The sequence below is a fragment of the Rattus norvegicus genome, chromosome 8 (genome assembly GCF_021556685.1).
Source record: "Rattus norvegicus strain SHRSP/BbbUtx chromosome 8, alternate assembly SHRSP_T2T, whole genome shotgun sequence".
Classification (NCBI taxonomy): domain Eukaryota; kingdom Metazoa; phylum Chordata; class Mammalia; order Rodentia; family Muridae; genus Rattus; species Rattus norvegicus.
This window is the reverse complement of record NC_141541.1, coordinates 92,337,033-92,453,791: the sequence shown is the minus strand read 5'-3', so window position 1 is coordinate 92,453,791 and position 116,759 is coordinate 92,337,033. Positions and strand designations below refer to the sequence as shown.

The window sequence follows — 116,759 nt, the reverse complement described above, 5'->3', positions numbered from 1 at the left end:
TCTTTTCTCTTCTTTCATTTGAAACAGGTCTTACTATGTTGCCTAGGATAGTCTTGAGTTTCTGGGCCCCAGCTTTCCTCCTATCTTGGCCTCCTGAAGGCTGAGACTAGAGGCCTCGACCACCATGTCTAACTGCAGAGCTACCTCAGTGAAGGGAATTTTGGGGGGGGGTGATGTCTTGAGTATATATTATAAATCTGCTTACCTTTCACTGAGAAAGAAGAGAAACAGTTCAGGGGGATTATCGGAATATGGAACATGTCCATCATTAAGAACCCAAGTTAGAACTGTGGTAATCAATCAAAATGAGGGTTGTAGTGGTCAGGTGACAGATTGAATTGTGGCCTGAGTCCATCCCACTGGGGCTCATTGACTCCTCCTCCAAACACAGACATGCCTCCCCAGTTACCACATGTACAGCTGAATTACGCATTGTCATTCCCGGGTCCTACGCTGCTTCCTTTCCTCATGAAACGAGAGGAATGGTATGAGAGACCAAGTCAGAGCTAGGACACTCTCTCCCAGTTGGAGCAGTGTGCCGCAGTTTGCCAGAAGTAACGAACACCCTACTCCCTGGTAATGTCAGCTGTTCATGTTGCCTTCCGTGGTCCGAAAGATTCAAGGCAATACATCTTTGTTATGTTCCCACTGAACTCTTCCTGTTCGATCGGAACAGAGAAACAGCAGAATCCTGGAGAATGATACTTCACCACAAACTCATCATGCAGCTCCAATTCAGCCCCTGTGGCAGATCTCAGTTAGTCAGCAATCAGTATAATTTTGAGAGCTATCAACCCATTAGACATTTTCCTTCATTTTCAATAGCGGTAAGTCAGGTTTTCACCTGCAGTGTATGCTGTGAATCTTGCCATCTCACCTCAGAGCAAGGTCATCCCTTTTCAGTAAGAGTCTACCACAGCAGCCTTGTTTGTCTCACCGTGACATTTATCACCATGGTCCATTGTGCAGATAGATAGCATCGTGTTGGTGCGCTGCCATGAGGAGGAGGCAGCAAATGCCAATGGTTTCTTTGGCAAAGGAAAATGTATGCCAGAAGTCGGTGGGAAAATAAATGGTGAATTCAAGGGTCATGACTTCAGTAACACGTATGGAGGTCCACTGACCTATAGAAGGCTGAGACACTCCCTCCAGAGTAAGAAAATTGCTGCTGTCTACCACCCATCACTATTAAAGTAACACGTGTCATCTTGTTGGCTTTTTAACAACACCCACATCAGAAGATGCTGCTTTTTCTCATTTATCAGGTAGGCTATTAGCCTGCCAGTTCCGAAGGGGGTCAGAGGCAAGAAAGGGATTTGCAGGTACCACGCATTGCAGGGCAAGCGACTCTGCTATTTAAGATTGAGGAGTCAACAGATTAAATGGCACTTGATGTGCTTAACTTAAAGCAGCTCTGGAGGTGACATCTGAAAGCCCTCAAGGTGCAGTCCTTTAGGGTTTAGGAAAAAGCCATGACCTGGTCCCCAGATTATTAGGAAACAGATCGGAGGTTATACCTGGGCTTTGGTATGCATTTGTGTATCTGCCAGAGAACATGAAATGATTCTGTGAAGTGAGCTGCTCACCCTGGGCTGGGTGTTATCTGAACCACTGCCTCCTAAGCTAGAGCAGGTGCAACGGTGTTCCCTCATCAAGTGGGAGGTTGTGAAGGCACAGGCACAAGGCCTGAGCGTCCCTCAGAGCACAGGATACCTGCCCTTGCTGCATGCACTTCCGGGAGAACAGCACCAGACTCTTTCCCATTTCCCTGAACCTCAGTGTTCCCTGTTTGTTCCTTTCTCCCTGTGTCCACATCTACATACGATCCTTTCACTAAGACATCTTCAGGCAAGTAATGTGGGGGCAAATTCTGATTTATGGTGGGCCCCTTCTTGAGAAACTGAAAAAGGAAATAATTAAAGACAAAATTACAAATGATCTGTAACATTGTAAACACCAATTGCAAATAGACTGTGGCAGAGACCTAACTGAGCTTGGAAGTGTCCCTAAAACAAAGCCTTGGTGGGTAAGGCTATGAAGATATGAGTTCAAATACTCAGCATCCACATAAAAAGCCAGGTATGGCTATGTACAGACATAAACCTAGTAATGGGGTATGGAGACAGAGACATTCCAAAAGCTTCCTGGTCAGCCGGGCTAGCTGAAATAGCTGGATCCCTGTTCAGTGACAGACCCTGTGTCAAGACAATAAGACAGTGAGTGATAAAGGAAGACGGTTGATGGTCTGCTCTCACTATGCTTGTTCCTGCAGGGTTGTAAGTTCCTGCACATTCATGTGTGTGCAACACATATACCTGTATCGTGTACACACGTGCACAATATGTGCATGCATGCAGAAGAAATGGCCCCAGAGAAATGTGGAAAATTCCCTGTGAGAGGATATTAGAATTTGCATCCACGTGGTGACTTTCCCTAAAGGAAAAATGACCAGAAGTATGAATTCTATAATGGTTTGGACAAATTATGAATTACTAGAAAGCCTAACATTGAAGATCCTGAGTGTGACACATTTTGTGTTCCCTTTGGATGGTCACTGATCAGAGGCTTTTAATAAATGGCAGGGTATCAGTCCATTGCTTTCCCTAGAGAGCTCATGGTTGCTTGATAGCTCTCAAAGTGGACAAGAGACTGATTGTGTAGTGGACTGAATGGTAGCCCCTGGAGCCTATAGATGCCACCCTTCTTGGAAATAAAAGGCATTGTAGATGTGGTTAGAATCTTAAGATGGGGCTGGAGAGATGGTTCAGCTGTTAAGAGCACTTGCTGCTCTTACAGAGGGCCTGAATTCTATTCCCAGCACCCACACGGCAGCTCACAACCATCTTTAGCTCCAGTTCCAAGGGATTCTATGTCCTCTTCTGATCTCCACTCAGACCAGGCATGCCTGTCGCACATGTACATACATGTAGGCAAACCACATACATAAATTCTTAAGTAATTTTAAGGTGAGGAGATAATTCTGTATTATTAATCGTTTTCTGAATGTTTCTGCAAACATTCTTAAAAGAGAGAGATGCTTCCCATGCAAAGAGAAGGTGAGGAAGAAGAGGGCAGGCTTGGAGGGATGCATGCAGCCCAGGGATGTTGGCCCTCATCAGAAACAAGAAGAGGCAAGGAAAGGATTGTTTCTTAGAGCCAAGAAAGAGAGAGGTTGGGGGAGAGGGAGATGGGAAGGGGGAAAGGGAGGGAAGGAGGGAGAGGGAGAAGAAGCTGTCTTGACTACATCTTCACATCAGACTTCTAGGCTTCAAAACCGTAAGAGGATAAAGTTTGGAGGTCATTTTCTACAAGAACATAGGGATGGTGAACAAGGGCTTGAATAATGTGGACTTCTCAGCAAGGTTGATCTGGTAGGCACCTCTGTGGAGTGGCCAGCCTCCCACGGTGGAGCCGGATGCTAGTTTTGAAATGAATGAGACCATCCTTGGACTAGACAGCCACTTGACAGCTCCCACTGCAGAGAGCACAGTAGTCCATTCTAATTGGGGTAACTCATTGTGAACTCAATGGTTTGTCAGTGGTAGCATCAGCTTATGGGCTTCAGAGCGCTGCTTCACATTCAGAAATTGCTTTTATAATACAAGAAATAATGTGCTCTCAGCGAAGGTATCTAGTCATCTTCCTGTGAATCACAGTATGAACTCCCGGGTTTGCATATTTGTGATAGCTTTGCATATTTCCTTTAGCACGCGTTCATACTCACCAAAAGAAAAGTGCAGCCTCCCTTCCCCGTGCTATGCGGTAGAAGGTATATTACAGACGACACAGTTTGGAATCTAATCTATAATAAAGAAGGCAAAGTGGAATGGTGCATGTTCTAGAAGTGAGCAGTAGCACTAGCTCTGTCTGCAGAATGATTTGGGATCTTTAAATAATTACTGGAAATAGGAGAGGGTGAGCTTTGAAAGAAACATCAGGGGTATCTACACTTTTAACTCCTCTGGGATACATGGGACAAAAAACAAATTTTTTTCTTAACTTGGGCCACACATTAAATGCAGAAACACCAGCAAAACCAGGAGAGCAAAGAATGTCTGCTTATATTTTCCACATAGCTGACACTACAAATGAGTGGAGATTATCCTAATTATAGGCAGTGCATTCTGAGGCTCAAGTTGCTTCTGATGAAGAGAATGGGCCTACTTGAGTAATAAAGTTTTATTGATTTTTTTCGAATTTTTTAAAATAAAAACAATAGAAAAGATGCAATATAAAACTAGTGGTACATTTGACGTTGTGTTTGAGATAATTATATAGTGTTTCTCAACCTTCCTAATGCTGCAACCCTTTAAGACAGATCCTCACGTTATGGTGACCTCAACCATAAAATTTGTGTTTGTGGCCGCTTCATAACTATAATTTTGCTAGTTTTATGAATCATAATGTAAATATCTGTATTCTTTGAGGTGACCCTTCAGAAAGGGTCATTTGACCACCAAAGGGGTCTTGACCCAGGGGCTGAGAATCACTGAATTAATGCATTATTAGTGTTTGGTTTGATGGAAGAGTCCCGACTCCCAGGATGCTCATCAGGTGCTAGGTTCTGACTGTCCTCTCAGCTTTCCTCTTGAAAACAAGAGCTCACAAACAAGAGCTGTCAGACAGTGGTGGCATGAATAAGGGGAGATTATAAGATAGGATATATAAAATCTAATAAAAAGACAATGAAATGTCTTTTTTTCTTGCAGTTTTTTGTGGTTTTATTTAAACACAAAACAGGCACACAAGCCATCTATTCATTTTCTTCGCTGTGTAGCCTGGCGTTGGAATTGGTGACTCTGATGGCCAGCGTGCTGCTCTTTCTACGATGGCTTTTCGGTTCTTAGAGGACACATTGTGAGCAATCTCAGCACTGTAAGATTTGTTGCACATCAGCTGCACTTCCAGCTCCTTGACATTGTGGGCCAGAAACTTCCGGAAGCCGCTAGGCAACACGTGCTTGGGTTTTTTTTGTTGTTGTTTGTTTGTTTGTTTGTTTTGTTTGGTTTGGTTTGGTTTTTGGTTTTTGGTTTTTGATTTTTTTGTTTGTTTGTTTTTGTTACTCCCGTCACCAATGTTGGGCATCAGGATCTGGCCCTTGACTCTTCTCTGCACCCTGTTGTCGATACCTCTGGGTTTCTGCCAGTTTCCCTTAATTTTCACATATTGGTCTGACTGATGCCTGTTGAACTCCTTGGTCCTCTTTTTGATGATCTTGGGCTTCACCAGAGGCCGAAGGGCAGCCATGACGCCGCAAAACAGACGGCAGCCACCTCGCAGGCAGCGCCGAGGAAGAAGAATGAAATGTCTTGAAGTCAGATGCCAGGTTGCAACTGTGCATTCCATTTGAAAACTGGCAAAAGAACATTTGTGTCACCTGAATGGGAGTTGCAAATATGAGAAAAGACTGATTTTTTTTGAGGAAACTTTAAAATTGCATTTCTTTTTTAAAAATATATTTAACATTTTCCCCAACATAATATTTTAATTAAATATTTGGGAATTTTGTACAGTGTCTGCCAATTCTACTCACTTCCCATCTCTCCAAGACCACCCTCCCACCCCCCACCCCCCTCAAAAACAAAAAAACCCCAAACCCTCCTACCGAGTCCTTTGTGTCGCTCATATATTAATTGGAGCATGATCAAACTCCAGTGGCCAATCCCTTAACTGAGTCCTTCTCCACATTCTTCACACACACACACACACACACACACACACACACACACACACACACACACACACACACACCCCTCCCCTGCCAGAAGCCATCAACTGTGAAGAGCTACACTCCAGCATCCACGGTTTTGTTTTTTTTTTTTTTTCTATTTTCTTTTTTTCGGAGCTGGGGACCGAACCCAGGGCATCCACGGTTTTTAGGGACTGTCTTCAGTAGCCGCCTGTCTGAATTTTTTCCTATGGGGAGGGGGACGGAGATGTCACAGAAGCCTTCAACGTCTCTTATTCTCTGTCAGGAGTCTGTGGTCACTGATGTCACTGAAAGAGAAGTTTCTTTGCCCGTAACAGCCAGTAGCAACATGGATCATGGACGTCCACGTCATTTCTGGCAGCAGCATTGTCACAGACTTCAACATGGTTTTCAGTAGCAGCTTGGATCATGGACATCAGCGTGGTCCCTGGCAACAGGATGGACCAAGGACACCAGCATGGCCTGCAGTGGCAGCACAGACCATCCTTGTATAAAACGGAAACCACAGCTACAAGCTTTTCACTGTTCATAGGACAACCTGTCAAAGTGCACAGAATCAGTGACCTTAATGTGAGCTTGTCATAATTTTGGTTTCATTTGGAATGCTGTTATATTTGAACTTTACTGCTAACTTGGTTCTCATCTTTTTTTGTTTGGTTGGTTTTTGGTTTTTTTTGGGGGGGGGTTGATCTGAGATACTTTGTTTTATTTTTAATTTTTATTTTTTTCATTTTTTTATTAGATATATTTCTTTACTTACATTTCAAAGGTTATTCCCCTTCCTGGTTTCCTGTCCATAAGCCCCCATCCCCTCCCCTTGGTTCTCATCTTAAAGCTACCCATAATCTCATCTTAAATGAATTATCTAATTCACTAAAAGTGCTAAATCCGCAAGTCAGTTATTGTCAACTTCCGATGCAAATATTTTTGATACCATAAGGAACTTTGATACCCTGTTGCAAATATTAAAATTTCAATATCTGGCCTCAGCTCAGCCACCTTACTTCTGATAATAAATGACGTTGTTACAGTCAGTGTCAACATTTTTTGAGGAGTTCCTGGAACTGATAGTGATTTAATCTCTTGGCCTTTATGAAATTCGGTCTTAATGACAATTTGCATGATTTTATGCATTTTTATACTTTTGCATATACCCTTTCCTGATACGCTATAAAATGATACCTCATTAAGCATGAGCATTGGACAGCAGCTGCATCGACTTCTTATCCAATTTATAATAAGTTCCTCTTTCTTCCTCCTCATCAATGGGCACCACCAGTAACCTTATCAGCTATGTTGACAACGGACAAAGAAAATCGCTTTAAGGTGCTTTTTACTCACTGATTCATGTAAAGGTCTGGGCATGTGCTGTGCAAGCCAGAGGTCGCCCTCAGATGTTGTTTCTTAGGAGCCATCTATCTTGTTTTTGGACACAGGATCTTTCACTTGACTGTGGAGCTCTCTGACTAGGCTAGGCTACTGGCCAGAAAGCTCCAGGTATTGGCCAATCTCCATAACCCATGCCCCACCTCCAGCCCCACCCCCAGCACTAGTGTTATAGAAACACGCCACCATCCCCAGACCTTGACATGGGTTGAACTTGAGTCTTCATGCTCACTTGACAAGGACGTTGGTGAGTGGATCATCCCCCACACTTGCACACGCACCCATGCACACTCACACATGAATCTCCACCACATAGCCTAGCCCATGCAAAGTGACAAGTTCAGGCTCACCTGTAGCATGAGCACTGTCAGTCAAGGCGTAGAATTAACATTAGAGGCTCTGCTCTCTAAACCTCTTTGGAAAGGTTTCTCCAGCATCTTTAGTCTCTCTGGCTAGTTGGTGAGACAAACTGATTTTAGAAGGATCTTTTCTCTCTCTTTTTCTTTTTGTGAGAGCATATCGTATCCGCCATGCTCTCTCTACCTCATTTAGTAATTTACCATCTAAAAATGGTTTTGGTTTTCCTTGCCATTAGATATATTACTACTTAACAAGAAACAAGAGAACATTTATGAGCTTAAAAAAGCAATGTTAATGAACAGATAGATTTGTTTTTCTGTCCTGCTGTTTGGGTGCTGTCCCTGATGGAAACCAAATTTGGCAGCATGGTTTTGTATGCCTTTTCAAATCACAGCCTTTGAAAGCTTGCACAAATTCCCTACAAATTAAGCAGAATGCCTTACAGTTTATAACAACAACAACAACAACAACAACAACAACAGCAAAATTAGTCATTGGGCCACTGAATAATTCTCATTCTTGCCTAACTTTTCTTTTTGTGGGTTTCTGCTTCCTTTTGAGACGTTATAGAAGCCATATTGCAATAGAAAATAGTCAGTGATAAGGGATTTTTTTTTTTTCAGAGCTGGGGACCGAACCCAGGGCTTTGCGCTTGCTAGGCAAGTGCTCTACCACTGAGCTAAATCCCCAACCCCGATAAGGGATTATCTTAATGTTTAAAATACTTTTACCGTGTCTATGAGGTTGGGTACATGTGTACAGGTGACTCACCTTCGGAAGCCAGGGTGGGTGTCAGATCCCCTGGGATCTGCCTGTGGGCTGTGACCTGCCTATATGGGTGCTGGGAACTAAAGCTGGGTCCTCCGAGAGAGTAGTCCTAGCTCTGAGCCATTTCTCCAGCCCAACGGCTATTTTTTCCTTCTATTATGAGAATTAATTGGCAGGTACATAGAAAGCAAGGTTTAGTTTTACATCCAGCTTCTGGGGTAGCATGAAGTGGAAAGTAAGTTGTAAAGCCCACAGGCAATGACTGAAGTGTGCAGAGATGTAAAACTGCCTTTAATAAGCAGGTGGGACCTTCCGAAGGTCTTCATTAAAGGCCGACTGTCCCAGTGGCAGTTAAAACAAGATTCGTGATCCGTTTTGCCCATGCAATCACAACAAACGCATGTGACAACCATTGGTACTGGGTCTACAGTGATTTTGGAAGCCTCACACCACGGTAAAACTGCAGCCACGCTGTGCGAACATCCAGTGCGAGCCTGCTTAAGAATCCCACAGTTGAGTCATATATTACAGCACACAGCTCATGTTAGAACTAAGTTTTTAGGGTCAGTACCATGAGCTCCATCGGCACTGGGTATGACCTGTCAGCCTCTACATTCTCTCCTGATGGAAGAGTTTTCCAAGTTGAATATGCCATGAAGGTTGTGGGAAACAGTAGTACAGCTATTGGGATCAGATGTAAAGACGGTGTTGTGTTTGGGGTAGGAAAACTAGTCCTTTCTAAACTCTTTGAAGAGGCTCCAGAGACGTCTTTTTAATGTGGATCGACATGTTGGGATGGCAGTGGCAGGTTTGTTAGCAGATGCTCGTTCCCTGGCAGACATGGCAAGAGAAGAAGCGTCCAACTTTAGGTCTAACTTTTGGTATAATGTTCCTCTAAAACATCTTGCAGACAGAGTGGCCATGTGCGTACACGCTTATACACTCTACAGCGCTGTTAGACCTTTTGGCTGCGGTTTCATGTTGGGGTCTTACAGTGCGAATGATGGTGCACAGCTCGGTATGATGGATCCATCAGGTGTTTCATATGGTCACTGGGGCTGTGCCATTGGCAAAGCCAGGCAAGCTGCAGAGACAGAAATAGAAAAGCTTCAGATGGAGGAAACGACTTGCCGGGATGTAGTTAAAGAAGTTGCAAAAATAATTTACATATGATTACATGATGTATATGAGTACATGATGAAGTTAAGGGTAAAGCTTTTGAACTTCACCATCCTCTGGTTTCCATTTCTGTGACAGTTGCATATGGCTAGCACCATGGATTATATATACCCGCTGACCAATTTTCATTAAATTTTGTCTTATAAACAAAAAAATAAGTTTTTAATTTTGTGCTGAGTAGACCCCAATCATAGATATCCTGGACCACACGTGGGCTGTGTACCGAGAGTTGGACACACCTGGTTTGTCTGAAAGGCAGCGGTACTATGCAAATTTGAATGCACATGTGATGATTTTGCTCTGGTTTTTGTTTGGAAGACAAACCCTGGGAGGTGATTGTTAGTGGTAGGTAGATTGTGTGGGATATGTTTATTGACTCTGGCGTCTGTTCCCACTCTTCCCTTACTCTTCTTAATTCATCATGGCAAGGGGAGAGCTCAACAAATCCTCCTCCCGGGAGCACTTGAGGCCAGAGTGCTGGGTCTCTAATGTTCTTCATCCGCGCTCATCACAAGCTGAAGGGATGCAGTTTTTAGAGGAAAGGGGTAACATAACTGCTCAGGCAGACTCCACAGGATCCCATGGTTTTTTGTTTTGTTTTGTTTGTTTGTTTTTTTAAACACATCATCTGCTCCTTTAATATGAGGCAACTTTGATGGTGCCCAAACCCAGCAATTATCTGCACTACTTCCTGACCTCTGGGCCAATGCAGAACAGCACCATGGGCAAGAAAGCAGAATGGGGAGTCCTTGACGTGTGATCCTCCCACCTAATGCCTTTCTGTAGGCACACAACTTCCTTCCTTGGATGAACCCTTTTTGCTTTAGGGCAGGAGAGATGGCTCAGCGGTTAAGAGCACTGACTGCTCTTCCAGAGGTCCTGAGTTCAATTCCCAGCAACCACATGGTGGCTCACAACCATCTGGAATGGGGATCCAATACCCTCAGTCCGATGTGTCTGAAGATAGCTACAGTGTACTCATATAAATAAAAATAAATAAATCTTTAAAAAACAAAACAAAATTCTAGTTTCTGATAGGTGGTGACAGCGTCTGATAGGTGAGAGCACACGCCATTAATCCCAGCACTCTGGAGGCAGAGGCAGATGGATCCCTGAGTCCAAGGCCAGCTTGGTATGCAGAGAGACTTCTAGGATAGCCAACACTACACAGAAAAGCCATGTCTGGAGAAACCAAAACCAAACCAAACCAAAATCTCTAGTTTGTGTTTCTGTTCTCTGCACTCAATGGGCACCTAAATTACGTGTAATATGATGTAAATTTATGCTACTCTAGATTGCAACAGCCATGAAAAGTTGAATGGTTCTAGTATTTAAAACGAAACTTCTTACTTTTTAATTTCAATTTTTGTGTTTGCGTGTGCTATATGAATGCATATTGTTGGGGATTGGTTCTCATGCTTTGACTTAATCTGGCCCCCGCAAACCGGGAATCTGAATGTCCAGACACTGAAGGTCCTTGTCCCCCATTGGTTTTTGATTGATCGATAAAGAGCCAATAGCCAATGGCTGGGCAGGTGGACCGAGGTGGGACCTTTAGATTTGCATGAACTAGGGATGGGGAGAGAGAACAAAGGCGACTCTCCATGATTCGGAGGGAGACAGATCAGGTTTAGAGTTATAGAAGGAAAATCATCTGAAATGTAGGTGAGAAGGAGTGTGGCCCCCAGAAGGGCTGCCCAGAAGCATCTTGGGCAGCAAAGTCTGAGAGGGGGAACTCCCAGAAGGAGCCATTTAACAAAGTTAAAATATAGAATTAGAGGGCCTTAAGCCAGAGTACTGGAGGGAAATGTGTGCTAGCAGTGGGGAGGGTTAGAACTGCCCAGCCAGTGAGCTAGCCAGGACGTGTGTGTGTGTGTGTGTGTGTGTGTGTGTGTGTGTGTGTGTGTGTGTGTGTCTTTCATTTGTGAATCCAGATAGCTTTTGGGCAGGTCCGTGTATGCAGCCCATAGGGAGCACAAAGCGGAATAGCTAATCTACAGCTACAGCATATGTCTGTGTATGCACATGTGTGTGTGCACATGTGTGTGTGCACATGTCTGTGTGTGCACGTGTGTGTAGAGATCAGAGGCTAATTCTGGGTGTCTTCCTCAGTCATTCTTCAATCTACTTGTTTATTTGTGTTTTTTTTCCTTCCTTTCTGGTGACTATGTGTTTAAGCACATACATGTGCATGTAGACATCTGAAGTTGCTATCCGGAACCTTCTTCTGTCTTTCTTCCACCTTGTTCATTGAGGCAGTCTCTCTCAGTCAAGCCTAGAGTTAATTGGTATGGCTAGTCTCATAACTCACATGCTGGGGAGATCTCCTATCTCCATATTCCCAGGCCATAATTCCAGGCAAGCCTCCCAGCCCGACACCTATATGCTTTCTGGGGATCTGAACTTTGGTCCTTCTGCTGTGCCAAAAAGCACTTTAACTGAGGAACCATACTTCTCAGACCCAACTTCACCTTATCTTTCGAGACAAGGTCTCTCACTGAACCTGGAGATCAGTGATTCAGCTAGGCTGGCCGGCCAGGAGAGATCTACCTATGTCTGCTTTCCTGGTGGTGGGGTTACAGACAGGCAGTGCTGTGCTTGGCTGTTTGCATGATTTCTAAGGATCCAAACTCAGGTTTGCACAGAAAACACTCTGCTGACTAAACCATCATCCCAGCTTCATGGATATTCTATGTGTGTATGTATTCTCATATTTTTATTTTAATTAAAATATAATTTTATAATTTCTCCTGTCTTTTCCTTCCTCCACCTCTTCCAAATCCTCTTTCCCCAGTCCCTCCCATATCTCTCCCGTTACTCCCTCTCAGATTCATGGCCTCTCTTCCCATATTATTGTTACATAGGTACATGTGTGTATACACATAAATATATAAATACAACCTGATGAGCATGCACACATCCCCCCATTTTTATTTGCTTCGTGTGTACGGATGCTCAGACATGTGCCCCGATGCACGAGTGGAGGTCGGAGGAAACCCTGTGGGAGTTGCTTCTCTCCTTCCACTGTGTGTGTCCCGGGGTTAGACTCAGGTCTTCAAGCTCAGTGGAATGGACCTTGCCCACTAAGCCATCTCTCTGCTCTCCTTGGATACTGTCGTCGTCGTCATTGTCATTGTTGCTGCTGCTGCTGCTGCTGTTGTGACTCCTGTGTTATCACACTGCTTCCCTTCAATGTACCTAGCACTCTTTGATACTACTGAAATGGTCCTTAAAATATGAAGCCATGCTAAAGAATTGTTCCCACTTACATGGTCAAGTATCTTAGCATTGCTTTTGTCCTAGATTCACGTGTCTTGTTTTGGGATAGCCTCACTCTGTAACCCAGGTTAGGCTTAAACCTGGGATTCTTCCGCTCTGCCTCCTGAGTGCTGCGGTTATAAGCATGGACCATCATGTCTCACCAGGTTTTTTGTGGTTGTTATTGTTGTTGTCATTTTGGGTTTTTTTTGGGGGGGTGTTTTGATTTTTGTTTGTTTTCTTTCTAGAGATTGAACTGAGGGACATGAGTACTAGGAAAACACTACCGCTGAGCCACATCCAGCCTTTTTCTTCTTTAGAAAATTTTATTGTCCTTTTACTTTTATTTATTTACTTACTTTTTTCTGAGACAGTATCTTACTTATGCAGCCCTGGCTGGCTTGGACTTCATCTATGTAGTCCATGTTGGTCTCGAACTCAAATCAACCTGCCACCTAGCCTCTGCCTCTGCCTCTCTGCCTCTGCCCCTGCCTCTGCCCCTGCCCCTGCCCCTGCCTCTGCCTCTGCCCCTGCCCCTGCCCCTGCCCCTGCCTCTGCCTCTGCCTCTGTTAGAATTAAGGATGTATACCATCACTCCTGGTTTTTCTTTTCTTTTCTAAGCTTGCAAAATTTAGTACAGCACCTCACTAATTTTCCCATGCTGGTTTTGAACTCACATGCTTGCAGTCGTCTGACCTCAGCTTTCTTAGTAGTTGGGATTACAGGTATGTAACAACCAGAGTTGATTGTTTTTAACTTTTTTTAACCAATGTAATGCAAAAGTGTGTGTGTTCTGTTCTTTCTATCTCAGAGCTGTGTAACTCATGCCTGATGTTCATGTTTGAATCAAACAACACAAGACGAAGACTGTGTAGTCAGGTATGATGTGTTGGGTGTTAAGATGAGCTTCATGTGAGTGGGCAAGACTGCCACATAAAGGGCTTCCCAATGGCAGAATGATGTGACTCCATCCATATGTGTGTGTGTGTGTGTGTGTGTGTGTGTGTGTGTGTGTGTGTATAACGTGTGTGTGTGTGCAACTTTTCTATCACTGTGACAAACTCCCTGACCAAAACAACTCATAGAAGAAAGTCTAATTGGTTTTATAGGTCCAGAGGATATAGTTCCCACTATGGAAGAATAAAGCTGTCAGGAGCAGCTGAGATCTCACATCTTGAACTTCAAACACTAAGCTGAGAGTGAACTTAAAATGGTGCAAGTCTTTAAATCCTCAAAGCTCACCTCCAGGGACACACCTCCAACAAGGCCCTACCTCCAATACTTCCCCAAACAGTGCCACAAACTGGGGACCAAGTATTTAAATGACAGAGACTATGGGAAGACATCTCATTCAAACCGCTGCATATACAAACCTTCATTCTCACCATTATTCTTTGAAAGAGTTATGGAAAGTAAACTTTAACGGATGTAAGGGAGATAGCCAGGAAGTGACAGTTGAGCTGTCTCTGTATAAGCTTCCTAAAGTCCATTTCTTTTTCAGCCAAGAACTCACTTCTCCCAGCCCATCAATCTTGGATTTGGGAACTGTGGAAGAAAAGCTCAATGCTTCTTTCACAACATCTCTCTTCATGCAATTTTTGTGGTTCAATGACATAAGGATCTGCATTCATCTCATCAAATGTTATTGAAACTTATCTGTTGTGATTCTTTTATTTTCTTCCCATTAACATGGGCTTTGACATTTTGCTCATCTTTAGAACTATCAGAAGGTGGAAATTCAAAAGAGGTAAGCGTGCCTGTTATCCAAAATCAGAAAACTTGTTGATATTTCTCAAAACTGAAGGCAATTTTTTTTAACAGAGAGAGATTCATGTCTGAGCTTTGTTACTTAGGTAAAACCTGGAACAAGCTACTAAATCCTTCTGGGTCCATTTCTTTATACATAAAATGTAGCTAATAATATCTAACTCAATACAAGAAAATTAAATAAAACCGTATAGTCTTTAGTTTGTTTCTAACTCAGAGTTGCACAGAACATGACAATGTTTGCATTTTCTCATTATCTCCTTAAAAGTCCTACATCTCGACACCGGCGGATCCCGGACCGCAGCAGCTCCCTGCTCCCAAACCCCGTGGGAAAGAGACCTCACCGCCTGATCAGGTGGGCACTCCTGAGGCAGCAGAGCAGAGGAGACCACCAACACTGCCCACCCCTGCCCACATCCCTGGCCCAAGAGGCAACTGTATAAGGCCTCTGGGTTCCCATAGGGGAGGGCCCGGGAGCGGCAGGACCCCTGCGCCTGAGACACTGCCGGAACCTGAAGGAAACAGACCGGATAAACAGTTCTCTGCACCCAAATCCTGTGGGAGGGAGAGCTGAACCTTCAGACAGGCGGACACGCCTGGGAAACCAGAAGAGACTGCACTCTGTGCACATCCCGGCGCCAGAGGAAAACACCAAACGTCATCTGAAACCCTGGTGCACGGAGGCTCCCGGAAGGAGCGGCACAGATTTTCCCGGTTGCTGCCACAGCGGAGAGGACTTAGGCAGTACCCCACGAGCAAACTTGAGCCTTGGAACCACAGGTAGGACCAACTTTTCCCCTGCAAGAAACCTGCCTGGTGAACTCAAGACACAGGCCCACAGGAACAGCTGAAGACCTGTAGAGAGGAAAAACTACACGCCCGAAAGCAGAACACTCTGTCCCCATAACTGGCTGAAAGAAAACAGGAAAACAGGTCTACAGCACTCCTGACACACAGGTTATAGGACAGTCTAGCCACTGTCAGAAATAGCAGAACAAAGTAACACTAGAGATAATCTGATGGCGAGAGGCAAGCGCAGGAACCCAAGCAACAGAAACCAAGACTACATGGCATCATCGGAGCCCAATTCTCCCACCAAAGCAAACACGGAATATCCAAACACACCAGAAAAGCAAGACCTAGTTTCAAAATCATATTTGATCATGATGCTGGAGGACTTCAAGAAAGACATAAAGAACTCCCTTAGAGAACAAGTAGAAGCCTACAGAGAGGAATCGCAAAAATCCCTGAAAGAATTCCAGGAAAACACAATCAAACAGTTGAAGGAATTAAAAATGGAAATAGAAGCAATCAAGAAAGAACACATGGAAACAACCCTGGACATAGAAAATCAAAAGAAAAGACAAGGAGCTGTAGATACAAGCTTCACCAACAGAATTCAAGAGATGGAAGAGAGAATCTCGGGAGCAGAAGATTCCATAGAAATCATTGACTCAACTGTCAAAGATAATGTAAAGCGGAAAAAGCTACTGGTCCAAAACATACAGGAAATCCAGGACTCAATGAGAAGATCAAACCTAAGGATAATAGGTATAGAAGAGAGTGAAGACTCCCAGCTCAAAGGACCAGTAAATATCTTCAACAAAATCATAGAAGAAAACTTCCCTAACCTAAAAAAAGAGATACCCATAGGCATACAAGAAGCCTACAGAACTCCAAATAGATTGGACCAGAAAAGAAACACCTCCCGTCACATAATTGTCAAAACACCAAACGCACAAAATAAAGAAAGAATATTAAAAGCAGTAAGGGAAAAAGGTCAAGTAACATATAAAGGCAGACCTATCAGAATCACACCAGACTTTTCGCCAGAAACTATGAAGGCCAGAAGATCCTGGACAGATGTCATACAGACCCTAAGAGAACACAAATGCCAGCCCAGGTTACTGTATCCTGCAAAACTCTCAATTAACATAGATGGAGAAACCAAGATATTCCATGACAAAACCAAATTTACACAATATCTTTCTACAAGTCCAGCACTACAAAGGATAATAAAGGGTAAAGCCCAACATAAGGAGGCAAGCTATACCCTAGAAGCAAGAAACTAATCATCTTGGCAACAAAACAAAGAGAATGAAAGCACACAAACATAACCTCACTTCCAAATATGAATATAACGGGAAGCAATAATCACTATTCCTTAATATCTCTCAATATCAATGGCCTCAACTCCCCAATAAAAAGACATAGATTAACAAACTGGATACGCAACGAGGACCCTGCATTCTGCTGCCTACAGGAAACACACCTCAGAGACAAAGACAGACATTACCTCAGAGTGAAAGGCTGGAAAACAATTTTCCAAGCAAATGGTCAGAAGAAGCAAGCTGGAGTAGCCATTCTAATATCAAATAAAATCAATTTTCAACTAAAAGTCATCAAAAAAGATAAGGAAGGACACTTCATATTCATCAAAGGAAAAATCCACCAAGATGAATTCTCAATCCTAAATATCTATGCCCCAAATACAAGGGCACCTACATATGTAAAAGAAACCTTACTAAAGCTCAAAACACACATTGCACCTCACACAATAATAGTGGGAGATTTCAACACCCCACTCTCATCAATGGACAGATCATGGAAACAGAAATTAAACAGAGATGTAGACAGACTAAGAGAAGTCATGAGCCAAATGGACTTAACGGATATTTATAGAACATTCTATCCTAAAGCAAAAGGATATACCTTCTTCTCAGCTCCTCATGGTACTTTCTCCAAAATTGACCATATAATTGGTCAAAAAACGGGCCTCAACAGGTACAGAAAGATAGAAATAATCCCATGCGTGCTATCGGACCACCACGGCCTAAAACTGGTCTTCAATAACAATAAGGGAAGAATGCCCACATATACGTGGAAATTGAACAATGCTCTACTCAATGATAACCTGGTCAAGGAAGAAATAAAGAAAGAAATTAAAAACTTTTTAGAATTTAATGAAAATGAAGGTACAACATACCCAAACTTATGGGACACAATGAAAGCTGTGCTAAGAGGAAAACTCATAGCGCTGAGTGCCTGCAGAAAGAAACAGGAAAGAGCATATGTCAGCAGCTTGACAGCACACCTAAAAGCTCTAGAACAAAAAGAAGCAAATACACCCAGGAGGAGTAGAAGGCAGGAAATAATCAAACTCAGAGCTGAAATCAACCAAGTAGAAACAAAAAGGACCATAGAAAGAATCAACAGAACCAAAAGTTGGTTCTTTGAGAAAATCAACAAGATAGATAAACCCTTAGCCAGACTAACGAGAGGACACAGAGAGTGCGTCCAAATTAACAAAATCAGAAATGAAAAGGGAGACATAACTACAGATTCAGAGGAAATTCAAAAAATCATCAGATCTTACTATAAAAACCTATATTCAACAAAACTTGAAAATCTTCAGGAAATGGACAATTTCCTAGACAGATACCAGGTATCGAAGTTAAATCAGGAACAGATAAACCAGTTAAACAACCCCATAACTCCTAAGGAAATAGAAGCAGTCATTAAAGGTCTCCCAACCAAAAAGAGCCCAGGTCCAGACGGGTTTAGTGCAGAATTCTATCAAACCTTCATAGAAGACCTTATACCAATATTATCCAAACTATTCCACAAAATTGAAACAGATGGAGCCCTACCGAATTCCTTCTATGAAGCCACAATTACTCTTATACCTAAACCACACAAAGACCCAACAAAGAAAGAGAACTTCAGACCAATTTCCCTTATGAATATCGACGCAAAAATATACTCAATAAAATTCTGGCAAACCGAATTCAAGAGCACATCAAAACAATCATCCACCATGATCAAGTAGGCTTCATCCCAGGCATGCAGGGATGGTTTATTATAAGGAAAACCATCAACGTGATCCATCATATAAACAAACTGAAAGAACAGAACCACATGATCATTTCATTAGATGCTGAGAAAGCATTTGACAAAATTCAACACCCCTTCATGATAAAAGTCCTGGAAAGAATAGGTATTCAAGGCCCATACCTAAACATAGTAAAAGCCATATACAGCAAACCAGTTGCTAACATTAAACTAAATGGAGAGAAACTTGAAGCAATCCCACTAAAATCAGGGACTAGACAAGGCTGCCCACTCTCTCCCTACTTATTCAATATAGTTCTTGAAGTTCTAGCCAGAGCAATCAGACAACAAAAGGAGATCAAGGGGATACAGATCGGAAAAGAAGAGGTCAAAATATCACTATTTGCAGACGACATGATAGTATATTTAAGTGATCCCAAAAGTTCCACCAGAGAACTACTAAAGCTGATAAACAACTTCAGCAAAGTGGCTGGGTATAAAATTAACTCAAATAAATCAGTTGCCTTCCTCTATACAGAAGAGGAACAAGCCGAGAAAGAAATTAGGGAAACGACACCCTTCATAATAGACCCAAATAATATAAAGTACCTCGGTGTGACTTTAACCAAGCAAGTAAAAGATCTGTACAATAAGAACTTCAAGACACTGAGGAAAGAAATTGAAGAAGACCTCAGAAGATGGAAAGATCTCCCATGCTCATGGATTGGCAGGATTAATATAGTAAAAATGGCCATTTTACCAAAAGCAATCTACAGATTCAATGCAATCCCCATCAAAATACCAATCCAATTCTTCAAAGAGTTAGACAGAACAATTTGCAAATTCATCTGGAATAACAAAAAACCCAGGATAGCTAAAGCTATCCTCAACAATAAGAGGACTTCAGGGGGAATCACTATCCCTGAACTCAAGCAGTATTACAGAGCAATAGTGATAAAAACTGCATGGTATTGGTACAGAGACAGACAGATAGACCAATGGAATAGAATTGAAGACCCAGAAATGAACCCACACACCTATGGTCACTTGATTTTTGACAAAGGAGCCAAAACCATCCAATGGAAAAAAGATAGCATTTTCAGCAAATGGTGCTGGTTCAACTGGAGGGCAACATGTAGAAGAATGCAGATCGATCCATGCTTATCACCCTGTACAAAGCTTAAGTCCAAGTGGATCAAGGACCTCCACATCAAACCAGACACACTCAAACTAATAGAAGAAAAACTAGGGAAGCATCTGGAACACATGGGCACTCGAAAAAATTTCCTGAACAAAACACCAATGGCTTATGCTCTAAGATCAAGAATCGACAAATGGGATCTCATAAAACTGCAAAGCTTCTGTAAGGCAAAGGACACTGTGGTTAGGACAAAACGACAACCAACAGATTGGGAAAAGATCTTTACCAATCCTATAACAGATAGAGGCCTTATATCCAAAATATACAAAGAACTCAAGAAGTTAGACCGCAGGGAAACAAATAACCCTATTAAAAAATGGGGTTCGGAGCTGAACAAAGAATTCACAGCTGAGGAATGCCGAATGGCTGAGAAACACCTAAAGAAATGTTCAACATCTTTAGTCATAAGGGAAATGCAAATCAAAACAACCCTGAGATTTCACCTCACACCAGTGAGAATGGCTAAGATCAAAAACTCAGGTGACAGCAGATGCTGGCGAGGATGTGGAGAAAGAGGAACACTCCTCCATTGTTGGTGGGATTGCAGACTGGTAAAACCATTCTGGAAATCAGTCTGGAGGTTCCTCAGAAAATTGGACATTGAACTGCCTGAGGATCCAGCCATACCTCTCTTGGGCATATACCCAAAAGATGCCTCAACATATAAGAGACACGTGCTCCACTATGTTCATCGCAGCCTTATTTATAATAGCCAGAAACTGGAAAGAACCCAGATGCCCTTCAACAGAGGAATGGATACAGAAAATGTGGTACATCTACACAATGGAATATTACTCAGCTATCAAAAACAACGAGTTTATGAAATTCGTAGGCAAATGGTTGGAACTGGAAAATATCATCCTGAGTGAGCTAACCCACTCACAGAAAGACATACATGGTATGCACTCATTGATAAGTGGCTATTAGCCCAAATGCTTGAATTACCCTAGATCCCTAGAACAAAGGAAACTCAAGACGGATGATCAAAATGTGAATGCTTCACTCCTTCTTTAAATGAGGAAAAAGAATACCCTTGGCAGGGAAGGGAGAGGCAAAGATTAAAACAGAGACTGAAGGAACACCCATTCAGAGCCTGCCCCACAGGTGGCCCATACATATACAGCCACCCAATTAGACAAGATGGATGAAGCAAAGAAGTGCAGACCGACAGGAGCCGGATGTAGATCGCTCCTGAGAGACACAGCCAGAATACAGCAAATACAGAGGCGAATGCCAGCAGCAAACCACTGAACTGAGAATAGGTCCCCCGTTGAAGGAATCAGAGAAAGAACTGGAAGAGCTTGAAGGTGCTCGAGACCCCAAAAGTACAACAATGCCAAGCACCCAGAGCTTCCAGGGACTAAGCCACTACCTAAAGACTATACATGGACTGACCCTGGACTCTGTCCCCATAGGTAGCAATGAATATCCTAGTAAGAGCACCAGTGGAAGGGGAAGCCCTGGGTCCTGCTAAGACTGAACCCCCAGTGAACTAGACTATGCGGGGAGGGTGGCAATGGGGGGAGGTTTGGGAGGGGAACACCCACAAGGAAGGGGAGGGGGGAGGGTGATGTCTGTCCGGAAACCGGGAAAGGGAATAACACTTGAAATGTATATAAGAAATACTCAAGATAATAAAAAATAAAATAAAATAAAAAAATAAGCCTAATAATATGACAAAACAAACAAACAAACAAAAAAAGTCCTACATCTCCTGCATTCAGTAAAATAGTTTTATTATTATTTCTTAATTTATTTTATAACAGTTCTGGAGAAAGTCGGATGCTATTGCATGGTTAATAAGAAGAAGTGAATTATTGCTCTAAGTTATTTTCTAGTTGTAAATTATTCACAACCTGTCCTTTAAGCTCATTTCTTTCTTTCTTTTTTTTTTTCATTAACTTGAGTATTTCTTATATACATTTCGAGTATTATTCCCTTTCCCGGTTTCCGGGCAAACATCCCCCTCCCTCCTCCCCTTTCTTATCGGTGTTCCCCTCCCCATCCTCCTCCCATTGCCGCCCTCCCCCCAACAATCTAGTTCACTGGGGGTTCAGTCTTAGCAGGACCCAGGGCTTCCCCTTCCACTGGTGCTCTTACTAGGATATTCATTGCTACCTATGAGGTCAGAATCCAGGGTCAGTCCATGTATAGTCTTTAGGTAGTGGCTTAGTCCCTGGAAGCTCTGGTTGCTTGGCATTGTTGTTCATAAGGGGTCTCGAGCCCCTTCAAGCTCTTCCAGTTCTTTCTCTGATTCCTTCAACGGGGGTCCTATTCTCAGTTCAGTGGTTTGCTGCTGGCATTCGCCTCTGTGTTTCTTTAAGCTCATTTCTAAAAATGGTTATATCACCTAGTTGCTGCAAGAAACTAACTATTCATTGCATATTTAAGCTAATATTGGGGTGTTTTTCTTCATGTCTATTCATGGCTTAAAGTATACTTTCGAAGAAATTTTGCTGTACTGAGAAAATGATAGAACTTTTCTAGTTAATTGATCTAGTAAATTCATAATTAATATTTCAAAAGGTAATGTATGCATCATGTATATTAACTACTCCTTAGGAGACTGTTTGCATTGTTGTTTATATAACATAATGCATTATGTCATCATCAAATAGTTTCAATAGTGCTATGATCATATGGCTTCATGCCTCCTTGGAAAACAACCATACACACAGACACACAGACACACATACACATACACACACATACACATACACATACACACACATACACACACATACACATACACACACATACACACATATATGCACACACACACACACACACACACACACACTGCAAACACAAAATTTGATTTGCAGAGAGAAATTTTCCAGTTAAGGGGTAACTGAGACATTAATTGTACCCCTGAAGTTCTGATAGTGTCGACTATAGCTTGATGGACTATAATTTGAATTTCGATAAAGAAAATCACTATAGGAAGATCTCGTTACTTATACACTTAAGTTTATTTGATAGAGGACTAAACCTAAATAACTTTCTGTATTAGGTCTTACACATTTATAGAAGGAATTAATGTGCACTCCTTCTGAGATGGGGGAGGGGTAGAATAGCAAGAAAGATAATCAGATTAAGGGCTCATGGTCAGACACTGTGACAATAATAGAAATTAATGACTGTAAATCCTAAGGGGCCTGCCATAGATCCCTAGCCTAAACACATCACTAATGCCATGCCCTGCATTCCATGGGTCTCCAAACCTCTTTCAGTTTCAGTATTAGGACCTCAGATACATCTATTAGCTGGGCATAGTGTTGTGTGCCTCAGCTGCTTGAGAAACTAAGGCAGGAGGATCACCTGAGCACAGAGCTTTCAGGTCAGCCGTGTGAGTTTGCCTCAAAACCTTTTATTAATTGGGGGAATACAGATGGCTCAGTGTTTAAAAACCAAGTTGGGTTCCCAGTTCGCAACTGCTGTAACCCTGAGAGTACCTGCTCTCACATGCACGTATTCACACAAACACGCACGCACACACACACACACACACACACACACACACATTAAAAATAAAACATATTAGCAGGGTGGTTGTGGCACACATCTTTAATGCCAACACTCAGGCAGAGACAGAGGCAGGCAGGCCAGGCTAGTCTACAGAGTGAGTTCCAGGTCAGCCACAGCGAGAAACCTTGCTTGAAAAACAAACAAAATAAAAGGAATATTTAAAAGGGTTAACAATCATCTCAACAAAATTATACTATGGGTCTATTATTGGCATACTCAAAGTCACATGCAAAATTTTTATTATAAATATCCTTAAAAACAGACATCATGTTTTAGAGTAATTTTGGGTTCATGGAGGAAAACATAGCAGAGATCATAGAGGATCCATAATCTGCCCTACTTCATGACTTTTACTGATTTTAACACATTAATACTTAAAAGTTCTAGTTTGCATTAGGGCCCAGTCTTGGTGTTATATAAACCCTATGGTCACACGTTCACTACTACGTCATCATAGATTCAGTCCCTCTTTGTGACACCCGCATTCACTCCTCTCTCCCTCCAACACTGGCCACTACTCATCTTTTCGCTGTCTCTATGTTTATACCTTTTGCAGAATGTTCTATCCATTGGAAACACGTTGTGGCCTTTTCAGCTAGGGTTATTTGTTAGTGCATGTGTCTTTAAGACCTCTTACACGTTTTCTCAGTTCTTCTTTATCACTGACTTGTATGCCATTGTTCGGATGGACCACCATTCTTACCAAAGGACTTTTTGCTTGTCTCCGGATTTGGGCAACTATAACTCTTGGTTAAGATCTGAGTTCGTTTTTTTTTTTTTAATATGTATATAATCTTTCATTTTCTTGCAGTCAATACCAAGAGCTATTACTGCTGTTAGGAGTATTGTTTAATTTGGTGAGAAGGCCAGACCTACTCCATAGTAGCAGGGCCGTTGGCATCCCCAGGACTGGAGAACTCCTCTTATCCCTCACCTTCGGTGCTTCTGGTGGTTTCTCTGTGCTAGGTTTGTACAATTCTTATAGATCTGATGGCATTCTCTCACTGTTGCTATAATTTGATTTTCTCTGAGGATGTGTGCTATGAACCATCTGCCTTAGTCAGGGTTTCTATTCCTGCACAAAACATTATGACCAAGAAGCGAGTTGGGGAGGAAAGGGTTTATTCAGCAAGCCGAGAAACCTTCTTATCTTCCCCTCCCAACTTACAACACAGCAGCCGCAAAGAACACAGTGATTTACTCAACAATGTTTAGAATAAAAGTGACTAAATGAGAAATAAAATTTAAAAAAAAATGGAATGGTTAATTCCAAACGTCTGTGACTGAAGCAGATGCCACGGCTCTGATGAAAATGTATTATTACTAGAGCAACTTCATCTATTTGTCAGGTCTCAACTTAACCTCTAACACTTCCACATTGCTGTTCATCACCCAAGGAAGTCAGGACGGGAACTCAAGCAGGTCAGGAAGCAGGAGGAGCTGATTCAGTAGCCCTTGAGAGATGCTTGCTTCCCCTGGCTTGCTCAGCTTGCTTTTTTTTTTTTTTTTTTTTTTTTTTAGCTGGGGACTGAACCCAGGGCCTTGCACTTGCTAGGCAAGCACTCTACCACTGAACTAAATCCCCAACCCCTCAGCTTGCTTTCTTATAGAACCCAAGACTACCAGCCCAAGGAGGGCACCACCGACAATTGGCCCTCCCACCTTGATCACTAATTCAGAAAATGCCTTACAGATGGATCTCATGGAGGCATTTCCTCAAGGGAGGCTCCTTTCTCTGTGATAACTCCAGCTTGTGTCAAGTTGACACCCAAAACCAGCCAGTACAACATCTTAAGATTCCTTTTTTTTTCTTTAACAGGTATTTCTTTTCTGATGAAGACCCCCCCATCTCTGTGCGTGCGTGCGTGTGTGTGAGTGCACACACCTATTTTCAGTTGGGTAGTTAATTCCCTGCCTCCTTTCCAGGACACATTTGGACCTGGGATGTGCCAGTCAAGTCTACCACTGAGTAAAATGCCCTGGACCGTTGTTTTTCTTGTTGTTGAATTTTAAGAATTCTCTCTGGATTTGGGAAAATCGGCCTCTATCATATCTATCTCTTAAAAGCATTTCTTCCTTTCTATGGATTGTCATTTGGTGTGTCATATTTTTTGAGTGAAGTAATATATCATTCTTTAGGGTCTACACACTGGGCAATTTGCATTTTTAAATTATTGTATCCTTGCATGTTAGAGAATAAGTTGAGACCTGACAAATAGATGAAGTTGCCCTAGTAATAATACATTTTCATCAGAGCTGTGACATCTGCTTCAGTCACAGACGTTTGGAATTAACCATTCCATTTTTTTTTATATTTCTCATTTAGTCACTTTTATTCTAAACATTGTTGAGTACATCACTGTGTTCTTTGCGGCTGCTGTGTTGTAAGTTGGGAGGGGAAGATAAGAAGGTTTCTCGGCTTACTGTGTATCTTATTTTTGCATTAATAATCATGTCAACTTGCCTACTGCTCTGTGATAGTTGAATGGTCAGAGGCCAAGTAGCAATTGTTTTATGAATATGCATCTAGTTTTCACTAGAACCCATGAAAAAGTTAATCACAGATATTAGTATTTTAGCTATCAGTTTCATTAGTTATTACTGTAAGTAAATGACTGATTTATTAAATCCTGGGACCTTAGAACCAAGAAAAGCCCTTACCTCCTCCAGACGTATGTGACAAATCTTGTTGATACTGATTAGTCTCCACTGTCTCTCTTCTGTCCAGTTGCACATCCCCTAGCATCCTGGACTGATTGAGGCTGACCTGGAAATGTAAGAGGAAGAGGCTGGCTCTAGAGTGATTCATGAATGTCTCCTTCGTGTGAATCATTACTTTATGATAAAGACTATCAGCATGCTTGTAGGGGTGGCTCTGGTTTCTGTGTCATCATCTTTGGGGACTGAACTATGATTAGACCATGACAAAAATTTTTGTTGTAAAACTGGCTAAGAGTTGGGATTGGCTCTCTACAGTAGTTTGGGCAAGGTGCAAAAGACAAGCTATACTGGAGTTAAGAGTGGGAAAGAAGGGTACACTGGGTTCAAAAATGACAAGCAGGTACAGCATAAAAATTAGTCTTGTAATAGGTGCTGTTGAGTAATGGACAGACTGGCATTTTCAGTGATCTATGAAAAGACAAGACACTCTTGTAGACTACAGCATGGCATTCGCCTCAGATATAAAACAAAGCTGTCACATGCTATACGCCTTTTGGTGAAGGTGGCATTTCTGGCTTAGGAAGATACAGATTTTCCTGAAGGAATCAACTTATATGAAATACAAAACCAACTATGTTCTAACTCATAAAACACTATTGAGAATCAGACCGATTTCAAAACCATAGATTTTAAAGTAGAAATGGCCACCTGTGTGGCTTCCTATGGCCTTGGCCCCAACCCCTCTCTCCCAGCCACCTACTTGGGTTTGCTTTGGAAGAGAGAAGCCACCTACCTGTAAGGTGTGATTTTCCTCACACTGGTGAGAGGACTGACTGCATGTAAGTTTTGGTCAGTGAGGAGACAGTGATCCAAGGTGGAATGTTTTCTGCCTGTGATGCTCATGTCCCACTTCCTGCTCACCTGCTCTCACTCTGCACCCATAATCATCGAGGGCTCACTCTCTTTGCTGGGAGAAGGGGCATAGGAAGGCACTGCACAGACTCCCCAGGACGTTTTCAGAGCTGGCTGCTGAGTGATGAGAAGCTCATTCAAAGGACTCTCAGAACACATGTCAGTGTTGCAGAAGCAATTTTGTCTGTGTGTTGCAGCTAAGAATGTGGATTCTGGGGTCAGCTGTCGAGGTATATGTGTCCTGGCTCTGACACCTCTGGGTTGTGTCCAACTGGGCAATATCACTCACCTGGCTTTCAGTACTGGAAGATAGGCTGAAGATTTGCTGACAAATTTCATGAAAAGCAGTCAGCCTAGGGCCTAGCAAATATTAAGTATTCAATAATTACTAAATTTGTGTGTGTGTGTGTTGTATGTGTGTCTGTGTGTGTGTGTGTGTGTGTGTGTGTACTGTATTATGTGTTGATGTGGATGTACACATACATGTGTGCAGGTACATGTCGAGGGCAACACTGGGTGTCTTCTTCAATCCCTCTTAACTTCTACTTTTTGAGACAGGGCCTTTCAAAGAACTTGGGGTTCGTCACTTGGGTTAGGCTGACTGGCTGATGAGTTTCAGAAATCTGCCTCTCTCTAATCCCACTTCCAGCACTGGGGTGATGAGTGCATGCCATTGTGCCTAACCCTTTCATTTTCTCTGGAGATTCAAACTCAGATCCTATGCCTGCATGGCAGGTACTTTATGCACTGAGCCATCTCCCCAGGACCCAAACACTGAATACTATTTATCACAGACTTTCAATAACATCATTGCTGCAACAATAATATAAAATCATCATTTCGATTTGTAAATTATTATGTATAGTTTCTATCCCCACTCACCAATAGTCCCAGGAAGCAATACTTACTTTGACATCCATAATGCCACACAGTCAGTTCAGTTCAGGACAGGAACCACGTTCATTATGTACTGGACTTAGAGCTCACTTTAGCCAATAGCCTAGAGAAAATTAATAAACAAAACATATACAACAAGAGGAAAAGTCTGGTGCTCTGATTCACAAGTTATAGGAAATGATCTAATGAGATTCCCTGTCATTGGAGGTATGAGATTTTAACGCTTCTCTAGCATAGAGAAAGACTCAATAGAGGCCTGGCAAGAAGTAAAAAAAAATAATGCAGACAAACAGATCATTTAGTCTCATAGAGCTACTAAATATTTGGCATAATTTAATGCATTGTTTTAACCTGAGTCTGAGCTCTCGGACCACTTAGACACAGTGGACTGTGGAATTCTGCCAACACCAGAAATCAGGCATCTTTCAAAGATTTATTTTGAGCTGCTTCAGTGATGCTTAAAATGGCACCCTCTGCAGAATTCGGCATTTCACAGTCAGATCTTAAGTTGGGGCTTTCTCTGTCCTAGCTCAGGTTCGTAGAGACATTTCGGGAACAGGACTGCAGTTTGGGAAACAAGGCAGTCTGTGTCAAACAGTAGTGTGCCTATTGCATACCCTTGACGGTAAAGAGAGAGCTGGTCCTATAATTTTTGTGGTAATTATACTTTTTACTCTCAGGTTACTACTGAATTCATTCAGTCAACAAATGTTTAATGAATTTCTTGTATATACCAATTATTGTACTAGCCTCAAGAAGCTAATGATATACATCCAAAACCTTTGAAGAAGCCATTGACTATGGAGTTGGGCAGAGACACTAATAATTATATTACAAAAGATGCTGTAATTGAAGCCTACATGAACATGAGGGTTAGAACCACTTTGTAAAACCTTTCATCTCCTTATAAACAGCTTTTATGACTATACACACATTCAAAGTATATTACGTATTAAGTTATATTAATATTAATGTATTATGTAGTCACAGTTGAGTTTTTGCTTAGAGAGCACAGAGAATATGTGATATTTATAGAAGCCAATCTGTCTGAGAAGGGCATGAAATGTTAGTGACATGTGCTTCTTCCCTGTAAACATATTAAAGAGTCCATTGATGAAAAAGGGTGTTCATGGAAACATTTAATTTATAATCATCTTAATTCGTGTATGTATACAAAGAAAGCCAGTGAGTGTTTGAGCTAGACTCCATACTTCCTCTCTTAGTCTGTACTGTGTTCTTTTCTTTTTACTTTTTAATCTTTATTAAATTGTTTTATTTAATTACATTCCAAAAATTGCCCCCCCTTCCCAGTTTTCCCTCCCCTAGTCCTCTGCCACATACCCCCACCTCTGAGAGCATGCTCCCCCACCTGCCCTCTCACCCCCACCAGCATCTCTCTTTCCTGGGGCATCAAGTCCCACTGAGGCCATACGAGGCAGTCGTCTGCTACACATGTGCCTGGGACCATGAACCAGCCCATGTATGCTCCTTGGTTTTTGGCTTAGTCTCTGGGAGCTCTGAGGGGTCCGGGTTAGTTGACACAGTTCTTCCTATGGGGTTGCAATCCCCTTCAGCTCCTTCAGTCCTTCCATTTAATTCTTCCATATTGGTCCCTGACCTCAGTCTAATGGTTGACTGTATTAGATTTGTCTCAGCAGTTGCTGGTAGAGCCTCTCAGAGGACAGCCATGCCAGGCTCTGTCTGCATGCACAATATGGCCTTAAGCATATGGTACACGCTGGGGAGGATGAGAAGAAAGAGGAGTAAACATTCCTCCATTGTTGGTGGGATTGCAAATTGGTACAACCACTCTGAAAATCAATCTAGCGGTTCCTCAGAAAATTGGAATAGTTCTACCTGAAGACTCAGCTATACCATTCCTGGGCATATACTCAAAAGATGCTCCAACATATCACAAGGACACCTGCTCCGTTATGTTCACAGCAGCCTTATTTATAATAGTCAGAAGTTGGAAACAACCCAGATGTCCTCCAACTGAAGAATGAATACAGAAAATGTGGTTCATTTACAACGGAATACTACTCGGCTATTAAAAATGAGGACATCATGAATTTTGGAGGCAAATGGATGGGACTAGAAAATATCATCCCGAGGTAACTCAGACCCAAGTGGATATTAGTCAACAACTTCAGTGCCCACGATACAACTCACAGACCATAGGAAGCTGAACAAGGAGGAAGGCCCAAGTGTGGATGCCTGAAACCCACTTAGAAGGGGAACAAAATAATGATGGGAGGCAGAGGGAGGGAGGAACCTGAGTGTGAGGGGGAATGGGAGGTGGGGAAAAGGAGGGACAGAATCAGGTATCCGGAGAGGCAGAAGGGATGCCCAGAGGGCCAGGGGAATGAACTGAAATATGCAGCAGTGGGGTTAGGGGACGGGGGAACTGCTAGGAAATCCCAGAGACCTGGGATGTGACAGGCTACCAGGACTCAATGGGGATGACGTTAGCCGAAATGCCCAAGAGTGGGGAGATGGAACCTAAAGAGACCATCTCCAATAGATAGACATGGCCCCCAACTGAGGCAGGGGGTCACCCACCCACCTTCAAAATTTTTAACCCAGAATTGTTCCAATGTAAAGGAAATGCAGGGACAAAAATGGAGCAGAGACGGAAAGAAAGGCCACCCAATAATCGGTCCAACTTTGAGATCTATCCTATGCGTGCACACTAAATCCTGTACTGTGTTTTTTAAAGATTAGAAACCAATGGCTTTAAGAAACCAATGGCCTTATTCCCCTACAAGTGGGGGATGTTAACTATAGTTATTATAAAAACATGGTGTAATTTTAAAGGCCACTTAAAACACAAACTGAATTTTTACCATCGGTTATAAAGTATTCACTATTAGTTACAAAGTTCGTATTAAGTAGCTAGTAACTTTATAGCTAGTAGTAAATATTTAATAGTAAGCCTTTGTATATTTGAGACCACAGATATGATGCTTGAGAGTGTACTAAATTTTAATATGCCTTTTAAATGTGCATTGGTGGTTTTAAAAGATGATCAAGTGTCCAATATATCAGGATACAAGAGTCTGTGCCTAATTAAGGAAAGTTTTGATAGAGGAAAAGTTGGAGCTAATTTAGACCAAATAAAGTCAAAACACATGGGCAATTATTAATTTCTGTAAGAGTAACCAAGTGGCTACCCACAAAGAAGGATGACAGAGCTGCCCTGCTAAGCAAGTTTGGATTTGTCACTCCTGGTTTAGACCGATACTATGGAAATGCTCGTAAGGCATCCTGGGATATTATACAAGTCACCTAAGGTCAATATAGGTAGTCCTCAGTTGTTGTTGGACTGTGTTCCAAAATTTCGTTGCTTATTCATTCTCCTGGCCTTCTGTCTGAAGTCATGTCACATGCACCTTAAAACTCTGCTTCCCCCCCAACCCCAACATGTAGGGATCAGTGGGCACAGCAAAGAGAAAGAAAAAGTTAGGTTTGAGACTTAGGCTCCAAACAGATTCCACAATGCTTTTCTAGGAGAAGCCTATCAGCCCCATGCTGAAGGGCTAGCCCTGTAGCTGACACCCAGCTTGTAACAGGAACCTGTTCAGCTCCAAGCCATTGCTTGCAACTAACTCCAGCAGTTTGGAGCAGAGCCACCTGATTTTAAGATTGACATCAAGGTAAAGTGAGGAGGTGGGAGACGAACCCACCTTGAACCTCCCACTCAGGGCCAAGACAGTGCCTTATTTGTCTTTAAATAGAAGAGTTTTGCAAAACAACAAAACAAAACAAACAAACAAAAAAAAAAACTAGGAGTTTTTGTATTTAAATGGCTGCTGTGAATCGCCCAGTAGTAAAATAATTAATGCACAGCTCATCCCATGAGAAAACAGAGAGCTTGGACAGCACCCAGGAACTAAAAGAAAAACAGGTGGTGCATGTGAGAAATGCTTCAATACCAGAAATAAAATGGACGCCCTCTGAACTGTGATTAAAGCTAGAAAACATAAGTTCCATTCAGACCTCTCAACCCTGCCTGGTTATTGCCAAAACATTGAATGGTCTCTATAACTTGCAAGCATCCTTTATCAGATGGTCTTTTATTGAAACATTTTCCTGTTGCTTCTTAACTAGCTGGGCACTCCATGGCACTGCTGTTGATGTCATCTATGACGTCATGAAGTGGAGACCATCCACATTGCAGCCCACAGACTGTGCAGTACCCAGGATCTCCTTGATAGTTCCAGAAAGTTCTCTGGCCAAAGACTGGTGTCTCATCTGCCCGGCAATGTTGGCAATCTCATCGAAAGTGACGTTTCCATTGTGTTGAATGCTTTTCTGCTTCTTCCTGTCTCTTGGTGGCTCCTTGAGGGCTTTGATGGTGAGGGCAGAGACAGAAGGTACCACCTCAGTCTGGGACTGTCTGTTCTGGGTGGTCAATTTCACTGAAATCCTCAGAACTTTCCAGTCACTGGTAGCCTTGGCGATCTCAGCACCAACTCTTTTGGAAGACAAACCCAGAGGACTCACCTTAGGGGTCAAGGCAGATGTGGTGCCAACCTTGCCCCTGGTGCACCTCAAGTGCACAGCTTTGATCTCATTGGGGCTGAACTTGGGTAGCATTGTGCACCTCTTTGGTCTATGATATAATCCTAGGAATTAAGTATATTCAGCCACTGAGACTCAAAATTATTGATTTTTACAGAAGTGTTTGGCTGCAAGCAACAGAAAACATAGTTAATAGTAATTTATAAATAAATGAATTCTTTTGTTTTCTTCTGTGCATAATCAGAAGTCTGGAAGCAGAGATAGTTTTCATTTTTGTCAGGTTGAAAATGTCATGATGTCATTCATATAGTTTTTCAATTTTTGTCACCCCCTTATGTTCCTTATGTCTGTCATAAAACTTTTATACCAGCTTTTATTTTCATATTATTTGATTAAAATATTCATATTGGTTATGTATTGCTGTTTTTGGTGTCTCTAAATGCCCTGCCTGAGGCACTTCCTCTTATCCTTTTCAGGCGGCTGGAGCAGTGCTTGTTAAATACGTGTGTATGATGGCCATTTTCCAAAACAGTCCTCAGAATGGCATTTCAGTGCCCTGAAGCTTCATGAGGAGGAAAGATACACGTGTAAAACAAAACCGGAACATTTTGTGCTTTCCACCATTGGAACTGAGAGTAGAAGGGACCAGCTATCTACTCTCAGTTCTCAGAGCTAAGGGACCATAGCTGTTCCTTAGCTTGAGAGCTAGGACTTAGAAACTTCAAAAAAGAGATCTGAGCATGAAAGACTTTATGAACCATGGTGGTGTGAAGAGCTTCATCGACTGTGGAGTCTCCATTGAGAAGTGCATCTGGGGACAGAATGAAAGAGAACACCAGAGGAGCAGCCATTGGATGTCAGCCATGGACCAGACCAGCCTTCCCACCTCACCACCTCTGAACTGAGACAGGAAGGCTAAGCGTTTCAGAGAGATGAATAGCAGAGATCACTCTAGGTCTTTTCTGAGCATGGGCCAAAGTAGGGCTAGCCTTCTCTAGATCTCCAGAGCTTCACATTTGGGGTACAGTCAGGACAGGTTCTAGAAGAGTGTGTCTAGGGTTCAGGGGTCAGAGGGAGGAGGGACTCATAGCATTTGTGAGAGAAGAAAAGTAATAGGTGTACAGGGAGAGAGGCGAGCGATAACAAACTAAAATGGTAAGTCTCAGGGGTGGGTAATTTGTACCAGGACTAGTAAAACTGGCGTTTCCAGGCTCCCATGGTTAGGTGTGGCCATACAGATGGCTCTCAGGGAGTCAGAGAGAGCAGAGTTGTTCATTCCAGTTGTTTTTGCCTGCGGTATATAGACGAGCTTAACAAGGGGCAGGTAGGAAAACTATGATGTAAGAATTAGTCACTAATATTTACAAATGATCTCTGAAAAGTGTTTGTGTTAAAATTATTCACATTGAAATCATAGGGTTGCAACTCAGCTTAGGAACTAAAACCTTCATTTTAGAAATGAAAACTGCCAGCCCGACGTAAAAAGGAGAGTGCCTTCCTTTAAATTTCCTATTCTCGGGGAAACTAAGAGTTTGTTAAGCTCCACCCTGTTCCTCCTTGTCGTACTTGAGTCATCCTAATTATTAGTTTTTATGTAGAGCGACTTGCCCTGCAGTGGCACAATACGGGAGTTCTCTTGACATTACTCTTAAATGAGAAACAGAAACTGAGTGCTAAGAGTCAGAGACCGACAATTCAGTAACGCAGTTGTGCTGCACAGCCCACAAAGAGTACCACAGACATTAAAGACGTGTGACATCCACATCTGTGTGCTAAGCAAGCTCTGGGAGACTAGAACTCTTTGTGACTTCTTCAGGTCTGTCTGAAAAAATCTCATTATTCCTTAGAAAGTCTATATACCTTCTAAGTCAGTGGTTCTCAAGACCCCTGGTAACGTTGACCCTCTAATACAGTTCCTCATGAGGAGGGGACCCCCAGCCATAAAATTTTCATTGCTACATCATAATTGTGATTTTACTACAGTCATGAATTTTGACACAAATCTCTTATATGCAGGATGTCTATGTGAGCTGTGAAAGGGTCATTCAACCCCTGTGCTTAAACCCCAATGATTTTAAGACATCGCCAAACTTGCAGGAGTGTTTTAACTGGCATAAACAGATAACATGTCTCCATTGGACTTAAGTAGGTGACAGAAATCCTAGTGACTTGATTAATTATGTGAAGACCCCAGCAGAATTATTGTATTGCACCATCAGTTTTCCTAAAGCCTGGTGACTCCTTGTGGAAATACTGGGGATATTCCTTGAATTGGATCTTGGCTGGTAGCCAGTTCTCTTCATTCCTATGAAGGGAGGTGTTCTGACTTACTGTCCATGCAAAGTGGCTCCTTATGCACACAAAAGAATTTGTGCATCACGTTCAGGATAATACAGGCATTTGAATAGCTGACATTTCTACAGAAAGCACACAAACGCATACGTGTGTGTGCAGAGAGAGAGAGAGAGAGAGAGAGAGAGAGAGAGAGAGGGAGAGGGAGAGGGAGAGGGAGATGGAGACGGAGACAGAGGGAGGGGGTGGAGGGAGGGAGGGAATTTGAGCAGTGCAGTTGGCCTTCTGGACTATGAGCTCTGTATCTGTGGATTCAACCAAATTGCCAATTAAAATACTACTGCATTTGGAAGAAAAGGAAGTGCTCTCTGCTGGATGTGTATGGACTTCTGTCTTGTTATCATCCCCATATAATACATATAATAACTGTTTACATAGCAGTTATACTGTACTAGATATCTCTTGTCATCTAGAGATGAGCCAAGGTACACAGAAAGATGTATGTAGGGTATGTGTAAACACTGTGTTTAATATAAGCACTGGGACGCTTGAAAATGTTGGTATCAGTAGTAGGCAGGGGGTGTCCTTAAATCAGTCACCACCCTTGACACCAGTGAGTAGCAATATATGCTTTTAAGAATACAGGGTTGTGTAAGTGCTATGGTGTTAGAGAAAATGTGGCTGAGATGTGCCATTTGAGAGAAGGAAGGGGACTGCAGTAGACAGGAGAAAGGACAAGAGCTGAGGCAGGGGAACATGAATATGAGCAAAGTGCAGTGATAAATCCATATAAAAATCATAATGAAATCCATTACTTTCTATGCTTAGTTAGAAAGAAACGGCATCACTAAATCTGGGACAAACAGACAGACAGACAAGTGGAATATGGGAAAAGGATACCCAGTATCATGCTCACTAGTCTCCTCAATTCGTGGGAGTCGATTTGAGCTACAATTTATAGGATAGTACGGGCATGAGTAATCTTGGGGCGCCAGATGAGGAGGAGAGGAGGCCACGCACATTGGGAGATAGTCTGTGCCTGGTTATCCACTCCAACGGCAGGCTTAAATTCTGTCTAAAGAAATTGTTTACCTCCTTGGCTTATGGGTCAATAACCCATGTAAGCTCTCAACCTGTCAGTCACTACCCTTCTGGGGGTTAACATAGTGTTCATATAGACATCCTGCATGTCAGATTTCTGTGTCACAATTCATGATAGGAGCAAAATTACAGTTATGAAGTAGCTATGAGAATTTTATGGTCGAGAGTCACCGCAACATGAGGAACTGTATTAAAGGGTCACAGCACTAGGATTCTTGAGAGCCACTGACTTCAAAGGTGTATGGACTCATTCCTGTGACTGCATCGTTCCTCTCCTGCATCTGCATTTCCCATGCCTGGTGCCTAGTTTCTTCAAGCTCCCACCCTCGTGGCTTATCTAAAGAAAACATTAGCCAACTAATGGCAGCAAACCTGCCTGGGTATCTTGAGAAGCTGAGCTAGCAATGGCGAAGCAGATGAGAGAATGGTTTTCAAACTCTAGCATATCGTGAAATCACTGGAGGGAAACGTTTAACACAGATGGTGGGTCCCGGTCCTCGAGATTGGGGCCAATTGGGATGAACAGGATCATGAATGTTTGATGAGTCCAGGTGACATGTTTCTTGTCAGTTAGCAAAGGACACTCAGTAGGAGTGAGTTAGAGAGAGGGTGACTGGTGACTTGGGAACTCGGGTGTGACCTCTTTCATCATCATCATCCTGTGATAACCTGTCAAGTCATCCAGAGAGAGCAAGAGCTAGGGGCTGGTCACAGAGGCTGGGAAGAAAACAGAGAAAGAGATGGCTAGGTGAGGTGCAGCCTTCTCCCGTGTCTTGTGTGGGAGAGTTGGAGGGATGCTGATTTAATTGTTGTGGAGTTGTAATCACTAGTGCTGTGTAGTACAAGTTCTTCCTGGTAACTTTTTACCCTGTGTGGGTGCATGCGTGAGTGTGTGTGTGTGTGTGTGTGTGTGTGTGTGTGTGTGTGTGTGTGTGCATGTGCCTAACGACAACATCAGGAGTTTCCTTTGATGTTTCTCCTTTAGTTATTGAGGAAGGATCTCTCAGTTGAACCTAGAGCTTACCTATGTGTATAGGCTAACCAGCCAGTTTGCTTCAGGGACCACCCGTCATGTCCTCTGCACTGGAATTATAGGAACTTCTCTCTACAGCTCACTGCTGGCTTGGCCAGTACTTTACCTGCAACTGTTGCTTTTGTGCCCTTTCTGCTAACGCCATAAAAATGCATTTGCCCCTCATTCTTTGACCACATTGTCCTGGGAATTGTAGTGTACAGATCTTGAGTATATTTAGATTTCTATAGTTGGCTGTTTTCCTACTGCTGTTTAATTTATGACTTTTAAAATTGGAGTGCTTACAAGAAGTTAGCCTAAGAAGTTTCTACGAATGGGGATTTTTGTAAAATGGCCATGTTTCAAAATCATGAATTTCTTTACTGAACACAAACTTAAGAATTCTAACTAGTTCTTACTCGGAGTGCTCAGTCTTCCAGACTCCTTACAGATCACAAGCCTTTCTATATAATATTCCTAGTTCTTGCTGAAGCCTAGCTTGTCTCTTGTAGCTTCAATTCCTCTTTTATTTTTTTTCTTCTTGAGTGTTCCTGTTTAAGGATTACACAAGTTTTAATGTATGTTTTATAAAAATTGAATTTTCTCAGGTTAGTGTTCTGTTCCAAACTGAAAGATTCTTGGACTCCATCTCCTTCTTCGGTTATGAGACCATTCAGTCACCATACTATTTGCTTAATAAGAGTGGAACCCATGTAACGTTTCCAGGCCTAACCAACATCAGCAATGCCTGTGGAACTTTAGCTGCTTGCCTCACGGGGTCTGTGGATCAAGTCCCCAGCTGCCATGATGCTTTCCTACGTAGAACTGGTAGGCTCAATGCAGTGTATTTTGGTAGGTAGAGGCGAGGCTCTTAGCATCTAACGGCTTCATTGGGGCCAAAACCATACCAGTGCTCCTAGGAAAGGGTCTACCTTGTCTGGGAGCTGTGTAGCTGTCTCTGCAGGGCCCTGAAGGCCAGCCTGCTCAGGTTGATAATCCAGGCTGTACTCCTGGGTAACAGTGAGTGAGAGTATCTGTCTGTGTAGTTTCTGGGCTGTACGTGGGCCGTCCTTTCAGAACAGTCTGCTCTTCTGCTCCTTGAGGCTGTAAAAGGAAGATGGGGTTCCCAAACTATTTCTTGGAGCCTAAATGAGACGGACTATGTATGTGCTTCTTGTGGCTGAAGGGCTATCTAACTGCTTCTTTGGAGTATTGGTGAGTTAAACCACCAAGGACTGGGTTAGCTGCCCAGGACTGGCTACCTGCTACTTTCTAGGACCAAAGGTTGATGGCTGGAGTTGTTCTGGAGTTGTTGCTGGTGCTCCGATGACTCTGGAGTGACTCAAGAGAGATTTCATTGGCCTCTTACTTTCACCATTGGACATATCACTATGACAAAAAGGTCAATAAATATCAGAGCTAAAATGTATCATAGACTAAATGGACCTCATAGATGCTTGCAGAACTTCACCCCAGCTTCAGAACACACCCTTCCTATCAACATAGAAAAATCTTCTTTTAGGCTGGATCAGATGGTGGGTTGCACATCAGGTCTTTACTCATTCACGAAAAAAAACAAACAAACAAGAACTGTATCATATATATTCTTTGACCACATGGAATAAAACCCGAAAATAAGCAAGAATGACTTTAGAAATTTCAAAAATAAAGGAAAATTAAACAACATGCTCTTGAATGTGCAATGAATCATTGAAGAAATGTAGGGAGATCTTCAAATTGATAGAAACAAATGTGGAAACACAACTTACCCCAGGGGTCCAACATGAGGGCACCAGGAACTGACGCCACAAAGAGCCCGCCTTTAAGGAGAGAGCAGTTTCAAATAAACAACCTAACCCAAGAAACCAGGAAAGAAAAGACCTTAAATCCCAAAGTAGTAGAAGGAAAAAGAATAGCAAAAATTAAGGATGAAATAAATGCTTCTAAATAATGATACAACATAAAATAAAGTTTTTTGAAAGGTAAATTGAGTCAGTACTTTGAGTTTAATCAAGCAAAAAATTCTAAGTTAAAAAATATGTAAAAACATACATTGTAATTTATATCTTAAAAATATAAGGAACTATTATGAGTAACAGAATGTTAACAAAGTGTAAAACCTAAAAGAAATAAATACAGTTCTAAATTTGTAGAACCTACTAAAATTAAACTTGAACGAGATGAAAGCTGGAACAGAACAATAATGAATAATGAAATAGTCAACCACCACCACCACCATTGTTGTCATTGTCATTGTCGCCGTCGTCGTCGTCATCATCATCATCATCATCATCATCGGCGGCAGCGGCGGCAGTGGCGGCAGCAGCAGCAGCGCTCTGATTCCCCGCCCCCAAATAAAAGCCCAGAACTGAATGGCTTGATTGACAGATTTTTATGAAACATTTAAGAAGAATTAGCACCAACTTTTATTGAAATTCTCCAGAATACCTGAAAGTCAGAAAGTTCTTCAAAACCTTCAGTGAAATCACCATTACTTTAATACCAAAAAAGAAAGAGAGAGAGAAAGAAAGAAAGAAAGAAAGAAAGAAAGAAAAGATAAAGTCAAAAAACACTCACCACCAGAGCAAGCTTCTTAGCCGCACTAGCCGAAATGGCAAGCAGCTTCAGTGGAGAGCAATTCAGAAAGACACCTGATGTCAACCTCGGGCCTTTAAACACAAGAGAGGGCCATGCATGCAACACACACACACACACACACACACACACACACACAAAAATATGAATGAAAAGCAATCAATAGGCTAACTCCTTACCAGTTATACCTCTGCAAAAGGATTATTATATTGTGACTAACGTATAAAGAATCCTAAAACCCAAGTCTAAACAACCCAATCAGTATGTGAGGGAGAGAAATGGACAGGGTTCTCAAAAGATGAAGCCTGAATAACCACAAAATATGTGAAAATGTTTAGCGTGTTTAGCCATCAAGAAAATGGAAATGAAAGCTACATTGAGATTCCATCTTGCCTCAGACAGGATAACAAGCACAGAGAAAACAAATAACAATAAATATTGGTGCAGATGTAGGGGAAATCCCTTATTCACTGCTTGTCAAGATTCATGCTAGTCTAACCCTTGTGGAAATCAGTACAGAAGCTCCTCAAAAAACCGAAACCCACAAATACTACTCTGTGACCCACCAGAAGCGACTTACAAGGGCAAGTGTCCCGCAGATACCTACACATTCATGTTTGTTTCAGCGCTGTTTATGCTAAGCAACTTACAGAATCAGCCAAGATATCTGTCAGTGGATGAATGGATACAATGTATTTAACCATAAAGAACTAGGAAGCTGTGTTGTTTGCTGGCAACTGGATGCAATTTACAATTATCAAATCCAGTCAAACAAAGCAAACAACAAAAACCCTTCTATGAAACCCAGAAATTCTGCCTAGGAATCAATGGAGGGGATCCCAGCAGGTATCGGATAGAGGAAATGACGCACGGCTTCATAATGGAACATTACACCCACAGAAAAGAATGGGTTCTGGGGTCCTGTTGTTTGTTGTTGGATGAACCCAGAGGACATCGTGCTATGAAAAACAGATTGGGCACAGAGAAAAACCTTGTCTCGAAAAAACAAAAACAAAAACAAAAGCAAGAAAGAAAGGAAGGAAAGGAAATGAGGGGGAGAGGGAGAGAGGGAGGGGAAGAAAGGAAGGAAGGAAGGAGGGAGGGAGGGAGGGAGGGAGGGAGGGAGGGAGGGAGGGAGGGAGGGAGGGAGGGAGGAAACCAAGGGTAGAAAACAGGTCAGTGTAGAGAATTTGCTTAGCATGTGTAAGGCCATGGACTTAATTCTCAGCATCTCAGAAACTCAACCAACTTAAAATGAGACAAAATTCCACAAAGTACGGGGTTGGTTCCTGCAAAGCCTTCACAATTCTCAGCAAACATAAAGAGCAACACTCTCATCTTCGCTGGCACAGATGGGGCTTGGCTGCGTGTGTTCCAACTTCTTCCCCTCTTCAGATGGGGCCTTCCTTTTCAATTCACAGCTTTCCTATTGGCTGGACGAGGAAGTGACATCATCGCTTCACTTCCTCAGAGAGCACCCAGTATCTGGTATCTCCAAATGCTCTCAAGTGCTGTGCTTTAGCCCGAAGATCTACATAGTCCTGAGCACTTGGTCTCAAAATGTGCCTCCCCAGCTACCTGATCCCAGGGGCCCCTTTCTACTCAAAGAGAAAGGCAGAGTCTTGTGGCATCAAGATTCTCTCCAGGTTAGGAGACTATTTTTCTACTCCTCTGGAGACGGGGATGCGCAATCTCTGTGTTCCTCTGCTCCCAAGTCTCTAAAAGAGTAAGACTGACGTTGGGCAGTTACTGGGAGGAGTGAGTTAACTCAGATAATGCATCCACCAATTCTGGGTTTCCTTTACCCTCTGTCTCCCCTTTCTTTCCAGAGGGGCATGAGTTAAAACTTTTGTTTTAGGTTTTTATTGTTTTTGTTTTACTTCTTTTTTTATTTTTCTTTATTTTGTCCCATTGTGACATGTATTTATTTATATATTTATTCATTCATTCATTCATTCATTTAGTGTGTCTGTGTGAGCGCGCGCGCACACGCGCGCGTGCGTGTGTATGCATGTGCATGTGTGTATTAGTACATGTTCTATGTGTGCACGGGTGCCCATGGAGATCAGAATAAGATATTGGATTCCCTGGAACTGGAACGGGCAGCTGTGAGCTTCCTGGTGTGGGTGCTGGGAACTGACCCTGGGGCCACACCTCTGGTTCTCCACTGTCATTTTTAAAAAGAGCTTTGCTGCTTCCCTGTTCTCTTCTGTGTCTTCTCTAGGTCTTACTGTAACTTGTCCTGACCCTAAAGAGTCCTTTCCACCCAGGAGATTCTTCTCTGTCCCTCCTAGAGAACTTGCCTGTGCACCATAATAATGTCTTTACTGGGATATGTACTGTCCTTAAAAGAAATTATCAAGCCACTAAAATGTCTAAGAATTCCTTATTTGTGTGACTATCACACAGGAATGTTTCTAGAGAAAAGTCTAATTCACAAGGGATTTAAGCAGGACTGTTGCTTTTACTAAGGAAACATATTTTCATTCCGGATGTCAATTGTATTTAAAAGTTATATGCATGTGTCAGTTAAGATATATATATATATATATATATAATTTACTTTAACTTATATATTATTTAAGGAAAATATTGCTGATTTACTTCTGCACGAGTCTATCATAAAGATAGCTTGACCACTTGCATCGTGTAGACTTTTGTGGATTCCCATAGAAACATTCAGACTATAGAAATGACAAGATGAACTCAGATGAGACAGTAGTGAGTATTTCAACATTGTTTGCTTGCAAGATTAATAAAAGATGGTTGCTCTCATTTTGCAGTGACATTGTGGCTGAATTTTTAGATGGATCCCTCATCTTCCAGAGAGACGGACCGAGCTATTTCTGTGTGAAAGGAGATGATGTCTGGAGGTAGCCGCGCCGTAAGCCAAGATGCGTGAGTGGGAGGGAGTGGGAGGGAGGGACAAGCAAGACACGAGTAAGAGATAGCTGGGAATGGTTCAGCTTTGGCAATGGAGACATTGGATGCCCCATTCGCCTCTCTTTACCTTTACCCATACATTTAAAGTTTCCACAGTTAAAAATTCAAAGCGAAGTTGTCTGCGTTCGAAACAAAACAATCCATTTGGTCCCTGCCATTCTGTGACTGAACTTATCTGAGGTTTAATCTCCTAAAGTGTCCTGGTGGGGACATCAGGATTCAGGGCGCTTCAGGACACAGGTTACCCCTCCTGATGGGAGGATGGTTTGGGAGGATGCTTCTCACCCCTCTTGACCTCCTAGAATCATTTGCTGTCACAGATTCCTGCCTTCCTTTTCTTCCCTGCCTCGTGGAAAAAGAGACTCCATTAATCTTCCTGACTCCCTGCTTTCTCTAGCCTGGGTAGCTCTGTGTCCGTGGTGGCTATTGGGTGTGTCTCAGTCCTTCCTTGTTGTCTGTGCATCTTCCGTGGCTGGTTTCCGCAGCTCCATGGCTTCAATTATGATCCGGTCATCATATTTTTACTCTGCTCTGACTACACGAGTCCATCCCTACTTTGACTTGTTCGGCTTGCAGGCTGTTAATTTGTTCATTTCCTAATCAGCATTCCAAACCCTGTAAGACTTGTGCTGTGCCTGGTTGAACATATTTGACAGAAACTAAGGTTCCCTGACCTACGCAGCTTGAATCTGGAAACTTGACTGGAATTGTAAGACACACGGACACATGTATGGAAAAGATGGGGTTGGGTGGAATGAGGCCACACTGATGGAGCACCCCAGGCCCCCCACCGCCCATAACCTCACACGTTTGCCTTGTACAGCATGGTGGGAAGGTCTAGCTGGACTCCACAGGTTTCTGTAGATGAGCAGTTTCGGGTTATACACAAGCTGGAGGAAGAAGCGCTTACTGGGTTTCAAACACACAGATGCACAGCAAACACTTGGACTTGGGCCACAGAAAGGAGACTTTGCCACCTTCGGGTCTGGTCCACATAGAGGAAAGGTCTTAGCCAGTTTCCCATGGGCCAGAGGCCTTGGTCCTTGCCATGTGTGTGCTCATATCAAGAATACACATGTACTCAGGTTTCCCTCCACTACCTACAATAAGACATGACTCTTCTCAAACATTTCACAACCATCCAATAACATTTCCTCACTTGATTTCTTAAGCTATGATCGCTTTCCTAAGATCAAGAGCACAAGATTGCCAACTGGGTGTTTGGTTAGTGCTTCAGACTGCGTTAAAAAGAAGACCAACATCACGAATCAGCCACCCTTCCCATGCTGCATTGCCTTTTCTGTTGGTAGCCCCAGTACCTGGGCATTAAGTTGTCATCATTTCCCCATCTTCCTTGCTCTGTCTGTGTACAGATTTTACTGGGCAGCCAACGGCTGGGACTTAAGCAGAGTCAACCTCTTCAGACATTTGATAGTCAAGAGCCTTGACTCTTAAGGGCGCAAGGTATATCTTGGAGCAGTATTAACTTTCATTGTCAATTTCTGTCCTTTCCTTTTGTGATGAATCTTTTCTGTGTGGCTGTGTACATACGATGTACAACCTCTTCATTTTCTATGTGCTGGAATCGGAGGATTTGCCCATTGTGGTGGTTAATCTTCAACTTTATTTTTTAATTAACACTTGGGATAATGCTGAAATGCCTTTGGGTGTATCTATAAGTCTAGCCCAAGGAAGGTTAAGAGAGGAAGACCAGTGATGGATGTGGACAGCACCAGGCTGTGCCCTGGAGGCCCTGGGTAAAATAAAGGGAAATTACTTCCTCTCTTGTTGCTTGCTGCCACAAACTTGACCTGGTCCTCTTTCCAAGCCATGAAGGGCCCAATCCCTTACCCACAAGGCAAACAAAGCCCTCTTCTCTTAAGTTGCTTCTTGTTGGGTTCCAACAACAAGAAAAAGTAATCAATGTATCTAAAACCACACTGTATTCAAGGGCCAAGAACAGAGAAGCCTTGCCTCGTGCCCTGGTGTGGAGCCTTTTGCTGACAGACAGTTGTGAGACACTAAAGGAGCTAGCATTTGGCAATTGGCACCTGATACTATTAAAACAGGATTCGGGAGAGGAATGAGTTTGCAGAATGAGAGAAAGTTCAGATTGGCTTCTTCTCTGCCAGCGTTTTCAGACTTGAGCAAGTCAATGTCCACTGTGATTCTGGACTGCACAGTGCATGCTGGCACTTTTTAATGGTATGTGGCCATCATGTTACAGCCCCTCTTCATTCTGAAGACAGGAACATTTAGGTCACAGCACCAGATTATTCTCTTTATCCTGTTTGCCAAGCGGAACCTCATCGTTGACATTCCCTGAGTCACTACTCACCCAACAGCTTGCTGTAAAGTGAGCCACGCGGCATTTTCAACACTCGCCAAAGCGCTTCCAGAGCTCAGCCCAGCTCATGGTCCAAGGAAGGCTCTCTCCCTCTTGGCCTCTGTGCCCATATCAGAGGAGAGTAGTGTTTTAATTAATAGGAGTTCTTCTTCCTAAGCTCTTGCCAATTCAAGCTTCTGGGACAAGAAGTCACATGGGTGTTATTTAATCCTTAAAGCTACCCTAGAAAACAGGTACAGATGTGAACTCATTTTACAAATAAGAAACAAAGGCTCGATCATCCCTGCAACTTCACGGTCACACACACAACAGTGACAGGCTTGAGGCTGATTCTTACAGCCCACATTTTAGCCTTATATGCCTATATTTTATTGTTTCTTAAAAGTTTTCATGACCTTTGCTTGTTTAGTGTTGGCGTGCACCTCGTGGGCGTCTGCCAGAGCACATGTGTGAGGTCACAGGACAGCTTGCAGGGCTTGGTTCTCCCTGTCCATCATGAGAATCAGAGAGATTGAACTGAAGTCACCAGGATTGGTGACAAGTACCAGCACTAAGACACCTCATCCCCACACCAGCTATACTCCTTAAAATATTTATATATCTTAATCCAATCAAATACATAGAAGACTATGCCAGAAGACAGGCGCATGTCTGTATACCTGATGATCTTCCCAGCTTCACGTCTGGCTCCTAGCGCACAGTGCCTAGTATGTAGGGGATGCTTACAAGCCTTTGTTGGACATCAATTAAAATGCACAACCACGGAGCACCTTATAAGGGAAGGATAGGATCGGAGCGAAGGGCGAACACCGAGATCAAAGGCACCAGTTACACAATGCTATCTCCACCAGGGGCATGTTAGGAAAATGCCTCTCTCTCCCTGAAATGAGTGGAATGGTGGCGAGAGACTCTTGATTAGCCAGGGTCATAATTTCTCTCCCAGTGTGTGTGGCCAGAAAGGCAGTCGTTACGTCTAGACTTTTGTCATCTCCCTTTTTGTTGCTGCTCTATTATTACACATATGAGCCGTGGCAGGTATGCACCAGGCTTGTTACACAATGCCCTGCTTCCTGAAGGAAAATTATCTGTGAGTCAGATGTCAGCTTCTCTCCTGCCAAAGCAGCAAAGATTCACCTGCAGATATTCGAGCAGCTGATGTGTCAGCAAATACAGGTGGGAGATCTGTAAGGGAAGAGGCGAAAAGAATACGAACCATCTTATAAGTAACTTGTTCAATTCCGGGGTAGTGGAGGGGAATAAACCATGGGATGCGGTCTTCAAAGGGAAGTCTGGAGGCGTATTTGATGAGTTTCTCACAAGGAATGAAGATAAGGAAAATGTGATATATGTGCTGTGGGCGGGACTAATGAAGGAAATACTAATTATCTAAGGGATGTTGTGAATAGCAAAGAAAAGCAAGAATGAAGTGTCCCAGGAGGTAAATACATAGGGAGAAAAATGAGTTTTAGAAAAAGACACTGACGAAAAGGACTACCTTCTTTTCCTGGTCCTAAGGTTAAGCTATTCAAGTGACTCCTTGATTGAACTCGGTGGAGAACAACAATCACTTCCTGCCGATGGAGTCACACAGCCTTCCTGTCTCTTTTCAAAGCTTTGGACTTCTCATAACAGGAGCGGTTCAAAGAGCTGATGGTTTTCTTACCCACAAGTCCTTGAAACAGCCATGCTCACAGGGAGCCTTTTCATTGGTGTTGTCTTTTTTTTTTTTTTTTTTTTGGTTCTTTTTTTTTTTTTTTCCCCCGGAGCTGGGGACCGAACCCAGGGCCTTGCGCTTCCTAGGCAAGCACTCTACCACTGAGCTAAATCCCCAACCCCATTGGTGTTGTCTTTTTAGTGTACCTTGACTCCCCTTTCACAAGATTTGACCGTGGGAAATGTCTGCTAAGGCTAAGGAAGCCAAGAAGTTCTCATCCACAGCTCCCAGTCTGGTGTGAAACAAACCAGCTTTAAAACAAATAACAAAACAAAAACAAAAAACAAATGTGTGTTGTTCAAAAACAGACAGGATCTAAATGACTGGGAGAAAATCTATCATAGACATCAATGTATTTTAATTTCAAAACGATGAGATTAACTGTTCCCTGGAACACAGCATTATCATAATCAAACTGCTCAAACTCAAAGAATTACTGGGCTTGGGGAGCTTACGTCAGTGCTAGGCAGCCTTAGGACCTGCAACAGCCAGCTTGGGAAAAACCGTCAGAACTTTGATTCATGGGATAGAAATGGCTGCTCGTTCATCCGGTGCTGCTTTTTTCCTAAGCCAACCAGAAGAAATAGCAAATATCCCTGCTAGAGCATCTTTTCATGTATTTGAGCTATAGAATTAGAACGTTAGATAGCATTAAGTCTTTTGGGCTTCAGTGCTGCCACGCTGGCTAACGATGTAGATTACAGGGTCCCTCCTCCCCAAACTGCAGCTACCAGAGAGCACAAGGTCTGAAAGCCTGAAGGTTGAAAGCTGGGAAGGAGTTCTGAATCACAGCTTTCTCCTTTGCTGTCTAAACTGGTGTGGAGGGAAGGAGCTGAGGAAACCAAGCCACCCTGCTCAGAGGTGTAGTAGAGAGACGAGAGAGCATATCCAAACCTATTTTACATTTTAGTTTTAGCACAGTCACTAATTAAGTGATTCTCCATTATTTACAAATGACATACTCAGGTACTCAGGGTACCAGTGTTGGACGCTGGACAGAAGTGAGTAAGGCAGCTGTGAATTTGCATCTTGGATATCTGTATGACCTTGGCCAGGTTACTCCGTGCCTATAGTCTGTTTTTTGCCACATCTGGAAAAATGTGGAGAGTAGTAAAAACTTCTCACAGCACAACGAAAGATAGTGCCTAGTGCATATTAGATCCCAGTAATTATTATCCTTCCTTAGGATGCATTCTAAAAGGATTAAAGTCTAAGTATACAATGTTTCAATTTCCTGTGCAATTCTGTGTGTGTGTGTGTGTGTGTGTGTGTGTGTGTGTGTGTGTGAAGGCTTAGAGACAGATGCTATGTTTAAAAGATGGAACTTCTACAGAATCTGGCTTGAAGCTACAAAGGATTGTTTTTACTTAGATGGTGCATTCTGGAAGTGACGTAGAGGAGACTGTAGAGACCAATGTCTGTCTACCGGTGTTCCCAGCCATCGCCGATCGTGGAGGTGCGTTCTCTATGAGAGTCCTATATCGTTCTCTGCTTGCTTTGATCTTTCTGGCGCTAATGAATGCGCTCCATTTGATGTATGCTCTTTGAGGAGATGGCTGCGATAGATACAGGTCTATCATTCCAGCCATCTGTCTGTCCACCCAATAAGCAGGCCTGGAATACATACTGCAGAAACCACCTTTCAAGGAAGTCAGATACAATCTGAAGCCACCTCTGGTCTCTAAGCACCGCGTTCTGGTTTCCTCCACTAGTCTGGATAGTACCCTCGTTATTAAATAGGTGAACAGCATATTGTAAAAGTAATTTCACACATCACTTCTCTAGTGCTGGTTGCACTTCCTTGGCTCTAGTCAAGAAATGACTGAGAATGGAAATGAAATGACAAGGCCCAATTCCACAGGGCGGGCCGAGGCCACACCCCTTAGCCCCTCCTTGCTGGGTAAGGTACTGCTCCTTCTCAATGGGTAGATGTGGGCTTTGACTTGATGACTGCGGAATTCCAACCACTAGTATATTCCAATGTCAATTCATTTCAACATTACCTATTGATCGAACGACACCTTACCGATGACAGATAGTCATCTCCACCCTTCTCGAACTTGATGGCTGCATTATTCCTCTTTTGTTTCCCCAGTACTGGAGATCAAACCCAGTGTTTTATGAGCCTAAGGAGGCGTACCTAGTCCAGGTGGCTAAGGGGACTGGCCTCGCTGAGGGGTGTGGCCTCAGCCCGCCCTGTGGAATTGGGCCTTGTGAGAGCCAAAGAAGCAGAACCAGCGCTGGCAAAGTGATGAGTGAGATTTTACAATATGCCGTTACCCGCTCTAACACCCGCCACCATTTACTGTCCATCTTTTTATTTTGAGATGGGTTCTCAGAATAAAGTTGAACAGACTAGCCTTCAACTTTGACCTTAAGCCCGCCCCTGAATAAAATTCTTCTTGATAAATCCTCTCAAGTCAGCTGGAGGAAGGCTTGGGTTTTCCCTCAGCGTGAAATGCCAATGTTTACCAGTTTTCACTGGTGAGAAGGATCGGTCTATGGAGAAGCGTTTATTTTTAATTTGTGAGTGTGTATACATCCCCCAACTGGATCACCTGGAACTGGATTAACAGTAGCCGTGAGACCCCAGACATGGGCGCTGGGAACTGAACTCGGGTCCTCTAGGCGCATGCTCTTAACTCCAGAGCCATCTCTTCAGCTCCTGTCCCCTGCAATTTTAACTGACGCAATAGAAACTACATCTCGGCTTTGTGGACGGCACCGCTTTCTCCTGCAAAGGAGAGACATACATGTAGGGGGCTTTGACTTCAGCAAGTCCTATTTTCAATACTTCTCCCTATTCCCACTTGAGAAAATGTCCAGGGGGAGATGGAAAATACAATGTGGGTCTGGAAGCCTTATTGGAGGCCACGAGAGGGCTCGATGAGCTATCCTCGGCGGCCACTAGAGGGAGACGAGAGCTCAAGACAAGTGGCTGCTGCATCGGGAGGAGCATCCCGGCCCTAGCTCAGCAATCACAGAGAATATATTTGGAATGCTCTCGAAAATAAACAGCCTGAAAAACAGTAAATCAAGAAGCCGGTCACATAAAATATGAAGAACCAATTAAGAGAATTTCAGAAAAACAACAACTAAGGTAGTTTTTTGCCTTTCCCTTGAAACCTATCTTTAAATAAGATTCCAAGTCAGAGTGCTGCCCTTTTTTTGGGCAAATCTGGCGATTATAATCACAGATCAAGCTACCTAAAAGAATAAACTCAGTGTTAGAGCAGAGGCGGACGGGCAGTATTTACTCCCTACCTGTTTCCCTAGTCAGTGAAACTAGAACAAAATTTTGGGTCTGCTGCAGGTCCAAGGAGGAATTCATTCTCTTCCCAGAGGAGGAGACCACAGTGTGGCCTGGGCGTGAGAGAACCCCCTCCACCTTGAAGCACTTTCTGCATTATCTTCTTCAAGATCCCATTGCACCTTTCTGTGAGTGAGAATTACTTCGAAGAAGGGAAGACCAGAAACACGTTTTCTTGCCAGTTAAACTTGGTTAGTAGAACTGTGTGGCAGTGTGTTGGCCACGAGTAACAAACTAGAAAATTAAATTAAAAGCCGGGACTGAGGCCTTGAAGAGACGGCCCTTAGGTAAAGAACACTTTCATGGACCCACATCCAGCCGCTCACAACCACTCGTAACTTCCGTTCCAGGGCATCCTGCAGCCTATTTTGACCCTCTCTGTCACCTGCCAGCAGATGGTAAAATACGTGCATGCCAAGCACACGCAAATACACATAAAGGAAGAAATCTTTTTTGTTTTTAAGTCAATAAATAAAAAAGGCAAGGCTGAGAGACGATACGAAGAGGCAAAAAGGCATCAAGGCAGAAGCGGGTCCAAAGGAGAAAAAGGAAGGGAATTCATCAGTGCATTTCTGGGTTTTAATATTGTCCCAGCCTGCGGCCCTTGGGAAAGCGTATAATGTTCATTGGCTCACAGTTAAATGGCTTCCAGCCTGCCAGTCTCTGACCGCTCTTCTAACCTTAGGGACATTTTTATTTCTCTGGTATTCAGGTCAGGATTCTAATGTCCTTTGGTTCTTGTAAAGATGGCAGCGATCGCAGGGACCCGTGGTCAGCGGCTACCAAAGGTACACGTTACACAGAGAAGTCCACAGAATGAATATCCCCACGAAGCTCACAGGAGGCAAGCCTCCTTTACATTTCAATTTTTCCCCCTTAATTATGTGGAAGATTTCCAGTCGCTGGCACGGGCTGCCTAGCTACCGAGGGCGAATTTCAATTGTGACCTTGAGGACGAGGAGCTCTCCTTAGCGCTGGCTTGTTGACGACCTAAATATTAAATTAAATCAGCAGGGGGGCACAATTTCTTCACAGTTCCTTTTGACTAGAAGAAAACCACCTAAGCTTGTTTCTTTGTGTTATTTTGAGATTTTTTCCCTTTCCCTTTCCTTTCTTTTTCTTTCTTTCTTTCTTTCTTTCTTTCTTTCTTTCTTTCTTTCTTTCTTTCTTTCTTTCTTTCTTTCTTTCTTTTTTTTCCTTCTGATAATCCCTTCAGAAAAAAATGCAAGCCATCCTAAAAGGGGGCTGACAAATTTCCTGGGAGTGGACCAGCTAGTTACAAAATTTCTGCAATGAGGATGTTTTCCTTTAAAAAAGAAAAAAAAAATCACGAGGTGGTGTGAATGAAGGCACTATGGTGGACACATCACTATTGTTCATTTAGAATTTCTTCCTAGAACTCCCAACCTGATGGCAGCTCCCACTTTCTGGGCATCTGGAAAACACGTGGGAAGATTCCATCTACGGATGCTTCCCGGGCTGCGTTTACAGCTGTCTCCTGCATCTCTGAACGGTTTGTACCTCCCCCTGTCTCACAGGGTAATGATTACATTCTCGGTATGACCTTGCATCTAGCTCTTCTGCCCGGCATGAGCTGGTGCTCTCCCCGCTAGATCTGGGATTATTAACTTTGTTTCTCTTGGCATTCCTTTTATTATCTTCAAAACCAAAACAGTTTACAAATATCAGAAATGTTTAGGAAGTTTTGTAGCCAGAGTGTTGACAATGGTTCTTTAAATTATCATTAGAGACAGTATCAGCAATGTTGTATAGTAAAATGGAACTGATTGTATTCAGGCTAGCTCCTTTTGTACATATTATTTTAGCCACCAAGGCTTCGTTGCATTTTGACATCAGGTGTTGTGATATCTAAGGTCTTGTTCTCTTTTGCTCTGAAGTTTTTGTTATAATTTAGGGGCTCTTATGGTTCCCTAGAAATTTTAATCTTTTTCATTTCTATTTCTTGCGGAACGTTGCTGGCATATTTATGAGGACATATTTAGGTATCAAATCTGTTGGCTGCTATAGGGAGATGGACATACACGAATTCTTCTAATTTTAGTGATATCTAATTCTTTCTGCATCTAGTTCAACATCTTCCACTAATGCTTTATGGTTTTCAAACCATAACACACTTACCTCCTTGTACCAATTATTCCGAGGTATTTCATCCCATTGTAAGTATCATGAATAGAATTGCTTTCTTGATTTCTTTTATAGTTAGTTAATTATTAATGTATAAAAATCCTATTGGCTTTTGTATGCTCGCCTTGTAGGTCATTGTTCTAGCAGTGTTTAAATGAAGTCTTGGGCTTTATTAGTTCTGTGATTGTGGCCTCAACAGAGGTTCATTTGCTTGACTCCTTCTCAGTTTGGAAGCCATTATGTCTTTCTCTCACACAATCCCTCTGGCTGAGACTTCTGCTCTGTGGGTTTTTGAGGTAACCGTGGTGTGCAATTTGTTTTGCTTATACCCACCCCTTTTTTCTTCAGCATCTCTTGGTGAACACTTACAGTCCTCAGTACACAATCCAAGAATGGAGTCATGTTGAGGAGAAGTGAGTGCTTATTAGAAAGCGAGACCTCAGTTTCTTCAAAGCATAGAATTGTTCTTGGAATGTGTGTTCATGTCTCTCCCAGGCGTAGGGGATAGGAGTGAGTTTACTTCAGATTACTCACTGCAACCGGCTACCGTTACGTGCTCGTCGGCCTCTGCAGAAAAGCATGTTTCTAATGCGTGTGGCTCGCTCTTGCGATTGTACAGGTCTCTCAGGTGAGTCCTTTAAACCTTCAGAGCATAAACTGTCTGATGCTCTGACTAAAGTTGACTTTGACATGAGACTCATTTATCAGTTCCATTCTCCCAGGTCCCAGTACCTTCAGGGTAAACAAGTTATAAACCCGAACAAGGGCCTGGTCTACACTCCCCTTATGATGTAATAGACAGAGTACCGATAACATTTGTTTTTCTGAACTTCCTTCTTATACAGAGCAGAGTGTTCTGGATACATTCCTAGAGGGCAGAAAAGCCCTTCTTCAGCCACTTCACATTCTACTGTGAGGATATACAGTTGTGACTGACCTGCCCTGTGTCGGGACGGATGAGTGGTCTCTTCTGATATGCTGTTCCAGTATTGCATCATATCACCTTCGTGCCATCCTGTAAGCAGGATGACGCCTGTAGGGTAAAGGCCTCTTCAGAGGTTGGCTAAAGGATGGGTGTCACTGCATAGTCCCTCTAGGAATTGCATATTTTCACTTTCCCAGGAATGCTCGAGGGGGCCTGCTTCCCAGACACTCTGCTAGAGTATATAATTGAATGTTGGGTGTGAGGCCAATAGGAAAATGAGAATGACATCTCTGCCTATTTTAAATTTTCATCTAAGAAATCATCAGCAAAAATCAAATATCATTTCATCTAAAAAAGGTAGGTGTATGTGTATGGATGTGAATGTGTGTGTATGTGTGTGTATTTGTGTAAGTGTATGTGTGCATGTTTGTATGTGTGTATATTTGTGTGTGTATGTGTGTATATGTGTGTGTTTGTGTAGTGTATGTGTGCATGTTTGTATGTGTGTATATTTGTGTATGTGTGTGTATGTGTGTGTATTTGTGTGTTTGTGCATGTGTATGTGTTTGTGTGTGTGTGTGTGTGTGAGTGTGTGTGTGTGTTGTTGGAGATCAAACCCATGCAAGCATTAGCTAAGCCTTCTACTATTACACGCAATGTCCAGCTTCTATTTAAATATCCTTTTATATGAACTGTCTATTCATGCCCGTAGTTCATCCACCTTTCAGCTTCTTGGTCTTTTTCATCCCACTTTCTCAGCGTTTACACTGTAAGGAAATAAGCCACGTTCATACAATGGAAGAAGCAGCGTTTTCCTTAGCTTGAAATTGCTTTTAACTTTATGCCCTTTAGCTATGAATATATTTTTTACTTTATGTGTTCTTGAATTAAAATGTAAGACTAAAGGTTGGTTGTTAATTACTCATTGTTGGAAGAGGCCTCATTCACAAAGTGTGACTGCTTCTAACTCAGTATCCCACTATGTGCCAAGTTCTCAAGACAAAACTGTGCCTGTCCAGCATTTCCTCACATAGTGGATGAGGTGATTCCGTATGGTTTCAGGGAACCAGTAATAAGAATGTAGCAGCCGGGAAACTCAGACTGTAAAATCCTACATGGTCTGTCTACTCACAGAAAATTGCCAACATTTCCCAAAGAGAATTATTTTGAAACAGAGTCTTGCAGGGCCTTGAGTAGTAAAGAAAGGAAGGATACACAGAAGGTTAAATCCCCACAGGCTCATTCCCGAAGGACCATGTCCAACCCTGGCATCTCAGCAGCTTTTCTCTAAACCAAATAGGCTCATATCCCATGTATCACTCTGCCGAGGACAGCTAGTGATCGCAACTACTTGTTGTCGGAATGGAATTCTCGTACCCACAGGAAGCATAGCATGGCCAGGGCTCCACAGAAATCAGTTTAATGCAAGCCCCATGTCCACCTTCACCTTTCTCTATGTGTTAAATCTGCTATTTTGTCTCCAAAATAAAGGAAGCAGAGAGTTCAAGGGCTGGTGCATTCGTAGCCTCTGGTCGGGACAATTTTAGTAATCCTACTGTGGTCTTTTGGTTTCAACAGAAATGAAAATGACCTTTGAGATGCTCTAATCATTCACCTGCCTGTTCAAGTATGAAGTAGGATTGAGGTGCAAGCAAGGACAGAGACTGTGTAAGCATCTGTGGTCCTCCCCACACAGCTGGCAAAGCAGGCTTGAGTGGTAAGACATAGTCTGCTGCCAAAACAACTCATCCTCCTCCTTCGTTCCACTGTATGAACTCCTGCTCCTCTCACAGTGGCAAAGAGGCCAGACAAGGGGTGTGTTGTGACTAGTCTGGTCTAGTCCAGGGCAATTACAGAATCTAGAATCTCTTACAGAACTCGTCTGGCTTCTTTTGAAGTTTAGAATTTACTTATATGTAAGAGGAAGTCAACTAGGGCGCATTTCTGAGAGGTTTTGTTTTCTTAATAAACAAACAAGGAGATGATATCCAGCCTTCATTGTTTCATGGTGCTTTGAAGGGCAAAGTGGTACCAGGAACTGCAGTAGCCATTTTGTCCAAGAAGTCTGCAGCATTTTGGTAGAGCCTTTGGTCATGATCTTATTTTGTTACTTCAATTAGCAGTTGCCCAGGTCCATGCTTCTTAGTTTAGGCCAGGAAAAAAATCCCTCCTTTCTCAGGCTCCTGGTGGTCAGGTCACAGAACAAAAGCAGCAAAAGTTAGCTGGCTTGCCATGTTTCCAGAAATTTCATTGGTAATGGAAAACGTCAAGTACACTCAGGCTCCCCATGACTTACACAGACCGTTACACAAACTAGTCCAGCATAGAGTCAGTAACCTATCTTCCTGGACTCACAGGATATCAGGGCCAGAAGACAGGAACATGATGGGTGGGTCTGTTACAGAGCAACAACCCTGGGCTCCTGAGGAGTGGTTTTATAGCCAGCAACTGTCTGGAAGGGGGGCCTCAGATGGAAAGTCCCCAGGCTCCATCACAGTGGAGGGAAACAGATGAAAAGGTGCCTGTGACAACCTGCTACGAGGCACTGGTGGTCAGCCAGTGTCCTACTTCCCCTAACCCCCAGAGCTGCCACTATGACAAGTCATACTGGGCCTACACTTTACCTTCCTGCCCTGTGCAGAGACATGCAGGGAAGTCAGGTGAGATGGAACAGCCCAACGGGATAGAGGGAAAGTGTTTTCAACTGACAAGGTGGAGTGGGGGAAGGGGCTTGAGTTTATCAAAGGACAAAACCTTTTGAGAGGAATAATGTATTCTGTGTATTTTTTTCATGTTTTGATTAAATATTTCTCAGTATCTCAAGAGACTGATTATCAGGGCATTTCCCTGCATACAAAGGCAGCGTTGAAGGACACTCCCAGACACTGGCAAGGACAAATGCCAAGGTCGTGCAGTCTTGAGAGGAGGGGTGTGCGCAAACACGTGCATCCGGTGTGCTCTCAGTAGTGGCAGCTAGCTATTACCGTCCCCAGTGTAGCATATCCACACACCGTTGCAGGGGCCCTTTGGAAGCCATATGTGTAATCCCCAGCCACCAGCTGGCCTGTCTTGTGCTAGTTCTTAAATACATTATGCAGATTTTGCAATATAAAATTCTAGTAGTAACAAACCTTAAATCATTTCACAGCCTTTAAAGCCCGGAAGGAAAAAGGCTCAAAAAGCTGTGAAAGCAAATCACAGGTTCCACGGCTTGTTCAGTTGTCACCCTTAACCACACCAAGTGGGCGGTATCACAGCCACTTGAGATTTAAATATTTATGTCAATCATCTTAATGCGGATGTCATAGAATTTATGACAACTGGATCTCATGCTCTAGACCGGGAGAAATCAAGATGGCTAGAAAGCAATCTAGTCTCTCTCACTAGAAATAGGCCAGCTTCTTTCGAAGATCAGAATTCAATTATGCACAAGAGGAAGTTGGATGGAATGGACTAGATAACATTGATCTACTTTACAATTTAGTTCCTTCATTTTCCTGGTGAAGTGAATTTACCTAAATGACCCACCCCAAGGGCTGTGTGAAGGTTCCAAACCTGTCACCCATTTCCCCATACTCAGTCCTATGCCACAGAGAGCCCCGGGTGCCTGTGTAAGGCTCCAAATGAGTCTTAACCACCAGGAAACCCCCCACGTGAGACATGAGAATGGAGTTCGATGTAAACACAAGAGGTTTATTTTTCCAGCACGTCGGGGTCAACCCTCAATCAGCCCCTCATGACGAGTGACTAGAAGGTGACCCCAAATGACTATAACAAGCAATTTTTATACTTTTTAGGGGTACAGGTTACATCAGCAAGGTTACAGTTTAAACTTATTGGCTAAGCATATTGACCTTTGAATCTATTGGCCAGCAAGCATATGACATGCATTCGAACTCTGTCTGGGACCAGAGGGTCAGGTGACTATCTGCAGACGGTCTGCGGTTTTTCAAGAATGTCTCTGCTCCTCCCAAAAAATGTGGGTGGAGAATGGAACTTGGCCTAGCCTTGACCCGAGGCGGGAAGCTGGTACTTGGCCTAATCTTGACCTCAGGTGTTGGGTGTAAGGCTGGCGAAAGCCCCCAGGGTCCTTCACAGGAACCCCATACCTACCTACTTTCTACCAGGCCAAACTTCTTAATGGCAATTACACTTCAGTAAGAACTAGGGTCCTTCACCTGCAGACATGCCAACTGCAAGACCAAGTGTGGAAACAAAGTTTTTAAGAATGTAGGTTCTGAAAATGTAAAAACAAAGTTTTAGTAGTCAGAATGACTAAGCCTCACTGACCAAGGCCAAGCTAATTAAGACAAAACAAAAATAACTGCTCTCCCTACCCCTCCCTCTGGTAAAGTCCAAAAACAATGACAAGATGTCAACCTGACCCTGCCCGACCACCCAGTTCCCCTTCTCCCCGCAAGGAACTTTCCAACTTAGCCCTTTTCCAGAGATTTTCCAAGACCAGGTGCAGGGTTGGATGAGGAAAGTGACTAACTAAGAACAGCCCCTTGAGCAGGCCAGCCAATACCTGACCAGATCCTTTGTCCTGTGTTCCACCAATAAGAATAGGCCAGCTAACCCTGTTGCTGAAGTCTGCCCTCTGTAAAGAATAAAAGATGTGTGCTTTTTGAGTTCGGGGTTGCCTCTCCCTGAGAGGCTGAGCGACCCCATGCGTGTTGGATCAATAAACCTCTTGCCGTTGCATCGGTCCAATCATCAGTTTGTGCTCTGTGGGGTCGTGCACCTAGGCTAAGACCTTGGAGGTCTAACACAAGCTCTTCTGTGGCCATTCTTAGTATAACTTCTAGCCTCCGTTAAAAGAGGATCATGAACAATGCTCATAAAGTCTGATTTTAACCTTTGAACTTTAGAATTTCCTAGGGAGAAGTAACACGTAAAACTCCCAAAGAAGGAAGAGATGAGGGAATACCAGGAGGGAGAGGAAGGAAAGGTGGGCCATGAGCCCGGGAGTAGAGTATTTAGTGGAAATCCCAGTCCTCAGGATTGCTAGGTCCCTGAGAGCCCTGGCTTTAGTGCTCTCCTAAGAACACTAGCTACTAACCTGGCACCCCACAGCCCAGCTTGGTGTGCTAACTCAAACAACATCTTATTGTCTTACAGCTAGACTCATACTGAGTGCTATTTCTGGAGCACACAAGCTGCATCGGAAAGAGCTGTCATCGTTAAACTGCAAGGTCTAGGTAAACAAATACCTATATTCAGGAGATGATATTCCTAGAGAATTTGCTGCCATAAAAGGTTTCAGTGACTCACTAATTAGACAGAGAAGCCAGATTGCCTAGGGAGGCAATCTGAATAAGGAAGGAAACCATGGAGAGAAACTAGGGAAAGTGGCACCAAAGGAAGCTTGTGGTGGCCTGGGTCAGACCTCCTGGATTGGAAGTCACACAGTGCCCAGACACTGTACTTAGCACCTAGGACCTGTCAGAGTCAGAACAAGGTCCTGGGACCTTTTACTTCCCTGTTTTGTTTCTTGAATGCTCAGCCTGACTCGCACTGGAATCGTCTCCAGTGCTTAAGGCTTAACACAGTAACTCATTGTTCACACTCCTAACTTTTAGAAAAATAATAGAGACACAGAAAAATTCAGCACACATTCTGTGTGACCTTGCCCCAGGTCACACTCCAGCAAGTCACTGAGATAGACTGTAGTACAGCTGCCTGTGCCACTGCCTGGCAGAGTGGGCTCCATGGCTATAACAAAGCAGAGAAGGGGAGTGGAGAGACACAGGGTGTGGTGGTTTGAATACACTTGGCCCAGAGAGTGGCACTCTTTGGAGATATGGCCTTCATGGAGTAGGTACTACCTCATGTGTGGAGGAAGTGTGTCACTGTGGGGCTGGGCTTTAACTCTTGTCCTACTTGCCTGGAAGCCAATCTTCTCCTAGTATCCATCAGATGAAGATGTAGAACTCTTAGCTCCTCCTGCTCCATGCCTGCCTAGATGCTGCCATGCTCCTGCCTTAATGATAATGGACTGGACCTCTTAACCTGTAAGCCAGCTCCAATTAAATGTTGTATTAAGAGTTGCCTTGATCATGGTGCCTGTTCATAGCAGTAAAACCCTGCAGAAAAAAAAAATGGGCATGCCCCATTTTTTTTTACATTTATTTAATTATTTATCTAACTATTTAGTGTGTGAAGAAAGGAAATTCTCCATGTGGAGGGTAGAAGGCTAGAGGACAACTTGCAGGACTCAGTTACCTATTCCCATCTTATGGAGCTTGGTGATAGAATCATGTGGTCAAGCTTGGTCACAGGCCATTTACCTGCTGAGTCATCAGCTCGCTTTCATTTTAGATAAATAAGTCACAGACGGCTTTTCTGGAAAAGTGTCACATGTACATGACTCTTCATAAGCTTGAGAATGCGAAGGACGCTGGCATAGAGGGCAAGGACTCACCCTTTCTCATCTTTGGGATTAAATGAAAAAGAAACAGGAAGTCTTGCTTGGCAAGTGATGTTAAATTCCTTTAATTATGAGGAAGATGCAGTTGCCTGGAGCAGTAGCCACAATCTCCCTGCCAAGAATTAATTAGTTATGTGGTTTCTCAGGAATTTCACTGTACTGTGGTGACAATAAATTGAATTTTGTAGGTGACATAATTCATGCCCATTCCAAATATGAGATTAAGTTCTGCCTTTTACGAAGGTGTTCAGACTTTATCACACTATAAGTGTTTCTAGCCTCATATTAATCCTGCTTGGGTATTTTGTTTTGTTTTGCTTTTGTTTTTGTTTGTGTTTTTAAGAATTGCTAGAATTGCTATTAACCATCACATCTGCAGGGCCCCAGAAAGGACCACAGACGTAACCTGCCCCAAAGACCATGTGACTGTTTCCCATCCCTTCAGCTTTGCTCCCTGCATCTTGAATCTCTTGTTTCTCACATTGTTAACTGTGATCTCTATCCTGTGTTATCCTTTAATAAAGAAATGCCCAGACAGAACTACTCAGTCTCTCTCTGCTATTGGAAGAATTGTAAATCCAGATGGAGCTCATGATTTGTGAGTTTTCCTAGCCATGCAGAAGTAGAGCTGTGGAAGTTGGCGTAAGGGGATCCTTCCCCCTGAAATGTCATAGATTTTCATTATGTGATCAATAGAAATAGCACGATTGCACAGAAGCTCGGCCATGGTATTTAAATTCTTCCCCTCCACCTTAATGAGGGCATCTATCAGAGCAGTGGAGTGAAATAGTGACATTTAAGACTCAGATACTGTGATTAGACATAAGGCTATTCAGGAACTGGGCTGTAGGCTGGCAGCCATCTTCACACATTCTAAATGGCCATCATAGCACAGTGTTCTGTGTTCTTGGACAAAAGTCTTGGGTCTTAGAATGTCTCCTCTGCTGATAAAGGTTAACCAGCACAACTGGAACAATTTGGAGCAGGGTGTGGTAACCCACACCTTTAATCCCAGCACTGGGGCTGCAGAGGCAGCCAGATCACTGTGAGTTCAAAGCCAGCCTGATCTATATAATGCGTTCCAGGTCAGCCAGTGCTATATATGAGACTCTGTCCCAAACACACACACACACACACACACACACACACACACACACACACACACACACACACTCCCCTCCCATACACACACACAAAGTTGCAGTTAAGAGGAACAGGCAACTTGTTTTTTAGACTGCATTGTGAGATTCTCCCAGCCCCAGTTAATATTACTATTAAAGAGCTGGAGAAGAGCAGCTACTGAATGTCTAGCCCTGAACAGAGAAGTGGATGAGATCAGGGGCTACGGATAAAATAAAGAAACCAAGACACAGTAAGGAGTTGACAGGAGCTAACAAGAAGCCAACTCTTACACAGATAATGCTTGGTGTCCTTGGTGGGGGCAGGGGGAGCTGTCTCTCGAACTCTCTGAAGATACTTAGAGGTGAATATAAATAATCATTATATATTATTATCATATGTATGATTTATAAAGTACAGGTTGCAGTCCAGCTAATCCAACAATGGCTGACTATGAATGGAAAGACCAAGAATCCAGTAGTTGCTCAGTCCCACAAGACTGGATGTCTCAGCTGGTCTTCAGTATATGCTAGAATCCCAAAGAAGTGGGCTGTAATGACTTGAAGGAATTGGATGTGCTAGCGAGACGAGGGCAAGCAGGCACAGGACAAAAGCTTCCACCTTCCATGTCCTAATATAGGCCTCCACAAAGGTGTGGCCCAGATTAAAGGTGTAGCTCCCGCTTCAAGATCTGGAACAAAAGTGTGAATCTTCCAGCCTCAAAGGTCCGGGCTTGAAGTGGATCCACCCACTTCAAACCAAGCCAAAAACCCTTCACAGGGGTGCCCTCCATTTCTGGGTTTTTGTTCCAGATGCAGTCAGGTTGACAAGCAAGAATAGCCATCACAAGTCAACCCCTTGTCAACTTGACACACAATCATATCATGTCATGATGATTTTCCAAATGAAAACAATAGCCAGGTCGTAATAATGCCTAAACATAATACGACTTGCCTAACATGATATGACTATCCCTTGTATAACTTTCTATTGATGTTTTATTCCTGTGAAGAGACACCATGACCACAGCAATTCTTATAAAGGAAAACATGGGGCTTGCTTACATTCAAAGGTTTAGTCCATTGTCATCAGGGCAGGGAGCATGGCAGCATGTAGGCAGGAGCTAGAGAAGTAGGTGAGAGTTCTACATTCAGATCTGTGGGCATCAGGAAGAGGGAGAGAGAGAGAGAGACCTGGGGTCTGGGTTGGGCATTTGAAATTCCAAACCCAACCCCTAGAGACACATCCTCCAAGGACACACCTACGCCAACACCTACGTCCTAACCCCTATCAAGTGGTGCCACTCCCTAATGAAACAAGCATTTAAATCTGAGACTGTGGGAGCCATTCCTATTCAAACTACCACAATAGGTATGAGAGTTGTGATGTTAGAAAATATCTATGGCTTTGAAACGGGTTTCTAATACCCTGGATATTATTTATTTTAGCTGTTTCCTTAAAATCCTTTCCATGGAGAGATCTCAATGGCTTCCCTTGTACCATCTCTCAGTGACTGAAGATCAGAGAGGGACAGACAGCTCCTAGTAGGGTGAGGTCAGCCTACCCAGGCATCTGGGAATACTCATTGTGCGCTCCCAAGAAGGTTGCAAAATGCATCTTTTATCCGTGTTGTATTTGTGGACTTTAAAGTTAGCCTTAGAGAATAGGAAAGGGACCAGCCTCTACCTCCAGATTCCCTTTTCTATGTCATCCTTCCCCACTCACCCCAGGTGTCTAAATTCTTCATGTTCTCTGTTCAAAGCAAAACTCCCAATAGGAGGTGATTTTGAAAGAGTCATTCACAACACAATTCGGCATTATTTTCTCCTTCCTATCAATATTTACACCGCATATGGCCAATGTTTCCAATAAGGTAACCACTCCAAATTCCTTATTCTATTATCTGTGAAAGGCTGTAGAGGATCACTTGGCTTTGTGTATTATGGGGGGGGGATTCTCTTTGGAAGACCCTTCTGTTAGGGTAATTCTTGTTATAAAAACAAAGATACCTAATAGTAGTTTATCCAATAATAATGAGTTGCTTATCAGCGGCATGGCCGCCTAGTCGTTTAGGACATGGGTCAGCATTTCCACAGTGTCTGGATGCTGAGTACTTCCCTGATTAGCTCTTCTTCCCATCATGGGTACCCAAAAGATTGTGTATATTCAAACATCACATTTGCCTATCACAGTAGTCACAGGAGGAAAGATTAGGGAGCCTTTACGTGGGCAGACATTTTCTCAGAGATGCCGTGGAACTCCACTGACATCACATTTGGCCACCTCTAGTAGGGAGTTAGCAGAGAGTAGTGACCATCCAGTGTCAAGGTGAACCACACTGAGATCCTGTAGGGTGTAATTATTCAAAAACAATCCACGCTAAAGCCAGCCGAGTCTCCCCTCCCCCATTGGGAGCCTCAAGCCCTGGTCTTCTCTGTTTCCGGGTTAGCCTGCTGCCTAACCACTCATATTTCCCACACCATCCTTCCTTTGTGGCTATCCTGCCGAGACTGGCAGCAAACGGCTCTAAACCCCTAGGCCCGTTAAATTAAGACTCCAGAGGCTTATAATTTATCAGCCAAATTTATAACAGTAAATCTTCAACCCCCCAAATGCCTACACAAAGAACTCAAAACTCAATTGATATAAATAAAAGCTGCACACACCTAGATGGCACAAATGCACCCTACATTACTACCCTTATTGTCCTTCTATGATATCCATCACTACCTGTGACTCTTTCAAGCCGCGTGGATCAGATTCATCTTCTTCCTCCAACCCCCCCTCCCACTTCCCCTCTCTGAAACTTTCAGCCCCGCCTTCTTTTCCACTGCCCAATCACAGGCTCCGGTTTCATCTGACTAATTAAGATTTCACCTGATTGCACGTGAATACGGGCACTCTTAAGGAAGCAGAACGTATGAACAGCAATCTACAACAAGATCCAAACAAAGTCGACCGTTTTATCATTGGGGGCACAAGGAAACGTGGTGCCGAAGTGGTCAGTAGCATCTGCCTCAACCTGAGAACCGCATCACCCAGGAGCTACTGTGAGCCAAGCTCCAAAGGAAGATGGTGCTATCCCTAATCCCCTCTGGCTGGACAAGGGAGGAAACGTTTCAAGGACGGGTGAGGTTCAAAAGGTGGTTGCGGTAGCACAGCGTCCAGCGTCCTGTTCTCTAGCCTATCTCTATATGAGTTTAACCTGTTGTGTCTCTCCTTTAATCAACAAACTTACTAGAAAATATATTAGGTTTTTTTTTTCCTTTTGGCAGGCAGCGGGTCTGGCTACTCCTCAAGAAGAAATGGCCCAAAGATGATTGTATTCAGATTTATTTATTAATTCAAAACTTTCACTTATCAAATGCTAGCATGGAGAGAAAACACACAACCTGACAGGCGGCTTCTTTTATTGTGTGCATGCTAATGTTTTAAACATCACGTTGAGATTTGATTTGTAATTTTAAAATTGCTATTTTCCTGGGCTGGCCTTGTATTATCGAAATTCTTACACAGACTTCATCAGGGGAAATCTCCTCATAAACTGGGACAGGGAAAGTATAAATGTTTAAAGGACACACTTTTTTATCAAAGTAAAAGTAATTTTACTGATTCTCATGAATGAGAGGACCCCTAGTAAATACCTGCTGTGTTCAACAGAAGAACTCTCCTTTGAAAAGTCTCACCTTGAAGTATTACTTTAAAGTTGTGATTTACATGCCATGATTATACATATTTATTATGCATGTCGTGATATTTTAATATACTATGTACTTGTTACATCAAAGTGGTCTGTGTTTCCATTTCCTTGTGTCTTTATGCTGGAAACTTTTGAGTTCTCCTCTACTATTTAAGCTGCTTGCATCACAAGATCTCTGTGAGGTTCAGTCACTCCTGCGCGCTGTGGAGCGTTCCAGCTTACCCCTGCCATCTACCTGTCTTCTGGTGCCTGTCTTGGTTAGGGTTTTATTAATGTGAAGAGACACCATGACCATGGCAACTCTTATAAAGGAAAACATTTCATTGGGGGCTGGCTTACAGTTTGGAGGTTTTGTCCATTATCGTCATGGTGGAAACTTGGTAACACGCAGACAGATGTGGCACTGGAGAAGGGCTGAGAGTCCTACACCTTGATCCACAGGCAACAAGTCTTCCTGTGACTGTGAGCCTCTGACCTTGGGCTTGAGATAATGAGACCTCAAAGCCCACTCTCTAGTGACAAATGTCTTCCAACAAAGCCACATCTACTCCAGTAAGGTCTACCTCCTAAGAGCGCCACTCCCTATGGACCCAGCATTGAAACACAGATGTCTATGGGGGTCATTCCTAGCCAAGCCACCACAGTGCTCAGTATCTGGTCTCCCCCATTCCACTCCTCTCCTCATTCTCTGGTCTAGTAATTGCTAATCTTTATTAAGCTCAATTTCGTATCAGCTTTCACGGAGCATGAACCTACAGTATTAGTTAGCCATTCTGTCTGGCTTATTTCTTTCCATATAATGTTCTTGAGTTTCATCCACGTCTCTGTAGATGATAAGGTCTTTCTTCATCTTCAATAGCCAGGCAATATGGAGGTGGGTTATGCCCCACATGCCCTCTCTCCATTCAGTGGTTGATAGACACTTAGCTTGAATCCGCCTTCATCCACCTTCCCTGTCCTGAACAGCACTCTAATGTGGGAGTAGAGGGTTCTCTCTGACACACTGATTCCGCTTTCTCAGCATTTCCTCCCGCTGTGGGATATCTGGGACAAGTGGTAAAATGTACTTCTGTTTTTTGAGGAAGCTCCATACTGTTTTCCATGATTCTCCTAACTTATATTCCTATCAATGGTGTGAAGACACCGCTCTTTGTGTCTCTGTCAACCTTCACTATTTATTTGCTATATATTTACTTTGTCAGCTTTTGCTATTTAATTTGTTTTATCTTTCCCATGTTAGCCATTCTATGAACGATAAAATAAAGTGGGGATTGCAAATGCACCGATGAGAAACAAGTGATAAATTGTTATGCTTTTGCTTGGTCATCGCACAGAAGGTACATGTATTAAAACACATGCTATCCCATACACATGTAGAGTTTATATATGTGAAGTAAACAATAAAAATGGTAAAACAAAATTATAGTAATATTTGAGTCAATCTAAACAATAAAAACAAAACATTAATTTAATTATTAATTCCAATTAATTATTAATTTTAATTAACTATTAATATTATTATGTTACCAAATAAAATGATTTGGTGCTATTCAATTTATTTATTGCCTGTTTTGCGTGGCTGCATGTGCATGCAGGAACCCATGGAAGTCAGCAGAGGGCATCAGATCCCCTGGAACCGGAGTTACAGATGGCTATGAGTCACCAGAGTCTGGGAATCAAATCTGGCAGTTGGTGCTCTTGACTGCTGAGCCATCTCTACAATCCTACCTTGACATACCTGGAATAATTTTTGTAATGTTTTTTCTTTTTTTAATCTTGGTAGGGTTCTAGAGTGCTAGGAAAGTTTTTCACACATCTGTGAAAAATAAGATTACTTCCATTTACAGGTTGAAGGAAAAAGAAAGGTTTCCAATAGAAAAAGTCACTCCCCGAAGATCACAGAAGGTCATCGATGGACTGAGGGATAAAATGTGATTGTCACATCCGCTGTGACACTTACTAGTGCCTGTCAAGCTGTAGTACATATATCCTCACAATGGAACTCGCGTGCTGGTAATAAACAGGATTAAGAAGAATCTAGCAACGTGGTTGCGCTCTCTTTCAGAAATAGCTCTGTGTCGCACGCAGCTTTTAAAACAGCTCAGTGATCAAGCCATAGAAAGCTGGAAAACAGTGTGAGCAGGCCCGAGGCCATCTTGTGGTCTAGGCAAGGCCTTCATGCGTAGCTTGTCACCCTCCCTCCCAGCTACACATCTGGATAAGCAGACGCTGCCTGACCATTAGGCAATCTCGTGGCTTTAATGTGAGCTGACACTCTTGACATTTGATGGTGATGACTGTTAGTCCCCACTGGAAAAGTGGCACTGAAAACAAATAGCTCTAGTTGACATATTTATGTGATTTCTCCTGGGTCAGAGGTTTGCACTAGAATGCGACTTACACAGCTGATGTGTATTGTCCATAGGTAGACACCTAGCTAGAGTTCATACCTGAGCTCCCCTGTTTTGTGATCTAGTAACTATGCAGTCCCCCAGTATTCTCCAGGGGCTCTCTGGAAGTGGTCAAGGTGAGCATGTCTAGAAACCATTGGAAAGAGATTGGGACCAGAGCTCAGCCAGCTGACCTTGGGGCAGTGCAGGTCAGTGGTCACTCCATGCTGTAAAGGACCCATGTGTTTATCTTTAGCTATGTATGCCCCAGACTGGCAAAGATCTACCCAGGGCCACATATATACATCTCAAAGGATGATCCACCTGGGGCTGAGGTAGGATGGTGAGGGAGAAATTAGCATCTCAAAAGCTCTCCTCAGCTTCCTGTAGCTGGGCATCTTCCTGAGGTACCAGCTTTTTTTTGTTTTTTTTTTTTTTGTTATTTTGGGGTTTTTTTTTTTTTTGCATTTTGGACTATCCATGGGTGAGCTGTATTTTTCTCTTCTTCACAGTACTCCCTGCTCTTCTTCTCCAGCTCAGACTCCTGGGTCTTCTTTTAACCCTGGGTCCCCTTTCACAGGGGTTCCCTAAAACCATCGCCAAACACAGATATTTACGTTACGATTCGTAACAGTAGCAGAATTAGAGTTATGAGTGGCAATGAATTAATTTTAGGATTGAAAGTCACCCACAACATGAGGAACTGTATTAGAGTCTCAGCATGAGGAAGGTTGAGAACCACTTCCCAAGACACAAGCACAGTAGGGAAAGAGAACAGAAAACTCCAAGAACACCCAGGCTGGAGTCTTCCTCCTTTTCTTTCTCATCTTCTGTCTTTCCCTTCACATATTCCTCTTCTGTCTCTTTTTCATCTTCTTTTATCTTTCTTTTGACATTTTAAATCTGAGGAAGTTTATTCAATAAAAAAAACAAGGGGTTGGGGATTTAGCTCAGTGGTAGAGCGCTTGCCTAGCGAGCGCAAGGCCCTGGGTTCGGTCCCCAGCTCCGGAAAAAAAAATAAATAAAAAAACAAGCAAACAAACAAACAATATACTCTTCTTCAAGGGACGGGGGAAGAGTGTGTGGGAACTAACAGGCCATATGGGAACATTTGCTCCTTTCTCCATGTGTGTAGCACATCTTTGGGAAATGGAAGTCACGTGCCTGACTCCTGGGAAGTGGAACTTGAGGAAAGTACATACTTTGCTGGATCCTCTTTCCCTCAGCCACAGAAACTGGCTGCACTTCAGATGGCAGGCTGCAGCAAGAAAGATGACTTTGGGCAGAGAGCACAGCTGATCTGGGCAAGCAGCACAAATAAGAAACAACTCATTCTTGTCCAAAGGCTTCAAGAGCTACTTGCTGATGAAGCATTATGTCACTTTTTTTTTTTTTTTTTTTTTTACAGTGACAGCTCAGGCACTGCTGACAGTAAGGTGGACAGAATGACACGTTTCTTATTGAATAACCCTGTGGAGGATTTCCGAACGCACAATGAAATTGAAGCTTCGAGTCGCTGAGGTTGGAAAGGTGGGTTGGCAGTGGAGTTTCTCAGATGCTAAGCATCCCAGGTTGTCTTGTGTCAGACTAGAGCAGTGCCATCAAATCAATCGCAGGGTTGCCCGCAACCTCCTGCTCTCACGCCCTGTTCTCCGCTAGTGAGCGTCGGTGACAGGAACACTGCTCTGTCCCTCACGGGTATGCTGGAAGAGACGTCGGGTCTTTCTCGAATTGCTCTTAGTACAGCTGAAACCACGCTCTACCATAAAACAGACTCTGTCAGAGAATGCAGGTGAGCAGAAGGGAAGGACAGCATTGAGGCTTCTGGACATGGACAAGGTGCAAGGCTTCTCCAGTGGCTCCCAGCTCTTCCAGCCTCTCCTGGTTAGACAGAGGTTCTGCACCGGTGTCCTACCCAACACACGCATCCCAACATCAAAGGCACTCAAGGATCTCCGTATCCGAGACTCTTGACACCTCAACAATAAGGACACTGTTTTCTTTTTTAAATTGCTTGTAAAAATCTTTAATTATTAACTTAAAAAAAAAAACCAACCTAGAACCAACTATTGTCTAAGAAGACTGACAGACACCCTTTGAGGAAACTCTATCCACCATCTTCATTTGATGTATGGGTCTAGCCAAACTAGAACAGATAGAAACCAGGTTGCTTCAGAAAGGATAAGAGAAGCTGGGCTTTGTTTGAGGCAACAAACACGCTAACGACTCAAAAGCAGCCAACATAAGTGTCCGTCTTTCAGCCATATACAGCCTAACTTCCTCTCTGAATTATACAGACTCAGCCTGAGACCCGATGTGGCTGTGGCCAGAAAAGGGAAGCTGTGGAGCTATTGGGGAACTCTGTGGCCTACACAGCTCCACTGAGAGCCTGCTAGCTATCACTGAACGCCCTAAGCCAGCCCTGTGGAACCCAGGGCATGCGTGCTCTCTGTGAACCCAGGAGGAAATGCCATCATGGCACCCAGGCGAGGCTGTGTTCTCTCTCTTTGGTCTGTTTCCCAAGGCTGTAGCTAATCAAGCTGCAGTTGCATTGTGGGAGGCATGCTGACTGCCCCGCCCAGGTGGATTGACCACTCCTTCACACAGCCTCAGCATTAAACTCTTGAGAACACTTCCACAGCAGCATTACCCGTGCTGCCGGGCTACTTCCGTTCTTAAGGAATACTCGACTGAGACAGAAGCATTCGCTTCTGTCATGATGCAGCCTTGTTACGCAGCCCAGGCTAGTCTTAACCTTATAATCCTCCTGCTCCTGTATCTAGAGGCTTGATCCAGAAATCCAAACAGTTTGTCCGGCTGTTTCTCAATAAAAGATGCACTTTTATAGAGATCAAAAATTAAAATATAGCCCAGGAAGAAAAAACATCTGAGAATTTATAACGTATATTTTCTCTGTTGTAAATAAAACTAGCATACTCTACTAAAAAGTTGATAAATGTAAGAACTCCTGGCTGAAAAACCCCACTTTGAAGAAATATAGAGGTAAGAATTTCCCTGAGAGAATGCCTCTGAGGGTGGATTAAAAACAGAAGTTATGGAAGAGATGCTGTCTTTTCCCAAGAAGAGACGTTGTCCAGTTCTATCCCCGAATGCCCTATCAGGCAGGAGAGTTCTGTGTGCAGTCTCTGTACTGGGGCTAGGAAAACTTGCTGACATTTTATAACATTTATTTTCATTTTTTTAAAGATGTATTTATTTATTATGTATAAGTACAGAGTAGCTGTCTTCAGACACACCAGAAGAGGGCATCAGGTCTCATTACAGATGGTTGTGAGCCACCATGTGGTTGCTGGGATTTGAACTCAGGACCTCTGGAAGAGCAGTCAGTGCTCTTAACCACTGAGCCATCTCTCCAGCCCTTATTTTCATTTTTACAGCGACTTAAACTTAATCAGTTCCGGACCCTTCCAGCTTTCCTGTTTAACAAAATGCTACTCTCTTGGACATCAACAACTGCTACGTCATGATTCCCAGATTCTGGGCCGGGTTCCTTTCCCTCTAACGATTCCACAGCATTGTCCTCTACACCTGTCTGACAGTGTAAGTCCCACTGTACTGTGTCTTTCTGCCTCTCTCCGTCTACTAAAAGCTGCCTTTCCAAGGACAGGAGTTAGGTATCCGTCACGCGTCTAACACAGTGCCTGGCCTCACAGAGGAATTCATCAGCTGCACAGGTGAGCGGCAGCATCACTGCAGCCACCTCATGCCTGGGCTAGCAAGTGTGGTCTTGTGCTGTAGGAATGTGGATTAGAGTTATATCCATGTAGTGTCCCACATAAGGGGATTGGTTCTGCACAGCATTGATCCTATCAAAATAGTTCATGGATTAGGACACACAAATAGTTTGAGAACTATTTGTGTTGGTAATTCCACAATAAAAAGGAAATTTGATGTTCTTAGCTGCTGTGGTAGTTTGAATGACAATGACCGAAGGCCACAGGCTCATGTATTTGCATGCTTAATCCCCAGTTGATAAACTGTTTGGAAGGATTAGGGGTGTGTCCTTGTTGGAGGAGGTCTGTTATTGGGGGGGTGGCCTTTGAGGTTTCAAAAAGCCTATGCCAGTCACTTGCATCTCTCTCTCTCTCTCTCTCTCTCTCTCTCTCTCTCTCTCTCTCTCTCTCTCTCCTCTGTCTGTGGATCAGCAAAGCTCTGAGCTACCTCTTCAGCACCTTGCCTGCTTGCCTGCCACCATGATGAAAATGGGCTCATGTAACCCTCTAAAGCTGTAATCAGACATCCAGTTAAATGCTTTTTTTCTAAGTTGACTTGGTTATGGTGTCTCTTCACAGCAATAGAAGAGTGACAAAGTGAAGTGCTCATGACACTTGGTACACAGCACAGCAGTGACCCCTGATTTACTTCTGAGTCACCTCTTAAGAGTTAAAGTCAGATTACTTATAACATTTGCCCCCTTAAGACAGATAGCACATGATTGTATCCTCAAACTGGGGTAGTTTATATTTTCAATGCAAAATAAGGAACATTAATTTTCCTGCATATATATACATATATATTCCATCTTTATTAAATTGTGTATTTCTTATTTACATTTCAAATGTTATTCTCTTTCCCGGTTTCCAGGCCAACATCCCCCTAACTCCTCCCCCTCCCCTTCTATATGGGTGTTCCCCTCCCAAACCTCCCCCCATTACCACCATCCCCCCAACAATCACGTTCACTGGGGGTTCAGTCTTGGCAGGACCAAGGGCTTCCCCTTCCACTGGTGCTCTTACTAGGATATTCATTGCTACCTATGAGGTTGGAGCCCAGGGTCAGTCCATATATAGTCTTTGGGTAGTGGCTTAGTCCCTGGAGGCCCTGGTTGGTTGGATATATATATATATATATATATATATATATATATATATATATATATATATATATATCAGCATCTCAAAGAAATTTATTAATTTGAATTTTTCTTTTCTGATTTTACATCATTTTTTTAAATGTGAAGTATGTATAAGCCTATATGCAGTCACCAAACCCAGAAATTATTGCAGATGCCAAGAAGTGCATGCTGACAGGAGCCTGATATAGCTATCTCCTGAGAGGCTTTGCCAGAGCCTGACAAATACAGAGGCGGATGCTTGCAACCAGCTGGTTAGAGAAAGGACTGAAGGAGCTGAAGGGGTTTGCAACCCCATTGGAAGAACATCAATATCAACCAATCAGACCACCAAAGCTCCCAGGGACTAAACCACCAACCAAAGAATACACATGGAGGGACCCATGGTTCCAGCTACATATTTAGCAAAGGATGGCATTGTCTGACATCAATGAGCCACATATGTAGCAGACATCAACAGGAAGAGAGGCCCTTGGTCCTGTGAAGGCTTGATGTCCCAGTGTAGGGGAATGCCAGGGCAAGGAGGTGGGAGGGAGTTGATGGGTGGGGTGGGGTTCGAGCACCTTCATGGAGGCAGGGAGTGGGGGATGGGATGGGGGTATCTGGAGGGGTGATGGGGTGGGGGGATAATATTTAAAATGTAAATAAAGAAAATATCCAATAAAGGAGAAGAAAAAAGAAAAAGAAAGGCGGGAGGGAAGATTTTATTGAATATTGCAGACTTTCATAGCTACTGTTCCCTTTCTCTTATCAACAATGGTGTTTTGTCATTTGTCAGCTCTCTGTGAATATCTTTTTTCTCTTCATTCTATAAGTCAAAGAAAAGTCTTCTTCAGGCCATACAGGGTAAGCTGTAATAACACATTTGATAGCTCTAAATAATTCTCTCCTGTCAGTGCACAAACTGAGTGTTATTCATGGGAAACTCTTTGTATGGGCCCTGAAAATAGCCAATAATTCAGCCTGTCAACTTTTGATAACTCCACATCTCAATCCTACGTGAAGAAATATCGGACCGGGTTTAGCTGTTTCAAAAGCGATGAATGCAGATGATGCATTCTTGTCTTTCCGGCAATGAGACTGCAAACTATTACATAGAGACCCTTATTCCTAACCATGCCATGTCAATTTCTCTCTCAGTTGCCTGGTGCTGGATGTGTGTGTTTAAGATTTAGAGGATGGTTAGTCATCATCTCAGGGCTCCAGGCCTAATTTCAGGGGCACCTGAAGCTCCCGACCAGCTGCTCCGTGGAGCGCTTCACACCCCGCGCCTACCTTCCTTGTCCCCTCGCCTTCTAACTTCCCAAGTCGGTTCCTAAACCCCTTCAGATGTTGGGATAGCTCTTTAGATGATGGCTCTGTGCCCGCGTGCTTCTCACCTGGAACGGCGTTGGTCCCGCCCCTGCATTCGTCCTTTTTTCCTTCAAGTCTCAGATTGAATTCTTTTCTGAGATCTCCCTGCTCTTGACCCCCTCTTTCCCCTTGCAGAACATTCTTAGCCTGGGTGACTGAGATGGCCCAGACGGCCCTGGAGAGTCTAGCCTTGGGAAACTTTGATCCAAAAGCCCTACAAAATTACCACGCGAAATGCGTGAGCTTCCGTTGCCGGGATGATGTTTCTCACTCTGAAATGGCTTCCATTCCTACCACCATGTCCTTGGTGGTCCTCCACTCCTTCCCAGCTTCAGTCACCTGCAGGCACAGGAGACCTCTTCACAGGTGACACCTCTCCAAGACACAGTTACGTTGTCAAGAGCGGTGGGCAGGTTCATTTCCTGTGACACGCCCTCCTCCCTCTTGCCCCCTGCACTCTGAATTTCCTTCCTATTCTAATCTCTAGCGTACTCTCCATGCACGCCTCAGATGGTGGATTCATCTCCTGGTTCCTTGGGGGAGGGGCTGCTGCTCGTTTTGTGCTTCATCCTCTCCAAGACAACTTAGTGTGGCCATGGGATGTATTTGATGAATATCCTTGAATGTATTCTTAGATGTCCAAAAATCATGGTCACCAAGATGAGAGAAATATTATTATCTTGAGCATTAGTTTTTAAATTTTGTTGATTCTTATTCTCTCTGTCTCTCTTTCTGTCTCTTTCTATCTCTCTCTGTCTCTCTGTCTCTGTCTCTCCTCGCCCCCCCCCTCTGTTGTTATTGTTGTTGTTGTCGTAGGGTCTCAATGTATAGTACAAGCTGGCCTTACACTCGTGACACTCCTGCCTCTGAGCCCTGAGTGTTGGGATTATGAGCATGCGTCACCACCACCACCACATTCAGATATGTTTCTTGCATCTACTTTCCAATGAGGCAAATTAAAAAAAAAAAATCCTGTTCTGATATAAAGAGAAGGCCTACTCCTTCTAGATGTGCTGCACCACACTCATTTCCATCATGTAGCTACAGGGGAATAAAATTATCTCAAGAATAGACAATAGTCAAATATGCTTACTATTACTTTTATTTTAATGATGTATTTAATTATAAATAATACATCTTACTAGCATGCCTATTATTATGAGATTGAAAACTGTCTGAGATTGTCTGGGATGGGCTTGTTTACTCAAGATGCCTTCCCTTCCCAGATCCTCCCCATCTGCTTCCACCCCATTCAGTCTCACAGCAGCCACACCATGTGCATCTAACTGTAAGCACACGTGCTCACTGTTGAAACCACGAGCTGCTCTGGCTAATCGGAGAGAACTGCAAGAGTTTGTAAGCAATGAGAGATAAATCAGAAAGAAGGTCACAGTGTCCTTTAACTTCTAACTCAGGGCCTCTTCCTTGAGTTGTGGGTAAAGGAGTCAGCTTAACTTTCAAGTTTTGTCTCTGTCAGTCTAGTCATGTCTGTGTCCCACTGCCTCTGAGCCCAGCTTGATTCCCATCATTCGTCTTTTTATATAAATGCATTTTTTGTCTCCTACGCCCCCTTCTAAATCTTCCTGACTTCACAAACTTTTAAACTCCATTTCATATAAGAACTACTTCTCATTGAGATAAAGTGGTGAGTCCTCACCTGCCTTACCTTCTGCCCCCATCCCAGCCATTAAACATGTCCTTCTTCTATGGACTTTGGATTTGGTCGATCTGTTTTTGATGGTTCAGTTTTCATGAACAGTGCTCAGGGTACCTATGCGATTTCATTTTCACGGCATCTCACTCAGTAAAGGATTGTGTCAAGCTGTGTGAACTCTTTCTATGGCTTCAGGAATGAGACCCTAGTGATGACTGAATTGAAAGGTATAGAGCCACGCCTGTGAATGGTGACATGTGAAAGCCTTAGAGCGCGCTTCCTCTTTAAGGAGCAGTAATATTGTGGATGGTGCTTCCAAGTCCCTAGACTTACTCTTGCAACTTTGTACCTTATCCATACATGAGATCCTATGCTCAAATTGTGACAAGGCATATTCTCAGAAATTGGCAATCACCATACATTCCTTTATATAGCTTGTAAGTAAACACTTGACACATAGATAAATCCTGCTTATTTTGTGCACAATCAGAAACAGTTCTTTAGTCATCGCCTCGAAAACAGAAACAACTACCAGACCATTTGAAACCGCATTCTAATCACTCCTCCTTGGGACTCAGCAGTGCACTTTCCAAACCACTTCTAAGGAAGCAGCATTTCCTTGAACAGAGAGGTGTTGAGGACTTACAATGTTGACATTCCCTGAAGTTTGCCTCTGCATTTTGCCCAACCTTGCAAACATGCTTGCAATGAGGCTGTATGCAGTGAGAGCAGTTGTGCTTGGTCCCGGGGGATGGGGCGTGGGAGGGGGTGGTGGTGGGGGACTAAGAGAGATCGAAGAGGAGGAAAAGCCTTCCTGGAGAGGTTTCTTAGAGTTTTGGTTCTTTGTTTCTTTTTTAAAGTTTTATAGAGCTTTAGAGCTTACTCAGTCCTTTCGCAAGAGCACACTAATCATTTTCCCTCTATTTTCTCTCTTCATATATACATGACCCCATTTAGTTCACTTAATTAACAGCTCTCTAAATAGATTAAATTTGCTGCCGTAGGGGGTGAGACAGTGGAGGCAGAAACACCCGAATCTCCTGGCAGAGTTGCAGAAGTGTCAGATCAGATTCTTGTGAGGAAGAAATGGAACAAGTGCAAGTGCAAATGATGGGACAGAGATGAGGCCACTGGGCACAGGGACCAGAGGGGATGGTGAGGTGGTGGGGCTCCCTCCTCCACAACAGAAAGGCTGGCTGTAGGATGCTTTTGGGTAAATCCTAGCCAGGGGATACAGATCCAGTCAGTTCAGAAACCAGAACGGCTGACATTAGGAAAGTCATCTTACTGGATTTTTTTTTAAAGCAACCATTTCAGCCAGTTGACATTTAAGTCTCTAGCCTGTGAGTATTGGAAGCAGGGAATATAGAGACAACTTCTGTTTTTCTAGGGGAAAAAAAAATCAAATGAATCGATTGAAGAGAACAAAAGCCTTCACATCATGGAGTTTCCTGGGCCTGGGGTCTATCTACAGAACTGGTGCCACAAAGATGCTACGGTAGTGATAATTTCTGGGCAGCGAGCGAGACAAGGGTTTCTGGGGATCTTACTGGACTAGCCAGCCATGTGCTTTGGGGAAACTTTTGGGGAACACACACTTCGGGTAGCTGAGATGACAGCTGTACAGTTACGCTGGAAGACTGAATTGTTCGTGGGGAAACATCACAGATCAGCATTTAAGGCCTTCTTTCCAACAGGAGGGAACAACGGTATATTTTTAAAGTCGATTCCGCCATTCCAATGACCACTAACCAACCTTTGCACATACGATTCCTCATTTCATGTTGGCCTCAAAGCACTGTGGGAAGAGGACTCTGGCTCCAATGCTAGCCCAGGGACAGGACAGCCTGGCTTGATTTAGCCCCCAGTGACTTACTAGCCACCTGCTGTAGAACAAGTCTGATGCCCTAAAACAGCAAGCACAAAGCTTTGACCAGGAATGGAAAACAGTGAAAAACTGTGTGTTGCCCAGTGAAAACAGGTAGCCCGTGTGTTGTGCTGTGGCAGAGAAAAATAACTGGATGAATGGTCCTGGCCGTAGGTCGGGGATTGTGGGAAATGAAGACCCTCACTTCATAATAAGAGCACCAGAGACTCGGAGTCATAAAAGCGAGGTAGTTTACCTTATGATTTTGCAAAGCTAGGTGTCAGCCCCAGAATGGCAGGCACTCCTGGTGAGGCAGAGAGCAGCCCAAGTCACCCTGACTGTCATACCCTTGCCTCAGTCCTCCCAATCTGAGTAATCAGGAGGTTCAATCTTACACATCCCTAGGACAGTGGTTCTCAGCCTTCCTAATGCGGCAGCCCTCTAATAGAGTTCCCCATAATGTAGTGACCCCCCAACCATAAAATTATTTTGTTTCTACTTCACAACTGCAATTTTGCTAGTTATGAATCATAATGTAAATATCTGATATGCAGATATCTGATACGTGACTCCTGGGGGTGGTGACCCACAGGGTGAAAACCAATGGTCTAGGTCTTAGCATTCCCTCTGTTTATTTTTGTCTTTTCCTTAACAAAAACTGTTCTTGGATTGAGCTCTATGTTTTATACCCTCTTTGCCTTCTGGGCAAGCTTGGCTGTTAGTAGATCTGTACTCTAGACTTACAGTTGGATGAGTGTGTGTGTGTGTGTGTGTGTGTGTGTGTGTGTGTGTGTGTGTTTGCAGGAGGTATGCTTAGCAGCACTGGGAGAAGGAAATGAACTAGTAGGTCTTGGCAGAAATCTAGTGCTTTCTGTTCATTTGCGGTTGACCTAAGCTGGCTGGAGGCACCTTCACGAAGGATAACCAGACTTTGCTTCTTACAGGATCAAGAAGTGGAAACTATCTGTTCTTTTGTTCGGCCTATCCGTTCTTTGAATTGATTCAGTATTTTTTAAATTAGGAGGTTATATACACAGAAAATTCAAATTTCTGCTGTTTCTTGAAAAACCAGGAGGCCTGGGCCGTAGTCCACTGGATCCGAATAGAACTCTTTGAATAGGACAGAGTCCACCAACTCATGGCCACCTTCCCCATCCCACAGTGACTATCTGGTACAGTTACATCCACATACCCAGCACTAAGATGTTGCCTCAGAACTGCCTGGAGATGTTTGCTTAGAGCCTCTGCTAATGGTTGTGAGATCCTGAACAAGTTGCTTGTCCTCTGCGGGATCGCGGGATTATTTTAACATCTCTGGGATGGAGATGATAACTGTCTACCTACCTCACAGTGTTATGCATTGTGCTGCAAAGTGCCTGCCTCATAATAAATGCTCTAAGTGTGTAAGCAATAGCAACGCTTTTATTACAGTTTATAAGCTGTGTGTCCCTCATCTGAATGCTTCCGATCTTACAACTTCTCAGATTTGGATATGCAAATTTGCTTATTTCTTCAATATAAGAAATTTATTGTTTGTATAGGAGTGTTAGATGCATATGTGTGTTGGGGGGACGCTCACACTTGTAGAATCATGAATAAAAGACAGAGAGGATTTCCAGTGTCTACCTTACTCTTGAGACAGGATCTCTCACTGAACCTAGAGCAAGCAGGGCTGGCAGCCAGGGAGCCACAGTGATTCATTCTCCTGCCTCCACCCTCCTCAGTGCTGAGGGTCCAGGCCCAAGCACGACGGTGCTCAGCTTTTTTGCACAGATGCTGAGATCCAAACTCAGACCTTTCTGCTTAGGCAGCTTGCACGCTTACCCACGAAGCCACCTCTTTAGCCCTTCAGTATATGAATATAAATAATGAGATATCCCGAGTATGAAACCTGAGAACCCTTGTGGTCGGAGAGCAAAGTTGTAAAAATATGACGTGCTCCCAGCATGTCTGTTCAGGAAGTTCCATGTTTTATGGACTCTAATGCAAGGCAGCATGTATTAGCCTGTGAGAGGTACCTGGTCCTGGCAGTAGTTTAAGATGAAACAATGCACAGGATTAACATTGAGAAAGAAAATGATGCCGATGCAGAACGCTGCACACAGAGTGCCCGAGGTGCAATGAAATGGCCCGAGGAAAGCACTCTCCCGTATTAGAAGCCCTGCTCAGTCACAGGTAGCCAGCGCACGCTACAGGAGCAGTCTGGATGACATTTACACATCTGGACAGCACAAGAGCAATTTAAGAATGTAATTTTACACTTTAAATTCAGATTGACTTTGAGTATTTCTCCCAGACTATTAAAGACACTAATATTTAAGTAAAACTGAAGCAGCACATGACTGGAAACTAAAATCCTGCCATGAAGAAAGAAGACATTTTAGTGGGTTCATACTATGAAAATCCTCTCCTCACAGCACAGGGAAATGACTCATGAACAAAGCCAGAGACAAAGCAAACAATAAAATAACCAAAACCAAATGAAGCAACCCAGAGACAGCTGAGGATGTTGTACTGAGTTGAGTCACTTTGCAGCCATGATGGACTGAACCCTGCAACCTGGAACCAGGGAAAAGCTTTCCGTCACCATCAACAAACACATAGGCAAACACAAACCAACAGAACCCAAAGGGCATGTAGAACTCCAGTGTCAACTAAAGCCCAACATTTTGGTGTATTTCCTTTTTCAGTAAAAAATACAGGGCTGGAGAGATGGCTCCGTGGTTAAGAGCACTGACAGCTCTTCCAGAGGTCCTGAGTTCAAATCCCAGCAACCACATGGTGGCTCACAACCATCTGTAATGAGATCGGCTGCCCTCTTCTGGTGTGTCTGAAGACAGAGACAGTGTACTCACATAGATAAAATAAATAAATCTTTAAAAAAGAAAACAAAAACAAAAAATACAAAGTCCTTACACACACATCATAAATACATTTAATTTTACATACAGTCAACTTTGTGACAGTTTGGCATTTCATATTTTAAGGGTTAAAATGAAAAAACTTTTTCTGAAGAGTTTATAACACTGTATTTTTAGTGAGAATTTAATATTCTATCATAATTGCTTTAGGTTTTATGTTTAAATTGACCTGAGAATTTTAAAAAGGTGAATTCCTAAAACCAAGGGGAAACAAATAAGGTTGCCTATATACATTAGCAAAGTCAAAGAATCTTGAAATTATCAAATAACTATAATTTGGTTTTCATAAATTTCTTTTTTTTTTTTTTTTTTTTGGTTCTTTTTTTCGGAGCTGGGGACCGAACCCAGGGCCTTGTGCTTCCTAGGCAAGCGCTCTACCACTGAGCTAAATTCCCAGCCCCCATAAATTTCTTAAGCTAGGATAAACAGATAAAATTAAAAGGAGACGGTGAAGATCTAAAACCCAGTAGTGACACACAGGGGTACCTGAGTTAAGAAAACTTACCTGAAGACTTTTTTATGAGTCCGTGAATTTCTGTCAGGGTGAGGCTCCTGGTGTCCCAGCCTAGCTGTTCTGTCTTCACCCTCATCGGTCTGGGCGAGCTCAACAGTGAACTCTGGCTTTGCTCTGCAGCCATGTGGATTGTGGTTCAAATGCCAGTGGCTCAAGTAAGTGAAGGTTTTATGTTACTGAGATGTGTTATAGGGAGTAAGCTTCAGGAGAGAGCAAGGAGATGAACAGTCAGTTTTTCCACCATCTCCTTCACAAACCAACTGTCAGGATCTGACATCTTTTCATAAGTTCAAGCTGTTGTGGTTTAGAATAGAAGCTTATCTTAGTTAATGGATAAGATTAGTTTAGTTAAAAAAAAAAACAAAGTTGAATACATTGAGTTTTGTAAACAGATACAAGTAAATTTCATATCCGTACGCCTGGGTGTGTCTTTAGTCACAGTTTTCTTCCCTACAGCTACTACAGGCTTCCAGCAAGTGCTGGCCATCCAGGTCTCTAACCCCAACCCCCAACACACACACACACACACACACACACACACACACACACACACACACACACACACACCTTGTAGTAATAGGAACATCAATCTCGGTGTCTGCTGATTACAAACCTCTACATGCCTCCATTTAGCTAGTCTGCTGGCAGAATTATTTTTTTTACTTCTTCAGTCTAGTTTTCTTTATTGCTAGCCACTAGATTTACTTCTTAGCATAATAAAAAACAGCAAAAGGAATTAGAGGACAAGTAATTTTTCATATGCAGAACAGTCTAGAAGCGTACCTGAACGGAAGCAATTTAGGCCAGATGCCTTCCTGTGATTCAGGATGAGGAGCTGGGGGACCTGAGCGGGGAGGGGAGCACTCCACAGCGGCTTCCTCCTCTCTCTGTTGTTTATGTCTCAGATGAAGAATCAATACACTCATATGGAATTTAAATGGAATAATTAATATGGCAGTCTGACTCATTTCCTTCAGACCAGGTTCCTGAGGGTTTGTCATTAAGTAGAGATCTTTTGCTCATAAGTAAAAATTAATCAGACTGCTCATCGCTTTCTCCACACACGTTTAATTGTTTCCAGAACATGTCTCGCACAGAAATAAAATGATTTTTCCAATTCCTAAACTTATAGTGTTCTTCAAAATTCCCCAATTGGCCAATGTCTGAGGAATGCCCCTGCCCCTACCCACAACCTCACTTTCTAGACCCACCATGGTTTGTGGCTCTTCAAATATAAGCAGTCATTATCTTCATCTCGGAAGAGACCAGGGATTTGGACAGCGGTAACCCAAATTTGACATACAAATTCTGTATGCCATCCTTTCTGAGTTTTGCTGTAAATTAAAATGCCCCAAATTAAATAAAGTTAGTGATGTTATTGTATTTGTGTTTGGAATCTGAATTTTGTGCTTTTTATGATACCTCTAAACAATCTTAATTATCAAAGTAAAAGTAGAATAAGAGAAAGTTTAAAGATAAAAGCCTCTGGGTGTCATCCTTCGGTCAATATGGAGATGTATAAGTTTATACACTTTTCCCAAACAGAGCGGGGGATCCAACACACATTCCATTGTACTGTGTATGACTCATGTCTGTTAGGGATTTTGGTCAATATTCTTTTTTCTTTTAAGATTTATTTATTTCTATTTTATGAGAATGAATGTTTGACTGCATATATATATGTGTGTGTGTACATATATATATGAATATATATTGAATATATGGAATATAGAGAGTATATATGGAATATATAATATATATTACATGCATGCAGTGTCCACAGGGACCAGAAAAGGCTATCAGCAGAGTCCTTGGAACTGGACTTGTAGATGGTTAGGAGCTGCCATGTGTGTGCTGGGAACAGAACGTGGGTCCTCTGTAAGTGTTGTGGTTTGCCCTGGAGTTATCTGTATTTCGATGCTAATTCCACTGCCCCAAGGACAGCTGCCTAGTCACTACTCAGGACTCAGGTGACTTCACCAGAACCTTCTCCCCATTGAATTTGTAAAATACATGTGAGGGGCAGGTACAGGATAGAAGGAGGCCTGTCATTGGAGGAGAAGGAAGGATGAGTGGGAGAGAAGTTTGAAGGAAGAGGAGGAGACTGGACCAGAAAGGAGGAAGAGACAGGAGGGAGAGGGAGAGAGAGAAGTCGTGGCAGGAGAATATGGCGGGGTGACGTTATGATTCTACGCTGTACCTTTACAGGTTGTTACAAATGTTCTTAAGGGATGGATGGTACTGGGCTTTGTATGTTTAGGTGGCAATTATAGCTTATCAATTGGGTCAAAGATTATTATGTTGTGTGTTCTTTTATGTGACAGTTTGACTGTAGGAAAGTGTGTGGCGACAGGAGACACTGGGCTGCCGAGGAGTTGGGATGTGTTTCCGCCAAGATACCTAGCAGATATCTTGGGGCACCATGGTGCCAGACCTAGCGAGGTAAAAGACAATAATACTTTTTTTATTTTTATATTTTTACAACAACATGTAAGAACAGCCAGTCCTAACCACCAAGTCATCTCTTTGGCCCCAGATCAAGCGCTTCTATTTCTCAGGAAACTGTTTACTTATTTTGATTTACTTCCAGATCCTTTATAACCTATGTGCCTGACTCAGGGCCACGGGCTGTTAATGAATGAGTGTATCCTCTCCTCCCTCCAGGACAAGAAGTCAAGACAGTCACTAATGTTCTTTACTCACCCATTGGATCACACAGGTCAGACAATCCGACCGAGGGACTTATTTCTATTGCCACAGCCATGGGAAGGGCTCTAAAAAAGTTATCTTTGTCCAACATATTGGAAAATGAGTGTAAGGGGAAGAAATTGGCCTTGAACTCAACAAGATCTTGGATCCTAGAAGAAATGTGGAACTGTATCCCTTACCTGTTAGATTTGAACTGTGTGATTACTGTCACATTCTCTGGCTTAATGGCTTTACTTCAAGATGAGGTCACGCTCACTGGTCTCCCAGCATCCCTCAGTCCCTCCCTGGGATACCCTGCTCCAAACCCTGAACTTTCCAGCCCAGGGGCTGTGCTGCCTTTCTTCCAGAGGGTCCTCCCTCTATAATTGGATATTTTGGTGTCTCCTCCTCTTCCTCCTCTCCCTCCTTCTTCTCCTCTTCTCTCTGAACATGCCTGTCTTTTCTCTTTCTCCCCCAATGGTGACTCCCCTGGCTTCAATTCTTGGGACCAGCAACTCACCCAAGAGCAGCTTCCTGACAAGCCTGCCTTTAATATATCTAATCTGATTTAAATTGGCTCATTTCACTGGCAGTGGAGAAATAACCTATCAACAAGTTTGGTTCCAAACATTCACACTGGACATCTCGCAATTGCCCGTAACCTAACTTGTAATCTAACTTAGGTTTCATACCTAACTTGTAGTCTCCCCAGGCACCTGAACACAGGTGGTGCACACAAATTCCTCCAGGCACACGCACAAATATCCATACAAATAAAAGAGTGAATGAGAGGATGGAGCCCAAACGCTGCCTGGTGAAAACTCCCGTTCTGTGCTCAAAACTTTATAAATTGCCAATTTCTCCTCCACTGCAGCACCTCAGAAGGAAGGGTCTCCTGAGACAGGATTTTCCATAGGATGTTCATGGAGCTGAACTGGTCCTAGTGAGAAACTAACAAACAACAAAGCTGTCAATAATAATAATAATAATAATAATAATAATAATAATAATAATAATCAAAGAGCTCAAATATGAACAAATTATAGCAAAACAAACAAACAATAGGCCAGAATAAATGGCTTAAAATGCTCAGGTGAGATTTTTATAAATAAAGGGCAGGGAAATCAGGCTGAAGAGTGGGCTCAGGAAATAAAAGTGCCTGCTGCCAATACTAACAATCTGAACCCCACCCCAGGACCCACAAGGTAGAAGCAGAAAACTGACTCCTGTAAAGTTGTCCTCTGACTTCAACAGGTGCTCAGCAAAATGTGTGCACACATGCTTACTCAGCAAAATGTGTGTGCACACATGCTTACTCAACAAAATGTGTGTGCACACATGCTTACACACAAGCACACGGAATAAGTTTTTTCTTTAAAATGCAGTAAAAATAAATTAACAAGGATGAAACCAATGGATATGCCAAAGAGGATGGAGAAAAGCCCGGGAGACCTCACCCCATACACAGAGAACTAATGGAAAAGCAGCTGGGAAAGCTGGGAACAGAGAGGTAGGTTTGAGAGGAGAGACCATGAATTTGAAACACAGCAGCAAGGAGGTGTGTATGGGAGGGTTTGGACGGAGGAAGGGAAGGGACAAGTGTTGTAATTATAGTAATTATATTAATATAATCACATTCTTCATTAAAAGTGAAGAAGAATAATGGTCATTACCAAGTCTTTTAGAATGCAGTTTCTCATTTGCTGTGGACATGACCATAAAGAAAAATTCCCATTAGGTTTTCCATATGCTACTTGACTAGCAGTTAACCTGTTGGGAACATTTTTTGAGCAAATCTTTATCCAGTTGTTACTTTATATGTAGATGGTTCTAGAATGTTCATCCCATTACCCCCATGTTCTTATTATGCAGGGCTGAAAGCACAACTGGATGACCTTGAGAAAGGGCTGTTTTCAGATGGCCTGGATGGACAGCAAAGAAAACAAACCAACCCCTTAAATAAAGATTAATTAACAATAAATAATTTTATACATTAAAAAAGAACCCTTAAAAATGGAGAAGAAGTAGGTACAAAGAGCAGAGTTTTAGGAATGACACCCTATATGGTCATCCTCCTGCATCAGTCAGTTTCCCTTTAGTACATTGGTCAATTTTCTATTTTTGCCTTCCGAGTGCATGGGCATCTTAACTAATAAACATCCCTTATTCTTTTATTTTCCATCACTGTCTTGGAATATACAAATTATGTTTTAAACTTCCAATGGTCTCTCTTAAAATGTTTTGTAGAAACGCATTTAATAAAAGCCAATAGTTTCTTAACAACAACAAAAAGTCAATAAAACACTGAGCTAAATAAAGGCCAAGAGAATCATAGCCCGTGATTTAAACACATAAATAACAAACTTGAAGTGAACCCAGGGCATCTTAAAGTCCATGCTTAAAAAATATATGATTGATACCAAGGTTTGCAAGTTGATGAGTATATAATTAATGTAGAAGGAAGGTATTAGCATTTCATCGTGAATTCTTTTTTGTGGGGCGATGGTGGTGCACACCTTTAATCCCAGCATAGAAGTAGAGCAGGCAGATCTCTGAGTTTGAGACTCAGCTAGGACTACACAGTGAGTTCCAGGACAATCAGGACTACACAGAGAAACCTTGTCTTGAAAACCCAAAACAAACAAAGCAAAAAAGAATTCCATGCAAGAGTCACCCTGAATTCAAACCAAGGTCCAAATATTCACCATTATTAGGTTTTTTATTTATTTATTTATTTATTTATTTATTTTGGTTCTTTTTTTTGGAGCTGGGGACCGAACCCAGGGCCTTGCGCTTCCTAGGTAAGCGCTCTACCACTGAGCTAAATCCCCAGCCCCTATTAAGTTTTTAAAATACATTTTTATTTTATGTACATAAGTGTTTACCTATCTGATGCCTGCAGAGGTCAGAAGAGAGTGTCAGATGCCCTGGAATTGAAATTATAGGGTCTATCACTTAAAAATTACTGATAACTTATAGATAGATAGTTCTGAGCTGTCATGAGAGTGCTTAGAATTGAACCCACGTCCTTTGTAAGTGTGGCAACCCCTCTTAACCGCTGAGCCCTCTCCTCAGCCAGCTCCTAAATCTTTAAAAGCTTTATTTTATTTTTAGTTATGTGTGCATGCATGACCCCTCCTCCCTTCCCTCCCTCCCTCCCTTTGCGCGCGCACGCGCACATGGAGGCCAAATGTCAGAACCCCTAGAGCTGGAGATTCTGGCAGTTGTGAGCCGTGATCATTTAACTGCTCAACCGCCTCTCCAGCCTCCTCAATTTTCTTATTAAAAGCAACAGGGTCCAGCCCACTTAAAACTGTCTTGTAGCTCATGACTATTCTTGCTTTGTACTACAGCCTGTCTTCATGTTACATGAGTCAAGACCATTTTCTCTATAGGGGCTTACTCTTCTTTTCAGGTTATATCACGACCTAAGACATATGTCAAGGAGTTTCTCTCCATTGCAAGTTGTGATGGCAGCATTCATGCATTCACCTATTACTCCACAGCCAGGCAACCCCTTTCTTCTGTTTGCCAGAGATAAGGTATGCCTGGATAATGGGTTTGTTTAGATGTTTAGCTTTGTATCGTCTACATAAAAATTATGCCTTTCAAACCAAAGAGTTTGTTCATCTGTTCTAGATTTATTTATGTTGATACATTTTTCTTTCCCTGTGTGGTCTGCATAGCAGAAGAGGGATCCTGTGGAACTGCAGTTGTAGACGATCGTGAGCTATCATGTGGGTGCTGGAAGTTGAACTCAGATCCTTTGGAAGAGCAGCCATGAATAGCGGTCTTTCCAGAGCCCACCTCACAAAAGACGTCTTCTACACGCACAGTGTTGTGTGTTTCCATTCACTCTGGCTTGTGACGTTTTATTCAGATGTTTAGAATGCTTACAGAAACGTTAATTGCCTATGACAGATTGTGAAAGCAGTATCTTTTCAATATAAAAATCAGTGAGGATGTTTGTGAAGTGTCAAATTATAGAAATCATAATTAATGTCATCTTATTTCATCACATAGCATGTTTACAGGAAGTATAGAAAATTAAGGACAGCACAGACGCAAAAAAAGTCACTTTACTGCCATAGCTGGTCTACAACTCCAAATATTGTTTTTTCTCCTGTTACATTTGAAGTCATTTTAGTTTGTTTTATTTTGCACAGTTAGAGGTGGAACCTAGAACCTCCCTCACTCCATCATCAAGCGTTCTTTCTTAGAGCTACAGCGTCGTGGTTGGGGGGTGGGTGTGTGTTATGTTTCATTTTAAAAACCACATGAACGGGGGTTGGGGATTTAGCTCAGTGGTAGAGCGCTTGCCTAGCAAGCGCAAGGCCCTGGGTTCGGTCCTCAGCTCCGGGAAAAAAAAAGAAGATTTAAAAACTACATGGTATTCAGACTCTTTTCCAGTACCGGTAACTGAATTCTGAGACGCTGGTATTTAAAACGGGAAAAAGATATATAAGGCTTTTTAATCAATTAATTTACATAGGCCTCATTTTAAAATTTATAAATATTCTCAAATGGTATTTTTACTTAAATACTGCAACTACAAGAATAAGACAGTGGGTTCTAGGAAGAATCCCCTTGCTTCTTTTTTTTTTTTTTTTTTTTGGTTCTTTTTTTCGGAGCTAGGGACCGAACCCAGGGCCTTGCGCTTCCTAGGTAAGCGCTCTACCACTGAGCTAAATCCCCAGCCCCAATCCCCTTGCTTCTTAAGCGCAGTCAGGGAACAATAGAAAAGAAGGAATGGAGGGAGGGCAAACTCTTACATTAGGACTTTGAGCCCACATACAGAAAAGCACAAACTGGCTTTATCTGTAAAGCGGGGTCTATTGACTGGGGTCTGAAACGGCCACAAGCTATTTCAAAAGAGCACACAGGGCATGCTATGGGACCCAGTTTCTTCCTGCCCGTCGGCTTTGCCTGCACGGTGATGACTTGGTTTTCAGTCCATCTTGAGTGAGCTTGGATGATTGTCAAGGCACCGTGTGCATTTACCACTGACTGTGTGAGTGGAAAGCACCACAAAGCTTTTCCTCAATGTCTGTACATTGGCTTTTATTTCTCAGGGATGACGTATCATTGGATTCTACTGGCTGTTTCAGACAGTCACTGCAGCCCGAGGAACGCCAAAAAACAAACAAACAAAAAAAACAAAAACAAAACAAAACGAAACGAAGCAAAAGACAAACAAAAACAAAACAAAACAAACAAGCAACCGACTGATGCTGGTGGTGCTACCCCAGAGAACACAGTCTCACAGTTCTGAGTGGCTCGACAGACACCCAGCTCCCGGGAAGCGTGTCATCTAGCGACTGCACCTGGGAGCAATGTGGTGCGATCCCCACCTCCATCCCCAGTTTCTTCATCTGTAGGAACGTTCCTACATGGATAAAAATTTCCAGATCATGGTATTGCGAGGACTAAATAAGTTAACATAGACGAAATACCTTAAAAAGCAGTAGCTGGAAAGACAAATTAATTCTCATTCTGTTTCTGCTCTGGCCTTTGTCATTGAATAAGCGACAATAAGCACTGTCACCACTAGATGGCAATCATGTGACGAGAGGTAATGATTGTTTGGCAAACAATCTAAGAATCGGTGGTAGCTACCTTTAACAGGTGCCAAAAAGTGTAGAGGCCCGAGTCCAGTTCCTGCTGTCCAGAAAGCAGACTGTGACCTTGATCAAAGCTTAAATTGATCTCTAGTCTGGATTTCTTCAAGTGAAACTGAAGGCTAATTCTGCATTTGGCTTAATGTTTTTGTTCTTACTACTCTGTAAGGAGAATCTTCTCTTTTATAATAATTGTGACTGTAATCTCCAAAGCCCCAGACTGCCCAACAGTTAATATACGCAGTTTAAAAATACAGCTGCGTGAGGTATAATCCCATCCATTTATTCCTAAATTGTGGGCACTCTGGGGGGCCTGAAAGAGTTCATGTAATTTCGTGAGGTGACTAAGGAGCCTGCAGAGACACTCTTGAGTTATACCCAACCCAGGAAATCATCCTCTGAGGAATACAAATAGAAAACCTCACTATTTTTTTAAGTCATACCGAGAGCAAGCTTTAAAAGTATTTCTCGGTCATATAATTATGTACCTAATTCTACATTCTCAAAATGACTTACAAAAGAAGCCACTTGGAGGATTTCAGGCCCAAAATATTAGCAATATCTGGGAGAGTGGGAGACATTAGGAAACATGATGTTCAGTTAGGTTTAAAAATGGACGTGACGGTTTACTTCGGCATGAGCAGACCTTTAGGGTGAAGTTGAAATAGGACACTATGATACAAATCAGCATTTATGTTTCATACTTTGGGGAGGTATTGCTTTTTCTTAAAATGGGAGACCTCGGGGCTCTGAAATTCCGTTCTGTGCCGCTGTTAGCTTGTTTGGTATGAAGATCTTTGTACGGGGTTACCCAATTCATATCCCAGGGGTGCCCACATAACCGTCATTCCGTGTCTGTACATTGGCTTTTATTTCTCAACATCCTCTCTTTTTGGGATAAATACCCCTGGATCTTTACAACTGGAACAGAGATGTAAGGATTCACAAGTGGAGTGAATGGAGCTCCATTAAAGTTCTTAGGGTTCCCTTTATCCTTCCTAAACCCAGGCTGGGCTTCCCTCAGTGTCTTATGAAGAGGGCGAGGGATAATTATTCATCACCGTGGTGCTGTAAGAGCTGTTTTGTTTTCTCTATTATCTCTCCCATGCTTAATACTTTTAAAATTATAATTATTTTTATGTCTATGAGTGTTTTGCCTCTGTGTGTGTGTGTGTGTGTGTGTGTGTGCGCGCGCACGCGCGCGCACGCGCGCGCGCGAACCATATCTGTGTCTGGTGACCTTGGAAGTTTTGAAAGCCTCAGATCCCCTGGAACTGGATTTACAGACAAATCATTGCTGGGAAGCTAACACAGGTCTTCTGGAAGGAGACTGTCTTAGGGTTTTACAGCAGTGAATAGACACCATGACCCACGCAATTCTTATAAGGATAACATTTAATTGCAACTGGCTTACAGGTTCAGAGGTTCAGGTAGGAGCATGGCAGCATCCAGGCAGGCATGATGCAGGAGGGCTGAGAGTTCTACATCTTCATCTGAAAGCCACTAGGAGAAGACTGGCTTCCATGTGGTTAGGAGGAAGGTCTTAAAGACCATGCCCATGGTGATGCCCTTCCTCCAATATGGCCACACCTACTCCAGCAAAGCCATAAAGCCATACCTCTTAATGGTGCCACTCCCTGAACCAACCATATTTAAACCACCACAAACAGTCAGCACTTTTAATCACAGAACCATCTCTCTAACCCCATATATCCTCTATTAAAAGAACATGGAAGTCCCTTGCTTCTGGGCGGCTTTCTGGGTGACATCATACCAGAATGCGCACATTCATGGTACATGGTGCCACAGCTGGCCCTAGCATTTCTGCTGCAGCAAGCCTGGGGTGGAATCCCAGAGTCCTGACCACTGAGGACAAACCCTTTCGATGGTGGTGTGCAGGATAGAGCCATCGCCCCTCCTGAGAACTGCTATGCGTGGGCAACTGCACTTCCTGGCAAGCCAGGAGTCTCCCTCCTCTTTCAGGAGCCTGAAACCTGTGCTCATGGGAAGCTTGTGTTGGATGGTGTGTCTGTGTGTGGAGAGCTAAATCCTTGTTCAAGGAACAGACAAGACATTGCAAAAGAGAAAGAGCTAATCCCCGTGCCTTTTCTTCAGCCAGCCCCAGGCATGGCAATGCTCATGTGAGAATGGGCCTGAGGGAAGGTCCATTCTTGTTCAGAATCTCCTCAAATGAGCCTTCGTCAACAAAGATATGCACACCTGTGGACAAACTGATTCACTTTATTCTAGGCAACATATGAGACTGCCAGATTTTATGCCCTTCCACCCCCAGGGAGAAGGACAGATGACAGCTAAGATTAAATTTCCGATTAATTCAATGGCATAGAGTTGGAAGAAAGATTTAATATGATCTGAACAAAACCAAGTATTTCTTTCCTACCCATGTTTGGAGCACTATCCCTCACTCTCAGGTCTCTGGTTTGTCACACACAGTTTGAACATGAACTGTCCCTTACAGGTGTGTATGTTGAATGGTTGGTCCCAGCTGGAGAGCTTTATAGGTCTGTGGCGTCTCACTCTCTCTTTTCCCCCTTCCCCTGCTACTGTCTCCTCGGAAGTGAAGATGTTTCTCTACCATAAGCTCTCACCAACAGGCATGGGCTGAATCCCCAGAAACCATAAGCCACATGAATCCTTCCTCCCTTAGGCCGTTTATACGATCATATAAACATCATATGATCAAAGTAACTAATACAGCCCCCATACGCACATCCCCCACACACTATACACACACACAATACACACACACCACACATCATACACACAAATGATATACACATGCACCTCTACACACACACCATACACATTACACATACCCAAACATACAAACACCCTATATACCATACATATACACTCCCCACATACACACTCCCCCCACACACACATCCCTTACACACAATTTACATACACCATATACTCACATACATGGACACCATATACTACAAAGACCATACATTCCACACACATCCCACACACATACACATATAAACCACACACCCACACACCACACATACTATATGCACGCACCATACACTTACACACACCCCACACACCCCACGGAAGTACACTCATACAACATGCACAACACACATTCTCTTACACTAACACACACACCACACCCCAACCCCCACACCCCACACACATACATACACTCATACAAAACACACAACACACACACTCTCTCACACTAACACACACACCCAGTGTGCACGCACACACACACTCTTTCACACATACACTACATACTAACACACCCATCACTCATACGCCTACTCACACACCACACATCACACACACACACCTGTTACACTACACACACACACACACACACACACACACACACACACACACACACCACAGTCACCACAGTCACCATGTCTGATCCTACTGATATTTATGTCTTCCAACCAGGTCTATTTCTGCCACAGTTTTGTGTTGCCTTAAGTGGGTCAGGCAGGATTTATAACTTGCTGGTTGTACAGATTCTTCCTGCCCAGTGGAACCCCAGTGAGTGGGAACATGGAGAGGCGACTGTAGGACACACTGACTTTGTCTTACATTCTCCTGCTCACATATAATTTCTGTGCAGTATTACGGTGTCGTACGATGCTATACTTCAGACATAGCCTTGGTGATTCTCATAGACTTTTACTTCTATAGGTACCATGTCCACACATTCTGCTGTTTATATAAATACTTTTTTTTAAGAACTGTAACTCCTAGAGACAAGGTAATCCTTGACAGTTTTCTGATTCCCAAATCTAAGGACACAGTGCTGTGACATTGTCTAAGTCACTGGGCACTGCACACTGTGTGCGACCATTTTTCACTCCAAAGGTCTTGGTAATTTTTTTTTCACTTGTTGTCCTCCATGTTTTCTTCTATTTACTCAAAACAGTGTGTCTGGGCTAGCAGGTATAGTTATAGTTCTATAATTTTTAAATTGTATATGTGTGTGTATGTGTGTGTGTGTGTGTATGTGTGTGTGTGTGAGTGTGTGTGAGTGTGTGTGTGTGTGTGTGTGTGTGTGTGTGTGAGTGATTTAAGTCTAGGTGCCCTAGAAGGCCAGAGGTGTCAGATACCCTGGAGCTGGAGTTTTAAGCAGTTGTGAGACATACAAGGTAGGCACTGAGTACTCACCTCAGGTTTTCTGTAAGACTCTTAACCACTGAGCCCTGTCTCCATCCCTGAGCCCTGTCTCCAGAGCTGAGCTCTCTCTCCTGCCCTGAGCCCTGTCTCCAGAGCTGAGCTCTCTCTCCTGCCCTGAGCCCTGTCTGCAGTGCTGCTGTCAGTGTGAATACTTGTGAGGTAGCTGACATTTTGTTTTCTTCACTTGACTTTTTCTCACAGGAATTCTGTTAGCTGGAAACATCTGTGAGTTGAAAATTACTTCCTGTTTTCTGTAAGTACAAAGACTTCTGGGAGTATTCAGGCCACGACTCAAGGGTGTTCGTTAGCCCATGCAGACTGCTTTCTGAGACTTGCTAGTCCGGATACACTGTTTTGAGTAAATAGAAAAAAACATGGAGGACAATAAGTGAAAAAAAAATTACCAAGACCTTTGGGGTGAAAAATGGTTACACACAGTGTGCAGTGCCCAGTGACTCAGACACTGTCATAGCACTGGACACTGTTGGGAGTCAGAAAACTGTCAAGGATGACCTTGTCTCTAGGAGTTACAGTTCTGTGCAGGCCTGCTTGGCACCTCGTCTCCTCTTCTGCTTTTCTCTGTGGCAGCTAGCTGATGTCTCTGGGACTCAAGCTCAGCCCAGTTGGCACCAAGCCTCGGGCAGAGCCAGGCAAGCTTCAGGGACCACATGAAACCCAAGTGTCCTTGCGGCCCTTCCCTAGGAGAAAGGAATGTCTCTTCCTGGACATCCACTTTCACTCTATGGTATTGAGGCTCACTTAACCTGTCGTTGGGACAAGCCTATCCACGACTGTAAAGCTCAGGTATGAAGGATTCTGTCCTACCTTAATAGGCACTGGAAAAAAAAAACAAAAACAAACAAACAAACAAACAAAAAAACACCCTCAGTTCTCAGATCTCCAAGAGTCGATCTACTGCAGTGGTTCTCAGCTTGAGGGTCACGACCCCCTTACGAGTTGAAAGACCTTTCAGACCTTCACTCTGAGAGAACTTTCCAACAGGGGTTGCATACTCCATACTGTATATAAGATTTTTACATTAGAATCCATAACAGTAGCAAAATTACAGTTATAAAGTAGCAATGAAATAATTTTATGTTGAGGGGCGGGGGTCACCACAACTGTATTAAAGGGTCACAGCATTAGGAAGGTCGAGAACCACTGCTCTACACGGGCTCTACAGCAGCCCATACATCTGGGACACTGGGCGACTGTCATTCTAAACTGCTGTGCAGCACCAGGGCATGCACTGTCTTCTTCCCCTGGGTCCTTTCCTGGGAAGCCTTGCCACAGCAACTCTTTATCTCAGGCCATCCCTTGCCGCTCGAAACCAAAATGACAGGAAGCCCCACCCCCACCCCCACCGCCCGGCACCCCGCCCCCGTTGCAAAGAGCTGTTAAATCTTTGACCTAGATTCTGCAAATACTCAAGGAGAAAGCAGGGACACAAATGCTGGCTGCAGCTCACTTCAGTGAGCCCTCATTCCTCTTTCCATTTCATTTTAGCTGCATTTGTTTGAGCAGCAGGTGAAGCGCCTTTCAAAAGACCGTCATCTCTGAGGGAAGTCATCTGTTTTACATTAATTGTCCATTAGTCTCCAAGCCTCCCTCCATTAACATCCTCAGCCACTCATTACGGATATTGTGCCCGGGTCCCGCTGTCAGCTTTTCAATGCAGGGCTGTTTGCCTGCATCTGACTTAATTGCTCTAAGTGCCTGTTTCTTTGAGCGTACCAATTAATGTGGGCTTTCTTCTTGCACTAGGTTGGACAGAAATGCCAAGGTGAGGCTATTTTGCCTGCTATTTGCTCTAAATTATTAGACTCTGCCTCCTTAAGCCCCTGCAGTGAATATTTTGCATCTATACCTTTGTGTTTGTCTGACAGACTTCTAGAAACAATATGTTTTGAACAGACCTAGTTTTCGATCATAAAAAGGCTCCACAGATTTATAGTCTAGCCACGTTATCGGGATGAGGGGTTTACGTTCCCTTTGCTCCCGATTAGTTTAAACATGTAATTTTTAAGTGCATGTGGCGCTCAACACAACAGTTTGGATGAATCTGGCATTGTAGATGGGGGGAAAAAATGAAGCTTTCATCTTTAAAATTACAGCAACTGGGCAGCAGCACAATACTTTAATTGCCGTATCTCCTCAGATCTGACTGATTGTCTCCCTCTACCCTTGTGGCTGCTTTTTTGAAAAAAAAAAGTATTTAAAATAGGAGCACATAAAAAAAAATCCTTAAGACAAGGAATTGTCACGTAATTGTCACGTTCCTAGAGAGTCTTGGTAGACACAGAGCCAAGTGAAATTACTAGTTTGACAAGGTATCAGCCATGCTTTATAGAATGGACAAGAAAAACAGTAATTTGGGTTGGTAAATCTTAAAATTTGTATCCTATTTCACATGTCAGTAGTGAACTTTGGATTTTTTCCCCCTCAATACTAAAATCACTCATTATCAATTCCTTTCAAGATTTCATGATAATGTGTCCACAGAGTCAGGCATCAATAAAACTGCTGTCATTTTGAGTTTGTTATGATTTTAAAACCTTAGCCAGAGTTTGGTCCCACCTTATAAGTTAATAAATGGCTTTGTTACTATGCAAGTATTGTCAACTTGCTTGATTTTTTTTTCTGATTACTCCATTTTTTTTCTAATGAGTACATCATACTAACTAAAGCAAATGCATCCAGACTGACTTGTTATAAGATATAATAAAAAAAATTAAAGACAGAGTTTTGGGGTCTTTATTTCTTGGTGATTATTTGGAAAATACTCACTCATGCTATAAAGAAAATTATTCAAAAATGAGCAGCTGCAGTGGGAAACGTTTAAAATGGATCAACTCTATCTCTCAGGTGCTCTGCCTGCTTCCCAAGTAATCCCTAACCCACTCCTGCCTCTGTCCGTGTCCAATCCTGTGCTCCACAGTAAACAGCCCTGGTCATAGAGATGTAAGATTTGGACCCTTTTGGCCAAAGCTGTCATTTTCTTCAGCGTAAATTCAACTCACCTTTTCTTTCCCTTTGAGAATAGACAGTGTGTGAAATGTACGGGTGTGATTGGAGCCAGACTTTTCCACCCATAAGGTGACACTTGTCCTCTGGATGGATTCATCACCCTGATTACTGCCACAGCGGTTTCTGCAACTAGGGCAGAGGTAACTCATCAGGGATCCTGTGTCAAATTCCATGTTGGTTCAATTACGGACCAGTTTGTTTCCTGAAAAGTCCTTTGACATCCCACCACATCTTTTTTTTCCTGTGTCATTTTCAGAAAGAGAAAACTAGGGAGATGGTTATAATATACATTCTCGCAAACTCCAAGATGAATATTAGGGACTGAAAAACCTCATAATCACCCTTCTTCCTCTCAGACTGCTTCCTAGCCCTGGCTGGCATTCGCAGTATGGTTCACACTTGCCAGGATGACTAGGCTAGAGGGGGCGCACTCACAACGTCAGTCAGGAGCAGGGTTACAGCTCTAGTCGCTGTTCCCATCACCCTTGTCTGTTTCACTTACCCTGCACTCAGGATGCTTCTATAGTTCTGCTTCTGAGTTGGCCACAGCGCCTGGTTGAACATCTAGGATGTTGTTGACCTAAGTGGGACCTAGCCAAGGGATCTTTCTGGATTCTTACTTACACGTTTAGTCACGTAACCTCTGCTAACTCCTGGGTGCTGCATTTACTCCCATCTGCAGCAGACAAACCCAGGATGACCTAATGCATCCCACCATAGTCCCCTCACTCGATGTATTTGGGGTAAAAAAACACTCATTTGCTTCCCACTGAGAATTATGGCAACTGGAGACCACATTGTTTTCCAGGAAAGATGCGAAGGGTTTTCTAGATGCAATTAAGGTCCTTAATCAATTGACTTTTAAACAAATAAGAAAAAGTTTATTCTGTCTGTGTCTGACCTAAATATTCTTTTAAAAGGAGATTCTGGCCTTCCATAAAGCAAGCTGGCTTTGTTGCTGGCTTTGAGGAAGCCCTGTGTCAGCCATGAAGAAGTGAGTTCTGCCAGCCACAGTACATCCAGTCAAGTCTCCAGATGAGGCTGCTAATGCCCAGTATCTCTTGAGCCTGACCGGTGATGCAGTGAGACAATAGCAATTGGTATTGTGTCACTGTTTGCTATGTGGAAATAGGAAACTAGCACACCAGCCTGGAGATAAAGATGTCTGGTTTTATGAGGTGGCTGTCCATTGCATTATTTACTTTACACATGGAGACCATTACACAAGAGCGATGCTCAGGGGACTTCTTGTACTCTGGAGCTTGAAAACTTGACCACCTCACACCTCAGGCAGCAGATGTGACTTAGCTCGTAAGCTTCCCATAGACTTTTTCTTTCATGTAAACTGAAGGAAGATTCAGTGTCCAGACTACTGAGGGTAGCTCCTTTCGATCTCATGGAAAACGTGTGCCTTTCTGTGTGTCTTTACACCAGCGGTTGGATAACATTTGGACTCAGAGTCCATGGCGTCACAAATGAGTTGAGGAGCCCACAGACATTCTGTTGATAGGACCATGTCTGTCGTCTACTGTATTAGACATTCTATAGAAAATGCACAACTCAGCCTCTGTCAGACATCAGAAGAGTGACAGTACCGCCCACCACTAAGCTTCTCCTCCCTGCTCACATGTGAGAGCCGGAGGCAAGAGTTAACATCACTTGTCACACGACCTTGTGGATCTAGTGTGCTGAAGACCTTAAAGATCCTCGAATGCTTTGAACCCCACTTGTTCTGCTTCCTGTTTTTATCTTCTTTTTTCTTTTGTTTGTTTTCTTTATATAAAGTCTCTCTCTCTGTCTCTGTCTCTCTGTCTCTCTGTCTCTGTCTCTCTGTCTCTGTCTCTCTCTGTGTATACATACATGTAGCATATTTGTGTATTGGTGCATGTGAAAGCTGGAGGCCATTTTTTTATAAGAAAAGGAAATCAAAAGTAGCAGTGACATGAGGTTGTGTTCATTCTTCTGCAGTTCCCCACAGAAACATCCCCCTTCTCTCCCTGCTGACTCTGTGTTCCGGCTGTCGCACACTGTCCTCTACCTTGGCTTCCCTAGGTTTGGCCCAGAGGTGGCATCAGTGGGAGACAGCAAGGCAAGGTCGTGGGTCTACCCCCTTACCTGGCACATCACAGGTCTGCCAGGCCGTCCCTCGTCCATGGTATCTGCTCTCACTGGGCTCACGGCAAGGCCCCTGCGCTTGCTCCTAGAAAGGAGGCTGCCTCCTGTTGCTGCGATTCCCCAGCTGTCTCAGTGTGAGTGTTGGTAATGTCTCTGAACAAGTGACAACTTTGTGTTAGTTTCAACTATCCTGCATGTTTCCCAAGAGACCTTGAGACAAACCTAGATACCTCCCTATAGCCAAGAGACCTGGTTGTTTTAACCATAAAGTGAAATAGATGGGCAGCATCCCCAATGTCGTTACTGCCTAACTACTGTTTTCATATTCCGGTGGTGGTGGTGGTGGTGGTGGTGGCGGTGGCAGTGGTGGTGGTGGTGGTGGCAGTGGCAGTGGTGGTGGTGGTGGTGGCAGTGGTGGAGGTGTTGTTGTTGTTGTTGTTGTTGGTGGTGGTGGTGGTGGTGGTGGTGGCAGTGGCAGTGGTGGTGGTGGTGGTGGCAGTGGTGGTGGTGGTGGTGGTGGTGGCAGTGGTGGAGGTGGTGGTGGTGGTGGCGGTGAGTGTGTGATGTGAACGTCTGTGTGTGCTGGTGCATATTTGCTGTGTGTGTAGAAGCCTGAGGAGGACATGGTGTCCTGGTCCATTACTGTTCACCTTACTTCCTGGAGGCACGTTGACCTCTCCATGAATCCAGAGCTAGGTTAATGACCTGAATGCATCAATACTCTTATCTCCATTCCCCAACCTTCCTACACTGCTGTGGTGCAGGCCATGTAGGGTTGAAGTTATAAAAGATTTTTACATAGGTGCTGGGGATTTGAACTCAGGCCCCCATGTTGCACAGGAAATACCCATCTCTGATGAGTTATCTTCCCACTTTCATACTCCATTCTGTGTCCTTTAGCAAGATGTGTTTAGGAAATCATGAATACAATACTCTTGAAAAGCCACAACGTATCACCCTGTATTAATAGCTTAATGAGGTCCTGAAGTAAGCAAGCTTATTTAATGAAAAATTTCCCTGACACTTACCTAATAATGACCTAACAATTACCACTGTTTTGCTGTTTATTAGTTTTTTGCTGAAAGTCTAGTAATGTCTAGAAAACATTGGGTCAGATCATCCCAGGAGCTCCCGGGTCTGACTCTGTCTCTCCTAGGCTCACACACTGTAGGAAGGTCTCTTAGGCTTGTAACTGATGTTAGTAATATTGGACAATTGACCTGCAAGATTGAAGCCTGAAGAACGGTAGACCAATGGAATTCCATTTCTGCATTCTCTGTACAGTGCTGAGCTGCTCACCCCTGGCTTTTGTGGTAGTGAAGTAGCTCTCTTGTCAAAATCAGGACTGAGAGTAGAATTCTGAGAACAACTGGATGCAAATTTACACTGTGTTATGACTTAGATCATGAATGTCCCCCAAAGCCTTAGTCACAACCTGTGGTGCCAAGGGAAGGTGGTGGCACCAGCAGTAATGCGAAATAAGGTGAGAGCCCTGCAGAGACTCCCTGGGGACCTGTGGTTGTCAAGAGCAACACAACTCTAGCAGGACCTAGAATCCCTCCTGTAACAGTTACTAACCTCATTTTCTGATCAGTCTCCTAAGAAACCAATGTACACAATCACTATTTTATGTTACTTGTGATCGTTTGCAGTTGGAAACTCTCCATGACATGTGTCCTCAGGGCTCAGTCGCTGTGTGAGTGTGATGAGGGCCTGGGGTGCAGCCCAGTGGTCCTCGGTCTGTAGGAGCACACTCATGCTGTGGATAAACAGATTAAAGTTGTCCCCCAGGGTTGAGACCTCGTGCTTCTTGCCTATAAGAGCATTTCCTCTTCTGAGGAGAAGGAAGCCATGCACAGGAATGAATACTTCAGTGCTCAAAGGTTTGGCAAAGCTTAGTAGGAAAAAAACAATCACTGTACTGACTAACACAACTGCAGTGTCTTCTGAATTCGAGCGCACGATGAGTCGTGTGTATCAACACCAAACAACTAGGAAGGTGGAGACCCCCTAAAGACACATTTGTGTACAGCATCAAACTTAATCTATTACAAGCTGGATAGAAAACCGAGGGTGTAGAACAGGGGCAATATTCTGATTTGTGAATGTTAAATCTTCTTATGCTAAAGGAGGCCGCTCTCTAAGTATTACTGTAGGTTTCCAGTGTCCTCATACACAGCACATTGAAGTGTGTCTTGAGCTTAATAAATCTTTTTCCATTTACTAACAACCCTCCCTTCTCTCTAGTGAATGTAGGAACTGCATGTAAGTCTGGTACCCATGAAGGTCAGAAGAGGGCGTTGGATCTCCTGGGCCTGGGCTTGTGGCTGGTTGTTTGCTAGTTGTAGGTGCTGGAAAATGAACACAGGTACTCTGCAAGGGCAAGTCCCCTTAGCCACCGAGCCATCTCTCCAGCCCCCTTCCTTATTTCTTAGTGATAAAAAAAAATCCCAGTATCAGACATCCATCCCACATCAGCACCACACAAAAGAGACGTTATAGCTCAAGTGCGAGGCTTAAATGCTGGCAGAACTGAACCAGTGCTCACCAGTTCCTTCTCAGCATAGGTTCAGTGGTAAGCCTTTGACATACTGGGGCCAATGGAGCATGCGATTATGACCAGCAAAATGCAATGGGACTCACGAAAAAAGTTGTCCTTATTTCTGAAAAACAAATATCAGAGGCCATGCTCCCTTTGAACACTCATTCATGACCTGTGACTGGAGGTTTCTTCTGAGGAGACTACAATCATCCTATTTAAATAAGAATGCCCTCAGAACAGAGCTGGTGTGAGGCCAGGCCAGGCCAGGCCAGCAGAACTGAGCAGAGAGGACTCTAGGTGGATGGAATCAGTGAGCTAGGATTCCTCATAACTCAAGCCAGCTTAACAATATTTTCTCTTGTTGGAAACTCAATTTTCTTCAACAGACAGGTGCTCATTTTCCATGGCCATTATATTCATGTTTGAAATACCTCATGAATGTGCAGAAGTGGCAGACACACAAACACTAGAGCCTTTGCTCACAGCCTCACCTCCTCCTATACCCCAGGCATGCAGTGGCAGTCTGGCCTTGCCGGACAACACATCAGAGCAACTCAGGACAGTGGAAGACTTCAGCACATGCCTAGTAAGGCCACCCACTGAGCATTTCTCCATCAGTCTGCAGGTTTTGGAAAGAAGGGGACATTCCATTTTCCTCCCTACAAAAGACCCAGGCTTTCCTGAGGGGGAGAACAAGTGCATGTTCAGAAGACACTGCAGTTGTGTTAGTCAGTACAGTGATTGTTTTTTTCCTACTAAACTTTGCCAAACCTTTGAGCACTGAAGTATTCATTCCTGTGCATGGCTTCCTTCTCCTCAGAAGAGGAAATGCTCTTATAGGCAAGAAGCACGAGGTCTCAACCCTGGGGGACAACTTTAATCTGTTTATCTGGTCACATGACCGGCATTCCATCTCCACTTGGGCCCATGTGAAGGGGGAGCCTTCTTCACCCGTGTCATGGACCCCTTCCCTAGCACAGCAGAACATGAGTGACTGTGTTCTGCCAGGGCTTCCCTGTTGACTGATAGCCCTGCCTTTAGAATTAGATGGAAAGAAAGGATGAGAAAATGAATTCCTTGCCTCTGTATCAGTAAGGATTACCTTAAGAAAAGATACCCTCTAGATTTTTTAAGTACTCTTAATTTTGTTTATTTTTTTGAATACGAGCCTAGACTGGCTTTGTCTATACTGGTCTCAATCCCATGCCAATCCAGATGCTGCAATTATGGTGGTAAACCCAAACTGACCTCCGATTTGTGAGTCTAGATACTTTAAATAACTGTGTGTGTGTGTGTGTGTGTGTGTGTGTCTGTCTGTCTATGTGTGTGTCTGTGTGTGTCTATGTGTATGTGTGTGTCTATGTGTGTGTGTATCTGTGTGCATGTGTGCCTGTGTGTCTATGTGTCTGTGTGTCTATGTGTGTGTGTCTGTGTGTGTGTCTGTGTGTCTGTGTGTGTGTCTGTGTGTGTCTATGTGTGTGTGTGTGTGTGTCTGTGTGTGTGACTATGTGTGTGTGTGTCTGTGTGTCTATGTGTGTGTCTGTGTGTCTGTGTGTGTGTGTGTGCCTGTGTGTCTATGTGTCTGTGTGTGTGTCTATGTGTGTGTGTCTGTGTGTGTGTCTGTGTGTGTGTCTGTGTGTGTGTGTGTCTGTGTGTGTCTGTGTGTGTGTGTGTGTGTGTGTGTCTATGTGTCTGTGTGTGTGTCTATGTGTGTGTGTCTGTGTGTGTGTCTGTGTGTGTGTGTGTCTGTGTGTGTGTGTCTATGTGTGTGTGTGTGTGTGTGTGTCTATGTGTGTGTGTGTGTCTGTGTGTGTGTCTGTGTGTGTGTCTGTGTGTGTGTGTCTATGTGTGTGTGTGTCTGTGTGTGTGTGTCTGTGTGTGTGTCTGTGTGTGTGTCTGTGTGTGTGTCTGTGTGTGTGTGTCTATGTGTGTGTGTGTGTCTGTGTGTGTGTGTGTGTGTGTGTGTCTATGTGTGTGTGTGTCTGTGTGTGTGTGTCTATGTGTGTGTGTCTGTGTGTGTGTCTGTGTGTGTGTGTGTGTGTGTCTGTGTGTGTGTCTATGTGTGTGTGTCTGTGTGTGTGTCTGTGTGTGTGTCTGTGTGTCTATGTGTGTGTGTCTGTGTGTGTGTCTGTGTGTCTGTGTGTGTGTCTGTGTGTGTCTATGTGTGTGTGTGTGTGTGTGTGTGTGTCTGTGTGTCTATGTGTGTGTGTCTGTGTGTGTGTCTGTGTGTGTGTCTATGTGTGTGTGTCTGTGTGTGTGTCTGTGTGTCTGTGTGTGTGTCTGTGTGTGTCTATGTGTGTGTGTGTGTGTGTGTGTGTGTGTGTGTGTGTGGCAGCAGCAGTGGTATAACTAAATGGAGCTCCCTGCATGTGCTGAGCAAATGCTCTATTCCTGGACTCTGTCCCTAAAGTTGCTTGGAGAACTGAGGCTTCGTCAGCCATTAGAAGGACTGGGTAAATTCAGAGCAGAAGAAACCCAGAAGTGCAAAGATCTCGAGCGCTACCAGAGCTGCTGATGAGCTCTGACTGCTCAAACCGGACTTTCCCAGAAGGCCTACTGGAAGCCAGGGTCTGGCTTACTGACCACAGCTGGTACCAGGGAATGATGGTTTTTCCTCCTTCACCTCCTTGAACAGCTTCTGGGGGCTTCTCTCTTTGCTCAAATCTACCCTGGGATGTAGATGAAGAACTGGAAACTGAGGTTCCTAGTGAAGGGGACAGGAAGATTCCCCAGTATGGGGCTTCCCACCTGGGATGGGGTTCTCTTTAAGAAAGGAAATTCAGCTCCAAGGAATAGGGTGGAAGAAGAGTTTAAGGGGGTGGGGGTGGGCTAGAGAACTAGAGCACTGACTGAAAAACCAGCTGCAAGAAAGAAGTCCTATTTTTGACATGGAGCGACCCTGGAGGGTACAACGATAAAAGGAGCACACTGCAGCCTGCAAACACTGTCGTAGCAAGTGGAATGGATGCTAACTTTTTGATAGTTCTGTCCTGATTGGTTGAATGTAGTTTAGAGATATGTATTTAATCAAAGCCAAGCTGGCCCTCGGAACGATTCATCTCTGCATGGCGGAGACATTCTGCCTGCCAGGGAGCTCGCTCCTTCTCCAGTACCCAGCTGCTGCTGGCAGGGGAATTCATTTCTGCCTCCACCCCCAGAGCCCTGAGACTCTATGCTTCGATACCTGCAAGAGCTAGGAAACCTGCTCCTGCCGCTCCTATCCTACCCTGCAAGTTTGCTCTGCAAAGGACTGCTGTGGTAAATACTAAAAAATTGTCGAACCTTTTATCCCTAGCTCTGGCACCTGTAGAACCACATGGTGCGGCCATGGGGTTGGCCTATCGCGGCCCCCCGCCAAGGACTCCGCCCACACTCCCAGCAACCGCCTCCTGGTAGTTAAGGCATAAACTCCCAACTGCCCGGAGAAATCAGGACTCAATAAACTGATTGCCATTAGCAACCAGATTTGTGTTAAATTCTCAATCCACAATGAATCCACACAATAAACTCGCCACCAATGGGTAAAGATAAAGACCGCCCACCTAGATAAATTTACCTATAGAAATCCAACCCTTAAGAAATATTCATGTCAACCTATATCTATGTGGAGATGCATGGTGAGGATCATTTGCATCTGTCTCTATGTTGCCTCTCCTTCCTCTCCGCCTCTCCCTAGCCTTCTAATCCCTCCCTTCCTTCTCGTGCAGTGACAGGCCTCGTTTTCTTTTGGCTGCCTTCACCTGAATAACGACATCAACCTGCACTTCACCATTTCTGTCTAATTAAAAAAACCTTTTCTCTCAAATGTAAGCTGAGCACAACTATTATCATTTTGTGATTTATAAAGTATAAAATATACCTAACACCTAGTCCAACATTTTATCAGTTAGACAGAACATTTAGTTACCTGTTCCAGCTTGATGAAGGGGAGGAAGGCAGACATGGCCGACTTAAAGCAGACATCGGAGGGAACAGATATGGACCCGAGTGGAGCAGAGAGGTATAGAGAGCTACCCATGTGGCAGATCGTAGGCTAGAATAATTGGATTAAGTTTAAATGGTAGCTGGGAAATTGCCCCAGGAAAAAAGCCTAAACGTTAAACTATATTAGAAGTCTTCATGTCTTACTTATACTGTCGGTGTATCTGCAGAACATCCTGCAGTAATCAAACTTAATTTGTTAGATCCTGGTGAGAAAACTGGGAGTGTAGAACAGGGGAAATATTCAAGTAAAGGAATATACAGTTTGGGGTCAATGGCTCATTTTCCCCAACTCCCTTTATTTATTTATCTATTATTTATTTATTTTTAAAGATTTATTTATGTATATGTATATGTATATGTGTATGTATGTGAGTACACAAACTGTCACTGTCTTCAGACACACCAGAGGAGGGCATCAGATCCCATTACAGATGGTTGTGAGCCATCATGTGTTTGCTGGGATTTGAACGCAGGACCTCTGCAAGAGCAGTCAGTGCTCTTGACCAGTGAGCCATCTTTCCAGCCCCCAACTCCCTTTAAAAATTACTACAGGTGATGGATAAAGGACCTGCCCTTTGTATCTTTGGGCTAGCAGTACACTTAGAAGCAGCGAACAGCATTCTGCTTAGCAGATGAGGTCAAGCAGCTGGACAGCGCTGTAGTCAGGTAACTCAGATCTGGGCTGTGCTCATCAAGGCCTGGTGCTCAAAGCACCAGCTTCCTTACATCTTCTTCTGCTCAGTCAGCGCCTGACTCCCTGTATTGTTAGCACCACTATGATCTCCTGCTGCCCTTCGCCTGGAAGTGGGGCAGGCTACTCCCTGGTGAGCTGAGGTTGGCCTGTCCTTCTAAGTTAGCTCATATAAAGTGACTCGAGTGTTCTAAATAAAGCATTGTAAACCTTGCATGCCCACATGCCAGTTGCGCCCTTGGTCCTCAGGGCTCATTTGCTTGTGTTATCGTGATGGGGGCCTGGCGTGGGGCCCAAAGATACATAGTCAGTGTGAACACACTGGGGCTCATACTGCAGAGTGAAACAGACTAACGGTGTCCCCTGAGGTTGTGACGTCAGCTTCTTGCCTATAAGAGCATTTTTTTTTTTTTGAGGAGAAGAAAACCGCACACAGGAGTGGACACTTAATGCTTAAAGGTTTGGCAAAGTCCAGTAAGCTGTTGCCTATCAGGAACGCTCACTGTACTGGCAGACACAACTGTACAGTGACTTCAGAAGGCTGAGGTATGAGGAGCGGTGAGAATCCATCTCTGATTCGTGAGCGTTAAAGTCTTCTCGTGCTAAAGGGGGCCCCTCAAGCATTACTGCAGGTTTTCAGTGTGGATAACAAATATGTTTATTTGGTGGGAAAGTACTCTATCTGCCGAAGGAAGAGATTGGGTTGTGAGCAAAGACAGCCAGACAGACACTGCTGTATTGTAGTTTACCAAGCAAATATTTGATTATCAGTTATCTGCATTGTTTTTAACCTGTAAAAGCGCTGTATACGTATTTGTGTGCTATACTGTCAACATTCACACCCGGCCACGTGAATAGTCTACACGTTCTGCAGTGTTATGATGTCTGAATTATTAATTGGGGCCTAACTATTAAATATTATGTGCTTTTGCAACTCTCCCCCACTGTTCAAACGGGAACCTTTCCCCCTGGTAATGACGGAGAACGGCCAGCATGGCGCACGGACAGTTAAGATTTGTTCAGAGACCATGCACACCTGTTCTGTGAGCTGCATGCCTGTGTGCTCAAGGCAATGTCAAATACACAGATAAATGCAAAATGATCACAAGGGAATGGAGGTCGAGTGTCAGCTCTCTCAGTAACCACATCGGGGTTGGCCCTTCCTCCAGGGGTCATGACCTGTTTACTGAGAACTGAGCAAGTTACAAACCAGGCACTGCCACGTGCTTTCATAAATGCACACAACAAATCACCAGTGAGTACAAAGGACTCGGGTGGCCAGAGTTTAAATCCTTGCCCCGAGAGGTATTCCTATGTGACCAACTTTAAGTGAGTGATACATCCTATCCACCCGTCAGCTTTTCTTGCTCACAAAATGGGACAATAATAGTACTCAAAAGGGTTAATATACAGACAATGGCTAGTGCCCTGCTTTAACACGGCCCATGTTAAATACTGTTACTACTTTATCTGTGAATAGTTCCTTCTGCAAGAGCTCGTGTTCTGAGAGAAGTCCGTGAATCAGTTCTTGGGCGGTGGATCTAGGTGAAGGAGTCTGGCTGATATCTGGCATATGGTGTTTAGTAAATACATAATTTTCATTCAAAGTGTACATAGGAAATGGTATCATAGGAAATGGTAGAATAATTTAGGTTATTTCAGAACAGAAACTTCTTCTGTAATATAGTCTCCTACCTAACACAATCCATTTAAGAAATTGACATTCCAGCAATGATTTTTTTCTTTCCTTTTTAAACCACTCCAACTCTATAAGCCTCAGTCAGTGACTTTCTGTCTTTATAAGATTCTGGCCTTCCATGGGTAGCCTAAGGAAGCTGGAGTGTGCCGTTTGCTGCTAAGAGCAAACAAATGGCTCTTTGGTCTAAAGAGGAGCATTTGAGAGAGGCAGAGAGGAGAGCACCAGCATGCAAGCCAAGTAAGTGTCTTGGCTCGTGGTTTTGGAAAGGTAGATGATGAAATGGATGGATTAAATTTGCTGACTCTCTTTACTGATTTATTCAATAGGTGCTCAAGACTCATAGACAAGTCTGAATTCAACCATGAGTCTACCGATTCCAAAATAATTCCAGAGGATGTTAAACTTTTCTCCTTTTGTTCTGACACATGAACCCATTAGACACGATTGCCTTTCTTTCATTAGAGCATAAGGGCATGAACTAGGAAAACCAAGGGCCTGGGGAGAAATTTCTATTTCCATCAGTTGTGTAGGTGAAGAAAATCAGTGTACAGTAAACATGAGTAGAAAGCATTCTCTCAGCTTCTGTGAGGAATAACCCAGCAGCTATTCATCTGTACAGCATGGAAATCTATACACATTGACAAAGGAGAAATTAAAGCAGTCATGTGAAACGAGACTCTGAAAGTCTTGATTTTCTATTTAAAATATTGCCCAACAGTCAGGAGAGAATGTAAAGCAGTCATCTGTCGGTTAATAAAAACCCCAACTGGTGGCGTACGCACTGAGACCCAAAGGCCAGGGCATGTTTTTCTATTTAGAGTGGGAAAAGCAGGTACAACTTTTTCTATTCAACAAGGAAAGATGGTCCCCTGGCTCCATAGCCTCACCTCCATGTCAAGGCAGGAATATCATAAAGAAAGGGTGACATAGAAAAGCTGCCCCCACCCCCACCCTGTAGTAAATGGAGGAGAGAGAAAACCTACTGGTATGATTTTAAAGGCAAACCTCTAGCTGTCTAAATACATTAACTAGCTTCCACTTCCTAATAGCATCCATTTAGCTAGGAATTCAACAATGACTGACTCCATTGAGGGGGCTGACACATTGAGGGGGACATGATCCGATCACCTACAGGAGGGGCAATGAATCAACAAATGAGTCTTTGAGGGTACTTTATATCCAAACCGTAACATTCTGTCCCTGTGTGCTAAAAAAATCTGTGTCCATTTCATAATGGAAAATGTGTTGTCTGTTTTTATGAGTTTCCAAAGTTTTAGCATCAGCAGAATTGTTCAAAAATCTACATTCACTATGTCCTCTGAGGTTGGAAACAAATGATTAGCTATGAGGCTCTGTAAAATAAAAAAGACACGTTATATGCTTATAACACATATGCTTATAACATATGACCCCTTTCTTTGAATTCTTAGTGGAAACTTCTCCAAGCTTACAACTTCTGCTTTCTGGGTTCATAAAAAGCCATTATCACACAGATGATGCCAATAACTGCTAGCAGCTCAGATAAGAGCATCCCTTGGATCATGGCTGCAGTGAGCTCCGAATGTCTGGATGGTAGGACATGAGGAAACACTTTCCTGGAAAGATCTTTGCAAGCAGGACGCCCTGGAGGTGTCTTCTCCCAGCAAAGCGTTTGAAATGAGTTACAACTTTTATACCTAGAGTCTACAACGAGTAGGGTCTAGTCAAGTCCTGAGATGTCCTCCAGACATTGTTTCCTTTGGTTTTAGGGCAAAGTGTTTACCCCATTTTTAGTGGTAACAATTTCTTCAGCAATCATAGTTTTCTCAGTTCCAACTTAAAATATTTTATTGTGAAGGAATAGCAGCTGCCAGTTATTCAAATCTCTCCACTCTGCCTTCATTGTTGTTCTGTTGTTGTTGTAATTCTCACTGTAGCTCCATCTAAAAGCAGTCGGCGGTGCCCATACATGGCTGGTGGGAAGCCTTGAAATTTCCTCCACCAGATCAATTAATTTACCACCTGAAAACTCAGACTCCCACAAAATCTCAGGTTATAAACAAACTGTAGACATGATGGCTCGTGTTTTTTTTTTTTCCAGAATATAACAGGAATGGACTCTTGCTTAGCTCTTGATAGTCTATTTTCCCATTGGAAAACTGATGAGCAGTCTCCGTCGTCCACATGCTTGTCAGTGTTCTGTTCCTCTGGGCTAACACCAGAGCTGTCGGTGAGGGCTAGCTTACGCCAGTCTAGGCCACTTCTTCCCTCAAATCACATATTTACCCAATAAAATGAGGGATTCTGCAATAGATCTTGAACAAACGGCTAAGAAAATTCATCCTTGGGACAATTAATTTTTCTTAACCAGGAAGAAGATGACAGAGAATAATTCATCAGAAGGACATATGCAGAGTTGGAGGATGAGCAGAGATTGCCCAATAAACATCACTGTCTTCTAAGTCTATACTGATCCCAGATCTTTGGGTTCCCACCAACCTTGACTGTATTACCTGGTTACAAACCCCTGTACTCTTCCCCAGTGACCTGTGACCTTTTTTTGCACACGGCAAATAAAGCTATAACCTTGTTGGTGGTTGGTAATGACCTTCCTCCTCTATTTATCTTAAGATGAGCTATCTTAAGCACTCAGGAATATTGCTTAAAGCTACTGTCTTAGATATTTTATTTGAAAAATGAGAACTTTTTTTTTCTTTTCTTTTTTTCAGAGCTGGGGACCGAACCCAGGGCCTTGCGCTTGCTAGGCAAGCGCTCTACCACTGAGCTAAATCCCCAACCCCTGAGAACTTTTAACTGGATAATCCTCAAACTATTGTCTAACCCTAAAATTTCTTGGATGTGAACCAGGAGATATGTTTGAGCACGTGGTACCCATGTGAGTCTCAAATGCAAGACTGTGTGCAGATAGGGAATATCTTCTTATACCCAGAGTGCACAATCTTGGAGCATCTTGGGTTAGTGAATTCTAGAAAATTATGCAAACTTTAAACATCATTAAGTACATATTAAAAATACTGCAATATTTCTGGCCGGCCTGGAAGTTATGATGATCTTTCTGCCTCAGTCTCCTGGGTGATGGGATTACAGGCATGCACAACTATGCTTGGCTCTTTTGTTTGTCAACGAGATATGGTCTTACACTGTAGCTGAGGCTAGGTTTAGATTGAGAGCTCACTATGTAACCCGGGCTGGTCTCAAATTCATGGCTGTTCTTCTGTCCGTGCTTCTCAAGTTCTAGGATTACAGGCAAGAACCATCAAACCTGGATTTAAAGGTTTTTTTCCCTTAAGATTTTGTTAACTGTAAATATAATAAATAACACAATTCCTGGAAGCCAATACACTGCATCTGTAGATGTTAAAACATGTTTACGTAGCTTCACCACACCTTGTAAGTATAAAATGGTGGTCTGTTCATTGTATTAGTCTGCTCCGGTCCAGCCAGGGGAAATCTGTGCTTAGATTTACTAACGTAAAGAGGGTAGCTTCCAATAGGTGTCTGGCTTGCCAAGCACTTTTTCATGAATGATGAGGTCCCTAAAAATCCATTCACACTCCACAGAGATCTCTGCTGCCTATCACAAAATGCAGTCTAGGTGTGACTTGATAATATGGGCATACTGTGATACCGTGACTCTGTTCAAAAGTGCAGTACACAAGGTCACATGGCTGTAGTCCTCTGTTACTATTGTGTGATGTGCTCCCCCAATCTCCTATAGTAAGACTTTTTGTTTTTTGTTAAGGCAAAGTAACATAAGAACAAATAATTAGTTATTGATTTGACAACTGTTACAGTCAAAACAGACTGTCATGTGTTGTTTTTCTTGTCCCATTTGGAATTTAAATTTGTTAATTCTTTCAATTAAATCTGGGTCCCACAATATGTTTCTGGGACTCTAGTTATTAACAGGAAAATATGTTATTGTACAACTGAGTGAATTTATTGTTTTATAAACTTTGTTATTTATTATTAGATTAAGAACCCTAATGAGATAGTAATTTAGGGCTTTATTCAGACTATGAGCTCCATTTTGTGTAAAAATACTTTATTTGCCCTCAAGTACAGTTTAAGGTAAAATGAGATATATAAAAATTTCACTTCTCAGATTAGATCTAAATGCTTTGTGAGGGCCCAGGGAGATGGGCGCTCTTAGTGCTGGTATATGATGTTAGCTGGCAGAGTCTGAGTGGCAGAAGGACAAAATCATTCCAGATTCAAACATTATAAAGTATTAAGGGTAAGAAGGGCAGGAGTTGGAGATGAGGCAGTTGTGATAGTCTGAACAAGGAGAGGAGAGGTGTATTCAAGACATACACTGTCAGAGTCCAACCTCGGTAAGAAGGGAGTTGGAGTAGGTGAACAGCAGTAACATCTGTCCACCAGAGGGCAAGAGAGCCCAGTTGGAATGGGAAAGACATTCATGGAGTGTGGATGTACTTGGCAGAACTCCAGAGCCAGGTCAAACGAAGGGTTCTCGGGATTGGGCTGGAAGAAGGCATCAAAACAATGTAGGAGCTAGACAAGGCGACATGTGCTTCTAGTCCTATCTCTGTAGTCTGCTGAGATGAGGAGAGTGACTGAACCTATGAGTTCATGGAGAACCTTGGAAACATAGTGATACACCATCTCAAGCAAGCAAACAAAAGGAGAAAGCAGATATAACAGTGAACATCCCAAGGTTGGAGCCTTAAAGATAGTGTCTATACGTAGTGGGAAAATGTCGGCTGAACTGTGTAGAGAACAGTAGCATGGTGGAGGGTTGATCATCTTAGTAAGCAAATGGAGGATACTGTGAGACACGGTTCTTACAGTTGAAGAATAAAATGGTAGACATTGGTAGCTTAAAGTAAACCTCATGGTTTTGAATTGGAGTTGGAAATGTTGGCAGGAACTCAGGATTTAAATTCTTCTCAGTAGTTATAGGGACAAGTAGATGTAGAATATATCTGTATGCATATGATTTGTGATAAAAGCTTTCCTGGGGAGATACAGCACACACATCCACTCACCCCAGATAGGGGGCCCACAACAGACCAAAGTACAGATACCACCAGAGTCCAGTTTCATGAATCATGAGTTGTGTTGAGGTTACTTACAGGAATATAGGTAGGGGTTACTTTCAGGATCAGAAATTACTCAGAGACAGCTGCATCACTAAAGCCCACACCATCATGGCTGGCAGCTCACAGAAGCTGGAACCCTGGAGTTTACTGCCTAGCCTGATGGCAGCTCAGGTTAGAGAGTATTCTTTCCACATGACTCTGGTCTAAGCCTCTTCAGGTAGCTAGACTGGTTTCTGTTTCTTCCAGGCAGCTGCCCTAGTCTCAGTCTTCTTTGCATCTCAACTTGGTTCCTCTAAGAGGGACTCTCAACTTTTATAGTTACTTTAGCAAGGAAGTGCCTAGTGAATCTGCTCAGTTTCAGGGATCTCCTGAAACTTTTTTTGTGTTGTTTACCTTCCTGTTAAAGGATCTCCTTTGCAACATGGAATGCTTCAGGCTTGGAGGAAACTGGTGTAGCATTTGAGTGCATGCAAATGCATGTGCATGTGTGTACACTTGTGTGTTCGTAGGTTCACCACAGATTCACTCTCTCTATCCATAAGAACCCAGAAAGCCCTGCTCATTGGTAGCAGTGAACATAGCTAGTGTCTAGATTTGGGGTTATAAATATCTTTAGTACTGAAAGAACCAAAGATCACCATGCAAATGGTGCCAGATCTAGACCAGGAAAGTAGGGACCAAGCTTGAATTATCTTACTATCAAGAAATGATGAAAGAATAAAAGAAGTGTGTATAGAGCGCAGCTGCAGCTTGGGTAGGTTGAATAGGTCTGCGGTGATCAATAAATGGCTTTGTGGTTAAGAGCACTTCCCAGCATCTACACGTCTACTTACAACTGCCTGCGACTCCAGTTGTATGGGATCCAATGCCTTCTTCTGACCTCCTGGGGCACCTGCATACACAATATGTACATAACTCACATAGGCACACCACACACACACACACACACACACATACACACACACCTCTTTAAGAATAATTTATGATGCTAATGAATTATAACCTACCACATCAAGAAGTTTGTAATGATATGATGGAGTGAATGAATGAACAAATGAATGACCTGGAAGGTTAGAGAAAAATGGAATAATGTATAACTTCAAAATACCTTCCCACAAAATAACTATTAATTCAAATGGGAAAATCGTTGCTTTATAGTAAAGAGACCTAATTAACATCCCTTAGTCAGCAAAGGGACTGACGGCACAGGCTCAAATCATGGACTACCTGATAGGATGGGCCCAAAGAAAAGGCAGCTCGCCTTCTGAGGTGCGTATAAAGCTTCGCCCTGAATCCAATAACGAGGAAATAGCAGGTGAACCTCAGTCCAGGGACAATTGTCAAATAACTGACCTTCAAAGGAGCAAGGTCACACAGGTCCAGGAAGGCAGGAGGAACTTCTCCAGCATAAACAAGACTGAAGAGAAAATTAAATGCACCTGGGACTCCAGCCGGATCCTTTAGAAATTTGGGAACTTCAAATCAGTTGGTGTGATCCGGATGGAATCCGAGGGGAATGGTGTGCCGATGTTCTCTTCCTTGTTTTGATAACTTTGCTTGTGGAATAGTAAGGAGAACATCTAATAAAATATTTGGGGGCTGGAGCTGAGGCACCCTGTCAGCCACTCACTTTCATACAATTCAGGATAAAATTACTTTCTCTATTCTTACAACTTTTCTGTTGTAACTTCTCTGAGTTTGATTCACAACACACTTTAAAATGCATATACAAACCCTTCTTTCAGAAGGAGGTTACAAATGGATGCTTTTATGCTATCTCCTGTCATATATGCAAAGTTTTCTTGGTATAACAATATTCTCGGACCCCTTGTAGAGAGAGAGAGAGAGAGAGAGAGAGAGAGAGAGAGAGAGAGAGAGAGAGAGAGTACTGCAGGTGGACGCCTTAATCCCGCACTTGTTACTGCTTCCATTCGCAGGACACAGCATCCAGCTCGTTTGCAGGGACTCTGTGGAGGAGCGGGCATCACCCAGGGGCACAAATCCTAAATCTATTTCTGTGTCCAGGGCTGAGGTCACTCTCACTAATTAAGGCACATAAAGAAAAGCCAGGATGCTAGCTAGGCAGAAGCTGCTGAGCGACTCGGAGTAAAGTCTGGGGCAGCACCCGGAAAACTGAATTAGACCGCAGCATCTCCCAGTCACCTCAGTGTGTGTGTGTGTGTGTGTGTGTGTGTGTGTGTGTGTGTGTGTGTGTGTGTGATGTGCATGCATTCACGTCTACAACTGTGAGAAGAGGGTATGTGTTTTCATCCGGACACCCAAGGTCGACATTAGCACTCTGTCTCACTCTCTGTAGATTTAGATTTTTTTTTTAAACCCTACTTTTAATAAAGGTTCTTAAGAGCTTTAACCTCCCTTCTAGTTCACCGCCCACCAGAGGTAGTGGAAAGGTAAAGCTATTAGGATACAGGGAAATGGAGCTGTTTAGAAATAGTTTTTTTTTTTTTTTTTTTGGATCCAATTCAGGATAGGTAGGAGCAATCCAGTTCAGTCCAGTTCAGTCCAGTTCAGGATAGCAAACAGGAATCAGCGGTGGTGGCACAACCCAGCAGGGATACCAGGAGACGTTCTCTGCCCTGTGCCTCTCTCAGTGAAGTGAAGAGCAGCTAAGAGGAAGACTGAAGGCAAAGCACTCATTGCACAGGTAGCTATGCAGACCCCTACCCAACGTCCATTAGGTCCAATTTATACACCCTCCAGACATCACGTGTCCTCCCTCCTACCCACAGCTCTGGCTTCTACAGGTCTTCCTCACAGAAACACCATATGAACCCATCTTAGCACCCCATGTGAGTCTGTGTCAGCTGACGTCACTCTGCCAATCGGCCCGAGTCTGCAGAAGTGGCAAGAAACCACAGACTTTTTTTGGTGCGTTTCTTTCTATGAAGCCACAACAAATGACGACCGTTAAGGAATGGCAAGGTGTACCAATACCATCCAGTGTCATCCACCATCTCTTAGGTCCTTCTTAACAGATACATCCTTCCCATGTTTGCTTTAGCAAAACATCCTTTCACCTGTGTCTGCTTCAGGAAAGCATCCTTTTGACATAACTGACCTTGCAAAGAAACCAGAAGTTTCCACTTCATCTCTCCATCGTATTCACTGGATCCAGACCCTCGGTTGAACACATTGCTCACCAAGAGGATAGTCTGGCTAGGCAAACTTGTTCTAGGGGTTTCCTGTCTCTTTCTGTCCAGCACTGGAAATACAGGCAGCCACAGGGCCCACCTTGCATTTCCGTGAGTTCTGATGATCCAAACACTGGCCTTCAGTGGGCAACACGGCAAGTAATTTAACCTGGAGGTATCTTGCCAGTCAAAAGGTTGCTGTTAATTGAGGTATAAAATGGAATCTCACCGTTACACAAAGTTTGCTGATAACATCAATTCATATTGATGTTAGGACTGCATAAATACCTTCGCTATCCCTGCTTGGCCTCTGCTCTTTGGGTAGAGGAACCAGACACATCTATCCTCCAGCTAGGAAAGCCAAAACTTTCCCATACATTGCCCAAAGTGCTCAGGGAGACAAAGTTGGGTCTAGATGGGGCCTGCTCCTTCAGAGAGGAAACCTACTTTGGAAGTCAATGTGTTTTTGACAAACTACACTGAAATAACCAGAAATTGCATTAGTTGTTGAGTTTCCTCTGGAATCCACGTCATAGGGCCTTGTAATATGCTAAATCTAAAATAATCATAATTTCTAACAAAGTATTCATTTAAATAATCATGGCATAGTTCCAGGACTATGGAGACTATGCACTGTGCAGAAGTTCCATCTCCAGGGCAAATCTGACTGTCACAATGTTGCGCACTGGTTCTAGGTCAGACTTGCTGCTGGGGAAGCCAGGTCAGCAGCAAGGCTACAGACAATAAAGTGGGTCCATACAACAGACAAACAAATAAACAAACTGACCAGTGGTGTGACGTGCCCTTAGTCCCAGCACTCGGGAGGCAGAGGAAGGTGATCTCTGAGTTCGAGGCCAGGCTGGCCCACAAGAAAGAGTTCCAGGACAGCCAGGGCGACACAGAGAAACCTTGTCTCAAAAACAAAATAAAGCGATCAAGTGTGCTATTTCTAAGTCAGCACAGTTACAAGTGCTATCTATACTTCTCCTTCAGAAGCAACAATAGTGTCTTGAGCTGAGGGGACAGGGCCTTGAATGCCCTGGTTCCCGAGTTACTACCTGGAGAAGAGATTTAAAGGATAGCTACCTTGTCCACAGTGGCATTTGCAGTATCACAGAAAACAAAAACAAAACTTTGGGTGGGTGGGTGTGTGTGTGTGTGTGTGTGTGTGTGTGTGTGTGTGTAGGCCTGAAGTTAATGTTGCAGTCTTTCTGATCGCTCTTCCATTTTTCATTTTGAAACAAGATCTCTCAGTCAGGTCTCTCAGTCAAACCCAGAGGCCTCATAAATGGCTAGCTTACTAGCCAACTTGCCTTTAGGATCCTGACTCCACCTTGTGAGACTGGAGTTACCCACAGGTCATCTTCCGGGCTCCCAAACCGAATGTAACTTCCAGCCGCCATGATGTCGAGGTTTATTTACTCCTGAGTAGTTTCTCCCAGCTGGTACAGACATTCATACTTACAAGGGACTCGGTCCACAGACAAGCAAATGTAAACAGGGAACACATTTCAGGGTAGGCTTTCTGCTGATTTATTTATACCATTCATTTGGAGGAAGATTTACCCTCCAGCTGCAACATTGTCAAAACGGGATTCAATCATGAACGTGGCGTTATCTTCATTTGGGGGAGGCTCGCGATTCTTTCCTGTCAGAAGACAGTGCAGGCAGAATGCTCTTCAATGCACACGCTGCAAAAATGTTAAGACAAAGGAAGGCTTTAAACGCGGAGAGGAGAAAATTCTACATTGGTGGCCCGAAGAAAGAGAAACACCAGACCCGCCCCTCCATGCACCCGGCACCGCGCACATTCGGTTAGACCCTCAGAACCTCGTTTAGACAAACAAAGGTTTAAAAATCCAAAGCAACGGTGCAAACCCCGTCGTGAGCAGAGTTTGAGAAAAGAGATTTCATTAGATTGTCAGGCCACCCCACCTCCCAAAGTGTCGCCTGTATTTAGGACTGGCTGCCTGTAGTCTTTCTGCTCTATTTGCTGCCTGAACGTTCATTATTTTAGATCAAAGAAAAACAGAAGAAGCCACTCACGCGCTTCCCCAGTGTCTCTCTCATTAAAAGTAATTATTTTCCCAGTTCAGTCCTCTTTGTTCACAGTCATGTCCAGTGAGGAAATGGGTCTTAAGAAACCCAATTATGTCTGAGTCGGTTTCAGAATCCGATAAAAGGGTTGGGGGCTGGGACTGTCGAGTGCGACCCGGTGGGGGGAGAACTTCACATTTCCCGCACCCTGCCGCATTAAGAATTCTGCTCCCCAGGATTAGCTGGGAAAGCGCTTGGCCTTAAATAGAGAAATTTTCCACTTTTAATGTCTAAAGCTGAAAATAATGAATTTCATTAAAAACGAATGAACTCGTTTTCAGTATTACTTTACAGCACATGATTTAATTACTGCGCCAGCCAATGACGAATCTCAACTCATCCTAGGAAGTGTTTGGTAATATTGTACAGCTATGGATTTTGCTGGCCTTATTTAATGAATCTATAAAAGGCACATAAATGATTCCTCCAGACAGAGAGGTCTGATTCCCAGTTCGCTGCGGAACAAATATATTGATTATTATCAACACACCAATTAAATGTTCCTATACAAATAACTTCACAGAGGGGACCTTAAAGCCTAGTCTAACATGATTTGTGCTATTTCTTATTTGTTTTTTTTTTTTAAGAGTGTTGTGTCTTGAAGACAAAAATCATGTATTTAAAAATTTAAAAGGGTGGTTAAAAATTAAAAAACCAAAAATCCCACCTCTCACTTACAGAGAAGAGAGATGTGGATGGACACTGTAGGAATCTGAGTCCTGGAAG

General features: G+C 43.3%; 1 protein-coding gene, 2 long non-coding RNA genes, 1 other non-coding gene and 3 pseudogenes across 5 annotated transcripts; 4 read left to right on the top strand and 3 right to left on the bottom strand.

Moving 5' to 3' along the window:
- Positions 1 to 4,753: 4,753 nt before the first annotated feature.
- Positions 4,754 to 5,247, bottom strand: Rpl32l4 (ribosomal protein L32 like 4; annotated as a pseudogene).
- Positions 5,248 to 8,722: 3,475 nt separating this feature from the next.
- Positions 8,723 to 9,495, top strand: Psma3-ps2 (proteasome 20S subunit alpha 3, pseudogene 2; annotated as a pseudogene).
- Positions 9,496 to 31,560: 22,065 nt separating this feature from the next.
- On the bottom strand, positions 31,561 to 32,057 carry Rpl12l1 (ribosomal protein L12 like 1; annotated as a pseudogene).
- An 18,298-nt stretch (positions 32,058 to 50,355) lies between these two features.
- On the top strand, positions 50,356 to 63,690 carry LOC108351754 (uncharacterized). Of its 2 annotated transcripts, XR_015627365.1 has the most exons (3): positions 50,356 to 50,809; positions 53,945 to 54,083; positions 62,760 to 63,690. It is a non-coding gene; the product is annotated as an uncharacterized LOC108351754 (long non-coding RNA). The 2 variants fall into 2 exon arrangements; XR_015627364.1 differs by lacking the exon at positions 62,760 to 63,690 and having other exon boundaries at positions 53,945 to 54,240.
- Positions 63,691 to 83,538: 19,848 nt separating this feature from the next.
- On the top strand, positions 83,539 to 83,660 carry LOC120094469 (small nucleolar RNA SNORA32). Its single transcript, XR_015628297.1, has one exon. It is a non-coding gene; the product is annotated as a small nucleolar RNA SNORA32 (small nucleolar RNA).
- Positions 83,661 to 100,663: 17,003 nt separating this feature from the next.
- Positions 100,664 to 101,862, top strand: LOC148004279 (uncharacterized; the record flags this gene model as incomplete). The annotated part of the gene is made up of 2 exons (XM_087564108.1): positions 100,664 to 101,395; positions 101,758 to 101,862. Coding segments are annotated over 2 exons (837 nt in total), but the record flags the coding sequence as incomplete, so codon positions are not given.
- A 13,583-nt stretch (positions 101,863 to 115,445) lies between these two features.
- On the bottom strand, positions 115,446 to 116,167 carry LOC148004278 (uncharacterized). Its single transcript, XR_015627367.1, has 2 exons — positions 115,983 to 116,167; positions 115,446 to 115,627 (listed from the first exon to the last, which is right to left on the bottom strand). It is a non-coding gene; the product is annotated as an uncharacterized LOC148004278 (long non-coding RNA).
- Between the last annotated feature and the right edge of the window lie 592 nt (positions 116,168 to 116,759).